Genomic DNA, 121896 nt, shown 5'->3' with positions numbered 1-121896 from the left:
ATTTGATCCAGTCTCCTAATCTGTTAAAGGGTTAGAATCTGCTCACATCGTGCAATTGCTTTAAGAATAAAACTGAAGATAGACACTAAAATTTGTAATGAATAAAGTGCTGGACGAACAAGGAACTTATATATGGTGTAGTAGAAAAATAAAATGGGACTGGGGATTATAGCTCTTGGTTTAGGACCTTGCTTGCCACCAACTGTGTTCCTTAATTTCCTCATCAACAAATTGAAGATTACTGTTGATAATATGTAGTGGTTGCAGAGTGGCATAAAGAAAGCCATTTGTGAAAACCAATATTGTCAAGTGTGAACAGCTATACGAATATTAAAGGAACTGACCAGTTATAAGCAGAAAAAAAAACTTTATTTCTATCAAATTAAAAAGTATGAATCAATCTTCAAGCAAGATAACAACAAAAAAAATCAATAGTACAATCAACAGTTAGGAGAGCATATACGGAACAGAACAGGGTTAGCTGCTCTGAACTGAGCACATACACCAACATCCAGGGGGAACAGCTGTCACACCAAGGAGAAGAAGCACTCTCATCGTAAACACACGACTTCTGGGAAACTCCGAGCTGACATTTCACAGGACGGTAAACGGAAGAGACAGGTCGTTGTCGCCGGGTTAAAAACAGGCTTGAGCTTGAGAGGGATCACAGTGAAATGCCATTATAACTCAACAGTCTCCCCAGAGATCTGTTCATCTCAAAAACAGGAATATATAAAAATCAGTAGTACAAATTCTCATAAAACTAGAAAAGTCCTCTGAGCCCTAATATTCCTTGGAGCATAAATAAAGAGTTCATTTTTCATTCCTCTACTCTTTTCTAAGTTAAATACAAAATAGTTTGTTCCCCAGGGAGAATCTAAGGTGGGCTGCTCCTTTGAAAAGTTTTAAACAGGAAACCTTTCATTTAAAGAATGACACTGAACTTCCTCGAAGAGCCTAATTGTTACCAGAGGAAGGAGTTCGTATGCAGGACGGTGCCTTTTTGGAAGTGTTTTCTCCTATCTCTCTCGCACACACCACACACATACACACAACGATCAAACTGAGGAATATCCTGAAGCATACTGATAATGGCATTTATTCTGGCAAGAATTGTGCAATTTGGTACAAGAAAGATAAGGTATGGCATTTATGAGCAATTTACTTTTAGTATGTCTCAAATACAGAAAGCAGATTTTCTTTCATAATTAAAATATAGCCTCATGGTTTCCCAACTCTCACGCTGCACGTTTCATCTGGAAACCAGGCTGGGTCTGTTATATATGGAAAAGAATGACAACTTATGACCAGACCACATTCTCATATCAAAAGAATGTGTCCATATTGGGTTCTTCTCTGGAGACACCAAATAGACCAGGAGTTACTCAAACTGGAGGGAAAAAAGAAAGCAACTCCTAACCATGAACAGGACTTGACCTTATGAATTGCCTCTCTCGCATATACCAGAAAAGACACTGTCAGTTAAATGAAAGGTAAACAAATGAAATTCATCTGGTGGATATGAATGCCTCCTGAGATCCTATAACCCAGCAGAGTACAGAGACATATGCCCTCTGCATATACAGTGTGCAACTACCGCCATGACCCACTGAGTACAATTTTCCTGTCTCAGCATGAGAGCACCAGAAGAGAACAAAGTTTCTAGGAGAGGGCATATGCATTGGTTTACCTACTCAAGAGAATGGGGAATTTAAATTAGGGAGATGTACAGAAAAGACCCTTCGGAATTTCCCAATAAATCCCTATAAGTACAGGTAAGCACATGTCTCACTCTTTAAGTACAACAAGACAAAATAATCAAGATAACATCTGTCACATTGGGTAACTGTTGAGGATTTCCTTGGATATTGCATGTAATGCACTTAGCACAGAGAAACTGCTAAGAGCGCCTATACCCCAACACACTTGGAAATACACAAGTCTTTATGATTAGCAAAAATCCCCAGGGGCTTAAACTCCTTAGACAAATAACTAAAGTCAAATATTGAACTCTGGTTCTGGTGAACTAAATTTTATAAAAAAAACCCTTATGTATGGGTTTGTGCAGGCATCTTTTCTACCTGAAATTACACTGTCTGAATACTACATAGCACCTCTAAGAAGTCACCCTCTCCCACCGCTATTTTTACCTTTTCCTCTCCCTACCAAACACAGGGGTAGGCCTTGCATGACACAGGGGCTCTTTTGAGCTACAGTGCTGAGAGTGGCCAAGGGAGTGATCTCCAGGAAAGGAGGACAGGACAGGATGTAAATCTCCCCTGGTTACTGCCACAGTCACTGCATGAGAAGTGGATGGCAGGCAAAGGCGTGAATTTGCATTCGGAGCAACACAGGGATGATGGTACAAAAAAGTCAAGAGTTGCCCTGTGTTGGGTGCTGGATCACTATTGTTTCCTTAAAGCACTTTCAGAATGATTATTTACCATCAAGGCCTTGTTTGAGGGCAGGAACGAAGGAAGGATTTGTTTTAATTAAGAAGAGCATGTCTGGAGAGCCCAAGGAGCTCAGGCCTGTGTGTAGGAACCGTGGCCAGGGAGATCTCAGGGGGTAAAGGCTCCTTAAGGTCACAACACATTGGACACCAAAAGCCAGGATGAGGACCATGAGGCTGCCTCCTCTGCCCATCAGCCTGCTTTAACCACCTTTTATTTGTAGAACAGAATTCAGAGGGGAGGCCCAAGGGCTCGGACACTCCTCCGGCATGCAGTTACTGTAATGAATTCTACAGCTTCTGATATAAGGCCACAAGCAGAACAAAGCAGGCTCAAGGCTCTGGGTTGCTTGCAGGCAAGACATAGGTAGCTAACATCCAGGGAAAATGTCAGACTTTGAAGTCAGGAAAACCTGGGTTTGAGTCCCGGCTACACTATTCAATGGCAGGGGAACCTGGGCAAGATGCTTCAATTCCCTGATGCTTACCTTCTTTGTTTATAAAAGAGGGATCAGATCTAGCTCAAAGAATGCTAGAAAGTTTCATGAGATGTTTGTAAACGTCCTATAAAATGCACATTTCACTCAGCAGAACTTCAATAAATGGTACCTACAATAAGTCTGCCTTTGTGTTGGAAAATAAACACAACAGCAGTTTTAATTTTCCAGTAAGTGGGAAGTCCATTAGGATGATGGAAAGCAAACTGAACTTAAGAGCTGGGTAGAACCACAGAATGTGGGGTCAGGTCAGAATCTGAAAGACCATCCAAACTAATCTCAGCTCCAATGTGAAGGAACTACAGGTATGGCATTGGAAGGAAAACCAAGAAAAGATGTCCCTTTAATTTTACTGTTGTCAAAATAGTTTCAACCCAACTTTGATTTTATAAAATCATAAGAAAACTAGTGCATTTATTGAAGAAAACCAGAAATGATTTTGTTGTTGTTGTTTAAAAGGCCATTGAACACGAAACAAGCTTTGTCTTTTCCAAGTCTGTGGAAAATGTGTTAATGTCTTGTAAATCTCATCTAGCAAAAGGACCCGCAGGTACTGGGCAAGCTCTCCAACAGCAAGCACTGTGGAGGCTTACTGAGAGAGACTGGATAACAGCTATAACTGCATATTTAGCTGAGAGGGAGGAAAGAGAGAAGGATGGAGGAGCAGAGTACACAATCAGGGATCTCACCATTTCCACTACCCTAAAATTCTAAAGGCAATGTCGACATTAGGGAGGAAGTGAAAAAAGGAGTTTGGAGATCACCGTACTTCAAAAACGCACACACTTTCCTCTTCTGAGTTATCCATAACAACCTGAACTCTACTTTTCCTTTTCCTAGTTTGTAGAAACCATCTCCATGGAAACACCAGTTTAAATTGTGCAGTTTTCTCCATATTGGATGTGTTTTTCTCTATACCTGGTTCCCCAGGAAACCTGAGCTTTATCTACATGTCTGATTTTCACCCCTTCCCCATCATCAGCCCCAAATGCAACTCTTATAAAGTGCTCAGAGTCAACATAATAATGCACTCAACATTTCACAGACCTGAACTAGGCAATTGCATTGGAGAGAAAGTAAACAATCTTGTTTTTTCTGTGATCGAGAAGATGAGGACACTGGTCTGTATTTCCACTAAGATAGCCAAGGAATATTCATATGAAGGGACGAAGGGAAATATGTAAGGAAGATGGGTTTATTAGCACATAGGTAGTGAGCTGACTGGGGATTCACGAGATACCTTTAGAAAGTAAATGATGTGTTTCAACACCAGTAAAGTGCTGGAATTGGCTTCTTTTTTTCTCCTCACCAGTATGAAGGTTTAGCCAGAAGTCATTCCCAGGAATAGTAAAGGACACTCCCTGGGGACAGGCATGATGCATGAAGGAAGGATACATATTTTTAAGGCAGCAGGAATAAACTTCATTGTTCTTTCCAAAAAAGAGCAAGAATTATACAAGGTGGCCACCAAGTCTGGAAACCAGGAAAGTCTTTTAACAAAGGACTTATTGATACAAGGAATAGCAAAATATTAAGATCTTTATTTCTAGGCTATATGGCCACCCCATAGACTGCATCTTTGGAATGGGGGGATGGGGGGTTGTAAAGCTGTCAAACTTAATCTAGATACAGCTAGTGCAATATTTTCCTCAACCCCACAAGGCTCTGTTCCCTTTAAAGACTATTTATAAATCGGCTTGGATCACTCACAGAAGAAAAAACACTGTCACCATCAATATTTAGCAGCATATTCAAAATTCATTTTGTTGTCTTGAATAAAAAGCTTAACTATTCTATTAGTCCAGTAATTCCATATGGTCTTATTTCCTCTATACACAAAATATGATCTTCCAACATTTCTATAGATTAATTTTTGAGGATTCCAAAAGATTCAGCGGGGGAGGTTCTAATTTTTTTTCACAATAAAATGAGCAGAACAAGCCCATGAGAATCAGACCAGCATTTAAATAAGACCCTCTGCATGGCTCAGTTCATGATGCATGAAGAGATTCAATGTAACCCCTAGCTCTCAGTTCATAAAAACAAATTTGAGAGGGATAAATGCAGCAACTATCTGTATTATTTAATAGCCTCTATTTAATATCCTAAGATGAGAGAAAACAGATGTAAGAAAACAAATCCTTTCATTCCAGGATATCTGCAAAGGAGGGACACCATGGAGCATGGATGAAAGGCATTACTCTTAGCAGGAAAAAAAAAATGAATTGTGAACACAGTCACTCAAGAGAAGCAACCACTGAGAGCAATAAGCTTCAATTCCACTGTTACGAGGGGGCACAAAGCAGAGAACTGTGGCAAAGCCAAGACTAGAGTCCTCTGAATTCTCGTGTTTACTGGTTCTGTGTTTCAATACCTTGGAAGGGTGGGGAGAACCAGAGACCACCGTCATCACATGCAAAAAGAGGCTATTAAAGCAACAACTTGGCTGTCCAAACCCAACTAGAGTGTAGGTTAGACACCTGAAATCTAGCCTGCACTGGCTTGCTTGTGAAGGGCTTGACAAGTCCAGAGTTGCCTTCTTTTGAAAGACAGAGGAGGGCCTCTTCATGAGCCCTTTCTATTTACTAGTTTTCCTATCAGTTCACCATTTACACAGAAAAGATGCTGTAAGCTATCTCAGCTGACTTCTAATTTGGACATGGCATCAATGTTACACACATGATTGAATGAACGACCACATCTTCTTGGTTCTTCCATGGGACAGGCTCAGTAGGCTTCTTTGGACTGAATAGGTGTGATCTTGTTGGAGAACAGTGTGTAAACATAAGGCCAGATTTTGTTCGTCTCCGTCCCAGAAAATTGGTGGAGCACTCCTCGACTCCTGAAAAACAAAGTCCAACAGACACAAAGGCATTTTTGGTTTCTTTTAACACAGCATTAGCACAGATAAAGTCTGGGATACAAAAAAAAGCATGATTTTGTGGTCTCTATCACACGTCACACTGTCAAAACTTCCCAGCTTCAAATTTGGGAGGCCTCTCTTGGGCACAGCTAAACAAGGCCACTGGCTTTTGCAATTCTGGCCTGCTTGCATGATGCCACCTTGTGTTTTGCCCTAAAAAAAAGGATAATGTGACAGGCACAATCCCAAATTTGCCTCAAATAGACTTTTCAAAAGCAGATCACTGTCAATCTTTGATATTCTAAAACCTGTGATACTTATAAAAATCAGACATGGACCACAATATGAATCTTAAAATGATCAGAATATCAAATCTAAAGGTTTGCTAAATGGGGAACTGGGGGATCTACAAGGTGAGAAGTTGGTTATAGCAGAAGCTGTAAACTGCTATCCCCCAAATAGCCAGCATATCTGTTTGTCTTGCATGTCGCTTAAAATTTTTTAATTTGTTGAAAGATTAAAGCTGAGATGTTTTTCTTCCAAACAGAGTCATATTTCTGCTTCTCCTCAAAAATGTCACACTGTGCCTGTGTGTCCCCGTGGTGATGATGATCAGTCTAGGTGCTGTACAGTTCAACTACATGGTTTAGCACATCTCCCCAGTGCTCAGGATAGAACTGAGGCCCTCACCCACACAAGGCAAGCAATCTATCAGTGAGCTACATCCTCATCCTTAAGACTCATACATAAAACCTGTCTGGCCCTGGTGGCCATTTGAATTTGCAAACCCAAATTCCTGGTTTTGACTTTTCTTTGTTAAATACCTTACAAACACATCTATGCTTAATCTTCTGTCCAGATCACATACTTATGTGGAGGGATTCTTATTTTATAAACAGTTCCAAGATTAAAAAAAAAAAAAAAAGTCCTAGACTCCTGGATTCCCAGGTACAATTCCAGCATTTCATCCACTTTCAAGGGAGACAATGGACCTTTATCCAGCTCAGGAAACATTTCCCTGCCTCAGTACAATGTCCTTCCCAGTAGTCTCCAAATACTTTTTAGTTGATCCTTTGCCATGAAAATAAAGCACACTTACTTGTATAGTTCAATGACTGGTTTGGCTGCATCTTTATACCGTCTTAGCTTGGCAGCAACCGCTTCAGGCTTATCATCCTCCTGCTGGACGAGTGGCTCACCTGTGATGTCATCAATTCCCTGAAACCACCAGAGAAACCAGTTAGTACGATGAACCATTGGACCAATCCACAGGTCAGAACTTTCCTGTGCAAACCCATGTACTCGCCTATGAGTAAGTACAGCTGGGAGACAGTGGGCACTGTGAAGGGAGTTGAATAAGAGCTAGTGGTTGCACAGTGTGTTGACATTATTTTGAGAGTTGGCATTGAATCTTTTTTAATTGTCATATCCTTCCAAATATTGTCCACTATTGTTGATAAATGAGACTTCCAATTCAATTTAAATTCCAAGCAACCTCCCCAACAAAAAAACCTTTGTTGGACAATGTCACTCTGGCCTTTTAAATATTTAAATATTCCTAAAACTGCCTCATTTTCTAAAGCCTGAGTGTTTTTTTTTTTAAGTTGTCAATGGACCTTTATTTTATTTATTTATATGTGGTGCTGAGAATTGAACCCAGTGCCTCACACATGCTAAGTAAGTAAGTGCTCTACCACTAAGCTGCATCCCCAGTCCCTAAAGCTTGAGTTCTTAATCTGGAAAATAAAACGTTTTAAATAACCAACTTGATTGTTTAGGAAAAATTCTAATCTCTAAGATGACATCTCTGCCAGCTTTCAAATTACTATGGAGCCTCTCTGAAATTTATCTTGGGTTATTTTACAAGATCAAATAATGACATATCTAAAAGTATATTAAAATAATCATGACCCAAATCAGAGACAGCATTCTTAGAACTGAAAAATTGTAATTTAAACAAACACTGATTTTTCGTATCTTTTAATCTCCCTAGGAGGCACACCTATTTACATGGAACAAAATGGACACATTGGAATGTTGCCTCTCATGTCCGTAGCTACCATTCATCAGGGGAAAGTCGCAGGAAATAAATCTGTCAAAGGCAGCTGGAGCAGAACCAAAAAGCTCAGGCAACTCAAATGAATAATCAGAAACTGGTCAAAAATTTGAAACACACTAAAATTCCATTACAGCTCAGGGTCTCGGGGACATGACATACATGTGTGATTTATCGGTGAACCACATAATTATTACATGTGTATTCCATGGTGGTTAACTGACATGACAGGAGAGCTGGGGATGGGACCAGTCTGTGCATCACCTAGATTTCTCTCTTCTTTATTTCACATGTAACCACAATGCTCAAAATTCATAGAAGGGTTCCAGTAAATACAATACTACTCCCAGAAAGACCAGGATGACACTAGGGCAATAGCATCCCTTCTTCCTGGGAAGAGGGTTGGTAGAGTTGGCCAGGTTAGCACTTTGTTATCTTTGGGAATACCACTATAATAGTCTGGGAAAGTAACTCAGTAATAAAGCTTCTCATTTTTTATAGAATCTGCACTAGTAGATCTGGACAAAGTTAAGATGTCAGGTGTTGTGGTGGACTTCAGTGGACTTCCTATCTATGTCAGAACTCCTTGTTTTTTTCTTCCCACTGTTTATTTTCCTAATTGTAGCCTGTTAGAGTTAAAACGAAAAAAGGATCTAGCCTGGCGAGGCAGCACATGCCTGCAGTCCAGGTTACTTGGGAGACTGGGAATAGCCTGGGCTATATAGCTAGACAGTGTCTCTAAAATGAATGAATGAGTGAATAAATAAAAAGGGACTCTAAGGAAGGTATTACAGAACTATTTACACTTTTTGAAGAAAACTTCAAAAGGAGTTTATTGCTTAACCTAAACGATCAGATTTCATTTGGGATATTACTATTACCAGCCAGAAGTGGGGGCGGCATCATTAACCCTGGAAGTGATTTTCTGTAGTAATTACTATTTCCATTTATATTCAAGTCAAGGCTTTTCCACAAAAATTAACCCAGTAAGACATAATGCTGCTTTTTCCACCTTTGGAGAATACTTTGGATAATGACAAGAAATACTACCTACCAACCAAGAATAGGAGTTCAGTGTTATTAGACTAGATTAATGCATTAGTTCAATCTGTATCAGGAAGTTAGTTTTTAACATAAAGATAAATTAGAAATGGTTTATATCAGGGGCTGGGGGTGTAGCTCAGTGGTAATCCTTTGTCTAGCATGCCTATGGCCATTGGTTCAATTCCCAGTACAGGGCAGGAAAAAAAAAGTCTACATCAAAAAAAGAACCATTATGCCAGGTATGGTGGTTCACACCTGTGATCCCATAGACTCAGGGGCCTGCGAAAGGAGGATTGCAATCTCCAAGTAAAAAATTAAAAAGGACCAAGTGGAGATGTAGCTCAGTGGTAAAGTGTCCTTGAGTTCAATTCTCAGTACAAAAAAGGGGTGGGGTGGGGAGGAATTACCCTAAACAAATGTGTTACAGTATCATTACAGCTGCCTACTTTTATACCATATAATTATTATACTGAGTTTTTATGGGCAATCTTTCCATTCCTTAAACGCTTCTCCCCTACCCTCACACACATCAGCTGTGACCCCACTCCCTTATCCTGTCCACCCCAGCCTCTTTGCCAATGTAGGATATTTCCTTCAAAACTTACTCCCTGGCCTTTCACTGACAGCATATCTACACACTCAGATACACATAAAGATGTGGACACTGTTTTGCAAAAAGGAGGCCATTCTGTGTGATTTTCTTGTTCAATGATAATTTCAGGAAATTTCTTCCTATCAAAAAGCATTGTGCTACTAAGTACTCTTTTGTCCTTTTTTGGGGGGGGGCAGTCCTAGGGATCTGATTATTCTTTATATTCTTAGCTGATATGGATGTCATATCAATTTATTGGACCAGTTCCCTATAGATGAACATTCTTTGATTTTTTTGGTCATTACAAACAAAATTTCACCCTATATATGACTTTACCTGTTTTAAAAAGACTTTTAAAGAGTCTATTATACTTTAACAAACAGAAAAAGAGAGTGTTGTTTTTCCCTGATCCCCATCAGCATAGATGCTGTATTTTTAAAAATTTGCTGAGTCCAGTGGATCTAAAGTGACATTCTATTTGTTACTTAAGTTTCCCTTAGTCTGCTACTGAATTTGAGTACCCCCTACCCACCATCCTGTGGTACTAGGAATTTACCCAGGGGTGCTTTACCACTGAGATATATCCTCAGCCCTTGTTATTTTTTTATTTTGAGACATGGTCTCACTAAGCTGCCAAGCCTAGTCTCAAACTTGCAATCCTCTTGCCTCAGCCTCCCAAGCCACTGGGATTACAGGCAGGTACCACTGTACCAGACTCATGTAGTGTTTTTTAACAGTGTATTCATGTCCTCTATTCACTTTTTAACTGGAAAATTTTGCCTTTTTCTTGCCAGATTGTGAAAGCACTTTGTATATTCTTACATGCACATGAGGTGGGTTGAAGTCCAAATTATAGACTCTTCCACTAGGAGGGTGAATCCAACGTCGACTGAGACGATCTTTAAGTGTTTCAAATGGAATGTTCAAACTGATCACTAGATCCAGGTCACAGATTTTGTCGAGGGCTTCAGCCTGTACTATTGTCCTTGGAAAACCTAAATGTTGAAAACACAACAAATGCAAGACATGACCCAGTTGGTCCTTCAAACATTTTCAATGACTTAACAATCAAATCTACAAATAATCCAAAAAGGAGCTTCAACCAAGAATTTATATATTTAAAACAACAACAACAAAAAAAAAGAGGGCTGGGGATATAGCTCAATTGGTAGTGCCTCACATTCACAAGGCCCTGGGTTCAATCCCCAACACCACCAAATAAAAAAAAAAAGAAAGAAAGAAAAAATTATATCTACACCCATAAGTTTAATATTAGAAGAAAACACTTCAGTTAATAACCTCATGGCTATATAAGGAGTCACATGACTGACAAAAGTAGAAAGTGCACTAAACTAGAAATCATTAAACAGTGATTTTACTTGATACTTTCAGGAAATTTGGTCTAGTTTGGTCAAGTCCCAGCATTACTCTTAACTACCAGTGTGACCTCAGGCAAGTTATAGCACTCCATTTTCTCTTTGTTGAAGAAGAGAAATGACAAGTAGTTATGTTGTGTCCTATCAGCTCTAACAGCCTACTTGTACATTATTCTTAAGTTACCACAAATAATTATATACTTATATTTTAAGGCATCAGTGAAAGTAGGATCCTTACTAACCTTCACCTGCATCTGCACTTTAACCAAGGTAAACACTTTAATGTAAAGCATGGTGATGTAGTCAACACTTCCCTATTGTGTACCTGAAATATGCTGAATCCTTTTATTTTTTTATTCATTTATTCTTTTGGGGGGGGCGGGGGAGGGGTACTGGTGATTGAACTCAGGGGCATTCGACCACACCGCCAGCCCAATTTTGTATTATCAGAGACAAGGTCTCAGAGTTGTTTAGCACCTCACTTTCACTGAGGCTGGCTTTGAATTCGAGATTCTCCTGCCTCAGCCTCCGAGTCGCTGGATTACAGGTGTGCCACAGGCCCGGCTTATTTATTTATTCTTAAGAAATGAAACTCTTAACTGTGCTGGACAGGCTGGCCTCAGATTCTGGGACTCAAGTGATTCTTCTGCCATAGCCTCACAAGTATCTGGGACAACAGACATGCCACTGCACCCAGCTTATGAGAGTGAGGGTCATTTTAAATGTTCTCACCAAGCATGAAAATCATACCTATTCCAGGTTAATTATTAAGCTTCACAATGTATAAACATAGGAAAACAATCCATTGTACACCTTAGCTATTACTTACATTTTATTAGTCATGTATTCCTCAATAGAGCTGGGAAATGTTTTTAAATAATAATACACAATTTAAGCTGTTATTTTGAAAAAAAAAATAGTATTTTAAACCATTTGGAACTGGGAATGGAAATCAGTGGTAGAGCACTTGCCTAACATGTGAGAGACCCTGGTAGTGCCTGGTAGTGCCCCCCAGTACACAAAAAAGAAAAGCTATTGGGGATACTCCCCCAAAGTTATAAATTCTTCCTAACTTTGTAAATGTTGGTAAATAAGCAACAAAACTAAAATTTGGGCTCACAGTCATGACTTCTTCAAATTCTGGGTGAGTTATGTCACATGATCCCGAATTACATTGTTGCTGCTGCCTCCTTGGGATTGTAACTACAGATTTGCCTGGGGTAGGACTGCTCATTAGTTATCTTTTTTTAATTATTTTTTTTACTTTTTGGAGTGCCTTTATTTTATTTGTTAATTTTTATGTGATGCTGAGGATCAAACCCAGTGCCTCACGCATGCTAGGCAAATGCTTTGCCCCAGTTCTGTAGTTAACAGTTTGTCTGCTCTAGCAAAAACCTTTCTGTATCTAATGTCACTTCTTAAAAGTCTTTACATCCTAGTTAGGTAAAAGAACCAGATGGATAGAGAGCTGGAAGGAAATATAGTAAGAGGTCCGACATCTAGCCAGGCACAGTGATGCACATCTGTAATCCCAGCAATTTAGAGGCTGAGGCAGAAGCATCGCAAGTTCAAAGGCCAGCCTCAGCAACTTAGAGAGATCCCGGTCTCAAAATAAAAAATAAAAATAACTGAGGATGTAAATTCAATCCCCAGTTTAAAAAAAGAAAGAAAGAAAAAAAATCAACATCCAAAGAGGAAATTTCTTTTAATTTTATATAGAATTATTATTATATATTTGCATTTTTAAAAATTTGTTCTAATTAGTTATACATGACAGCAGAATGCATTTCAATTCATTGTACACAAATGGAGCACAACTTTTCATTTTTCTGGTTGTACATAATGTAGAGTTGCACTGTTCGTGCAACCCTACATGTGCCTAGAGTAATGATGTCCATCTCATTCCACCATCTTTCCTGACCCCACCCCTGCCCCGGGCCAATCACAGTTCCTCCATTCTCCCTATTGTAACCAAAAGCTCATTCTCTGACCCCAATGCCAATTTAATAATAAGGACACGGTTTTGAGGGGGGAAAAAAGGTTTGCTAGCAAAGGAGAAACACAAGGACTCCTGTCCCAAAGATTGTGACTCTCTCAATCAGGAGGGACAAGGGGTTTACATTTCAGGTATGCTCTGGTAGGGGGTCCCGGGGTGCCCAGATGGTGTTAGAATTCGCTTGTTGATTTGGGAGGACTCATTTCCCAGATCCTCAGCAGGCATCTCCTCCCTGTAATGGATGTGTTCAAGGGCAATTAATTAGGGGAAGAAAAGATATCACTGTCTCCCTAATCTTGTTAGGGAGGGGGACAGGGGAGAAGAAAGAGAAAAAAAAAACTTAAAAAAAAAGCCTTAGTGGCTGGGGTTGTGGCTCAGTGGTAGAGCGCTCGCATGCTACCTAGCATGTGTGAGGCACTGGATTTGATAATCAGCACCACATTAAAAAAATAAAAGGTATGTGTCCATCTACAACTTAAAAAAAAAAAGCCTTAGAGCAATGAGGGCTACATTCAGAAGGTGAAGGTGAAGGGACCACCGTTACACCAGGCCACTCCCCCATTATGGATCAGCATCCACATATCAAAGAGAACAATTGGCCTTTGGTTTGGGGAGGACTGGTTTACTTTGCTTAGCAGGATTTTCTCCAATTCCATCAATTTACCTGCAAATGCCATAATTTTATTCTCTTTTTATATTGAGTAATGCTAAATCATTTCAAATGAGGATACCATTTCCATGGATCTTTCCATCATTGGAAAGTTATCAAGATGACAACTTAAGCCAGGCATGGTGGCGCATGCCTGTAATCCCAGCAGTTTGAGAGGCTGAGACAGGAGAATTGCAAGTTCAAAGCCAGCCTCAGCAACAAAGAGGTGCTAAGCAACTCAGTGAGACCCTGTCTCTAAATAAAAACTTGGGAGCTGAGCAGGACAGCGACTCTCATCACACAAGAATAGGACAGAGGGTATGACTCAGTGGCTGAGTGCCCCTGAGTTCAATCTCTGGTAGCCACCCCCACCCTCAAAAAAGATGACAACTTAAAATGTGGTATGAATCCAAGTTGATTTCAGAGTGTTTGTTTATAGGGCTGCATGTGACAGACGCCACACAAAGGCTGTCCCATGCCCCTGCTTTGGGAACCTGCTGTTTTGCCAGCTACTGCTGCAAACTCTTTCCACTGTCCCTCAGAGCCTTCCTCACTGCCTATGAGCTATCCACACTAGGTCACGCTTTCTTGTCACGCTTTCTTCTTTCTCCAGGTAATCCACTATCGCTAAAACATCAAGACAACAACTGGAGCTTGAAAGATGTCCATCAAAAACAAACAAGATCATCTCTACACTCTTCCCAAACCCTGGCCCAATCAAGGAAACACATTTCCTAAAATAAAGGTATCCAAAATTACCTCACGTATTGCAATATTTCATTCATTCTATTTTGAGGGATATATTTGATAGGAAATACAACACATTTGGTGATACTGTATGTGTACATAATTTATACCTAATTAGTCATGTATTAATCATTTAAGACAAACTCAACTTTTTACTGTTAAGTATATACAAAGAATTTTAAAGACGACCCTTCTCAACCTTAGTCCCAGCCCTATGTTCTGAACAAACTAGCTACTACCCTGACTAGAAAACAGTGTTCTTTATCCTTTAGAAAGTCCGAGAGCTGAAAATGAGGCATCAGGAAAGAATAGGGGAACTAAAAATACAGCATGAATCCCTTCAACAAAGAAAAACTCAAATCTGACTGTCTTTCTTGCGTGATGAGTCGCTGTCCTGCTCAGCTCCCAATTGTCTCTGACCTCTGGGGCCCTCTGGAGGAGGAAAACACAATGAGGTACAAAATAAGCAGAACTTAACTGACCTAGAATTCAAAAATATGTTAAGTAGTGCCTACCTATTGAGCAATGACATTCAGATCTGCTACTGAACAATGGGAAATACAAAAACCTTGGAGTAGATAAAACAAGACATATCAGATCTTCAAGGGTTCTATCTGATGGGATATCAAAATCACCAAGAAGATTTAAAAGAAAAAAAAATGATTGTGAATGTTCAGATTCTGTCCCAAGCCTTCCTAGAGTGGAAATCTCAAACTGAGATAAAAACTTAGGTATTTTTTTTAAAAAGTTGTTTAGGCAATTTTAATAGCTACCCTGGATTGATTTAAGAACCACCAAACTTCTCAGCAAGAGTATGATATTAGTGATTGTTATCAAGCCCATTTCTGGCAAGTTTGACTATATTTCTAAGAAAGTACAAATAACTTTGAAGAATAAGAACAGGATGGTGGGAAGATGGGAACTGGAAAGGAAGGTCCCAAACAGACAAAAGTCTCCAGATTTGCTAAGGCTCAGCTAGCTTAGTCCTGTTCAGGCCATTCCTGTCTGAAGAAACACAGATACTTGTGAATGCATTACCTCAAAAGAAAGCAGCATGGCAGGGGAGGGGCCTTGGTAGTGAGAACAGTGGACCAGAAGTCAAAGATCAGCGTGCCTGTGACTGTTTCCAAGGTAAGGGGAAGCAGCTTTATATCAGACTCACATGAGCCTTGGTATGAAATATGAGTGACAGCTCTACCTAGTCCTAACAGAGAATTCAGCAAGTTTCATCCTCTCTCTGATCCTTTGTGTCCTCAGACGTAAAACAAGGGTGTTTCAGTTTGCTAGAGCTACCACAATAAAGTATGCCACAGAAAGGATGGCTTGGATAGTAGAAATTTTGCTACAATCTGGAAGCTAGAAGTCTGGGCCCAAAGTGTGGGCAGAGTTAGTTTCTTCTGAGGCCTCTCTCCTTGACTTGCACAGAGGCTGTCATTTCCTGTGTCTTTGCATGGTCCTCTTCCCTCTGTATGTATGTATCTGTGTCCAGATTTTCTCATAAGAGCACCAGTCATATTGGAATGGGGTCCAACCTAATGATCTCATTTTGACTTAATTACCTCTTTAAAGATCTTATCTCTAAATATGGTCAATGGAGGAGGAATGGGAGGAGGTGGTGGTGGTCTCACAAAGACCATAACCAATGGTAATGTTGGGGATTGACTGCATCCTGTGAAAGGTTGACCAGCCCACAGTGAGTGCTCAGAAGGGGCTGCTGCTGCTCAGGACAGCAATTCTCCTAGAAGCTCCAAAAAGTGGCAGAGGGAAAGGTCCCCATCCACCAACTCACCTATTTGATTCCTTTTCTGAGATTTTCTAAGAGTTCTGGGAGTCATCAGTGCTCTGTGCTCTCTGCCACAATTACAGTTCCACACTTGTAGTTACTGGTCACATGGACTCCATGTTCTGGTTCCCACCCACTTGCAAGGGAGCCCGGCCTGGGCATGGCATAGCTGCTACTTCCATTCTCTTCCCTCCCAGTGGTTTTCTATTAGTCCCTTTCATCCATAACTTACCAGGTTTTTTAACAGGAAAGCTTCTTAATCTACTTTCTTGACCTAGTTTCATACCTTATCACAACAAACTTTTATTTATTTGAATCTCTAGACTGCACAAAGACTTAGTCCCACCCAGGAACCTTGAGGCAACAATGTGACGTAACTTCCAAGGAGCCCAGGCACATGCATGCTGCACTATGATCAAACATCCAAATCAAGAAAGTTCCAGAGCTTTGCATTTTTTTCCATTAGTAAACACTCCATGTTTAGACACATTCACACAGACAAGTCTGCTTTGGGAGAAAGTAGACTAAATTGCCTTCAAGTCCATGATTCAATAATTTAGCAAACAGCCTTTAGTTATATTGTGATCTTCTGCTTATAATGTATTTCTCTTACTTCATATCAGTCCTGTGATTTGGGTAGAACAGAAACCACCACCTTCTATTTAACAGAAAGGTACATTTGAAATTGTTTAAGTGCTCTTTCTATTCTAATATGCTGCTGTTGAAAATTCCTAAACTGTCTCTCTCTTCTACCAAAAGAATACAACATCACTGTGGGATCCATATGGTCCCAACTACCATTTATTGGGCATCCTTGATGTGGCACGTACCTTTTGTGAAGAGAAAGGCCTACCCATCAGGGTCCTGCCCAAGCGACTGTGCTTTGTTGTCCATCTCCATATCAGCCACACTGATGTCCTACTGTTCTCAAACAGGCAAGCATGCTCCCACCTGAGATATTTATAGTTCATGCTTGCTCTGCTATCCACATGTGCTCAGCTGTTAAATCTTGGCTTAAATGGTACCTCCCCAGTGACAGATTCTCCAACTACCCTGTCAACTGTGCCTCTGACTCCATCTAACACCTCTACTTACCTTCTATTATTTTTCCTCTTTTCTTCATAGTATTCATTAATCATTTGTCATATGATACAAAATTTACTTTGTGTTTCTACTCCCACCAGAATGTAACCTAAATGAGATCAGAACTTTTAAAGTTTTTATTTGCTAGTATATCCTTTGTGGCTAACAGTGCCTGACACATAGTAGGCGCTGAATGAAGAAATGAATTGATAGCTATTATCTCAAAAGTCATAATTCTGTAAGGTGGGCATTATCCTTATTTCAAAATTGTAAAAGCCAGGGTCAGATTTAGATTTGACAACTGCTATGGGTCTCCACCATCATATACCATGTATTCACCATGCTATCTTCCTCCTGAATAGAGAACCGCAGACTGTGAGAAGCAGATTCTCAGATAAGGAGAAATGGCCAATCCTGATGATTATAGTAGTTAGCTTACAAAATGGCTTGGGAAGCCCAAATCCTGCATGATTTCCAGGAACTGCCTAGTCCAGTGCTGGAGGCAACAACAAGCCAGACCTTCCCCTCGCCCCCCCCCCCACACACACACACAACACACACATACACACACACTAGACGTTCTCACATCTAACTTGTTTCCAGTCATAATGCATGGATGCTACAGTGCCTGACCTGGAACACATGATTAGGGAATGTAGCTGAACAGATAAGCTTAACTGCCCAGGACATCCAGCCATGCCACTTGCTCACTATGAGGACTCTACCAACTTGACCTCTCAGTGCCTGCAAAATGAGGATGATGACACCCAACTCAAAAAGTTATTGTGAACAGAGGATTAATATCTAAAATATATGAAGATATGTCAAGAAATTTGTAATGTTTTGAACAACCCACAATAAAAATTTAAAAAATAAAAAAAAATAAAATAAAATAAAATATATGAAGAACTCAAAAACACTTCACACCAAAAAAAATCAAATAAGTCAATTAGTAAATATGCGAACGAATTAAGCAGTCACTTCTCAAAAGAAGAAACACCAATGTCCAACAAATGTATGAAAAAATGTTCAACATCAGCAATTAGGAAAATACAAATCAAAACTACACTGAAAGTTCATTTCATACCAGTCAAAATGTCAGTCATGAAGAATACAAATAATAATGAATGCTGGAGAGGATGTGAAGGAAAAGGAACACTTTTACACTGTTGGTGGGACTGGTAAATTGGTACAACCACTATGGAAATCAAATCAGAATGCAGGTTCCCAAAAAGACTAGGCATGGAATCAACATATGACCCAGCTATCCCACTCCTCGGTACTTATCCTGAAAAATTAAAATCATCACACTATAGTGATACACGCATACCCATGTTTATAGCAGCACAATTCACAGTAGCCAAAGTATGGAAACCAGCTGGGGTATCCATCAATGATGAATGGATAAAGAAAATGTGGGATATACACACATGGAGTTTTATTCAACCATAAAGACAAAAGAAATTATATCATTTGCAGGAAAATGGATGGAATTAGAGATCATCATATTAAGTGAAATAAGCCAAACTCACAAGGTTAGGGGTCGTATGTTTTCTCTTATGTGTGGAAGCTAGAAAGGAAAAAGGAAAGCTGGAGGGATCTCATGAAAATCAAAGAGAGATCAGTGGGGGAAGGAGACCAAAGGGTGGGAGGTCGGAAGGGAGGGAAGAAGCAGTGGGGAATGATATTGGCCAAAATATACTATATATTGTGCACTGTGTGCATGTACAAATAACGTAACAACAAATCCCATTCATATGTACAATTACAATGCACCAATAAAAAATGTAGCAAATAAATAAATAAATAAATAAATGGAAAATGAAAAAAAAGTTGTTCTGAGAAATAAGTGCATTAGTAAGTGCCAATTGCAGAATGGTGGCTTGGGTTTGGGCAAACGACATGGGGAGGGAGAAGGCACATGGGGCAGCAAGCCAATATTAGTGGAAAATGAAGGCAAAGTGGGATTAAAGGTTAAAAAAAAAAGACAAATAAAAAATAGCAGGGCTGATAACCAAAAGAGACAGGGTGGATAGAGATAAATTTGAGCTTTTATACAAGGACAAAAAGAGGCACTGGGGAGACAAAACAGCATCATCACCACCATCAGGCAACAGGATATCTTAATGTAGCAGAATGAGCCTTCTTAGTAGCAGAAGAGATAAAAAAGAAAGAAGCTTCCTAAGGGGAGACCCAGGTCTTCTTCAGGCAGAGGGTACAGAGTAGAGCACTGGAGAGCACGGGTCCCTGGAGAGGGGGTGGGGAAATATTTAAGGAAAGAGGATTCCAGAGGGCACAGTGAGGAGGGGAAATCAATCACTGAGGGATGGCTCACCTTTTTGTTCATGACCAGGCATCAGCGTCAAAAGGCAGTTAGAAGTGACAGAATTTGAATAGCATCATTTCAGGGCAGGTGGAGTGTCCTGGACTCTGAATTGGTCACAGAGCCCTGGGAATAGGATGGAACTCTCACTGAGGTTTAGGGTGCTGTTACAGGTCTGGGGTGTCACAGTTCTGGAAGTGGAGCTCCATCACTTTGGTTGGGCATAAGGGCAAGGGCTCCAAAAATGGGCGGCAGAAATTATCTGTCTGTGAGATTCTTAAAACATAAAGAGTACTCAGCCTAGATTCTATCTTTAAAGCCTCAGGGTCTACAATATGAAAGAGTGTCCTAAATTATGGATTCGGTATGGCACGGTGGCTTTTGCATCTTCTATGTTGATATATTGTGTTTTGAGTTGGACTCAACAAACCACCAAAGTAGTTCACAAGTGATAGTCACATCAATCAGCTGCCAAAAGCAGAAAGTCAGAAAAGATGCAGAGAAACCCACACTTTTTAAACCAGTTGAGCACAGTGTCATTATCCAGCTGCTACTCTAGCTATGGGCATGTATTGCTCTAGACATGTTGGCTTGTAGCCCCTATGAGAAGGGGGAGCACTGGGGCAGTGCCCAGGACACAGTGAGATCCCCTGTGGGCAGGGATGAATGGCCAAGTGAACCAGATGCACACTCGAATTTTGTCAACAGGTGGCAGCATTTATAATTTTTCCATTGAGAGAATTATAAAAGGACTCCTCAAAGGCCTTCTATAGGACTGAGTAGCAGTATTCTAGCTTCCTTAATGAGATAGCTTATTCCAAGTAAATACATCCCATCAATTGTCCAAGAAGTGGAAAAGTCAACAGCTAAAGTAAAACAAAGACGTTTGCCTTCCTTCCGCCCTTTAGCTGCACAGATGGGGCTGCTCCAGGGCATGTCTTCATCAGGATCGTGGAATATGTGCCTCAGGCCCCCACATAAAGCTGTCCCTATCCTTCATCCCCTCATCTGCCTAGAAACGCTATTCTGGCCCATTCATTCCAACAGCCAATCCAGGTTGAAAGCTGACATTTCACATAGTTGAAATTTCTACTGAATCTGTCGCACAACTGCTAATTATAGAGCTTACAATTTCTGTTTTATAGATTCCCCAAAGATTTACTTGGTGCAGCAAGATGTTGCTAAATTCCCGACTGGTACTGTGTTCCCAGCAGTGCTGACCACTGGGCCTTGGCACTTGCTCCTTCCAGCAAGTGCCAAAAATCTGAGGAAGGGTCACTAAAGCAGGAGGTGCCACAGCAACGAGCTCAGGCAGTGAGGGGAATGGAAGTAGGACGCATCTGTTTTTCTAATTTGAGACTGCATTCACTCCATGGGGAGGTGCAGAGCCAGAATCCACTGCCACATTCCCAGGCAGCAAAGCAGGCCATCCGCCTGGTGGAAACAAATGGAAAGTCCTGAAGGGCACCATCCAACATCCGCCTGGAGTTGGCAGCTTGTGAAAAGACCAGATAATATCATCCCCCCCCTTCCTGTCTCCATTAAGGTCTGCAGCCAAAGGGCTGTTTCCGACCACCCATCTCTTCCCAGCTGTTGTGAAAGCAAGAACCCAGTTACAAATGCAAGCCAGTGTTCATCACCATTAATCACCAAACAATGGATTAAAGTTGAAAAACAGGTGGTTATTCTTCTCCAGTCTTTTCTGGGCCAAAAGTTCAAACTATTCACACCAACCCAGAATCCTTGAAATTCATTGCCTCCAAAGCCTGTTCCTAAGGACTTTTCTCTCTCCTATCTTATCATGACCTCATCTATTTACGTGATTATTTTCTCATATCTGAATCTAAAACCTCCATATTCCATTTCATCCAGTTTTTATGAACAAATGGTAAAAAGAATAAGCTCCATGGTCCCCACTGTTTGGAACACTCCAGGTCTCACCTCTTGTTTGTTGAAAGCTTTATGGGACATATGAACCTACTCTAGGCTTTGAAACTTTAGGATATGTAAGAGATTTGTAATAAGTAGATCCTGCCCTCAAGGAGCTTACAGGTTAATAGAAACCACTTTAAACCCGGCACAGTGGCATACAACTGTAATCCCAGTGACTCCGCAAACTGAGGCAAGGAGGATTGATTATAGGTTCAAAGTCAGTCTGGGCAACTTAGTGAGACCTTATTTCAAAAAAAAAAAAAATATATATATATATATATATATATATATGGGGGGGTTAGGAGCTGTTTCACAGTGGTATAGTGCCCCCAGGTACAAATCTCCAATACTAGGGGTAAAAAAGAAAAAGTGACCTAAAAGCCTAAATATACAACCCCCTCCCTCAAAAAAAAAAAAAAAAAAGGCTAAATATGCCACAATCACTTAGTGATTAGCTGATAAAAAACAGAAGGCAGATATCCAAGAAACTTTGATTTTTCAAACCACAAGTTTGCCTCTTCAAAGTGGCTTTAAGAAATAAAGGATGAAATCTTTTTTGTAGGAACTCGGGATCCCCTGGCATTGCTATGAGGATTAGAGATGAAATGACCACCTTACAGTCCGTATTCTTAAGCCAGTTATACTAATGTCACTGCACCCTTTTCCCCATAAGGGAAGATGCACAATTAACTGAAGAAGGAGCTATTCTCTGCAAACACCTTGAATAAAGGCTCTGGCTTAAGAATTCTGCTTGCTTGTCCTTTGAACATAAGTCTCCACTAAAAACAAAAAACAAAAAAACTAGGAGGCAGGGAATGGTCCCATTCTATCTCAATTAAGACAGAAGGAATTTGCAGATGATTGATACAGGCCCATATTTCTGCCCCAGTGAAAATAACAGGCTGAGTATTCCCTTCCTGGACTCTGTTATTGGCTGCAGGTGAGATCTTTCTATAAGTGGACCATAGGCTTTCCCATGTGCCAAGCACTGTTGCAGGAACTGGCAATACAGCCATGAACAAGACAGTCTCTGCCTTCCTGGGTCCACTTGAGGGGTGAGAGAATGGGGAGAGGTGTTGATTAATGTGATGTCACATGACTGAGACACCAGCATAGAGTTGCATGGGAAGATGGAAGAGTACAAGAAAGATGCTCTGAGGAGGATCTGGCTGGTGGTCTGAATTCAGCAGTCCACATGGAAATCTGAAAGCAGAGCAGATGGGAGAGGGAGGCCCACAGCAGTGTATGGCACACGTAGGCAGAGACCTTATGAAGTAGTTACAGAATATAAGCTTTCTTCTTTCCTGCTCTCAAGATAAAAGATCTCAGAGGCTCAGGAGGTCAAGGCAGGAGGATCATAAGTTCAAAGCCAGCTGCAGGAACTTAGCAAGGCCCTAAGCGACTCGGTGAGACCCTGTCTCTAAGTAAAATATATATATATTTTAAAGGGCTGGGGATGTGGCTCAGTGGTTAAGTGGCCCTGGGTTCAATCCTCAGTACAAAATAAATAAATAAATAAATTCTTGCAAGATAAAAGATCTAAGCATGCCTCAAGACAAAGGAGAATGAAAAACTTGAAGTATATAAAAGACAAAGAATATGCAGTTTAGTATTGAAACTAATAATAATCAACATAAATGGGAAATAGAACAGAAAAATTGAGCAAATGGAAAACTTCCCTGAAAGCAAAGAACACACCATATATTGGAGAAAAGTAAATGAAAACAACCAACATTGTGATAGTCTATTTATATCAAGAATGAAGAAACTGGGTGTGGTGGCGCAACACCTGTAATCCCAGCAGTCTGGGAAGCTGAAGCAAGAGAATCATGAATTCAAAACCAGAATGAGCAACTTAGTGAGACCCTAAGCAGCTTAGTGAATCCCATCTCAAAATAAAATATAAAAAGAGTTGGTAATGTGGCTCAGCAGTTAAGCATCCCTCGGTTCAATCCCCAGTATGCCCTGCCCACTCACCTCCCCCCCCAAAAAAAGAACAAAGAAATAATTCTTCAGAAAGTCTATATTGGGGAGGGGGTGGGGTTGAGGGGTAGGGTTCACCTTCAACATAGAGGAGTCAGACTGGCTTTGGGCCTCACACCAAGAACCCAGGTCAGAAAAGCAAGCACCGGTGAGTGGCCATAAAGTTCCTACAGACTCAGGACCACACAAGAATATCCCAGTCAGCTAGCTGGGCTGTTGAACAGACATTCCCAAACTAGAAAACTCATGAAATACAGCACCTCATGGTGTGTGGAGGGAAAGAGGAAGGGAAACAGGGAAAGTATCCAACAAAATTCAACTAACCAAATAATGAATGGAAAAATCACGTTAAACACTAGTACACCTTCAGTCAGATATAAAGCCCATACTGTACAAATCAACTCATTTAAAGTGTATGATTCAATAGTGCATTCAGAGAGGTGACCAAGAAAATAATCAAAATAAAATGAACAAGATGGGTAAGAGAACTAATGCACAGGATTCACTTAAATTTTTAAAACAGACGACAAAACTGGGGAATTTATCAGAAAATAAAATAATCACAATAAATTTTAACAGCAAAAGCTGATGAAAAATTCTGAAGGAGACACAGGAAGAGGAGGTGATAGAAAGTGTAATAAGCCCCTGCTATTTATTATAGATGATACCTCCTGCCTAGATTTGAAATTATTAAACAAATGTCATTCTCTCATGGCATTCCTAATCTTAAAGTACTCCCAGAAGAACTTCTGTGGTGATAAAGATTCATCTGAAGTTTAGTAATAATTTCTTCAGGTTCACTTGGTTTTGTCATTGTTGTTAAGTTTGAGTCAAATTAAATGCCTTTGAGTGTGTATAGTCTGATACCAACTTTCGATGGACGGTTTTCCATTACTAACCCAGGTTATTTCTGGCTGGTAGGGTTTCAAGTAATAAATTTTCATTCTTTGCATTTTTCCATGTGGATTAAGGATTTCATTGTGATCACACATTATTTTTATAAAAGCAACAGGGAAAATGAAGTTAAACTACCTGCATGTTCCCCCATCTAATTTTCCTTTCAGCCTGAATCAAGCTGTTCATCTCTCCAATGTCTCCATATCAACTGTTTTATATTGTTTTGTATAATTTATTTTTATAGAGAAGACTTAATGGAAGATGAGTGGTTCTATTTGTAATGCATTGGTCCAGAGTACTTAGTGATGGGTGAATATAATAACTTTCATATTAGAAAAATGTTTTCAAGGGCTGGGGTTGTGCATTAGTGGTAGAGCGCTTGCCTAGCACACATGAGGCACTGGGTTTGATTCTCAGCACCTCATGAAAACAAATAAAGATCCATCAACAACTAAAAAACTATTTTAAAAAATAATGTTTTACATTTCTGTTTATAATTGGAATTTTACCTTCTAATATCTATCAGTATCAAGCTTAAGCCAATTACAATAAATAATAGTAACACAGATCTTCCCTTTGATGATCTATGTTCCAGAACTCTAAGTTTCATACTTGTTGGCCAATCCTTGCAAACTTACATCAAAAATAGACCTATTTTATGGATATGGGGAACGAACCCAAGAAAGGTAACTTGGCTTGCTCAGGACAACATAGTTAGTCCATTACAACTGACCATTTGGGTGTTCCACTAATCCATGATTCTTCTACCACATTCATGTTTTCTCAGCATTGTACTTGTGCAAAATGATTAAACTAGCAAGGTTTGCCGCCGATGCAGCTTTGCAGCCCATTAATTAATCAAATTCCCAAGATACTTGTTCCATAAATTAGGGGAGCAGGCTCTCCTAACGTCTAAACTTAGATGTGGAAGACAATTGTCATCCTGTGCCTTACTTTGTAGGCTCCTAATTAAGTAACAGGGGTTGCGAACTTCTGAAAGTGTTGGACAAGACATGGCCAGTACAGAGGAACCATGACCTAATGTCTAAAGTATATCTAAACTTAATTTTTTTTTTCTGAAAAAAAAGTTAATTTTTAAAATGTTAATTGGAAAGAAAGTTAAAAAATAAGTTATTTATGCTGTCAAACACATAAGTTTAAAAATTTTTAACCTCCTTCCAACTTAGTTTTTAATATTAACTTTGACACTATTCAACTGCCTGTTTTTGAATTTCAAGAAGTGTTTAACTTTGCCCTCACCAACTTTTCCAGCCTCATGCGCTCATATTTTTGGTTCCAGTATTAGCCAGTGGTTAACCTGGGGTTTCCAGAATAAGCAACGCTGTTTTAAGCCTCTGTAGTTTGTTGTGCACATTGCCTGTCTAAAATGTGCTTTATTTCCATCTTCGAAACATGGCTTAGTGTCACTTTCTCCAGGAAGCCTTCTTAATTAATAGCTGTGTTTAAAAGAAGAGTTCGCTGCATACTCCCATGTCACCCTTTTTAAAAAAAAAAAAAAAAAAAAAAATATTTATTTGGACATAATGCCTTTCTTTGCCTTTCTTTCTTTTTTTTTTTTTTTTAAATGTGGTGCTGAGGATCAAACCCAGGGCCTCTCACATGCTAGGCAAGCGCTCTACCACTGAGCCACAACCCCAGCCCCCTCCATGTCACCTTTTAATACTTTCACTCACGTCCCCAGATTTTACACAGCACAGGCCTCCTGCACTGTGAGGACAGGAAATGTCCTGGGACTAACCAATGCCTAGCTCATCGGGATGCACAAAAATGCACTCTATTTGTTTTTTGATTCCTGAAACAAGTTTTTCTAGGGTGTGTTCAAATATCTGCATGAATATGTTTTCCATATGGTCCTTAATGCCTTTTTCTTGCTTTGTTTTGCTTTTTGTTGTTGGTGGTGGTGGTGGGGGTGTGGTTTATTGGGAATTGCCAGGATGCTTTACCACTGAGCTATATCCCCTACTCTTTATATTTTTTATTTTGAGACAGGGTCTCCCTAAATTGCTTAGAACCTCACTACATTGCTCAGATGACAGGCATGTACCACTGAGACTGGTCTCTTAATGCCTTTTAAGATTAAAATCTGGTTAATTCTCTGAAAACACACAAAATAAACCAAGTCACCATTGTCCAATACTATAGTAAGAGCGTATATAGGGGCTGGGGATGTGGCTCAAGCGGTAGCGTGCTTGCCTGGCATGCGTGCGGCCCGGGTTCGATCCTCAGCACCACATACAAAACAAAGATGTTGTATCTGCCGATAACTAAAAAATAAATATTAAAAAAAAAAAAAAGAGCGTATATAGACAGCTCAATCAGAGGAAAGCCTCTAGAAGTGGACATGGAGGGCAGGATCTCAGGAGAAAAACCATACCAAATGAGAAAGAAGAGATCCAAGACTTTACCATGTTTTTCAGTCAGCTACTCTGAGCTCATCCTGCCATCAAGGGTGCTGGCCACAGAAAAAGTCACAGGATAAAATATGAGTTTCTATGGTTTGGATTTAAATTTTAAAAAAATTAAAGATATCCCTTACTGCCTAAGGCAGGACAAAGGCTGAATCACCACTAGATACTGAACTCCAGGGAACCATGCCCTGTTCACTATCTTTATTGTTCCACTGTGGTGTCCAGACACTTCATTGCACTGAGTTGGTGCCTAAACAATATTTTGTTGTGCAAAGAATTATGAGTACTTAGCACCAAGAGAAATTCACACATGTTGGGAATAGTGGTATATGCATGTAATCCCAGTGATTTGGGAGGCTAAAGCAGGAGGATTACAAATTCAAGGACAGCCTCGGAAACGTAGCAAGTCCCTGTCTCAAAATACAAAATAAAAAGGACTGGAGATATAGCTCAGTACTAGAGAACCCCTGGATTTCATTCTCAGTACCACACACAAAATGGAAATTCACATGAGCACTTGCAATCATGAATAAGGGAATTATAATAGCTTCAATGGAATCAGTAGCTAGATATAAACCTTTTTAACAGTGAATAAATACCCTTGTACATACTAGGTAAGCACTCTGCTCAATTTTGGATGCAGAAAAAATCATCAGATATATATTTACATTGTCTTGGGGGCATGGGTGAGGTTCTTGGAAATGTGGCACTAAGACTAATCGAAACACACCCATCTTTTTTCATGTGGTCATTTTGACCAAAAATGTCACTCCTTGCTTGTAAAATCATTCCATTTACCTCCCAGAACACAGATGTCACTTCACCTAACCATGGTTGGCTGAATACACATCTTCCACCCTTCCTGTGTGTCTGGAGGAACTTAGCTTCTACTCCTTTCCAACAGATCTCTCCTTTTTCCTTCACTGTCAGTCAGTGCAAAGCCAGTCAGACCCATGCTTTATTCACTTTAGAAATATATCTGGGACAACCGGGCATGGTGTCGCCCACCTGTCCTCCCAGCAACTTGGGAGACTGAGGCAGGAGGATCACAAGTTCAAAGCCATCGTCAACAACTTAGCAAGATCCTGTCTCAAAATAAAAAATAAAAAAAGGATGGAGATGTGGCTAAGTGGTTAGACACCCAGTACCCAAAGAACAAATAAGACCCTGTCTCAAAATAAAAAACATAAAAGGACTAGAAATGCAGTTCAGTTGGTAGCAATTCTTAGTACTGAAGAGAGAGGAAAAAAAATATCTAGGACCCTCATACACACATACAGCAGGATGATTATTTTCTATTTATGTATGTATGTATGTATATATTTGTAGTGCTGGGGATAGAAGTTAGGGCCTTGAGCATGCTAAGCATACCACTGAGCTACAAAGTCCCTCTCATTTTCTTTTCTCATTTTTAACTTTGCAACAGGGTCTCCCAAAGGTGCTAAAGCTGACCTCAAACTTGCCATCCTCCTGTTTCAGCCTCCTGAATAGATTGGGATTATAAACGTGCCACCATGCACAGTTCTATTTCTTTTTTTGATTGTTGTTGCTGTTTGTTTTACGCAAGGGATTGAACCCAAGGGCATTCAATCACTGAGCCACATCCCCAGCTCTTTTTGAGACAGGGTCTCGCTCAGTTGCTTAGGACCTCACTAAATTGCTGAGGGTGGCCTTGAACTTGCAATCCTCCTGACACAGTTTCCACTGGGATTACAGGCATGCACTACCACACCTGGCTCACTTTTCACTCCAAGAGAACCTTTCAGTGACCTTCCAAACACTTCTATTATACATTTTATTCTTGAAACATAACCTGCATCCACAAGGACAACAGAAAAATATTGCCCTTGGCATTCCTAAGAGATGCAATTCAGAATATATTGTTGGGTTTTTTGCTTTTTTTTTTTTTTTCCAGTAGACATATGCTGCCCAGTGGGATATGACACTCTCCAGAGGTCGGCTTCACAAAGAAAAATAGGAGGAAATAAGGTCAGAGCAGTTATGCATCAGTCTAGTATGGTAAAACACATTTGCAAGATCAGGGCAAAACTCCTAGCTCCTCATCTGTAGTTTACATTCTGGACAGAGACCTCCTTCCAGGAGACAAAGAGCTCTAAGTGAGCACATACCCTGGAATATCTGATAAGATCTTTAACTCTCAGATGGTAAGGGAAAAAAAAAAAAAACAAACCCACATCACCGCACATATTTAAGCAGTGTTAGCTTCTGCATTAAAATAAAAAGAAATTTTAATTTCCTTCAGAAAGCATCAGTTAGTGTTCAATACTGGTCAGACAAAAGAAGAAAAAAAATAGAACATAGTCCAAATACAACTACAGACCAAATGATGACTATCATTCTGAAGTTATCTTTATCTCCAATTAAAGACTTATATTCCACTTTAATTTCCCAATTTTAAAGCTGCTCTCCATGAAACCAAATGCTATGATCCGGATATGGTTATTTGTGTCCCCCAGAGGTTCACGGATTTAAGCTTGCTTCCCCAATGTGGCAATGTGGGAGGGGATGGCACCTTCTAAAGGTGAAACCTAGTGGAAAGTGGTTGGGAATGCTGCCTTTAGAAGAGATTAATCAGGTGGTTGGGAATGCTGCCCTTAGAAGAGATTAATGTGTTCTCTTCAGACTCCAGTTGATTCCCATGAGAGTGACTTGTGAAGGATAAAAAAATAAGACTGACCCCACTCTCTGGCTTCCAGTCTCACAATGGGATCTCCCTCTCACATGTGCTCCTGCCATGATATGATGATGTAACCATGGTGGCCAGTACCATGCTCTTGGACCTTCAAAACTTCAACCTAACTAAACCTTTTCTTTTTATAAGTTACACAGCTTAGGTATTTTGTCACAGCAATGAAAATGTACTAATATACCAAGTTTAAAATATTTTGATGCCTTCACCTAAAAAATTAGGGCTAAATGGGAGAACCTGAAAGTTCCTCTTTAAATGCACTGATTGACAGTCAAGTTAAGAAATGAAGACCTTTAATATATATTTCCCCACTGACCTGACCTCAATGTCCCCACTTTTTTTTTTCCCCACAGCAATTGAACCCAGGTGTTTTACTACTGTGCTACACCTCCAGCCTTTTCTATTATTTATTTTTGAAAGAGTCTTACCAAATTGCCTGGGGCCTTATTACATTGCTGAGGCTAGCCTTGAGCTTAAAATCCTCCTGCCTCTGCCTCCTAACTTGCTAGTATTACAGACATGAGCCACTGAGCTCACTGATGGCACTTTTTAAAATAAGTGAAAACCTTTCCACATTCACACGTGTTTCACTTCATGTTACTTTTGTGTGGTGCTAAGGGATGAACTCAGGGCCTCACGCATGCTGGGTAAGGGTTCTACCACTGAGCTATAACTCCCGCCCAGTATTTAGTTTTAAATACCTGATGGTTCCCTAGTTATCATTTTGCCTTGGGAGCACCTGGTCAGAAGTAAACACCTTATTCATAGAAGAGGAAAAAAAGGATCTTATAACAAAATTGCAAGGGTCATTTGTATATTACAATCCTCAAGGGGAAAAATCCTCCTCCTCCTTCTCCTGCTCCTTCACCTCTCCCCCATACACAAAACAATAGAGTATTTCTTCTCCAACTACTGTGAAGACATGGCAGTGCTGAGCTTTTTAGCAAGGCCAGAGCTGTCCAAACCCGGAGCACCCCCCACCTCCCAGGCGCGGTGTTCCCTTGGCCTGCTTCCACTCTCCTCCTCCCACCCACCGTTAGCACAATGCCTCTCCAGCCATATGGACCAGATGATGAGTCACCCACCACCCAGAATTCCTTCCTTGACCTTTCCACATTCAATCACCTTTAGCACACTCAACAGGCACGTCCTCCGCGGCGCACGAGCACATGCCCTGTAACAGAAGGAGTTTCAAGCTGAACACAGGAACCAGCCATTCTTCACACTCCTCCCTTGGCCAAATGGATGGCTTCCAGAGCTTTAAAGAAAAATCACAACTGAAAGTGACCAGATGGGTTTTCAAGGAGAAAGATGCAAACTAAATCAGTTGGGAGACTGACGCACTCTACTAAAAACAGGACTGCGATGTAAAAGAACTTCAGTTATTCACCCCGAGAGGCACGATGATGGCAAAAGCAAGCACATTCCATGGCTGTAACTTGACTTTGACTCTGAACAGCTAAATATTTTTAGAACTGTTTTTGAGATTAATACTTCAAGTAGTCACACCCCCCACCCCGAAATCCCCCACCAAAATTCTGGACCTGCACACCAGCCAGCACAAATGATAAAAATGAAGAAAATTTCAAGGCACGAACTGCATGGCAAGTACTCTTCTAAGCACTTAACATATATTCACTCACTTGATCCTTATGAAAAGTCTTTCCTCCTCATCCATTTTCCATGAGGAATCTGATGTACAGAGGTGAGGTGACCTGCCCAAGGTCAAACACAACCAGGAAGAGGCAGAGCTGGGATTCAAATTGCGCAGATTGATACGAGGTCCCATGCGCTATGATCATCTCCAAAGGAAAGGTGATCATAGGTGATCCTCTCTTAACTTAGATCTTTAAATTCACTAAAACCACACAAGTTCAGTTACAAGACGAAAAGCCGAACAAAGAATTGAAACTATGGAAATGACCGTGAGGTGATGGCAAAGATAGAATTCATCAGCTGTGCCAAATGCTCACCCAGAAAGTACTGGGGAGCTTGCCTTAGTGAGTTAAAGGCACAGAATCTACATAAATGACTTTTATGATGATAGCCAAAAGCCTCAAAAAGCCTTGGATGACAATGGAGAACGTCCCAGAGTCATAGCACACTATACCACCCATGACTCCTGTCCATCCTCCCTCCTCAGTCTATTCACCCATGTGGTGCTTCCTTTCCATCCTACTGCCATTGCTTAAATTCAGGCCTAGAATATCCATTAGTCCAGTGATTATAAGGATGTCTTCTCTGGCTTCTAGTTGCCACTCTCCCTCCTGCCCCAGCACTCCATCTCTCCTGCACTGCATGACAGGAGAGAGATCTGATCTGATAATGTTGTACCCCCTATTTAATAACTCTTCAGTAATCACTATGATGAGAAATTCCCAGTCTCACCCTTTTTGTACAGAATCAAAGGTTAGCCTCCTGACTTATTCTGCTGGTAGGTTTAGGAGAATACTAAGCATAGTCATGCCCCTCTTAAATTGTACACATTGACTCTCTGCAAAAAAATAAAAATAAAAAAAAAAAATAAATCTGCTTTCCCAACTCATTCAGCTACCTAAGGACATCTAGTAACTCATCCATATGATTTGCTTAGGAACTAATTCTTTGTACTTCTTTATACAACTGACTCCCCTCCTGGGATATAAGCCCCTTAAGAGCAGGGACAGTTTGTTACTATTTACCAATCATGCTGAAATAAACAAGCTTGAAGATTCCTCTTTAGGAAGAAATACAGAATAGAAGTGCCAGATGGAAAAGTATACACATCGCTAAACTACTCCCCAAAGGCTGTCCATGTGACAGCTCAACAGTAAAAGGTTTGCAGATGTTCTGTTAATCCACCAGGTGAAAACTAGTGACTCATGGTTGTGATTTGTGTAGTCCCTGGTAAATGAAAGAACCTCGAATTTAAGATGAGGTATACTTAAGGTGACTGAGTCATGGAAACAGGGCACCATGGAAACTGGAACAATACCAACAATCCCATGAAAGGTTACTTCAAGTCAGGGCTCTCATGACGGTGGTCTGGAAACGGAGAATTAAGAGGATTCACCACGGTGAGTTTCTATGCTGCCAAATCCTAACACTGAATACATGACAAGAGAGTTTAGAGGGAAGAATAGCACTTTCCAATGTAAGGAAACCACAACCAGGAAATCCAGCTCACCCCACAGCCCACTCACCATCCAGTAGCCAGTGTTGGCCGCTCCTGAGCTCCAGCTCTGACACCATTAGGCGTGTGATCACGTGATCTGGAACCAAAAGACCTTTCTCCAGGTACTGCCTTGCCATTTCGCCAACTTCTGTTAAAAGATAGTTAAAGAGACACTAAGAAGGCTTCTAGAGGAAGAAAGAGCTTTTGAATTCTGACAATTTCACCTTCTCTCTCACCCACCCTGATATGGAGGGAAAGTTGAAGGTAATTGCTATAGTTTTTTTTTTTTTTTTAAATCTTGGCTTCAATAATGGCAGTATTGTTGCTTAATTTAACCCATTTGTCTTCTAACAAATTAGAAAAAGCAACTCTTAGAAATAGGCACAGCCAGAAAAAGGAGAAGAAGAAAAAATATGAATTGGCCAAGATAAAAAAAAAAGAGTAGAAAACAAAGTTGGAGTGAAGAGAGAGGGTGGTACAAGAAGGTTTAAAAGATGTCCGAGACTTCCCAGAGGTGAGACACACACTGGACCTCAGGCCTCCCAACAGTTTATGGTAACAAAGACAGATGATCAACCACATGGTATACGAAGACTGAAAGATGCTGAGAAGCATAACCATTCTTAGAAAGACCAAAGGGAAAAATTTCCACTGGCCCTCAAAAAGATGCTGCACGATGTGTAACACAAACAAGTTTATTTCCTTCCATGAGCCTCAATAAGTTTATTTCCTTCCATGAGCCTCAATGGCACATTGATGACACAGTTGTAAAAGCAACTCAGCATTAGTGGGATGCCAAGCTCATAAATGGATGTGAACCTTTAAAAAACCACTTTCAGAGGAGAAACTGCTTCTATCTTTTTTTTTTTTAAAGAGCCTTTTGTGATTGTGGTGTTATAGGCTAAATACCAGTTTGTTTGTTTTTAAAGAGAGAGAGAGAGAATGAATTTTAATATTTTTTTTTTTTTTAAGTTTATGGCGGACACAACATCTTTGTATGTGGTGCTGAGGATCGAACCCTGGCCGCACGCACGCCAGGCGAGCACACTACCGCTTGAGCCACATCTCCAGCCCCCTTCTATCTTAATTTAAAATAACAATTCCGTATATGTAGAAACTGTGGCTTGACTTTGGCAGGGCAAATTATCAGTTGAAATCTACGTATTTCTCAGAACTGAATGTTTTTTTTTTTTTTTAACAAAAATTAAGTCCTCCAGGGAACTGATCATGAACATTTAAGAATCACATTCTCACAGGCTAATTAAGTTCTTACAACAACACAAAGCAGAATTATATCATATATATTACCTTTTATCACCTTGACCCTTTTTGGTAAAAGTAGGGTCAAGGTGATTTAATTTTGGTAGAGCCTTTACTACTCCCAAGTTAAGCTCTGAAATATATTCAGTAAAGGATTCTAATGCACATTGGGTTGTTTTTACTGTTTTTTCCTTAATGGTACTTGGGATCAAATGAAGGGCCTCATGATGTGGGGTAAAAATGCTACCACTAAGCTACACTCTGAGCCCTTCTACTTTTTGGCTATAATGAATAATGCTCCAGTGAATGTCCAGGTACAGGCTTTAATGTGAATACAATACCTGTGTGATATTCACATTCCAAGGCTAAACAATCACTAGCACAGAGGGCACAGAGAATAACTGACAAAGTTTTGTGCTGTCCTACACTGCAATGGTCAGGCCAGTCCTGTTCTTAGTCCCATCCACTCAAGTTCAAGGGGAACACACATCTGAGGTGAGCGACTAAGGTGCACTTTACACTGTTTTCTGGAACTCCAGATCTTACATTGACTATATTGGTTTATTTGTTACTTCACTTTCTGCCTTGATCAACTAGAACAGCTCAATGAGGAAAGAATGAAGTATTTTGTTCAATGCCATGTCCTCTGTGCTTAGAATCCACCCTGGCAAGTTTTGGATGTCCATAAAAATTTGATGCATGAATGAATAAATGAACAACCCTGAAGATTATTATTTTTTATCCTGACAAAAATCAATCTGATCTTCCTGGACAGTTATTAAAGAGCCATTATCCAAAGATCAAATATGGTCCAACTTTGCCAGATAGCAACCTTTTCAGAGGAGATATGAACCAAGCAAAGTGAATGAGCGACTAGCTGACAGGTGGATGATTAGGTGGGTTTTTTGGCCTCTTAGTTGTTTTTTTCCCCCCTCGTTCCCAGTGCTGGGGATCAAACCCAGAGCCTCACGCATACTAGGCAAGGGCTGTATCACTGAGTTACATACAACTCCTGCCAGCAGCCCTGTCTTAATTCTTCAGCATTTCAAAACACAAAGAGAGATTGAGCAAGTCAAGTAAAACAAAGGAGGAAAAGGGAATGCCATGAGTCCCTGGAACTTCAAGCAGTGACAATTGAAAAGCACACCAGTAAGAGATGGGGCTAGACAAGGTGGGACACCGAATGTGGACTCTGAAGGACTCTAAGGCAGTTAGCTCAGTTGTAAAGTTCCCCTGGGTTCAATACCAGCACCACTACTCCCCCTCCACCCGCCAAAAAAAAAAACCCAGAAAACTAATGATTAAAGACACACCTAGAAACACTTTCTTCAGAAAGGGAAAGACTATCAGATTTTAAGCCAGCAATATGTGTGTGTGTGTGTGTATGTGTGTGTGTGTATACATATTCATGCGTGTAGTTTCATCCAATATTAAATATATTAGAAAAATCAATGTTCCATCCACTTTACAATATAAATTTTGTAGCAATGTACCTTAATAACCTCTTCTATATAACCACTACCAAATATACAAATAGATATAATCTCCTTGAAAAATAAATTTTCAATATTTAACTGGATTTTAAATTTTTAACTGGATCAGGTAATACACAAATTTTCAACATTTGAGACTACCTATAAAACTGTACATTTAATAAGAACAAGACTAAAATTTTAAGATAACATAGTCCATCAAGTGGGTATCTCTCCAGAATTCATACCTCCAAGATTATTTTATTAGCTTCAATTTCTTCATGTTAAAGTTATACACTGTGATTTTAACAGGCTATAATAAATCGCTGTGTCTGTAACAGGGTACAATAAAACACTGTCGCCAGGCATGGTGGCACATGCCTGTAATCCCGGTGGCTTGGGAGGCTGAGGCAGGAGGATCGCAAATTCAAAGCCAGCCTCAGCAGCTTAGCCAGGCTGTGGGCAACCTAGTGGGACCCTGTCTCAAAATAAAAAATAAAAAATGGCTGGGGATATGGCTCAGTGGTTAAGTGCACTTGGATCCAATCTCCGGTAGCAAAAAAAAAAAAAAAAAATTAAATTAAATTAAAAATAAAATACTGTCACCTGTTGAAGGGTAGGATCCTGGATGCACACTTATTAAAATTCTCCTAAGACTGGTTAAAAAGAAAACACCTCTTTCTAAATAACTGAAAGAGCCAATAAGTAGGTGTCATTTCTTTAGGAAAAGCATAAGAATTATCATGTACCCGCACGCACACACTTAGGTGGCATGAAATTCATGGCTGTAGGCCATTCCTTCCAATTCCATTGAACTCCACAGAGGACCAAATAGACACCAAATAACTTCCAAACAGAAATACAGAAGGATCCAAAATTCAAGGCTGGTTACCGTCATGAAATGGGGGTCCACTGTTCATATATGGTGAACTACACAACTAGAGAATATGGGGTATGGTTAGTTTGTTTTTTGGTTTTTTTTTGGTATGGTTAGTTTTTTTTTTTTTTTTTTTTTTTTTTTTAGAGAGAGAGAGAGAATTTCAATATTTACTTTTCAGCGGACACAACATCTTTGTTTGTATGTGGTGCTGAGGATCGAACCCGGGCCGAACGCATGCCACGCAAGCGCGCTACCACTTGAGCCACATCCCCAGCCCAGTTTTATGGTTTAAATACTCTCTGAATCCTCCTAAATACTCATTCAGGTGCTACCTGTTAAGTTATCAGGCCCTATACCAATGTAGTATAAGGTCTGTCCCAAAGCTTCGAGCCTAAACACTGGAACTGCCAACCCACCAAAATCTCAATAGCAAAATTTGATGGAATTTTACTGTGTTAGGTAGAAAAAATAACCAGTACTTATCACAATTAAGTTGCAGAGAGGCTCTATATTGCCAGTCAAGTTTCATGTAAATACCTTATGATACAGAAATAGGTTATTATTAGTCACAAACTAAATGAAGGTATGACCACTGAAGCACTACGTCCCTACAATATCAGTCCACAGTTACAGAAGGCCACCCAGGCTCCCTCAGTGTCTTGACCCTAATCACTCAAAGATTTGTTTTACTAAAGGTAGGGATCAAAACCTCAAACAAGTCCATAGTAATCAGGCAAAATACATTAACTAGAATGGAAGCCTCTTGGGATCAAATGCTATTAACATTTAAGCGAGGTTTTTAAATTTTGTTTGAATATTTATCTCTCCCTTTATACTTTTCAATAACTAACCCAGAAATTACCAGCACAAAGACAACAGTGATGAGTGTTTTGTGGCATAAAAACCAAGGAATATCACAAGCCAGAATCAGCTATCATCTTGCCAGCACCCCCTGGAAGCTCCCATGTCACTCCAGACCACTGTCTCCCTCCCAAGTTGCTGCCACTCAAAACCACAGGCAAAACTCCTCCGAACACATCACATGTCCAAACAGTTCTGTACAAGCACTGTGTGCCAGGCACCATGCAAGGCACTGCAGGTGCAAATGAGAGCATCCTCAAGAAGCTCACCAAGGAGCCAAATAGACCTGAGGATTAAGCACACACGAGTTCAATTTGTTTCAAAAACAGGGCTCCTAATCAGGCTGTTGGAATCCTAAATGTCATTCTGCCCATTTTATATGTCGCAAGCCGTTTTCCCACTTCAGGCTAAGCTTCAAAAGATTTAGTATTCAGTGGCTTCCTTTTAACATAACCTTCCTTTCCCCTTCCCCTTCCCCCACAACTCAAGACCTGTTTCTACCCTGCAGTCAGAGTAGTCTCACTTGTACATCTGATTGCATCACACTCCTGCTTTAAAAGCATTCCACAGTCCATGCAGTGGCTTCCAAGACCTGTCCCTGAGTACATCGCAGGGCTATTTCCTCTTGCCACAGGCCTCCACCCTCCACTCTCCAGGGCCAGAGCCATTCCTTCCTCTTCAGGTTCCCTTGAGCAAGCCCTAAAGCATCTTGTCCTCCATCTGAAGCACTGCATTTTATTTTTCATGTCAGTCTCCCATCATACAGTAGGGATCGTGTCTGCTCTGTGCATTGCTGTCTCTGATGCAGGGTGAAGAGGGTCTGATAAAAGCAGATATGCAATATGCATATAAAGACCGACCATTCCTTCCAATTCTATTCAACTCCCCAGAGGACCAGGTTAACTGGGGAGTTACCACTAAGGTAGGTAGCTACTCATAACAGAACAACTAGATCCATTTACAAACACTACAACTATTAATGTCTGAGTTAAATTAAAACGTTACATTGGAATATATCTTCCCCAGCTAGTACTTCATTTTCAGTACCACTGCAAAGAGATATCAAAAACAATTACAAGGATGCCATCATGACAAACGAAATTCATTGGCCTTACTATTACAATTGAGTCATTCATTTAAAAAAAAATCTGCTGAGCTGGGGGTGCTGTGGCACAATCCCAGCAACTCAGGAGGATGAGGTAGGAGGATAGCAAGTTCAAAGCCAGCCTCAGCAACTTAGCAAGACCCTAAGCAACTCAGAGAGACCTGACTCAAAATTTAAAAAAATGTTTTAAAAAGGGCTGGGAATGTGGCTCAGTGGTTCAATCCTAGGTTTAAAATACACACACACACACACACACACACACACTAAGCAACTATGTATGCCCTGCTATGGCGCATTTTGTTAAGGTCAGGGAACCACAAAGGGAGTATCAGAAGTTGTTATCAGTTTTTGATGGCTCTAGCAGGTGCCAAAAATTGACAATCTGACCTACTTTCAGAACAAAGTCAAAATATAGTAACATTCCCCTATCCTTTACTGACCCAACCAGTTTTTTAAAAAATGAAGATTCAATTCTTTTTTTTTTTGCCTAAAAAATATGCCCATTTGCCAGGTGAAATGGCACAGTCTATAATTCCAGCAGCTTAGGAGGCTGAGGCAGAAGGATCATAAGTTTGAGGCCAGCCTCAGCAACTTAATGAGGCCCAAAGCAACTTAGTGAGACCCTTTCTCTAAATAAAATATTAAAAAAGGGCTGGGAATGTTGCTCAGTGATTAAGCACCCCAATATACCAAAAACAAACAAACAGACAAAAATATATATCCACTCATATAAAATTCTAGAATAGACAAAATTAATGTTGAGGGATACCCACATGTGACAAAGTATATGGTAAAGCAAGATAACAATTAGCACAAGATGCAAGATGGTTGGCCTGGGTGGGGAGATGGAGAAAGGACATGGGGTTTCAAAGGTACTGGTGATGTTTTATTTCTTGGCTGGGTGGTAGATACACAACTGCTATCCTTTAAACCACACACATACACACCCATATCCTCTTTTTGTTCTGATCAAGTGAGGGCAAATTGGATACACACAACAGAGCTGGACCACTGTTCACAAAACAGAAAATTCCCAAGATGCCTAAGTCACCAGAAACAGATAATTACTCCATGTTCTTTGCATTGTTGAAGCTAGAACATGCTGAGTGAAAGACCCTTGTAAAAAAGCCCAATTCCCTCACACAAGGTGGCCCTACTCTATCAGACTTTATGGAAGGAATGGAATTAAGAAAAACTGTTTCCTCAGTACCACCCTTCTCCAAAAATGGGTGATCATGTCAAAACACACACACACACACACACACACACACAAAAGGCCTGATCAACAATGAACTGCAACTTTATGATTATAAACTACAAGTTCTTTATTCCCCAGTATGCAAGAATAAAATTTTGCCACTGAAGAAACTGCTTGTAAAAAAATTTTTTCCAAAGAAAAATTTCAACCTATAAACTGTTTACCCTTGATATCACTCTGATGAATCTCTCCTAGTAAGAAAAAATGCTTTTAAAAATCTCGGTTTAAAAAATAGATGTCAGGCTGGGCATGGTAGCGCACGCATGTAATCCCAGCAGCTCTGGAGGCTGAGGCAGGAAGATTGTGGGTTCAAAGCCAGCCTCAGCAACAGCAACAGTGAGGCACTAAGCAACTCAATTTTGAGACTCTGTCTGTAATTAAAATACAAAATAAGGCTGGGGATGTGGCTCAATGGTCGAGTACCCCTGAGTTCAATCCCCAGCACACATGTAAAAAAAGATGTCAGCTATGCATGTGGGTGCATGCCTATGATTGCAGCAACTCAGGAGACTGAGGTAGGAGGTTCACAAGTTCGAGGTCAGTCGAAGCAACTTGGTGATTCTCTCAGCAACTTTGGGGACCCTGTCTCAAAAACAAAATAGAAAGAACTGGGGATGTAATTTAGTGGTAAAGTGCCCTTGTGTTCAATTCCCAGTACAAAACACACACACAGAGATGTCAAAGTCCTTTAGAAGTAGAAATTACAGAAGAAACTTTTGAATTTACGGCATTTTGGCACTTACCCAAATGAGTCATTTCAGTTGTTCAAGAGCCACAACTCTAATTGGCCTTGCTCAAAGCCAGTCTCTTTTTCTTCACACCAAAAAAGGCAGTTTTAAAACACTCCCTGACACTTACTACTGGTAATTATGAAGAAAATTCTAAATCTAGAGTAGTGGCCAAGAACATACATTTTGGCTGCTGTACTGGCATACACCTTTAATCCTGGTGACCACGGAGGCTGAGGCAGGATTGCAAGTTGGAGGCCAGCCTCACCAGCTTAGCAAGGCCTTCAGCAATTTTGTGAGACCTTGTCTCAAAATAAAAAAAAATAAAAAGGCTAAGGGTATAGCTCTGTGGTAAAGAGTCCCTGAGTTCAATCCCTGGTATCAAACAAACAAACAAAACCCATATATTTTAGAGCCAGACACAGACCCCAGAACTGCCACATAAAAGTTAAAGATTTGGGTCATATTGTATATTTTTTGCCTCCATGAAGATTTTTCCTCAGTTTCCTTGTCTATATGGAATAATACCACCTAGGGTTGTCTCAATAGTTGTACATTATTCATATGTATCCAGGACTTGGAACGATGCTGCTTTGCAAATTCCATTCAAGGGCATAGAGATAATAAGAATTTCTCCTATGTGCCAACAGTTGTTTTAGGCAGTTTATATACATGAAGTCATTTAATCCTCACAAGTATGGGTCAGGTCAATGTTACTCATTCCCCACCTCATAGAGGAAGAAACTGAAGCACACAGAGGTTAAGTAGCTTGCCCAAAGTTACTCTGTAACTGTAGAGCTGAACTTGAAGTCAAGCAGGTTGGCAGAGCATTTTTTTAATTTACTCTGCATCCCCAGGGGTATGAGTGCGTCCCTGGACAGAAGCACTCCCAAGGTGCGAGTGCCTTCTAGGAGACTGAAAAGCAAACACCTGTATGGAATAGACAGGGTGCAGTGAGCAGTGAGCTTCTGTGTGAACTGATATTACTGGTGGTAATGTGCCCTGTGGGGAAATCTCCATCCTCCTCTGGGTAACCACCTCACTTCCACTTGGTGCTGATTTCTGGCTTAATAAATAAGAAACTTACAGCACATGCTCCTGGCAGCTGTGTCCTGGCAAACTAAGTACCCTGCAATCCTGCACCTCCTAGTCAGCCTACTCTACTCCCTTCAAGAGCTTCTCCTTCCCCTAGTCCCTGTCCACAAATCTCCAACAGGGACCTTCCCAAAACACAAGTTGGCACAAAAATCACTTCTTTCCCCTGAACACCAATGGGTTCCATGGCCTACAGAAGGACATACTCCTTCCTAGGCATGGCATTCAGACTCTCTTGGGATCAGCCCAGAACTATTCTCAAACCTCATCTCCCATCAGTTCCTTTATGGACAACCTTTGACCCAGTCTGTACCAAACACACAGTCGAGCCTGCTACAGACTCAGGAAAGACAAGAGAAGAAGAGAGGCAGGGCTAGATGCAAGTGTGCTCCGAGCAGGAACATGATCTGACCTCAGGCCTCAGGAAAGCTTTCAGGCCTGGAGTTGGACTTTTAAAGAGCTGGCAAAAAAAGTTGACCGAAGAACCACCCTTCAAGTAGCACATGCACCAGCCCCTCACGGGCATGCATCCTCCCACTCACCCACATCCACTCAGTCTCCCATTTCCTATTGCACAGTGTCACTTGTTCTCTAAGGCCAAGACTGAAAAACATCTAAGAAGCTTTCCCTGATGATTCCCCTAGGGCAGAGAAGGCCTAGGGCATCCTGCTGGACAGGTCTGCTGTGTCCTCGCCGGTGTCCAGAAGATGCTGTTCTTCCAGGTAGACTTGACTCTGTGCCAAGCAACACAGCTCAGTGGCCAGGACAGAACTGGCTGCAATCCCCACAAACCTATCAGTCAAGTGCTCCCAACAGGTCACCTCTGTACAACCACCTGGGAGGCCTTGTACCTATACCTGACATGTCACTCTTGTTGTATATGGTTGATCACAAACCCCTGAGGCCAGAGACTACCTTATTTTAACAATCAATAAGAGCCACTCTACTTGAAATCTCTAAACTCTCCACCCATTCATAGGGCCCTCAAATTACTAAGTGAAATTTCTTCTTAGCACACCCCTTGCCATATCCACTGTATGGTTCCATAGACCTGTGGGCTAGTCATGACTTAAGACAATTAAGGCTCCAAAAAGCCTTCTAAGAATCAAACATTACCTGCAATATTTTCTTTAAATGTTACATTGTAGTCTAATTCTTGAACAAGTCTGGAGTAACTGAGGAAAACAGGTTACTGAATTAAGCAAAGCATCCTATTACCTGAGTAGACTACACAAATGGACAGTCAGCACATACTGGGCAGTGATTCTCACAAGGACTGCTTCAGTCGACTCAAACTGATTTAGAAAGATCATTACCACTCATTGCGTTTGGGTATCAAGCCTGACCTCTAAACAAGAGAGGATCCGTCCCTACAAGTAGGTGCTTGCTCTTCCTAAAAAGCTATCTGACATTCTTAAACACCCACAAAATGCACAGGAGTCAAGATTGGTGATTAAGACTCCAAAGTATTCTCTAACAGAACAGGAAGTTTAGTGTTAGGGGAAGCAACTTGCCATTTTCAAACTAACATGGAGTTGCCCCACGTGAGAGTTATACTAGGCAAGAACACCAAAAACACAGCTGCCTTTCTTCAAGCTGTCTCTTCCGGCTGCCTGTGACAGAAAAGATCTATCCTAAGAGTTTCCTAATAAACCACAAATCAACAGAGACTTGTAAGCTTTTTCTAAAGAAAGCGACAAAGGTATAAGTACATCTTACAAAACAATTTAGGATATTTGAAACCATCGAGACTTTTGATTATTCACTTTTGTTCATAATGAGACTAAGATCTCCATGAGATCAAGACACTGACCACAGGCCCCATACCTCCCCATTACCATTTTGCTCCACTGTAGCTCATGGTGGGAAAAATGATTCTTGGTGTTTAATTTTTAATAACTTGAAAATTATTCTGAAAGCTATTTAAACCTGCTGTGTAATTGATTATCCCCCTAGGACATTCAAACATTGTCCAGATCTTTGATGTGTGTAATCATTTATCCCCCCATTTCAAAATTGGTTAAAAAATAAGGGAAAAAATTATTTTTTATCCTCTGAGCCCAAATTTATGTAAAGATTTAATGTGCAACTCTTTATAACTAATCTTAAGAATTTGTGTTGTGAGTCATCTTTCAACATCGGCACCTTTTCAAAGAAAAATGCTTTTTAACATCAAAATGGCTTTATAATGAGGCAAAGAGCAGATATGAAGTGAGGAATGGTCACCAGACTAGGATGGGAGAAGACTTGGAGCACAACTCTGCTTCCAACTCACTGCTCACACCCCGGGCTTTACTAAATCACAGCCTCAAGTTTACACATCTTCATGAGAGAGCTGGGTAGAAGGGCCTTAGTGTGAATTTCAATTTCCTAAACCTGGCCTTGAGGTCTCATGTGAAGGCAGAAGACTGGCCCCCTGTATGCATCAAACTACACCAGCTGTTTTTTATCCACTGGGGTTCCACCTGCGGTGAATAGAGGGACATTAAAGGCTAAGCAGAGTCCTGGCTTTCATGGGTGGTCAAAGCACTGATCATTATACCCATCTGGGTGTCCTGAGTAGTCAGGACCAGAACTCAGGCCTGAACCACCTGCCTAGAGGAGTTAAGGACCAGTGCTTCATTAGGTGTCTTTTCTCTTTAGTCAGACTGGATATTTACATTCACTTACTTTAATTTTGTATTCTGGGTCCAAAAATGTGCTGGCAGTGAGTATGTTCCTATAATTGCCAAGGTGCAAAGATGCATGGACAACAGCCATGATTGTGAGCAGGGGAGGAGCTGGCTTGACTGAGAAGGAAGGTGATCCAATATCCAAGCACCAAGGATATTGAGCAGATTCTTTATCCCAAGCTTCTTCATCCCACTAGCAGGTCAATTATTCATTCAAAGAATAAAATAGTGCAGTAATCTCATTTTGAGACCAAATCATGAAAAGATATTGGAGTTTCCTAAATGAACAAATTGTAGATGTCCTATGTCAGGAGTATTTTCTTGGCCCAGAATCAGAACACAAGCACTTATAAACACACCATGAACATCTGGCTTAGCACCACACACTGCCTTACGTAATCAACAGGGGAAAGAAAGGCAGATTGGGATAGAGGCAGCAGAAGTTGGGCAAAGAAACAAATAGGGAAAAGGCAAGTAATCTGAATGGTTTGCCAAAATGTAGAAGTTTTGAATTTCAGACCCAGAGTATTTAACCATCTTTTTCAGGAACACAGTCTGCAAATTGGCCGCGGTATCCACTATACCAGGCCCTGGCAGCCCTAAGGAATAGGATTACACTTCAAATCTCCTGGGCTCCCTAGATTTTCCCCTGCAAAAACCACAGAATAGCCTCCCTGTAATCTGATCACAGCCCAATGACCAGCCCCACTCAGAGAACAGGGAGAAATTTCACTTTTAAAACATCACAAAAAGCCATTCCTCTCTGTCACAGAAGGCCCAGCGTGTGGAGCAGATGCCCCCTGCACCTTGGGGCTGCCTCCCTGAGCAGGATCTTGGCTGCCGATCAGCACGAGAGGAGCCAGCGCTGTTCTCCTCCAGTGCCATCTGCTCAGACAGGATGGATGGCTGCTGCTGCCCATGACACAGCCTTTCTCTCTCTCCTCTTCTCCCTCCCTTCCCTGAACTTTCTGGCAATGCTCTGGTGGAGAACTGTAGCAAGAGGACCAAAAATGTGTCCAGCACCAGCCTTCCAAAGAGGGGTAGGATGGGGAGAGCTGAGGCTACCTCACTTCCCACAGGGCTCCTCAGTGGCCAGCAGTCCAATGGCACAGTGAAGGGGTCAACATGCCACCATATTCTGAGCCCTCAGCAAGAACAGTGACAATATTAATATTAAGGGCAACTGTCACCAATCACTTAAGTAATGGACAAGTAATTGTCAGACTGTGGTGAAGCCCATTTTTTCTTAAGTGTTTTGTACACAAAAAGAGAAAAAATAATAAATTTTAAAATATATCTATTTTATATATGGTGTTTTATTTATGTATATATAATGTATAAGTTATGTATGTATAGAAGTATGTATATACTTAAGTACAGGGTTAAGCTAATTCCTCCTGCGGGGCACATTTAGAAATAAACTGTGGTGCCAAGCCTTTCTCTAATCCCTAATATGCACTGTTTCATTTAATTCTTACAACAACCCAATAAGGAAGTGCCATTGTTATTCTTAGTCTGTAGTTGCAGAAATGGAGATAGAAAATGTTTGAGTAACTTAGCTGGATGTCTTCCCAAGCGATGGGATTAAGAGTTTTAATTTGTTCATCTCTCCCCACCCAACAACCATGGTACTGGGGATTGAACCTCAGGGTACCCCACCACTGAACCACATCCCCAGCCCTTTTTATTTTTTGAGACAGGTCTCACTGTGGAATCTGAAATTCTTCTGTCCCAGTCCCAGCCGTCTGTCTCTGTGGTAGCTGGGATGACAAACTTCCAACCCAGAGTCTGTATTCTTTCAACACATGCCCTAGAGCAACTGGCTTCTCTGGCCCGGCCTCCAAGGCCTTCCCTAACTTCCTCAAGCCATTAGTCTCTTCCACTTCTGCCCATGCTGGAATTCATCCATTCTTCAACTGTGTACTCTTCTTTTCTAAACTGAAAACACCTGAAGGGCAGGATTTGTTCAGCTAAGTGACTTAAAGCATCATGGGCAAAATATCCCATCAACAGTTTTGAAATGGAATAAATGAATAAAGGGAAAAGAACAAAAGAGAAAAGAGTAAAATATATGAAGCAGGAAAAAAATAATAAACCCTAACATATGAAGACCTGGCCTAGCCAAAAGAAAATTAAATTCTATAATGATCTTTTCTTTTTTAGACTCAGGGAAAAATAAACTATCTACAATTTTAATCAGGTTTAAAAAAAAAAAAAAACTTTTGCTTTTGCTTTGTTCTGGGCAAGGAAAGCAATTTTGGTTGGCAAAGATAGGATTAGGACTGAGCCTGGTGGCACTAGCCTTTAATCCCAGTGACTGGTAGCTGAGGCAAGAAGAGCACAAGTTCAAGGTCAGCTTCAGCAATATAGTAAGACCCTAAGCAATTTAGCCAGATCCTGTCTCAAAAAATAAAAAGGGTTGGGGATATAGCTCAGTAGGGAGAGTGCTTGCCTCGCATGCACAAGGCCCTGGGTTCAATCTCCAGCACCACAAAAACAAAACCAAAATAAAGGGCTGGGAATGTGGCTCAGTGGTTAAGTGTTCCTGGGTTCAGTCTTCGGTACAAAAAAAAAAAAAAAATAGAATTAGGGTTTATTGGCGGGGGGGAGGGTTCATAATGAAAAGAGAAACTGGGTAAGAAAATAGCAGATATTGGAAGATTTAAAGATGGAAACAGTCCCCAGAAGGGCAATCAGGAAGGCAACAGGCTGAGGTGGAAGCTGGGGGAAGACAGGCAGTGGCTGCAGAGTGTGTAGGGAAGCACTGGTCCTAACACAGTGAAGTCTGCTAGGCCATGCCAAGATGTGGCTCATGACCCACTCTGACCCTCAGCACCCCAAACCTTCAGTACAACTTCATCATCATAAATTCTTTGGGAGAGGAAGAATAAGGGTAGTCTCTAACACAGGAGGAAGCCATGCAGAAAAAGGAAACCTTGCATTACAAGCAATGATGAAAAAGCAGAAGGGAATTCCAGATGAACATGCCAGAGTCACACTGCAGGTGGTGGCATGGACAGCTTTGTATCCCCAGCTTCAGGGTTCAGAGAGTACTGGTGGACTTGGGGAGAGCTAATACCCCGTTTCTGTCCCATTGTCCTACATAATGGATACCAACAGAATTGCCCAATTTAAGTTTTTATAGGTGTCTTATAAGATGACGTGACACAATGGATTACGTAAGAAAGATATTTGTGATAAGGAAGCATCGCAGACTTCACAGGGTCACCAACCACCCCCACTGTGAGGACACATCTATTCCCACACGGCACTGTGACTATATAACGCAACACATCATGACGCGTATTATGATGACTCAACACACTTGACCAGGATTGTGGTTTGAAAGGCTCTCGAAAACTCTGTCCAAGCTGGCTCAGGAGTAGAACTAGAGAGGAAGGAAAAAGACAGCACTGGATTTCATCCTGTAACTCTGGAAGTCTTGCTTCACTAACTAATGTAAAGATGAGCTGGAACACTGCCCAATAGGAAACATTAAACTCTGCCAGACAGTTCGCTGGGTAGGAAAATCTATTCCCAGTTATTTCAATTCTGATGGATTTTTATATATCTGAGGGTGCTTCCCTAATAAAACAAACTGCCTACAAAGTACCAGCCACTTGATTGCAAATATTAATCGTATTCCATAGCCAGGTCTCCTCTGCTGCTTCTCTGATCCATGTTGCTATTCCACACAGCACAGATGAAACTGAATGCTCCACCAGCTATAGCAATTTTAGAGTAACTTCAAAATGTTCACACTTTCTTCACCTGCCAAATGGAAGGAGGAAAGCAAAGCAGGTGTGTAGTTCACAGTGGCCACAGCTGCTCTCTGCAGGCTGGATTAGGAAGGTGACATTCTCTCTCTCTCTTTTTTTTTTTGGTACCAGGGATTGAACCTAGGGGTGCTTAAACAACTGAGCCACATCCCCAGCCCTTTTTAAAAAAATTTTATTTTGAGACAGGGTCTTGCTAAGTTGCTGAGGCTGGCTTTGAATTCATAATCCTCCTACCTCAGCCTCCAGAGCCACTAGCATTATAGGCATGTGCCACCCCACCCAGAGAGGTGACATTCTCTTGACATCCCTCCCATGTTTATTACAAACAAAAAGAAACCTGGAGTCTCTAAAGATCATGCGTCCACTACAGTAGGACCACCGCACCATAACAAGACAGCAATGACTGACCGAAGTCTAAAATCAGTTATGTTTTAAATTCATTCCACTTCAAGTATATAATTAGATTCCACTACTTTGCAACTTAAAAACAAAATGTCATCATCGTCAAGTAAATTTAAACATAATCAAATCAGATGATTACTTCTATGGGGATCATTAGTCTATTCAGCCCTATGTATTTTAAAAGCAGAGCAATATTCAATTTATATATTTTTTCCCCAGTATTGGGGATTGAACCCAGGGCACTCCAGCACTGAGCCATATTCACAGCCCTTTTTATTTCTTTGATACAGAAGCTTACTAAGTTGCCTGGGCTAGCCTCGAACTTGTGGTCCTCCTACCTCAGCCTCCCCAGTAAATGTGAATACAGGTGTGCACCACTGTGCCCAGCTATATGACTTTTTTGTTGCACTCTACCACTGGGCTACAACTCCAGCCCTATCTGACTTTTTAAGAGCAACTGTATCAATGATTTTGTGCAGACAGCAACATTATGTAAATTTGTAGGCCAAAGAAAAACAAGAGAGAGAGAGAGAGAGAAGATGGGACTACTACAATATGGATGACTCCTTACAGGGAGCTGCCTTGGTAGATGCGTAAACAGAGAGCAGTTTTACCTCTCTGATGTGACACTTTGACCACCTAGGGCACAGCTTTAAGTTTTCTTTTTATTTCTGTTTCTTTTCTTTTTTGTTTTTGTCTTGTTTTTTTTTTTTTTTTTTTTTTTGTTCTGGATACCAGGGATGTTTTACCACTGAGCTACATCCCCTTTTATTTCTTATTTTGTGACAAGATCTCAATAAGCTGTTTACGGCCTCACCGAGATGCTAAGGCTGGCCTCAAATTTATAATACTCCTGTCTCAGTCTCCCAAACTGCTGGGATACAGGGGTGTACCACCACACCCGGCTCTGCATCTTTTAACCTTTCAATGGCTACTAAAGATGAAAGAGACTTAAGATGTAACTAAAAGCAAACAGCAGAACCAGAATTACAGAAAGATTCTATCCTCATAATTTAACTTCTAGAAACACCACTGCCAGCCCCAGTGAGTTCCTGGCTCCTGTCACTTAGAACACTTCGTGCCACCACCAGCAGTTCCAGCTGGGGCTCGCCACCATCTCTGGCTTGTCTTTCACAATCCCAGCTACCCAAGAAGTGTTTGGTGCTGCTGGGTTTGGCTCCGCTGCTCTACCCAACTAGTGCACATATTTTTTATTTTCTGGAGTTTGTGCTCCTGCAGTGTTTGAAATATGACATTGAAAACACCTCTAGTAGAAAACAAGGAAGAATACACCCTCCAATATCCTAAAACTGATCCTGGATAATGAAATATGGATCTGTTTTCTGAGACAATCTAACAGAAATATGTATCTGGGGTTGGTGGGCAGGAGATCTTAGGAGGCTATCAAAATTCATTTCCTCCCCCCCCCCCAAAAAAAACAAATATAAATTGATTACTCATAACAAACACTAACAGAGTAACCTGCGGACTAGCAGGACTAACATGAGATACAGGGTAGAATGACTTACAAAAACAAACCTGAAACACTAATTAAAATAATTTTATTGCTTTTTTCCTAGTTGCCCAGGCTGGCCTTGAGCTCCTGGGCTCAAATGATCCTCCTGCCTCAGTCTCCAGAGTACCTGGGACCACAGGTGTGCCTACCACACCTGTCTAGAGCAGTATTTTTAAAGTAAAAGAAAAAAAGGGCTGAGGCTGTAGCTCAGTGGCAGAGCGCTTGTCTAGCATGTATGAGGCACTGGGTTCAATCTTTAGCAATGCATACAAAAATAAGCACATAAAATAAAGGCATGCTGTCCATCTATAACAAGAAGAAGGAGGAGGAGGAGGAGGAGGAGGAGGAGGAGGAGAAGAGGAGGAGGAAGAAGAAGAGGAGGAGGAAGAAGAAGAGGAGGAGGAGGAGGAGGAGGAGGAGGAGGAAGAAGAAGAAGAAAGAAAATTCTATGCCCAACTCACTCTCTCATCTCACTCTAATCCCAATTCTGTTGGATCTGGTCTTTATTTATGTTTACAGTACTGGGGAATTGAACTCAGGAGTGCTTTACCGCTGACCTATATCTCCAGTCCTTTTTGAGACAGGGTCTCACTAAATTGCAGAGGCTGGCCTTGAATTTGTAATCCTCCTGCTTCAGCCTCTCAAGTAGCTGGAATCACAGGTGTGCCCAGGATACCTGGCTGGATCTGATCTTAAAAAGTCTGGCATTCTGAGCCTGGTGCAGTGACACACACCCATTGTCCCAGCAACTGCAGTCTGAGGAGGCAGGATTGCTTAAGTCTGGAAGTTTCAGGCTGCCTCGTGTGCTAATGCCAATCTGGTGTCTGTGTTCAGTTGTGGGATCACACCTATGACTAATATCCCACTCCAGTCTGGGAAAGATAGCAGACCCGGGACAGGAATATAGCTCAGTAGAGTGCTTGCCTCACATGCACAAGCCCCTGGGTTCGATTCCCAGCACCACCAAAAAGAGAATGGAAAGATATCAGACCCATCTCTTGAAATAAAAAGTCAGACATGATGGCACACACCTGTAATTCCAGCTACTTGAGAGGCTTAGGCAGGAGGAGAGCAAATTCCAGGCCAATCAGGGCAACTTAGTGAGACCCAGTCTGAATCCCCAGTACGAAAAATAAACAAAATTTATTAATTTCTGACATTTTGTTCATTTTATTGCATTAAGCTACTATTTATCTTGATTGCTGAGATTTTTGTGTCCCCTTAGATCTGTCACTGGGGGACAGTGCCTCTCTTGCCTCACTCTAGTCTCAAACCTGACAACACACTTTATCTTGTTTAATACTCATTAGGAAAACCTATGAGGTATCTCTGCCATAACCATCATTTAAGTGAGAAAACACAAAAAGGTTGGCTGCCTTGCCCAAGGTCATGGAGATAGGGCGAACTGATTTTCAGACTCCAAATTGAGCCACCTGGCTCCAGAGTCTACATTCTGAAAACCACACTAAGCTGGGAGCTTTGCATCATTTGCATCACGGAGACACTGAGCATAAATCAATACAGTTTGAGATTTAGAAAACAACTATGTGGGAAACAACCCAAATAAACTATAATCGAAGACAATTTGGACAAATGTAGTGATGAATTGTTCACTGCTGATCAACCTCCAGCAATATTTAGGCTAAGTGATAATTCCTCCATGCTCCCAGCAGTTCCCGCCATCAATTCCACATGCCATCTTAAGCCTCAGCGTGGCCAAGGGAAATGGTTTCTGACTCCTGACTCAAAGGATAGAACTACAGGTTCTAGGAGTAGCCCAGAGTTGACACTATCTATACTTAGGTTTTGAGGTGACTCCAGCATGTACTCTTAGGTATCATAGGCTTTTTTTTTTTTTTCCTAGAGAGAGAGAATTTTAATATTTTTTAGTTTTCGGTGGACATAACATCTTTGTTTGTATGTGGTGCTGAGGATGGAATCCGGGCCGCACGCATGCCAGGCGAGCGCGCTACCACTTGAGCCACATCCCCAGCCCTATCATAGGCTTTTATAAGACTGAGTTAATGTGCACTACAGGACAACATTCAGAAATACTATCCAAATAATGTAGTGATTTAGAAAAAGTAGAAAATGGAGAGCAAATTTACAACATGTACAGCGAGCCAGTTTTGGGGGGCCATCCTGGTGGGGTCATGGTGGCTAGTTCTGAAAAAGAATGTAGAAATGTGACCATGGGACCAAGAGTGCATGGAACTAAGTCTGCTTTTCGTGGTGGGGAAAAAGGCACCTTAAACTGGCAAAGTGGTGCCTTGAAACCATTTTCAATTATCTAAAGAGCTAATGGATTTAATTTATGTGACCTCGTGCGACTAAAGTTGGACAAATGGATGGCAGTTTATTGATGACAGTTTCAAGGAGTTGGCTTGGTCCTGGAATCTACCTGGGAATCCACCTTGCCTAGTTGAAGATGAACCCAAACCTTAGTCAAGGGGAGGCAGTAGGGAAGGACCACCAAGGGGTCACTTCTCAGGATCCACAGGCCCCACGTGGCCTTAGTCTACACCAGCAGTGTTTAGTCCCTAAGAACTTTGAAAAACTAAGACAAATTCTTGAGTTCAGTGGAAACTGAGATCTTGCACCTGATTCAAGCTAGAGAGTTTATGTGTGTTGGGGAGTGGGTAATTGGGGAGATTACTGAGGATTGAACCCACAAATGCTCTACTATGGAGCTACATGCATCCCTAGCTTTTGGGGGGCCTGAACTTGTGATCATCTTGTATCAGTTTCCTGAGTAACTGGGATTACAGGCATATGCCAACCATTGACAGCTAAGACTTAATATTTTTAAAACTAAGTCACTGCCATTAGTGTTAAGTCAAAAATTAATTCATCTTTTGAAAAAAACTAAATTATGTCCTGAGATGGAACTTATAGTTGTCATTTTAAAAAACTGAGAAACTATACTCATATATGCAACCAATATTTTATATCTGCCGTGCAAAGAACATTGGCTATTCCCATGAAGATCTCTCACCTAAACTGGGCACGGTGGCACACGCCTGTAATCCCAACGGCCCCACAGGCTGAGGCAGGTGGATGTGAGTTCAAAACCAGCCTCAGTAAAAGTGAGGCACTAAGCACCTCAATAAGACCTGTCTCTAAATAAAACACAAAATAGGGCTGGCAGGGCTGGGGTTGTGGCTCAGAGGTAGAGCACTCACCTAGCATGTGTGAGGCACTGGATTCCATCCTCAGCACCACATAAAAATAAAATAAAGATGTTGTATCTACCAATGACTAAATAATAAATATTTTTAAAAAAAGAATAGGGCTGTGGATGTGGCTTAGTGGCCAAGTGCCCCTGAGAGTTCAATCCCTGGTACCCGCCCCCCCCCCCCAAGAGAGAGAGAGAGAGATCTTTCACCTAAAAATCATTCAGCCAGGAACTGTGGCACATGCCTATAATCCCAGCGACTCTGGAGGCTGAGGCAAGAGGATCATAAATTGGAGGCCAATCTCAGCAATTTAGCAAAGGCCCTAAGCAACCTGGGCCCTGTCTCAAAATAATAAAAAATGGCTGATAAAATTAAAAAGGAATTGTAACTCAATGGTAAAGTGCCCCTGCATTCAATCCCCAGTGTCCCCCCCACTCCTCTGAAGGGGAGGGAAAAAGTATTACATTAGTGAAGAAGAAAGAAAGCAAGAGAGACTGGGGTTGTGGCTCAGTGGCAGAGCACTTGCCTTAAATAAAATAAAGGTCCATCAACAACTAAAAAAAATTATAAAAAAAAGAAAGAAGCTGTTTAAGTAATTCCTCTTACTGTTTTCACAAAATTTTTTTTTCAATTTCTAGCAACCATCACATCTGGCTTATATAAAGAAGTAAATGCATATTTTGCCTTATAAATTTTTTAAAGATGGAGACCATTTCTTATCCCTGTGAGCAAAATGCTGTTAGAATACACTGATCTTACAAATGCTCAATGAAGTTTAAAGTCTATCCCTGACTGCTCATACTATGACAGACTCTTAATTGTTGTCCCTGGAAACTTCCAATGCAATTTCCAGTAATCTGAATGATATTCAAAATGTGAATCAGATGTCAATCCAGTATTTTAAACAATGGCTTCATCTGAGATCAGGAAACAGTTCTCAGTACAACACCAAAAGCATATGCAGCAAAAGAAAAACACTGGCTTACCTGATTTCATCAAAATCAAAAACTTGTGCTTCCCAGGGTACCACCAAGAAAATGAAAAACAATCCACAGAATGGAAAAAAAATGTTTTTAAATGATATACCTTCCAAGGGACCTATATCCAAAATATATAAAGAACTCAACAATAAAAAGGCTAACAAGCCTGTTTTAAAATTTGAGTACACTTGTCTCCAAAGATACACAAATGGAGAAAAATAGGTTCAACACCATTAGTCCTTAAGGAAATGTAAATCAAAACTAGTGAGATATCACTTTATACTGACTAGGAGCCCAAACCAAAATAACAGACAAAAACAAATAAAAAAATGGGCTGAGCACTGGGTACATGCCTGTAATCCCAGACTCAGGAGTGAGGCAGGAGGATCGCAAATTTAAGGACAGCCTCAGCAGCTTAGCAAGACCCTGTCTAAAAATAAAAATTATTAACAAAAAAAAAAAAAAAATTCTTTTCAAAGGGCTAGGAGTATCATTCAATTGTAGAGCACTTGCCTAGTATATACAAAGCCTTAGATTCAGTCCCCAGTACAATTAACAAAAAAATGTTGGCTATGATCTGAAGTAGAACCAGCAATCATTGCTGGTGAGAATGTAAAATGGCACAGTTGCTTTGGCAAAGTTCGTTAGTTCTTCCAAGTGTTAAACACACAGCTACCAAGTGATCCAGTAGTTCAACTCACAGGTGTACACCCAGGAGAAATAAACACATATCCATACAAAAACTAGTATATGAGTGTCCCTAGCAGGCAACAATCCAACTGTCCAACATCCAATAAACAGATAAACAAATATGGTATATCCAAGTAACTGAATGTTATTTGACAATGAGAAGGACTGAGGTATGTGCCTATAATCCCAGCAATTTAGGAAACTGAGGCGGGAGGATTACAAATTCACAGCCAGCCTGGATAATAAGACACAAAAAGTTACATATTGCATAATTTCATTTATATATGAAATATCTAGAATAGACAAATCCATACAAACATAACTTAGCAATCACTGGTCAGAGGCTGGAAAGGCAAACGGAGAGTGACTGTTAAGAGGCACAGGGTTCCTTTCAGGGTTAATAAAAATGTTCTGAAATTAGATAATGGTGAAGGTTTTACAATAGTAAAATACTAAATACCATTGATCTCTGCATTTTTTCTTTTCTTTTTTTTTGGTGGCGCTGAAATCAAACCCAGGGCCTTGTGCATGCAAGGCAAGCATTCTATCAGCTGAGCTATATCCCTGGCCCACTGATCTGTGTATTTTTAAAGAATAAAATTTTATTGTGTACAAATTATATCTCAGTAAAGCTGCTATATATTTTTTAAAAATAGTCCCCCACTAAAAGAAAAAGGACCCAGTGGATTTCCATCCAGTTTTAATAAAGCCCAAACTCCTGGCCATGCCTCAAAAGGCTCCTTTTTTTTTTCTTTTTTAGTACCAGGGATTGAACTCAGGGGCAGGGGCACTTAACCACTAAGCCACATCCGCAGTCCCTTTTTATATTTTATTTTATTTTGAGACAGGGTCTCACTGAGTTGCTTAGGCTGGCTTATGAACTTGTGATCCTCCTGCCTCAGTCTCCCGAGCCACTGGGACTATAGGCGAGCCACTGGGATTACAGGTGTGTGCCACCACTGTGCCTGGCTCTTACCATCTGTTCCTCATGCACAGCGCTCCAAAGGGGTTTATGGACCTCCTCTCCTCATTTCTGCACTTAAAGTTCACAGTGACTCATGCCCTATAATCCCAGCCACTCAGGAGGCTGAGACAGGAGGATCACAAATTTGAGGCCAAACTCATTAACTAAGCCAGACCTAGTCTCAAAACATAAAGGGCTGGAAGTATAGCTCAGCAGCAGAGCACTTGCCTAGCATGTGCAAGGTCTGGGTTCAATCCCCAGTACAGGAAGGAAAGGTTAGTTCAGAACTTCATGAGGTCTTTCTACATGTTATTCCTTCTGCCCCCAAATGTTCACACATCTGGTTCCTACCCTCATTCAGAAATCAGCTTAAACATCACTTCCTCAGAGAGATTTACCTTCATAATCTAACTCGTCTTCCCTTGGGCTGGGGATATGGTTCAGTGGGTAAGAACCCCTGGGTTCATTCCAGGAACAACAACAACAAAAAAGAAAACAACCTTTAACTGCAACAGTTTGGGAAAAGCTACGTGGAAGTGAGGAGACTGAAAACAGACTCTAAGATTCCCAGAAGAATGAGAAGCATTCCAAGCCAAAGGTACCTCAAAACAGTGTCTGCCGATGTAAACACACATCCCCATGGGAACATAATGAAACCTAGAATTTGCACCCTGGGTTGTAAGTGCCTCAAGGGCAGAGAGCAAGTTTTACTTTTGCATGCCTCTCTGAACCTAACGCAGGCACAGAAACATCTGTCAAATGACTAATGAAGTGACACTAAGCTCAGGCACTATTCCAAAACTCATGCCATCATCATGAGAAGCAACTTCTTCTACCTCCTTACAACCACAGATGGTTTCTATTTTAGAACAGTTTAGGTCCTTTTTTTGGGGGGGGGGGGTGTCAATGCTTCCTTTTTAATAGATTTGTTTTTAAAAATGTTTTGAGGACAGAAGGAAAAAAAAAACTCACACTCCACTAGCCTACCCTTAAAAAGCCTTCTGAACCTCAGCTTGCAGTACCGAGTGGTAATGATCCTCTTCCCACCATGCTGCAGTCTGAATGTGTACCCTACAATGCAAAGGTTGGAACTTTACTGCCAAGGTGGGTGAAGAGGGGAGAGGTCATGAGGTCTCCTCTCCCATGAATTAGATTAAGACCCCTATTTAAAAAAAAAAAAAAAATTTAGCCAGGCATCGTGGCACACACCTGTAATCCCTGCACTCAGGAGGCAAATTCAAAAGCAGAAACTTAGTAAGGCCGTAAGCAATTTAGGGAGGCCCCGTCTCAAAAAAAAAATTAAAAGGGTGGGCTAGGGATGTGGCTTAATAGTTAAGCATCCCTGGGTTTAGTCCCTGGTACCAAAAAAAAAAAAAAAGGTTAAAGCCAGGGCATGAAGGCTTATGCCAGTAATCCAAGCTAATTGGTGGCTGAGGCACACAGAACACAAGTTCAAGGGAAGCTTGGACACTTAGAGCTAGCTATCCTGTCTCAAAAAAAAAAAGTGCTGGGGATATGGCTCAGTGGTAAAGTACCCCTGGGTCTAATCCCTGGTACTGAAAAATAAATAAAATAAAATAAGTAACTAGTTGACAAATGGCAAGTTATCCACCTCTGAGTTCATTTATTTTAATATTATATAACAACTTCTGGATAGATTTGCATGTAGGTTAGAGATAGCAGGCACACATTAGCTAGTCCAGAGCCTGCCAAATGCTTTATCCATGACAAGTTAATTATGACCAAGCTGCAAGAATTACTAAGTGCCTGGGTCACAGGTTAATGTTACCAAAAAGAAAGTGCTGAGGACTACAAAATAGTTGATTTCTAGCTTCTTCAGAATCATGAGCAAGAGTAACTTCGCATCATTTCAATATCCCTCTGGCTAAGTAAGGAATGCCTGCTGCCAAACATGTTTATTACAAGAACTATCAGGGCTTGGAGGTCGAAGTGTTAAAATAAAACATCAACCATCTACACTGGACTGGGTGAAGGTGTACAAATGGGACATTTTGTACTCTCTTAAAGGCCAACCTGAGAATTATGTCAAGACCAGCGAGTGGAAAGCACAGGGTAATCCTTAAAAACCTCTACTAATTACTTAACCCTTTAAAAAATGTTTAGTTTGGCCAGACATTGTGGTGCGTGCCTGTAGTCCCACCAGCTCAGGAGGCTGAGGCAGGAGGATCACAAATTTGAAGCCAGAGACTTAGTGAGGCCTGTCTCAAAATAAAAAATAAAAAGGGCTAGGAATGTGGCTCAGTGGTAGAGTGCCCCTGGATTAAATCTCCAGTGCCAAAAATATATATTTTTAGTTGGGCTGGGGATGCAGCTCAGTAATACAACAATTACCTAAGCATGTCCAATTTCAAACCACAGTACCTGGATTCAATCCACAATTTCACAAAAAAAAAAAAAAAAAAAAAAGTTCACCAAGGGAAATACATGGGTAAGATAAGACCCAATGTGAAAGCACGCTGTCTAAAACTTTACAAGAAAAACAATTTCCAGTTCATAAACCCTCTCATAGCAAAGACCAATATACAGATATACTAGCATAACATAATGCCATTTACTTGCTAGATTTTGAAAAGAATAGATCATTCAATATGCCCTTCATAATGGATGGATTTATAACTAATAATCTGAAGCAAAATGTAAGTTTCATGAATGATTATTTGCCATATTGAGTTCCAGGAAGTTTGAAGCAGAAATTCAAAAACCTTCAAAGACTACAATAATATTATATTTATATGTACCTTAAAAGAAAGCACAAACAATGGGAGCTGACAAGGTGACAGGTTGTTACAGGTGTAACAACTCTTTCCTTGGGCTAGGGGAGGGCTAGGGTGTGTAGCTCAATGTACATAGAACTTTACAAGGCCCTGGATTCAAACATCAAAACCATACAGAAAAAAACATAATAATAATATTCAAATAAGGTAATTCTTTCCTTTGAGAGTATAATTAGGATGAATGAAGACTAAAATGATAATATGTAAGGTGTGCCTATGAATTCTAGTGCACCACAAATAGCTCTAGAGTACAAGTCGAAGGAGTCAGGAAAGCCCCCTAACCTTCATTTGATAGCTGGGCTCATGGTGTTACTCAGTTCAAGGATTAGCTCCTCTAAAAAGCCATCCCCAATTATACCTCCACCTCAATGCTAGGTAAACTCCCTCTTCGCTGTGTCCCCCCAAACCCAAGCATGCACATCTTGCTGTCACCATTGCTTTATTTCCTACTTGTATGTTGGTCTGCTTCTGCCAATAAACTCAGCAGCTCCTGTAGAGAACTGACTTTGTATCGTGACTTTGCATCTCACAAGCCCCTATTCCCAGGCACTCAAACATGTAATGAGGGCTGGGGATATAGCTCAGTTGATAGAGTGCTTGACTCGCATGCATAAGGCCCTGGGTTTAATCCCCAGCAACACCCCTCCCCACCCAAAAAAAGTAATGGAAGATGTATTTAGTGCAGAATGCTTTGTACATCAATTCCCATCAAGGGTTCCAGGTAAATCGGTAGACCTCAGAATACAGCCTGAAGACCTGTGTGGGACCAGGGTTCCATGAGCCCCCTCTTTCTCTAACTACATACCTGTCTACGCCAGGATAGTCTTCAAAACTTCAACCAGGCCAGGCACTGTGGCGCACGCCTATAATCCCAGCAGCTCGGATGGCTGAGACAGGAGACTCAAAGCAAGCCTCAGCAAAAGTGAGGCACTAAGCAACTCAGTGAGACACTTTCTCCAAATAAAAATAATACAAGGGGGCTGGGGATGTGGCTCAAGCGGTAGCTTGCTCGCCTGGCATGCGTGCGGCCCGAGTTCGACCCTCAGCACCACATACAAACAAAGATGTTGTGTCCGCAGAAAACTAATAAATAAATAAATAAATAATTCTATCTCTCTCTCTTAAAAAAAAATAATAGTAATAATACAAGGAGCTGAGGTGTAACTCAGTGGTTGGGCACTCCTGGGTTCAAACACTAGTTACACACACACACACAAAGCATAAAACAAAGAATAATTTTGTACTTTTGTGTGTGTGTGTGTGTGTGTGTGTATGTGTTGCTGAGAATCAAACCCAGGACCTCCAACATACTAGGCAAGTGCTCCACCACTAAGCTGCATCCCCAGCCTCAGTATTTCCTTCAAATGGAAAAATTGCTACCTTACCCTGAGGAAAGGATATTGCTTCTATGATATCTTTTGTATTTTTCCCCATATTGGGGATTGAACCCAGGAGTGCTACCACCGACCTACATCCCCAGTTCTTTTTACTTTTTACTTTGAGACCAGGTCTCATTAAATTGTCCGGACTGGACTCAAAATTGTAATCCTCTTCCCTCAGCCTCCCAATAGCTGGGATTACAGGCATGTGTCACTGTGCCCAGCACTTCCATGGTATTCTTACCAAAAAACACAATCTCAATGTAATCATGAGAACACACCAAATAACCCAAATTATGGTTCATTCTACAAAGAAAGTAAAAATGAAAATATAAAATAAGAAACTTGGGCTGGGGATGTGGCTCAAGCGGTAGCGTGCTCGCCTGGCATGTGTGCGGCCCGGGTTCGATCCTCAGCACCACATACAAACAAAGATGTTGTGTCTGCCGAAAACTAAAAATAAATATTAAAATTCTCTCTCTCTAAAAAAAAAATAAATAAAATAAGAAACTTTTTTAAAAGGTCAAAGTCATACAAGATGAAAATAAGGGTTTTTTTTGATAAATTCTCACAGATTAAAGATGAGAAGGACATGGCACTAAATGCAATGTACAGTACTAAATTGGGTCCTGGACCAGAAACATTCATGAAAAAACTGCTGACATCCAAATAATGCCTATAGATTAGTTAATAATATTCTACCAGTGTTAACTTTATTGAATTATGTAGTTATAAAAATAATCTATGGAAACATTTTAAATATAGAAAGTTTAACATAGAAGCACCACCCCCAAAGACGCACCTCCCCTAGGTATCCACAATCAACAGTTTGGTGGGTTTTTGTTTTTTTTTTAACATTTGTATATTTTTATAATTATAAAACAAAAAATATGTTAATTTATATAAAAGTCATTGCTATACATAATATATATATATATATATATATATATATATATATATATGCAGTAAATGTATGCAAATTTTTTGGATGAATATCCATGAAAAGTAAAAAAAAAAAAAACAGGTTCAAGAGGAACAGAAGAGTCAAAGGCCAGGGATGGGAGGGAAACTTTCTACTCTAATCCTAGTGTACTTGAAAGTTTTATCATTTGCATGCCTTACCTTTTTGTAAATGAAATAAATCATATTAGAATATAGTAGATGGGAATTGAGTTCATATTAAAGAACAATACTTAACAGCTTTGGAAAATGTTAAATACCACAGTGTTAAATAAAGCAAGCAATTTTCAAAATTTACATACTGTATATGGGGGGTGTGTTTGTATGTATTCCTAAAAAACATTCTGCAACAATAAACTGTATACAAAAGTATTAGTAGTTAATTGTTTCCAGAAAGTTACAGAAAAGTAACTGTATCTTTTCCAGAAAGTGGAATACAAACAACTGTCTCCACCTTTTCTAGCTTCCTAAATCTTTAATAACTGCCAGGCACAGTGATGTAAGCCTGTAATCCCAAAGACTTGGGAAGCTGAGGCAGGAGGATCCCAAGTTCAACGCCAGTCTTGGCAACTTAGTGAGAACCTGTCTCAAAATAAAGAGGGCGGGAGATATGGCTCAGTGAGTAAGCACATATGAATTCAATCCCAGGTTACCCCCACCCACCCACTCCGGCAAAAAAAAAAAAAAAAAAACCCATATATTTCTTTTTCTTTCTTTCTTTTTTTTTAAAGCCCCAAAGTACATGAATAAAGTAGCACCAATAAGCTGCCAAGAAGTCACCTGAAGGGCTGAGGATAGAATTCTAGGGTAGAGTGTGCTTCCTTAGCAGGTGCAAGGCCCTGGGTTCAATGCTCAGCAAAAGAAAGAATGAACTTGACTGGATTATCTTTAAGTTAAACTTAAAACTCTGTTACTCCCCTGTAGTTCAAAAACTTTCAGAACAGTAGTTAGAAATATTCCAAAGAAAGTATATGTATCTAGTGATTTATATAAAATAACATTCATAAGAGCATTCTTAAACAGCAAATAATGCAAACACTCCATACAAAATTGACTAAACAGCCATCTAAGGTACATTTACCAAGGCACATATTCAGGCCAATATCCTGGGAACTCCCTCTAGACTTTCTCCCCATTACCTCTCACAGTCAACTTACTGGGACCAGTGGGCTCTGCCTTCAAAAGGATCTCCCTCTGTTTCTGACTTTGCCACTCTTCCCATTTACACTGGGCTCCCTGGTACCACTCTTGCTCATCTGGAGTCACTTCTCTACACAGCACGAAAAAAAAGTCAGCTTTGAGAAGGTAAATTTACTTGGATCACTGTCTAACTTTAAACCTTTCAATGGCTTTTCACTGCCTTTAGAATAAAATTCAGTCTTCACCAGAATCCTTAAGGCTCTCCCTGATCTCACACTTGCTCAAGTCTCTGATCTGACTCACTTCTGTATCCCTTCTGCTCATAAGACTTCTTTCTCTCTTTCTCAAACAAACTCTGCATGTTCTCACCTAAGGACTTTTGCACTTGTTGTTCTTTTTCTCTGGAACGTTCTGCTCCTAGATCATCCCATGGTATGGTATGAAGGGAGATATTCATCCCCTGGAGAGGCCTTCCCCAATCACACAACCCAAGACAGCCACCCTAACCCTAGTTATTACCATTCCATTTCCTTCATAACACACACCTCACCTCTCATACTACTCTATTTATTCAACAGGTACCTATCTTCTACTTGCTCAACCCCCTTATGGATTCTCACCTCTTAGGAACAATGGGATATGTAAATAGGTAATATCTGCTGAATGAAAGAAATATTACATAGATATAAAAAAATGTCTTTGGACTTGGGAGGATGAGGCAAGAGAATCGCCAATTTCAAAGCCAGCCTATACAATTTAGTCAGACCCTGTCTCCAAAAATAAAAAGGGCTGAGGTGTGTTGGTGGGGTGGGTGGTTCAGAGGTAAAATAATCCTAGGCCTCAATCCCCAATACTATACCACAAGAAAACTAAAGCCTAACTGAGTGGAGCAAGCCTGTAATCCCAGTGACTTGGGAGGTTGAGGCAGGAGGATCACAAATTCGAAGCCAGCCTCAGCAACTGAGCAACCAAAGCAACATAGTGAGACCCTATCTCAAAATAAAAAAAGGGCTGGGATATGGCTCAGTGGTTAAGTGCACTTGGGTTCAATCTCCGTTACCAAAGAAAACAAAACTTAAAAAGAGAGCAAGAAAGAAAAGGCTGCTTTAAACAAAATGATAATTCTGGAAGAACACAAAGATTCAGATGTGCAAGAGGCTAAGGCAAGCTTACTATTGAAGTCAGAAATAGTGCTCTCCAAATTCTTGTGAAAATCCTCAAAGAAACTAAAAATAAAAAACTGAAGTAGAGTGAGCCTGTGGACTAGAGAGATGCTTTAAAACTGGTCAGATCTTTGCTGGACCTGGGCTTTGTTCAGATCTTCCCAAACTAGAAGGAAAAATGGAATATAGATAGTGTGCTCCAGAGATCCTGTAATGAGCCAAGACCCTGTAGGATCTGCAAAAAGGTTAATCATTTCAAGTTAATTTAGATGCACTGTTGAATTCTGACTCAAGTCTAATACAACCTTTCTATTCTCCAATCCTCAGAAATTTTCACTCTTACATAACACACATTTACACTTAATGAGTACCCAAAAACCCTAAGCCCTTTGAACGAGGTCATCTTTTCAGAGAGACTCAGCCCATAGTCTAATTGGACACGCTAGTCCCATCTGCAAAACTCCAGTAAAAGCTGCAGTTAATATTAATTAAGAGCAGAAACAGGTTTGAATATCCTTTCTCTCAATCAAGTCCAACATGCTCCCAAATGGAAACCTGCCAGCTTCCCTGCACTTGAGATAGCAGATCAAGTATAGAACAATGGGACTTTTTTTAATACCACTATTTGTCCAATACTTGAAAAAGGATTTTCATATCCTTCAGATATGACCCAGCAAAAGAAGTTATATTAAATGTTAGAATTTTTAATGGTAGTCATTTTATAGAGTTCCAGCCCTGTGTGTCCATGTACTCATTACACCTACCTGAATGCACACACAAACACACAAGGAAAGAAAAAAGTAACATTCTTTGTGATAGAGTAAGATCCAGTCCCTGGCAATCTAAGGTAACTCTCCTTTCTATTTACTCAGTGTGCTAAAGAAAATTCAAACAAGCCAAAGATTGGGGGTGGGCCTCCAAAAAAGGTATTTGATAAGCCTCAGCCTGTACTGCTCCGGGCAGCCTTGGAAGGGACAGTTATCAGGAAGCTAATCTCGGATCCATTCAAATACAAACTTTTCCCATAGATCAGAGATAATTAAACGGAATAGACTCTTGCTATTTGACTTCTGGGGAAGAAGACAGAGTTAGTGTCCCATGCCTTCAACACAGACTTACTGAACCCTTTGTAGTACATTGGGTAATCTGCCAGACTCCAGTTTCAGAGTGGGAACTGGAATCTGGTATAGGTAGAAAGGGCAACAAGGAGCACAACAAGATTATCTTGATACTTGGGCTGGAAGTATGCTCAGTAGTAGAGAGCTTGCCTAGCATGCAAAAGGTCTTGGGTTAGATTGCCAGCATTGCAAAAGAAAACAATGATATCTATTGCCCCCAGCACCTTGAACACTGACACATTCCAGGCACTAAGTAAATATCTACTGGATGAATTAGGCATTTATTATGTTGCTATAACTATATGCAACAGCAGCAACAAAAACAACAGGTTATGCATGTACAAGAGGAAAAGCGGATTCTGCCAGGGCAGGTAAGGGAAGGCTTACTTCCCAGAAGCAATGTCAGAGTGGCCCTTTCCTGAAGAGCAGCCTTTCATCAGGGAGTGGCTGAAGGAGAAAGCCATGCAGCCTGGAGTGTGCCTGAATCCAGGCTACAGCAGATGGCCTGAGCTACTTTCCAATTCAAATTCCAACAAAGGTTCTATTTCCTGGGGTTTTGTTGTGTTTCATCATCTCCTTCAAACCTTCAACTACAAAAGCATACGTATACACTGTTGTTGTGCTTCTCTATCAGGAAATTAGCTAAAAAGCAAACAGCAGGTAACAGATATAAAAATAAATACCCACAGAATGCTTTTTTATTTACCAGGTAGTGGGTCTCTAGGATTCTTGGCCATCCACCCACCTCAGCCTCAAGCGCTGCAACTATAGGTATATGCCACTATACCCAGCCTCACTTAAACCTTCTGAGTGTGAAAAATAATCTCAGGTCACAGGCCCCAAGTCCATAACAAATTGCTGGCCTCTTCTTTCCTGATAATTTTTTAATTGTTTCATGCAAAAAAAAAAAAAACTTGGTACCCAGAAAAAGAAAATTTCAACTTTTCAAAGTCACTTCTTACTTCAAGGGAAGACAGGATGGGGGTGGAAGAATGAAGATACCTGAAAGAATAAAATTCAGGAGAGGAAAGTTAAAATGGTATAAAACAAAGGGAGGGAAGGGTGAATAGTAAGTGGAAAGTTTTCAAAACCCTGCAGAAAGAAGCCATTTCCCATCAAATGCTCTTTTTAAAAGAAAGGCTAGGAGCCCAGCCCCAGGAGGTACAGTGAGAGGACCTTCATGCCAGAAGGAAATAAGTCACCAATTCAGGTTTAGAGGGTGTTGTGGATGGGCTCCGGGTCACCCTGTGGTCCCTCACTCTCCTCCCCACCAAGGAGAAGCCTCTCAAAAAACCCTCTAACTCCCCTCCCCCCAAACTGCATTCCAAATACAGAAAGTATAAGAAACATTTGAATGTGGTATTAAAATTAAAATAGGCCCGCTTGAGGCAACAATATCCACAGGAGAAAATTCAAAGTGTAATCTGGTAAACATAATGTTTCCATCTGAAACGTGGGGGCGAGAAGAGTGTTCTTGGGAATAAAAGCTTGCTTTTACAACCTGCTTAAGAGGTAATGAATAAACTGCTTTGCAGATGTTCTCAATTCCTTGCTTTTAAGCGTTGCTCCTGTTTCCCAGCACTGTCCTCCACCCTCCTCTTCACACTAATCTCTGCTTCTGAAATGCAGATCCCTGGATAATTAGCCAGTAATGGACAATAACCACCTAGGACAAGATGAGAACTGCGGGCTAGAGTCAAGGACCCGTCTGCAATAACACGTTTCCAGTAGAGTTGCTAATTATGAGCACCATGCATCCCAGAAGGGTTGTGTACCTGGCAGCACCTCCAGCACTACCTCTCGCCTTTTAATGCCAATTTGTTTGGAACTGGTATGAACGTGGAGTGGGAGAAGGCAAAAGGGATGAGCTGACCACTGTCAGACTACCGTAGGAGATAGGTGATCTATATCCCCAGCTTCACCAAGCCAGCCGAGGGAGGCAATCAAGAAGCCATTTCCAAGAAGGCTGGATTCAAAATGTAATTTAACAAAACGAGTCTCCCTAGTCTCCTGGCGGCCAGGCCTCGGCTTGGCGGGTGGGGGGTAGGGAGTTGGTGGGGGAGAGTTCAGCTTAAGGGGAGCGAACAGATAGGCCTTTCAAAGCCACCAAGCGCTCTGCCCCGAGGCCCAAGACGACGCCGAGGGGCTGAAGCGGCGCTCGGTAGAAAGCCCAGCGGAGCCTTGGGCTCCCCAGCGCGCAGCGGGGCAGGACTCCCACAGGTGGGCGGCGCTGGGCCCCGGGAGCTCCGGCTGGGGAAGGAGACGCGCGGCTCACTAGGGACCTGGGGGATGGGCCCGAGGGGACCCAGGGGCTGAGGGACCGCTTCGCCCAAGTAGGCAGCGTGAAAGGGCAGCTCAAGATTTTCTGCTGCCTGGCTCTGGCTCCCTGAGCCCGGTAGTCACGGGCTTTTCCACCCAGGCAGGAGGAGCTGCGGGTCCCTCCTACTACCCTCCCCAGAGCCGGTGCCTCCTCCCCGGGCGCGGTTAAGCCGCGCGGCAGTGGGCAGCCGCTGCATGCTCTCCTGCACGTAGGAGCCTGCACCGCCACACGCGGGCGGGGGAAGGGCGCCGGGGACCGAGAAGACCCGGCCCCTCTCGGGCTGTCTCTCTCCCCCGCCTAATCCGATCCCGCTCGGCTCACCCCCACCCCTCCCCCCACAGCCCCTCACCCGTGTTGGCTTTGAGGTTCTCCCGCAAGAAGTGGCCACTGGAGAGATGCTGGAGGCCAAAGTTCTGGGCGATCCTCTGGCACACGGTGCCCTTGCCCGAGCCAGGCGGCCCTAGGATGACCGCGCGCAGGAGTTTGGAAGCCATGGCCTTCGCGAGGCGGCGAGCGGCCCAACAGGCAGCCCAGACAGCGGCCCCGGAGGCAGCCCCGGGAACTTTGTTTCTTGGCCCCTGCCTCAGGCACCCTCTGCTCACGCGGGGACTCTCCTGCCGCCCCTACTGGGGAAAGGAGAGACTTTTAAGACAACCCCTCCCCTCAGCCCCGCCCTCCGCCACCTCCTCGCCCCCAGGCAGCAGTTATGGAGAACTCCAGTGCCCCCGCCCAGCGTAATCAGCCCTCGGGGGCGCGGAGGTCGGCCCCGCCAGTTCCAATCTCGATCTCTTCCGCTGTCTCACTCCCACGCCTTGTCCAAGGAGGGAGTCGTGTGGCCGGGCATCCCCAAACCAGTCTCGGACTAGCTAGGGAAACCGAGATAAGCGGGTGACTCAAAGCGCGCCCCCGCCGCCCCGACGCTCCGGGCATCCTGGGACTGAGCCCCTGCGCGATTCCTGCACGTGGGCAGCCTGTATCCGCACCTCTGCCCCTCCCGGGCGGCTGTCACATTCTCTGTAGTCACTGTGGCCGCCGCCGCTGCCCGCCGCCCGCGCGCAATTGGAGGGGCCCACCTCCGCCCGGGGTTGGCAGATGCGCTCCCCAGCCAAGGGCCAGGCGCAGAGCCGGAGCCCCGCGCCTCTCGGCCAAAAGCAAATAAACACACCTCTGCTGAAAGTAGCGCCACCAGAGACACCCAGCCCGGATCCCGATGGGCGGCGCCGCCTCCGCCTGCTCAGTCTCCGAGCCCAGGCCGGCCGCGCGGGATCGCTTCTTACGTAAGCCGGGGAGACCGGCTCAGTTCTAGCCACCGGCCGGCGCCCCCTCTATTCCCCACCCCGCCTCCCCAGGCTCACGTGCTCCCCAAGACCCAGTGGGGGCTGCGGGGGCGAAAGAAGGTGGAAACGACGCAAGAGAAAGAAACCCCCTTTTTTTGTATTGCCCAGGATCTATTGTGAAGGAAAAGGAAAAATAACAACTTGTTGAGCGTATACTGCTTATCAAGTTTGAAGCTATGTGATTTCATTATTCAACGACCTTTCAGGTACAGATGAGGAGTCTTGGCGTGATGCAGTTCATTCTTTTATTCATAATTCAACAGTGTTTTGGTGAGCGCCTATTATGTGCCAGACACTTTTCTGGGCGCTTGGGGCATAGCTATGAACAAGTGATCGAATCACTGCGCATAGCAGTTATGTTCCAGAAGTAATTTCGAACCCTTGTCATATTCCAAAGCCCGAGCGCCTTGGGAAAGAAGAAGAAGGGGGACGTCACTTACTTGTGCTCAGGAACTTAGAGCAGTGGCTACTGATTCCAAGGATTTCCGTATCTAAGATGTTGGCCCCAACCCACAACTCAAATGGAAGCTGTCTCTGTGCGCAGCTCTCCGCACATCCCCATCCATATTTTCTTCATTCTGTTCTTAGCTTACCCACAGCCCTCCAATTTCCCATCGTAACTAGTACCATAATCCCTTAACTCTCCATCTTTCGCGCCATTCTATTTTCCATGCAGTTGTTGAAAATATTGCTTAAGTAAAAAATCAATACTTTATTTTCCCACTGCAGAATAAAGTTTAAAAAAAAAAAAATCTACAGCAAGGGCGCAGAGATGGCTTCCATATGTCTTTGCATTCCACCTAGACCCTTCCTTGCTCTTCCTTCCGCAGGCCTCCTGCCCTTTGGGAATCCACTGCAGAGTTCTGAGAGCCAGTACCTGTAACTCAAGAGAGTGTGAGGGACCCGGTAATTACACTGTGAAGAAGAACCTTCTCTAAATTCCTGGAGGCTCTGTTTCTGCGGTGGGACAAGGGGTAGAGCTTGCCTTGTATCCTACCACACAGTCCTTCTCCTCTTCCAATGCACAGAATTGGCCAAACCCCATACCCAGGACACCAACCTTTACACCAGCATTTGTACCATTGACTAAACTCCTAATATATCTCAGAGTGTGTTCTAGACCATATACTGAGCGCCTTCAGCCCTTCACTGCATCAAAGAGGAAGAAGGGCTTCTGGGGGAGAAAGTGTTGCTTAAATTTTCCCTTTTCTTTCTGCTATACATTGTATAACATGTGGCAGGTAATTCTGTGCAGCGTTGTCAGATGAGAGCATGCATCAGAATCACCTGGAGGCCTTGCTAACACATTTTTGCTGCCAGAGGTGGTGACAAAAGTTGCTGTAGTTGTAGTGACTCTGGAGCCTGAGGCAGAAGGATCCCAAGTTTGAAGCCAACCTGAGCTATTTAGCAAAGGCCATAAGCAACTTAGCAACAGCCTGTCTCAAAATAAAAAAATTAAAAGGACTGGGGATGCAGTCAGTGGTAACGCAGGTGCAGTGGCCAAGGCCTTATAATCCAATGATTTAGGAGATTAAGGAAGGAAGTTTGAGACTAGCCTCAACAATTTAGGGAGGCCCTCAGCAATTTAGCAAGACCCTCAAAATCAAAATAAATTTAAAAAGGACTGAAGATATAGTTCAGTGGTAAAGTGCCCCTGGGTTAAATTCTCAGTACCAAAGATAATAATAATAATTGATTCTGGTGGAGCCTAGAACTGGCTTGGGATTTCAGCAATTTGGGAGCATGAAATAGGAGGATCCCAATTTTAAGACTAGTATGGGCAATTTAGTAAGATCCTGTCTCAAAATAAAAATATAAAGGGCAAGCCCCTTGATATCTGTGAGTCTTAGTTGGCTTATTTGTAAAAGGGAAAAAAAATATATCCACCTCAAAGACTTGTGGTGAGGCTGAAATGAAACCACAATATGAAGGACTAAGCAAAGTGCTGAGCATATAATTAGCATTCAATTATAAACATCATCCCTCCATTAACCATGGGCCAATTATTTGGCCTCTCTGAGTTTAAGTTCATGAAATTCAAAGAATAAATAAGATAATATTATAACAAAGCACCAAATAGGTTCCCTGGTGCTTGGAAGGTACTCAGTAAATTACTGAGAGGTTTTGTTTTTGTTTTTTATATTGGGGACTGAACCCAGTCATGCTGTACCATTAAGCTATATACCTAGCCCTTTTTATTTATTTATTTTAAGACAGGATCTCCCTAAATTGCTGAGGCTGGTCTTAACCTTGGAGTCCTCCTGCTTCAACCTTTGAAGTAGCTGGGATTACAGCTCTGCACCACTACTATGCCCAGATATTTCAATTGTTTATTATAGTAACGGAAAGCTGAAAACACACCTCTGTTCATGCTGACTTCATCTCATTGTTTATGGCCTCCACCAGCACAAGATAGAATGCAGGGTGTGGAGAGCTTTGAGCAAGAGTTGAAGGGCTGGCTGACAGTTGAACAAATAAGGGAAGATCTTTCTCTTTGTTTTCTGTGAAGCTCCTCTGGACAGATAAGAGAAAGGCTAGTGACTTAAGATGCCAAGATTCAGAAAAGAAAATAATGGAATGAAGGCTAGCTGGGCACCTTGACACACATCTTTAATTGCAGAGTCTTGTGAGGTGGAAGCAGGAGAATGGCAAGTTCAAGGCCAGTGGGGGCAATTTAACAAGACCCTGACTCAAAGTAAAAATAAAAAAGGCTGGAGATGTAACTAAATGGTAGAGTATTTTTCTAGTGTGTGTGAAGTCCTAGTTCAATCACCAGTACCTTAAAAAAAAAAAAGGAAAAAATGAAAAGAAAGGAGATCTGGCCAGGCGTAGTGGTGCATGCCTGTAATCTCAGTGGCTAGGGAGGCTAAGCCAGGAAAATCTCTAGTTCAAAGATAGCCTCAGCAATGGCGAGATGCTAAGCAAAAAAAAAAAAAAATCTGTCCTAGTGTGCTCATGCTCCTTTCTCCCTATAAGCACTTAAAAAATATTTAAAAAACCAAAAGGTGTAATGAGAAGAATAAATGGTAGATAAAGGACTGGTGATGCCTGATGTGGTAATATTTGTGACCATAGTACCACAGTATGTCATTGTTCTTTTTTTTTTTTTTGTACTGAGGATTGAACCCTAGGGCACTTAGCCACTGAGCCACATCCCCAGCCCTATTTTGTATTTTATTTAGAGACAGGGTCTCACTGAGTTGCTTAACACCTCGCCATTGCTGAGGCTAACTTTGAACTCAAGATTCTCCTGTCTCAGCCTCCCAAGCCACTGGGATTACAGGTGTATGCCACCAGGCCGGCTAGTAGAATGTACATATTATACATATCCTAGTGCATTCTTAAAGGTGAATCATCTTAAACCCAAATTTTATTAACCTACACAGTTATTAACCTATAATATCTTAGCAGTATTGAAAAGAAGCAGCAGCATTTATTTTATAAGTCTGTTTTCTCAGGCCAAAAACAGAAAAAAGTTTAAAAGAAAAGAAAAAACTGGGAGGAAAGAAATAAGCATTCCTCAATAAGCATTCCTCCTATTTATTTGGTATGGTCCATTATTCTGCATGAGTAACAGACTATTTGCATATCTTTTCAAGAAGCCAGGTACACCAGTGGCACATGTCTATCACCCCAGCATCTAGGAAGTTTAGGAGAAGGATAATAAGTTTGAAGCCGACCTCAGAAACCTAGCTAGAACCTGTCTCAAAATAAAAAACTTTTTTTAAAAAAAGTGGGACTGGGATGCAAGTCAGTAGTAGAGTACCCTGGGTTCAATCCCCATTATTGAAAAAGAAAAGACAAGGGGGGAGGTGCTGGGAGCCATTAGCCAAGTAGGTATGACAATTTCCTTGCCAGCGTACCCCATGTTGCTGACATGTTGCACCGACATTGAATGTAGGTGACCTTGCTCAAGGACCAAGGCAGATTAGGGTGTTCCCGGTTTTAAGATAATCCTGTTTAGGGCGTTCCCAGTTTAGGTTCCAGGTTTAAGGTTTAAGATTATTCCTGCTGGGAATAGGGCGTATCCTGCTGCCTGAGTTCCCCTTGAGTTCTCACAGGATTCAGACAGTATATTTTGGAGATAGAAGCCCAGAGAACGTGGATTTGGGCAGAGAACGTGGACTTCCCCAGAACGTGATTGTAGACGGCTGGTGTGAGTTCGGGAATAAAGAGTTGCTGTTTGAATCTACAAGCTGTGTGGTGGCTCGTGATTGTGTGCCCAGCCAGACTGCGGCATTTGGCGTCCCGTGCGGGGAACTTCTGAAGCTTAGAGGTAAGTGAAATTTCTCACCCCTGAGGAAGAGCGAAAGAATGGGTGACCAATTCAAAAAACAATGTGTTATTGTTTTGATTTATATTGTTTTTGTTTCAAGCTGCCTATCCCTAGAAATTTCTCAGGCAAACTGGAAAAAATGGTTGACTAAAGGTTTGAAGTTTGTCGGCCCTGAGGAAGAGAAAATTGATACAATGATTTTTTATTCCGTTTTTGTTTCATTCAGTTTCGGCTTTGTTTTGTGTTATCTTATTGGGTTGCGTTATCTTTATAGTAGATTAGAAATTAGTAAAAAACAAACCGAAAAGATGTTAAGTAAATTGTTAGAGGTTCAGACCATGGAGAAAGACATTTTAGATCAAGCAAAAGAGAAGGTCTCTCGAGCTAGTCAGACAGAGGAAGAAAATTTAAAGGAAAAGGGGTTGTTAGGAAAAAGGCCACAACAGGAGGCTGTTACTAACTCCGTTTTATCACAAGAGGGCGTAATTCAACCAACAGCCCCACCGATGGAGACAGCTGAGTGGCCCTCAAACCCCGTAGTTGATAAATGGGATCCTGAGACAGGACCTCAAAGATTAGCATGCCCTGTACTTGAACAGGCTGGAGGGCAGCGAATTCACCGTGCATTAGATTTTAAAACAGTGAAGCAGTTAAAGGAGGCTGTAACAACCTATGGCCCCCAAGCTCCCTTCACGGTAAGCATGGTCGAGTCCATTACTAACTTGGACATGACGCCAGCAGATTGGGCTAGCATGTGTAAATCTGTACTAAATGGAGGACAATATTTGTTATGGAAGGTTGCCAATGAGGAATTTTGCACGGAGACAGCTAGGCGAAATGCAGCAGCCGGTTACCCTCAAAGAAATCTAGATATGTTGTTAGGAAAAGGACCTTATGAGGGTCAACGGCAACAAATTGAATATGATCCTGCTATATATGCACAAATTGCTGCAGACGCAGTTAGGGCATGGAAGACTTTACAAGGACATGGAGATTTACAAGGTCAGCTATCTAAGGTAATACAGAGAGCTAATGAACCTTACGCTGACTTTGTAGATAGGCTAATTCAAACGGCTGCCAAAATTTTTGGGGATACAGAACAAGCAATGCCATTAATAAAACAACTGGCTTATGACCAAGCAAATCGTTGCTGCAGAGAGGTTATTAGACCATGGAGACATGAAGATTTAAACACATATATTAAATTATGTAGAGATATTAATGAACAAGGGCAAGTCTTGGCAGCTGCAGTACAACAGGCTTTAGATGCCAGGCCAAAAACATGCTATGATTGTGAACAAACAGGACATTTTAAAAGGAATTGCCCCATAGGAGGAGGGTTTAACAAAAGTAGGTATCAAAGGAATAGAATACCGGGTATTTGCCCACGATGCCGTAGAGGGAGACATTGGGCTAATGAATGCCGTTCTCAAACCACCATAGAAGGTACTCCCTTATCAAAAAACGGACAAAGACCAGGTATTTATCCAAGATATCGTGGAGAAAGGCATCAGGCTCCATTGCCAAAAAACGGACAGGGGGGCCCAATGCTCCGGGGCCCACAACCACAAATATACGGGGCAGTGGAGGATCCCAGCAACACCATCAGGGTAGTGCCCAGGACACATTGTCCATTAAATCCCTCATCAGACAAACCCGAGGGAGCGCAGGGTTGGACATCTGCGCCTCTGCCAGAGCAGTATTAACTCCAGATATGGGCGTTCAAATCATTCCCACAGGAGTAAAAGGACCTCTTCCCCAAGGAACAGTAGGCTTATTATTGGGACGTAGTTCATCTACATTAAAAGGACTTATGATAAGTCCTGGGGTAATTGATCCCGATTATGTAGGTGAAATAAAAATTATAGCTAGTTCTCCAAGAGGTATATCAGTAATTTCACCTGGAGATAGAATAGCACAGTTGTTAATAATACCCAGCCTACATAATAAATTTCCTAGTCATAGTGTAGAAAGAGGTTCCAGGGGATTAGGCTCCACAGGTGTAGATTGGGCTATGTTGTCTTTAAATTTAGATTCTCGCCCAATGCTAAAACTAAATATTCAAGGTCATGAGTTTAATGGGCTACTGGACACAGGAGCTGACCTTAGCATTATCTCTCGTCAAGAATGGCCAAAACATTGGCCATTACAACAAGCCACTCAAACGCTTCGAGGCCTAGGAGTGGCGACTAATCCCCATAGAAGTTCTATGATATTAGATTGGAAGGATCCTGAAGGATGTGAAGGAACTATACAGCCATATGTATTGGATCATCTTCCTATAAATTTATGGGGACGAGATGTCCTAGATCAATTAGGTTTGACATTAACAAATAACATCAATCCTAATTCGCCCACTACTAGGGCTAGACAAGGCTTTAGGAAAGAAAAAAGATTAGGAAAACAAGGGCAAGGTATAGCAGCACCAGTACAAATAGATCAAGGAACAGACAGACATGGGTTGGATTTTCAGAAAGGGCCACTGAGACAATCAAAATTACTTGGAAATCAGAAAGACCAGTGTGGGTTCCTCAGTGGCCCCTGACTAAAGAAAAGACACAAGTAGCCCATGATCTGGTCAAACAACAATTAGCAGAAGGACATATACAACCTTCCATATCTCCCCATAATACTCCCATTTTTGTCATCAAAAAGAAATCTGGTAAATGGAGATTATTGCAAGATTTAAGAGCCATTAATAATGAGATGGTTATTATGGGACCTGCTCAATCAGGGATTCCTCAATTGTCTGCTTTGCCAAAAACCTGGCATGTTTTAGCTATAGATATTAAAGATTGTTTTTTTTCAATTCCAATTCATCCCAAGGATAGTCCACGTTTTGCATTTACTATCCCTGCATTAAATCATGAAGGTCCTGATCAGAGATATGAATGGAAAGTACTCCCTCAAGGGATGGCTAACAGTCCAACTATGTGCCAAATATATGTTAACAAAGCAATCCAGCCACTTAGAAATCAAAATCCTGAACTACAAATATTTCACTATATGGATGATGTATTATTGGCACATAAAGATAAAAACATATTGCTGGAATGTTATGCCACACTTACAAACTTATTAAAAAATTATAATCTAGAGATAGCAATAGATAAAGTACAATTAAATTTTCCAATTAATTATTTAGGAGTTCTATTATCCTCAACCATGGTCCGTCCACCAAAAATTCAAATACGAGTAGATCAACTCAAATCACTTAACGACTTTCAAAAGTTATTGGGAGACATAAATTGGATAAGGCCTTATCTAGGTATACCAACAGGAGAGTTGGGACCTTTATTTGATATTCTAAAAGGTCCATCAGATCCAAATTCACCCCGCATGTTAACTCCTAAAGCAAGAAAGGCATTAAAAATTATTGAAACATATATGGAAAATATGCATTTGGATAGAATTGATATAAGTTTGCCTTTATTATTTATTGTACTACCAACAAAAAATATTCCTACAGGAGTATTTTGGCAAGAAGGTCCATTATTGTGGATACATTTATCTTATTCTCCTAACACTATTCTTACTAGGTATCCTGAGGCTGTAGGACAATTAATACTCAAAGGAATAAAAGCAGCGAAGGGAGTGTTTGGAATTTCTCCCAATAAAATTATTACTCCATATACTATGGATCAAATTGATGAGTTAGCTAATGAGTTAAATACTTGGGCAATAATCATGTGTAAATCTAATGTTACATTTGATAATCATTTACCATCTAATCCTTTGTTGTCTTTTTGGTCTAAGCATCCTGTAGTTTTTCCTAAAATGACAAGAAAAACACCTATCATGAATGCTCCAAATATATTCACTGATGGGTCTAATAATGGTACAGCAGCAGTAGTTACCCCAGATCAAACTTTTACATTTTTAGTACCCAAACAATCAGCTCAAAAGGTAGAGCTTAATGCAGTTTTACAAGCTTTTTTGATGTTTAAAGATTCTGTATTTAATTTATTTTCTGATAGTCAGTATGTAGTTAATGCTATAGTATCTCTTGAAGATGCTGGTAGGATTTCCCCTTCTTCTACTGTTTTCTCTTTGTTTTCCACTATACAAAGTCTAATCTGGGACAGAAAAGATCCATTCTTCATAGGACATATTAGGGCACATACAGGATTGCCTGGAGCCCTTAGTTTAGGCAATGATTTAGCAGATAAAACTACACATGACATACATATTTTCTCTACATTTGAAGAAGCTACAAATTTTCATAAAAGGTTTCATGTTAATGCTAATACTTTACAAAAGCGTTTTAAAATAACTAAGGAACAAGCCAGACATATAATAAAACAATGTCAAAATTGTGTGACATTTTTACCACAAGTTAATCTTGGAGTCAATCCTAGAGGACTGATACCTAACCATATTTGGCAGATGGACGTCACACACTTGCCAGAATTTGGAAAATTAAAATATTTACACGTTACAGTCGATACTTCTTCTGGATTTTTGATGGGCTCCCTTCATGCCGGAGAAAAAACTAAAGATGTTATAGCTCATTGCTTACAAAATTTTGCCACTGTGGGCGTTCCTAAACAGTTAAAAACCGATAATGGTCCTGGCTATACCTCTACCTCTTTTAAACAATTTTGCTCATCATTTGGTATTACTCATATAACAGGAATCCCATACAATCCACAGGGACAAGGCATAGTTGAAAGAGCTCATCAAACTATTAAAACATACTTATTAAAGCAAAAAGAGGGAATTGGAAAGGGGTATATATCCCCCAAAGATAAACTTAAAATAACGCTTTTTACTCTAAACTTTTTAAATTTGGATTCATCAGGACTTAGTGCTGCAGAAAGACATATGTATCCAAAAAATGTACATAAGCCTAAAGTACTTTGGAAAGATATTCTAACAGGACAATGGAAAGGTCCTGACCCAGTGATTGTCTGGAGTCGGGGGTCTGTTTGTGTTTTTCCACAGGGAGAACAGCAGCCCATTTGGATTCCAGAAAGATTAACTAAAACAGTCTCTACAGATTGAAAAGAAGATGATTTGACTCAAATCCATAACAGCTGATATCCAGAACTCCAGCTTGGCCATTCTTACATCTGCGACAGTGATTAACCAGGATGCTTTTTTCAATAGCTATTTTATTATTGCATTTTTCCACATCATAAGGTTCTATTTTTATTTTTTGAGCTCATACAAACCTAGGTTAATGTTTTTCTGATCAGTTTTATTTTTTGACTGTGGAGTTTTTAAACATTGCAATGGAGATTTCACCTAGGTAAAGCTACAAGGCCTTTACTATTTTCTTATGTGTTGTACGTTTATGTACACTCTTGTGTTTTGTGTTGTATGTCTGTATGTGCGTATGTCCATATTTCTTATATGAGGAGCGCTCATGAAAAAATGGATCCGAATTATTATTTTTTTTTTTTATTCACGTGATTTAAATGGTTTAATTTAAATTAGGTAAACAGCTGTTAAGGATTGTTTTTAAAGGTGGTTAACAGATCTGTTTGTTTACTAGTTTAAATTAGGTAAAAGGCTGTTAAGGATTGTTTTTAAAGTAGGTTAACAGATCTGTTTGTTTACTTTCACCTTTCCTTTTCATTATATTTAATAATTCTTTTCAGGATAATGTCTCTTTAGCATCATTGCCAGAATTCCTATCTCCATCCCAGTGCCGGTGAAGAACTCAACAAGTAATGCTCAATCAAAGAGTCAACTTACTTTGGGAGGAAACTTACTTTGGGAGGAAATGGACATATTGATAGATTCCTCCGCTTTGAACTGCTTGCAGAACTTGCCTGGACTATGTAACTATCGTTTGGTGCAGCGAATTGTGGTAATGCTGACATATCTTTGCTGATGGTGTCACCAGTGATGCAATTTTTTCCCAAGGAGCCGTCAATTGGCTTGGTGTCGTGGCATTTCTGTATCCTCCTCCCTTCTGCTAGTGATGGTCTAAAATTTGGGGGCCAATGGCTTATGCTGGACCGGTAGTCAGTGACGGGTATGATCCAATTGCAGTGGTATCAACCTAAGACAGGAGGCTGACGCCTAAAGGTCAGTTTTCCGATGACGGGTAAGAACCATATGTTGAATTGGACAACCTACCAGGCACGGTCCATAAGCCACATTAACCTCACTCCCCCACTGGCACCAAGGCCAAATTTGGGGGCCAACAGAGGTGAGGCAAAGAACCTCACCCCCCCACTGGTGCATAGACCTATCCACAAGTATGGCTGTATGCTGGACCGGTAGTCAGTGACGGGTATGATTCAATTGCAGTGGTATCAACCTAAGACAGGAGGCTGACGCCTAAAGGTCAGTTTTCCGATGACGGGTAAGAACCATATGTTGAATTGGACAACCTACCAGGCACGGTCCTTAAGCCACATTGCTTGTTGTTTAATTAATCAGAAGGGGGGAGATGCTGGGAGCCATTAGCCAAGTAGGTATGACAATTTCCTTGCCAGCGTACCCCATGTTGCTGACATGTTGCACCGACATTGAATGTAGGTGACCTTGCTCAAGGACCAAGGCAGATTAGGGTGTTCCCGGTTTTAAGATAATCCTGTTTAGGGCGTTCCCAGTTTAGGTTCCAGGTTTAAGGTTTAAGATTATTCCTGCTGGGAATAGGGCGTATCCTGCTGCCTGAGTTCCCCTTGAGTTCTCACAGGATTCAGACAGTATATTTTGGAGATAGAAGCCCAGAGAACGTGGATTTGGGCAGAGAACGTGGACTTCCCCAGAACGTGATTGTAGACGGCTGGTGTGAGTTCGGGAATAAAGAGTTGCTGTTTGAATCTACAAGCTGTGTGGTGGCTCGTGATTGTGTGCCCAGCCAGACTGCGGCAGGGAGGGGGACCCCTTCCTACAATAACTACTTCAAAGGTGCACGAAGGAGCTGAGGATGTTAAATGCCCACATTTGCTCTTTTCAATGTGAAATACTAAAAAACAACACACACACTCTTCTCTCATCTTCCCAATGGCAGTCAATAGCAAAACTCTCTAGAAGTCGCCTTGGGTTAGTAGACTTACCTGGAAATCAGAGGTGTTTGGACATATCTTTCCACTGTACAAAGTTAACTGCCAGGAGAAATGCAGCTTTCTTACTACCCAAGCTGGATGAAGGAACTGGAACTGAATACTGGGTTTATTCTGCCCAAGTTTAGCTCATTAGGGTTGGATTAATAAAAGGAATCCCACCCTTGGGAACCTTTTAAGTTTGGTCTTCAAATAAAGGCAGTGAAAATTATAATTAGCCTTATATTATCAACCCATCTATGAGGGCTCTGCCTCAACACAATGGTAATTTCTTTCTTTCCTTTTTTTGCCGGGGAGTAGTGGGAATTGAACCTAGGGTGGCTCTATCACCAAGCTACCTCCCCAGGGTTTCAATAAGTTGCTTGAAGCTTTGCTAATTGTTGAGGCTGGCCTCTAACTTTGGATCCTCCTGCCTCAGCCTCCCAAATTTCTGGAATTATAAATGTTCATCACCATGCCTGGCTACCAGGATTGATTTGAGTTGGCTTATTTTTTCATTCTAGAATCTGGCATCACTTCACTCCGTAAAGTAGAATAGTAATCTGTTGAGTCTGGTGGGGTGGCCCACACTTGTGATCCTAGCCTCTCCTGAGGCTGAGGCAGGAGGATTGCATGTTTGAAGCCAGCCCTCAGCAATTTAGTGAGACCCTAAGCAACTTAATGAGGCCCTATCTCAAAACAAAAATATAAAAAGGGTTGGAGAGTATCTCAAATGGTGAAATGCCCCTGGTCCAGTCTTCAGTACCAATAAAATAAGATTAAAAGGACTGTGTTTGTGTTTAGCAGAGATCACCCTTGGGTTCAATCCCCAGTTTTAGGGGACAGGGAAAGGGTGCTCTGATGAGCTCAGCAAGAAGAGATTGATTTCATCTAAAATGGCTGAAGAAAGCAGAAACAAAGTCAAAAACAAAAAGAAATTTGGTCATTTTAAAAGTACTTTCTTAGTATAGCGGGGATAGGAAAACAAGACTATAGGAAAATAACTGACTAACTGACATCAGATTATTTCATGGGTAATCCTTTTGTGTAAGATTATAGCAGAAGGAACTTTATTATCATACCAATAGAAACTGGTTTAGCTTCTCTGGAGGCTGAGGCTTGAGGATTCTAAGTTCAAAGCCAAACTCAGCAATTTAGTGACACCCTATGTTAAAATTAAAAATAAGGCAGTTGGGTTTGGTGGTGAATGCCTGTAATCCCAGGGACTTAGGAGGCTGAGGCAGGAGGATTGCAAGTTGGAGGCCAGACCAGGCGATTTAACCAGATTTGGTTTCAAAATAAATAATAAAAAGGATTACAGCTGTAACTCAGGAGTAAAGCATCCCTGAGTTCAGTCCTCAGTATCAGAAACAACAACTACAAAAATCCCTCTTCTGGATATATTCCTTGTATGGCAGGTTAGTATTTCCCCATTTTTCACCCTGTGATTCTCCTCCCTCTTCATGAAGCAGCTAAGAAATTTTATGATTGTAACAAGGACTTAGACTCTTTATTTTTGCCTGCAAATGTCTGAGGGGTGGCTAAAAGCAGGATTAAGGACTTGGTGGTACATGCCTGTAATCCTAGCAGCTCATGAGTTTGAGGCAGGAGGATCATGAGTACAAAGCCAGCGTCAGCAATTTAGCAAGACCTGAAACAACTTAGCAAGACCCTGTCTCTAAATAAGATTTTTTTTTTTAAAGGGAGGCTGGGAAATGTGGCTCAGTGGTTAAGCACCCCTGGGTTCAATCCCTGTTATCAAAAAAAAAAAAAAAAGGACTTAGCTTTTTACCTCCATTTTGCATCAATCTTCTTTGCTTCCAGAAGAATCCCAGAACCTTGGTTTCTAGGAACAAGGTTTGATTGATAAACATCTTGTGTTCAGTGCAAGTTACCCCTCAGGCAAACAGAAAATTTCTTTTTAGGGACAGAGCCTGCCTGACCAATCTGGAGATAAAGAGGACAGATCATAAGCGGTCCAGATCACCTGCTGTGGCAGCTAAGCAATCCCTCCAGCTATGCAGACTACTCCCCCGACACCTTTGCCCCCATTTCTCTTTCTACAAAATCTCAATATCATTGTCAGCTCCACAAGGATGACAAGACTAAAGATGTGAGTCCCCTGTCTTCCAGGTGGAGCTTGCTGCTTAAAGTTCCTTTCATGTTTTTTGCTATTACCTTCTCTGTTTGGTTTTTGGGGTGAGTGGTTAGACCTGATTTGTGGGATCCTCTCTGGCCTCTGGCCTAGAACTCTGGTAACAGGACCATTTCCTTAAGGACAAGATAACACAGCAGAAAAAAAGAAACCAAAAGTCTATTCTTTTTATTTATTTATTTTTAAATTTTCAATATTTATTCAGTATGGTCCTAGAGACAAGAAGAGCAAAGCAAGCAAAAGTGAATGTGTCAGTCTGTTTGACAGGAGGCGCCAAGAGTGGGTGCTGCAGTCTTGAATGCAGCAATTGCAAACAGTTCTTCTTTAGCCCAAGACACAGGTTCTTTTTTTTTTAAAATTAATTTATTTATTCTAATTTGTTATATATGACCACAGAATGCACTTCAATTCATATTACACATATAGAGCACAATTTTTCATGTCTCTGGTTGTACACAAAGAAGAGTCACAGCATTCATGCTTACATTTGCTCATACATGTTTGGGGTAATGATGGCCATCTCATTCCACTGTCTTTCCTACCCCTCTACCCTCTCCCAAAAGTCTAATCTTGGTTTTTACTTTTAGACCAGGCCTATAGGATACGTGGAAAACATGTGGTACTTAGGCAATACAGTTGACCTGGCAGTTTGTGAATGGTTTAGGGCTTTCTGCTTCTCACATCCTTGACTTGGAAAAATCCCTCAACTAGGGAGAAGGGACTGTGAAGAGAATTTAAGTGGAAATGACTCGGGGGGGGGGGGAAGTGGGGGGGGAGATCTGCATGCATGTTTATAAGTAGAAATTTGAGGATATAAAAAAATAAAGACACACTGAGTCAAAGAGAAGGGCCAGATGAGCTGTTGAAGTGCTGGAAACAGCCCACGAACCTTTGAAATGCAAAACAAGAATTCCTGAGCAACCCAGTCCACATCCACAGCCTTGGCCCTTGCCTTTGACCCATACCCTTGTCTGCAAAAAAATATAACAGGATGGCAGTGCCTGAGTGATAGAAAAACTGCGGCAAAATGACATTACTTTACCCTAACTGCACCTCTAGTCCAGCCCCTAACTATTGTCCCTCTGTAAACACCCCATGCCAAGGGGTTGCTGTCTCTCCCTCTAGAGATGGCCTGCATTCTCCCTGGAATGTGCATCTATGTTTTACTCTAAAAGTTTTTCACCCTCTAGAAGGCAAGCATTCATTTCTCTCTCTCTCTCTCTCTCTCTCTCTGGTACAAAGGATTGAATTCAGGGGCACTTGATCACTGAGCCACATCCCCAGCCTTATTTTGCATTTTATTTAGAGACAGGGTCTCACCGAGTTGCATAGTGCCTCACTTTTGCTGAGACTGGCTTTGAACCCATGATCCTACTGCCTCAGCCTTCCAAACTGCTGGGATTACAGACATGCGACATTAGCATTTTCTTTTGAATGTGCATTTCTTACTTTACTCCAAAGATGTCTTTTCCTCGAGATAGTCCATATTCTCCTTTAAGTGTGTATTTTCTTTCCTAAATAAATCTGTGTCACTGCATGGAACATGCTGAAATTCTTTTCTGTCACATATGCCAAGGACCTGTCTTGTCCTATGATATTTATGCTCCAGGATTGGGACTCAGCAGGAAGACAGAAACAGTACATAAATTGGGAAGTTCTAAATCCAGAGAAGGCTTATATCCCTTTCCAGGTAGGACCTAGAGAAATGGCAAGACCCCTGAATGGATCATATCACAAGAATGGATCTGGTCCACCAACAAGTCTTTCTTGGCACGCAAACAATTTTATTTATTTTTTCTTTTTGGCGTGGGGTTGAAAAACCAGCCTCTAGCTCAGAGCAAAGCCTGTCCAAGGAAGGGACATGACCTTTGTCCTTGGAAAGACCCACAGAGCGCTCCTAGGCACATTCCCACCCTGCTAAGTTGTTTATCTACAAATAACAGGAGAGATCTGCTGCGCCAGGTGTCCCTGACCCAGTCAGGCTAGGTGGGGATCCATAGCAACCCCCTAGCAGCCACCAATCAGCATGAGACAGGGAAATACCTGGGATGCCAGATGACCCTCCCAGTAGTTTATGGTGTTGAGAAACCATGTAGTTCAGCACAAACACTCCTCTTGGTTTAAGCCAATCAGTTCAAATGAATACCCCTTTTGTACTGACCAATCACCCTTACCCAACTTGTTCCCGCCAGTGAATGTGCTAATCATGTTTTAGAGTTGTTATTTGATTTTCCCGCGGTGTGTGATGATTTGCTAAGAGATGCTATGATGTATGTGAAGTCCCCGCCTTCTCCAAAGAATGTATAAAACTGCTGCAAACCCTGGGCTCGGGGCCTCTCAGCGTCACCAGTTGCTGTGTGTGCGCGCGCAGAGGACCGAGCTAGCTCGCAATAAACACCTCTTTGCTGCTTACATTGATCTTGGGTCTCTGGTGGTCTTTTTGGGGTCCCGAATTTGAGCATAACAGGGTCTCACTATGCTGCCCAGGCTGATTTCCACCTCCAGGGCTCAAGAGATTCTCCAGCCTTAGCCTACCAAGTAGCTAGTATTATAGGCATACCAGCTTCTAAGTAGGCTTTTTAGACAGAAAAAGATGGAAGAAATCAGAAGTAAAAACAAAAATGTATTGGTTATTTTAAAGGTGGGGACAGGAAAATAATGGTTACTATGGGGTCATTTCAGGCCACTCCTTTTGTGTAAGGATGAAAGAGGGCACTTGGTTATCATGTGCATACAAACTGTCCCATCTGGAAAAGTTGGCTGTATCTAATTCAGATTTCTCAGAAGGTCAGATAAACTGTTTTGTTCCAGTGTGTGACATGGAAGTTTAGTTTGAGTGACTCCACTGGATTTTTTGCCTAGTCTGTAGGGACCTAGTACAGCAGAAGTAACAGTGGTTCCCTTATTACACTTTATGCTTTGAATATAACCCTTGCTGCACTACCACAACAATTTATTTTTAAAATGGACATGTTTCCTTCTCTTCCTCTCTACCTGCTCCTCCTTAATCTCTCCATCCCTAATATCAGAGAACAAGATTACTTTTCTTCCCCACCCTAGACAGAGTTAATCTGTCCTTGAGTACACACCCACCATAGGAATAAGTAATCCAGACTTGTGGGGGGATGTCACCAGAAAATCTCAGAAATGACAGTCTCCCAAATTAATAAGTGAATGACAACACCAACAGAAAACTTGCTGATGGGCAGAATCACAGCCTTGGGGACAGTAGTCCCCTGTGTTTCTCCTTTGCTAGCAAAGCAATAAACCATCTTTTTTCTTTTTCTCTAAACCGTGTCCTTGTTATTGGATTGGCCTGGGGACAAAGACTGAACTTTCAGCAATAGGGATCAACCCAAGATAATAAACTCCTGTAATTTTTACTCAACATTAGTACAAATTACTAATTACTGAATTTGCCATAAAAAAACAACTATAGCAACAACAACTTTCATTTTAGATTATATAAAAGTCAAGCAAAAAGAATCTTAGTCTTTCTGCTTACAGTGATGCATGCTTATTAACCCAGCTACTCATGAGGTCGAGACAGGAGGATTGCAAGTTTAAGGCCAGTCAGGGCAATTTAATGAAATTAAATTCATTAATTAAATTAAGTTCACTGGAAGAGCATCCCTGGGTTCACACACACACACACACACACACACACACACACACACACACAAGAAAAAAGAAAAAAGAAAGAAAAATAACTCTTCAACTATGATGTATAAAAAATTGTAACTAGGGGGCTGGGGCTATAGCTCAGTGGCAGAGCACTTGCCTGGCATGTGTGAGGCACTGGGTTTGATCCTTAGCACCACATAAAAATGAAACAAATAAAACAAAGGCATGCTGTCCATCTACAACTACAAAAAAAAATTTTTTTTAAATTGTACCTAGGATTGGGGTTGTGTCTCAGTGGTAGAGAGCTTACCTGGTGGGTGTGAGGCACTGGGTTCCATTCAGCACAATCAATCAATCAATCAATCAATAAAATAAAGGTCCATTGACAACTAAAAAATATTTTTAAAAAATTGTAACTGAAATTTTTCTACAGCTAAGGTTAATTTTTATTGTGAGCCTATGTCAGGACACTTTAACTGCAAACAAAAGAAAATCCAACTGAACTGACTCAAGCAAGAAAGAATTTATTGTCTAAAGTAAAAGGGAATCCATAAGTAAGGAAGCATTTAGGATTGGTGTAGAGGGTGAGCCACCTCAAAACTAATCACTGGAGGGCTGGGGATGTGGCTCAAGCGGTAGCGCGCTCACTAGGTATGCGTGCGGCCCGGGTTCGATCCTCAGCACCACATACAAAGAAAGATGTTGTGTCCTCCGAAAACTAAAATAAATAAATAAATATTAAAAAATTAAAAAAAAAAAAACTAATCACTGGAAACTAGACTAATCCCACTTTCTGGTTTTGCCTCATGTATTCATTTGACAGCATTCATTGAACACTGAGTCAGCCCTGAAGACAGAAGGGTTGTCAAGAGCCTTGGATTTCATTGACTCAGGTATATATTATCATATATGAAGAATTCAGGTTCAGAAGTAGTTTCAGTGGCTCTGCCAGGGCAGGTATGCTAGTACTTGGGTGGCTGAGGCAGAAGGATTACAAGTTCAAGGAAGGATTACAAGTTCAAGGCCCACCTCAACAATCTAAGGAGGTTCTAAGCAATTTAGCAAGATCCTGTCTTAAAATAAAAATAATAATAATAAAGGGCTGGGGATGTAGCTCAGTGTGCAAAGCACCACTGGGTTCAATCCCCAGTAACTAAACACACACACACATACAAACTCTGCCAGGAAACTGTTCAAAAAAAACATAAGAGGGAGTTCCACATTAGCTAGACTTTAAGAATAAAATGTATGCTTCAGATTCCACGGGAATTTTGTACTAAACTTATTTCTTCCACATTTAAAAAAAAAAAAAATTGGGCTGGGTATATAGCTCAGTTAGTGCTTGCCTTGCATGCACAAGGGCTTGGGTTCTAATCCCCAGTATCACACGCCTTAAAAAAAAAAGAAAGCCCGGAGTGGTGGCTCATTCCTGTTAACACAAATGACTTAGGAGCCTAAGGCAGGGGATCACAAGTTCAAAGCCAATCTCAATAATTTAGCAAGGCCCTGAGTAACTTAGTGAGACCCCCATCTCAAAACAAAAAATAAGAAGGACTGGGGATGTAGCTCAGTGGAAAAGCACCTCTGCTTTTAATCCCTAGTAACAAAGAGAGAGAGAGAAGGGAAGTAAAGATATATATGTAAGGGTCCCGCGAAACGTCGGAGAAAGAGACCACCAAGTGACCACTCATGCAATTGGCAAAAGGGGTTTTATTGAACCAGCATGCTGGGGCTCCGTGCCCACTCAAGAAGGGAAAGCAGCCCAGAGCCCCGAGCAGGGGCTGAGCACTGCTTAAGTACACTTTTTGGGGAGGGCGGAGGGCTTTGTATACATCAGAACAAATCATCATGAGGCGCGGGAAAATTGAACAACAACTCCTAAACATGATTAGTTCATTCATTGGCGGGAACAGGTCAGGCTGGAGTGATAGGTCATTCCTAAGGAGAGTACACATTCAAACTGATTGGTTCAGGCCCTGCAAGGCCTACGTGCAACCACACAGACCCCTTCAGTTATTAAACAACCAGACAATCAGGGGAAATGTTTACTGGGCGGTTCTAAGCATTGTCTTAACAGCTACAGAAATTTCAGGTTTTGCAGGTAGCATAGAAACCTAACAATACCTCCTTTACATTTTAACTCAGACCTTGCAGCTTAGAAACTTTTACAACACCCGGTCTTTTACCCTTTAACTTTTACGCTTTAACTTCAATTTCTTTTACCCTTACATATATATATATATATATATATATATATATATATATATATATATATTTTTTTTTTTTTTTTAATTTTGCTACCAGGATTAAACCTGGGAGTTCTTTACACTGAGTTACATTCCCAGTCCTTTTTATTTTTTGTTTTGAGACAGGGTCTCACTAAGTTTCTGAGACTGGCCTCGAATATGGGATCCTCCTGCTTTAGCCCCCCAAATTATTGGTATGAGCAGGTATGGTGGGACATACTTGTAATCTCAGCAGCTGCGGGGAAGCTGAGACAGGAGGATCCCAAGTTCAAGGCCAGCCTCAGTAATTTAGCAAGACTCTGTCCCAAAATAAAAAGTAAAAAGAGGGTCTGGGGATGTAGCTCAGTGGTAAAGTGCTTGCCTAGCATGTGCAAGGCCCTGGGTTTGATCTCAGCCTGCAATAAATAAATAAATAAATAGCTCAGTGGTAAAGCCCCTTTGTGTTCAATCCCCAATCCCCCACCACACACACACACACACACACACACACACACACACACACACAAAAACCTACCTAAATTGCTGGTAGTACAGATGTGCACCACCATGCCAGGTCACAAAGTTCTGAACATAGAACACAGTGGCCAGGGGAGATAAAAGAGAAAATATGAATATAAGCTTTACCTAAGAAATAGCATAAATTGGTATTAGGCGAAAGAGAAGAAAAGATGATACATCACTTTCCAGGATCTATGACTAAGGCAGGAGGAGGAAGAGGAATTCTTTTCACATATAACTTTGAAGTTTTGTGCCTCAGTGCCTCTTAAAATAATTTAAAATCACATAACCATGACCTGTTTTGACATTGTTAAAATTGTACATTATAAACAAAAAATGCTGCAAGGGGTATAATTTCTAGACATACTATAAACACTGGCATTCTAAATCAAAACTTAAATCACTCCTGTAAATGTCATCTATATAGTCATCCCTTAATATTCGAAGATTCTCAAGTCCCTTCCATAAAATGATAGAAAGGTGTACTCAGTGGTAGAGCACCTGCCTAGATATGCATATGTAAGGCCCTGGAGTCACTTCCTAGTAGAAAAAAAAGAAACAAGAAAAAAAAAATTCCTCCTTCCACTCCTGTGCTACTTGTCTCTTGCATCTCAAGTGGTAGCTGAGCTGGTAATCATGGATCAGGAAATGCAGTTTGTTGAGCCAAGTTCTCAGTTTGTGAACTCAATTTGGCTGGTTAAGAGATGAAGCAAACATATATGAATACAAGACCAGTGCAATTCCACATCATGTACAACCACAGGAATGGGAAGTTGTATCCCATGTATGTATGATATGTAAAAATACATTATACTGTCATGTATAACTAAAAAGAATAACAACAATAAAAGGTGTAGCAAACTTGATAGAAAAGGGGTGGCTGAATATTTTTGACAAAGTTTTTTATTCTGTGGATTGGTGAACAAGTGAGGATTTGAGAAGGTCTTAAAGTAAAAATTCGCCTATATACATTTTTGTTATTTTTTTAGTTATTTTCAGTTATATATGAAAGAAGAATCTATTTTTTTATAGTTGTAGATGGATACAATACCTTTATTTTATTTATTTATCTTTATGTGGTGCTGTGGATCTAACCCAGGGCCCTATATATGCTAGGCAAGCACTCTACCACTGAGCCACAACCCCAAACCCAGAAGAATCTATTTTGATATATTCATACAGCATAAAATATATCTTATTCTAATTAGGATCCCAGTCTTGAGGCTGTAAATGATGATGAGATTCACTGTGGTATTTTCATTCATGTATATAGAAACCCATATACTTTTTTTTTCTTCCAAAATATTTTCTATTTATTTTTTCTTTTCTTTTTTTTTTTTTTTGTACCTCGTATTGAATCCAGGAGCTTAAGTCTGAAATACTGAGCTACATTCCCAATCCTTTTTATGTTTAAAAATTTTAGACAGGGTCTTGCTAAGTTCCTTAGAGCCTCCTAAGTTTCTGTGGCTGGCCTCAAAATTAAGATCCTCCTATTTCAACCTCCCAAGTTGCTGGGACTATAGATATGCACCAAGATGCCTAGCAATACTTTCTATTATTTCTTTTTTTTAATATTTATTTTATAGTTGGACACAATACCTTTATTTCACTCATTTATTTTTTACGTGGTGCTGAGAATCAAACCCAGGGACCCGCGCTTGCAAGATGAGCGCTCTATGGCTGAGCCACAACCCCAGCCCCAATACTTTCTATTTCTAAAGTTAAATACTTTCAAAGTAAAAAATAACCATAAAATGCTATAGTATTTGCATTAAACCTATGCACATCCTCCGTTATACTTTAAATTCTCTAGATTATTTATACCAACTAATACAATGTATATACTGTGTAAATATTTATTGTACTAGACTATTTAGAGGATAATGACCAAAAAAAGTCTGTATGTGTTCAGTGCAGATGAAACTTTAAAAAAAAATATTTTCCATCTGAGGTTGCTTGAATCCATGAATGCAAAAATCCACAGATATGGGGCTGGGGCTGGGGCTGGGGCTGGGGCTCAGCAGTAGCGCACCTGCCTAGCATGTGTGAGGCACTGGGTTCGATTCTCAGCACCACATATAAATACATAAATAAAATAAAAGTCTATCAACAACTAAAAAAAATTTAAAAAAACAAAAAAACAGATATGGAAGGTTGCAAACTGATAGCCACCATCATCCCATGAGCAGGGGCTGAGGATGTAGCACAGTGGCAGAACGCTGGCCTAGTGCTAGGTTTGGTACCTAGCACCCAAAAATAAATTAGATAAATAAATAAATAAGAAAATTATATTAGCAAGTTCTTCTATGACAGCCAAATTTTTACATTAATGCTTTTTCACCTTGAACCAACATTTCTGCTTCACTTCCCCTAAATTTTATTATGGTATAATTTTGTTCACAAAAGACTTTCTTTCTTTTTTTTTTTTTTTTTGGTACTGGGGATTGAACTCAGGGGTGCTCTACCACTGAGCCACATCTCCAGCCCTATTTTGCATTTTATTTAGAGACAGGGTCTCACTGAGTTGCTTAGCAACTTGTTGCTGAGGCTGACTTCAAACTCGAGATCCTCCAGCCTCAGCCTCCCGCACCCCGGGAATTACAGGCTTACACTACCAAACCTAGCTCAAAGAAGACTTTTCTTGATCATCCTAATATACTCCACAATCCTCCTGCTTCAACATCTCTGTTTCTGGGATTATAGATATGTGCCAAAATACACAGCTTAATTCTACTCTATTTTCTATTTCCATAGTTATAAGTGTTGAGAAACCTTGCTTGTGTAAATCAGAGGATAAAAATACAAGTTTTATTATAGCAATGTCATTCACTTCTTTGAACATCATCCAAGCTACATTCCAAAAACTTCAGAATGATCTATCATTGAAATTCATTTGTCACTGGGTGTGGTGGTGCACGCCTCTAATCCCAGTAACTCAGGAGGCTAAGACAGGAGGATCACATGTTTGAGGCCAGCCTCAACGACTTAAATGAGACCCTAAGGAACTTAGTGAGACCTTGCCTCAAAAAAAGGGATGGGGATTGAACCCCAGTGTTCAATCTGCAGTACCAAAAATTAATTAATTAAATTTAATTCATTTATCAGTTGTCTTTTGGCTAAAACTTTAATATTTCAAGAATACTGAATATTCTGTTGCAACCAAAGAACTAGAAAGCATTTTAGAAAAGGTTTCATTGTCCAGTTGTGAGAGTCATTCACTTTCTGAATTTCATTTTAATCAAAATAAAGCTTTTTCTACATCAGGTATAGTGGCCCATGCCTATAATCTCTGTGGCTAAGGCAAGAAGATCATAAGTTTGAGGCCAACCTGAGCAATTAAGTGAGACTCTGTCTCAAAATTAAAAATAAAAAGGGCTGGGGATGTGGCACAGTAGTAGAGCAATCCTGGGTTCAATCCCTAGTACTATGCATGTGCACACGCACTCACACATGTTTCTCAAGATTATCAGGCAATTATTAAATTGCACCTGTTACTTTTTCACCTAAATGCAGTCTGGTTAACTGCTCTATTCAGAAACAGTAAGCATATTAAAATATTATCAATTTCAAAATATCTTAGGTAATAACATTCTTGACTAAGCATTTTCCTTCCACTGTGATTTGAATATATTTTATTTAAAATGTTGGTGCTGTATTTTTAGCTCATTGGATTTACAGAAGACATTCACCTAACACCTAAGTGGCAAAGTGAGTCTTCAGTGTCAAACCAATGGACCAAGTCAAACTTTTTTTTCTGTCTAAAAGGATCTGACAGCATTTTTTTATTCAAATAAACATGTTAAAACACATCTCCATGACAACCATCTCCACTTCTGAGTTCAAATGGGGTGGAGGAAACTTAATGAGAATTTTGTTCCTAAATGGAATAAAGGAAATTAATATTTCCAACCAATTTCTGCCCCTCTTTGTGTGTGTGTGTGATCACAAGACTCAGAAGTGACAGTTCAGTTTCTTTGACAATAATCAGAGGATAGAAAGACTGAGAGTGTTAAATAAAAATTGTCATCGTGGACTGGGGTTGTGGCTTAGCGGTAGAACGCTTGCCTAGCATGTGGGAGGCCCTGGGTTTCGATCCCCAGAACCACATAAAAATAAATAAATAAAGATATTGTGTCCAACTAAAAAATAGATATTAAAAAAAAAAAATTGTCATCGTGTCCCTACCCTACTCTACTATGTAACTGAATTCAGAGCATCTCAGCAAGGACCAACCTGTTCTGGATGCCCCTCCTTTCTTTCACTGGATGTGTTCAAGTCAGGGGGAAATGAAAGCTATATTCTGAGTGTGCATGGGCTGGACTAGAAGAGGCTTCATCTACCCTATGTATTTTTGAAGAATCTTTTTTGAGCCAGGAAGGTGTTTGCACTCGATGCAAGGTACAAGAATAAGATTGCAGCAAATATGTCTTCTTATTGAATCAATGGGAAAAGAGTGTTTATTAAAGAGGAGCTGAGAAAGGAAAATTGCTTGACACCTTCACACCCAGTCTTTCCTCCATTCTAGTAGGATTGCGTATGAAAACTGACATCTAAAACTGGTCTCAAACTTGTGATCTTCCTGCCTCAGCTCACCAAGTTTCAAGGAGAGCCACCCCATCTCCAACCTCCACTCCACAGCTATTATGTCTTTGAAAAACTGTATGATAGTATCTTGGGGTATGACTCCATAACAGAGAATTTGCCTAGCAGGTTCCAGGCCCTGGGTTCAATCCCTAGCACTGCAAAAAACAACAAAACAAAACAAAACAAAAAACAAACTACAACAACAACAACAAAAAAAACAGAACAAAACCAAACCACCACCATCACATCAAAAACATTTGATTTATACCATTTGATCTTCACAGTGGCTTTGAGTTTGATACTTCAAATAGCTACTGCTCAGTGATACATGCCTTTAATTCCAGCTACTCTGGAGGCTGAGGCAGGAGGATTGCAAGCTTAAGCCAACCTCAGCAAATTAGCAAGACCCTAAGCAAAATTAAAAAGGGTGGGGGATATAACTCAATGGTAAAGTGCCCCAGGGTTCAATTCCTACTACCAAAAAAAAAAAAAAAAAAGCCATTAATGTCTAATAGCTTCAACTTAACAGATGTGGAAACCAATGTGCAGAGACAGTATACCAATTTTCTAAGTCAATTATTTTTTTTTAGTATTTTAATATTTATTTTTTAGTTTTTTCGGCAGACACAACATCTTTGTTTATATGTGGTGCTGAGGATCCAACCCAGGCCGCATGCATGCCAGGTGAGCGCGCTACCGCTTGAGCCACATCCCCAGCCCCTTTTCTAAGTCAATTAAACCCAGCTGACTCCACACACATCCTGGGCTCTGCCAGTGAAGTCCCCTGCTTCTTTTTCAGAACCATTGGCCTACCTGGAATTCCTCTCCTGCCTCCCTCTGCTTCCTCTTAGAAGGTTGGACTAAATGACAGTCATATTTTTATCCATTTCTCTTTGAGATTCAATTAGTAGGTTTTATCCCTGGCTCAAGCTCATGTTCCCTTGCCATTTTATTAAGAAAATGTTCAAAGGTATATCTGAATTGAAAAAATTGTATATATCCATCTCTATAACCCATCAGATAGATTCTGTTAATATTTTTCTACCTGCCAGGGTTATTTTAAAATAAAATTTTGGTAGTTCACATTATATCCTCCTCCTCACAATAAAATAGGAAAATTCCACTTCATTTGAGGGTTTCAAAGAGTATGGTCATCAGACTCAACAGAAAACCATAAATCTAAATTTTCTCATCTCCACTGGTCCAGGTCATTCATTTAGTCCAGCAGTCTCCAAACTGGAATACATGAGCATCACTTGGGGAACTCTTAAAACATATGAATGCGCACCCCCGATTCCAAATGGCCGTGTTTATATGAATGCTCCCCAACGGGTCCATATGTGAGGTTCCCAGGATAGCAGTATTAGGAGGTTCAGTGGATTCATAGAAAGTGGGCTTTGTGGGAATTCCTTAGGTCACTAGGGACATGCACTCAAAAGGAGTGTGGGACCCAGCCCATCCTCCTCCTCGCTGCTTCCTGGCTCCAGGTGTGAGCACTTGCTCTCACACGCCCAACTGTGCTGACATGGCAACTCCTGCTTCCACCAAGAAGTGCTGCCCTCACCTGAGGCCTAATCCAATGGGGCTGCCTAATCCAGAACAGTCAGCCACAATAAACCTCTCTTTATTTCATAAGAACCCTTTCGTTATAGTGACACAATGCTAATATACACAGACCTACTGAATCAGTCTCATGGTGAAGATGCAGGATTTTACCATTCAATTAGCCAGCAAGTAGTCCCTGGGGATTAGCTGAGCACAGGTGCAGGCATCCGAGTGAAGAACAGTTCCTGCCTTCTGGGAGCTCCATGTTCTTGCAGGCAACAGAGGTCCTTCCTGCACAGTGTATCCCATCCCTTTGTCTAGCTCTCTTTCCCTCTCAGACCTCCAGAGCTTTATTCAGACCCTGGGTAATTTGTTTCCCCTTCTCTGGCTACAGAGGGCCTGATTAGTCTTAGAGAGAAACCTCTGGTTGGTTTTTTTTTTTTGTGCATGTGACTCTATTAACTAAGGAGATAGAGATCATTATATTTGCCCTGATATCCTCATCCCAGGAAAAGTGCCCAGAGCATAAAAACTTAAAACCAATCAATAAAAGACCAATTTGTATTGTGTTGACTCTAAGGCAACATGGCCTGCCTACATCATGTTTCCTAGGACTCATTTTTAATTCCTTCCAGATGGCTCATTTTACTTTTGTCTTTCTTTGAGACAGGAGTCCATCATGTTGCGCAGACTGGTCTTGAACTCCTGGGCTCTGACTTTGAGTGCTGGGATGACAGGCATGCCATCACACCCAGCTCAGATGCCTTGTTTGATGATGTGAGAGATCTACTATTTTATCCAAAAGGAACAGAAACTAAACTTCTCCGTGTACAGATTGGAGATAAAGAGGGACTCTGGAGACTTATAAAATGCATTCTTCCAATTTTTTCTAAGTCCCCCAATAAAAACCTTTTAAAAACTCTGTCCCACACCAACAGGATTTTATCATGGAAAATGCACTTGAGAAGAAATGGAACGAAACAGCCAGCTCAGTTTGACAGATATAGTGGCCTTGAAGTCAATTGAGACAGAGAACAAAGTCTCACCTCTATCCTACTATCTATTTGACTTAGGAAGTTTACTTAACCTTTCTGAACCTTGGTTTCTTTCTTTTTTTTTTAAGAGAGAGAGAGAGAATTTTTAATATTTATTTTTTAGTTTTCGGCGGACACAACATCTTTGTTTGTATGTGGTGCTGAGGATCGAACCCAGGCCGCACGCATGCCAGGCGAGCGCGCTACTGCTTGAGCCACATCCCCAGCCCTGAACCTTGGTTTCTTTACCCATAAAATGCAGACAAATATTCTCATCCATTTCTCCCCACATTGTACTTGGAATTGAACCCAGGTGTACTTACCACTAAGTTACATCTCCAGATCTTTTTATTTTTTGAGACAGGGACGTACTAAGTTGCTTAGGGTCTCACTAAATTGCTAGGGCTGGCCTAGAACTTGCGATCCTCTGGCTTGGGTCTCCTGAGTCACTGGCATCAGAGGTGTGTGCCACCATGCCAGGCAAGAATTGCATTAAAACCTTACATTCACTGAGCACTGCCCCTTCACAAATCAGCACACAAACCCTTCAGTATACTATTATTATCTCTGTTTTACAGGTGACAAAATGAAGACACATTGAATTGTCAATAATTATACACCTAGTAAAGAGAGGATTCGAGACATGCAGTCTGGCTCTAATTGCCCGCTCTTATCAATCTCCTAGGGACTGTGTTTGCCTTATTCATCCTGTATCCCTAGGTCCTAGAATAGTGACTGCCAAAGTTAATTATTGGATGAATGAATCCATAGTTTCTTGCAGCATTATTGTACGGAGGAAAAAAGTATTATTTATTGACTGTGCTCTACTTTCAGATTATTTTGTGTAGAGTCTAGCTTAAGATTTTCAATTCTGTGAATGTTTCAATGAAATTGACACAGTTGCATTAAAATATGTTGGAAATCATAATCTAGAACTTACATATTCTATATATTATGTATATAACATGTATATATATTCCTTAAGGAAATGTGTATGTTTCCAAATACTCTATCATTTGCCAATAACTTCTAAAAAGAATAGAACTTTAAAAGCATAATATTTATTTTAAAATGACCATAAATGATACATTTGTAACTCAGTTTACAGTTATGGGTTTTTCATTATGTTTTCTTTTGAGGTTTTTTTTTTTTTTTTGCACTGGGAATTGAACTTAGGGATGCTTTATCACTGAGCTACAAGCCCAACCCTTTTTATTTTTTATTTTGAGATAGAGTCTTGCTAAATTGCTTTGGACCTTACCAAGTTGCTGAAGCTGGCCTCAATTTGTAATTCTCCTGCTTTAGCCTCCTGAGTCACTGAGATTACAAGCATGCACTACCACACCTAGCTCAACTTCAAATTTTTTAAAGGTAACCCACATAGGGGCTGGGGATGTGGCTCAAGCGGTAGCGCGCTCGCCTGGCATGCGTGTGGCCTGGGTTCAATCCTCAGCACCACATACAAACAAAGATGTTGTGTCCACTGAAAACTAAAAAATAAATATTAAAATTCTAAAAAAAAAAAAAGATAACCTATATATAGGAAGATGGAACATAATGGGTCAACCCTTCCTGTGAAGTATGTGCTGTGTCATTAACTTTTTTTAGTTTTTGTCTTTTGTGTGTGTGTGTGTGTGTGTGTGTGTGTGTGTGTGTAGGATTGAGGACTGAACTAAGAGGCACTTTACCACTATACATTACCAGTCTTTCTTTTGTGTGTGTAGTGCTGGGGATTGAATCCAGGGCCTTGTGCATGTGAGACAAGCACTTTACCAACTGAGCTATATCCCCAGCCCCTCATTTTTATTTTATATTTTGAAATAGGGTCTCTCTAAATTGCCCAGGCTGGCCTTAAGTTTGCAATCCTCGTGCCTCAGGAGTTGCTGGAATTACAGGCATGAGCCAAGGGGCCAGGACCCCCCCTCCCCCTGCTTTGTGTGTGTGTGTGTATGTGTGTGTGTGTGTGTGTGTGTGTGAGAGAGAGAGAGAGAGAGAGAGAGAGAGAGAGAGAGAGAGAGACTCTTTGGCATCATCTTTTATTTGAAAAGTTAAAACTCCTAAATTGTTTAGCCCTGATATCACCACCACAATTTACAGGGCAATATGCCTAATGCAACAAACAAAAAAGTATGGCAGATAAAAGACCTCAGAAACCAGGAGCAGTGGCACACACCTGTAATCCCAACTACTTGGGAGGTTGAGACAGGAGGATTCCAAGTTCAAGTCCAGCCTGAGCAATTTAGTGAGACCCTGTCTCAACATTAGGAATAAATAAAGACTGGGAATATTGCTCAGTGGTATATCACTTGCCTAGTATGCTATACTGGGTTCAATACTGAGGCCCTGGGTTCAATCCCAAGTACCACAAAAAGACAAAGAAAAACAACTTCAGGGCTGTATATCTATTTGACACTAGATTCCATTCCAAGTACAACTAGTTTATTAGTTGTACTTTTGCAAACTATGGCTGTGAGGCCTGAATAAGAAGGGTGTATTGTTTAAACTGCAGTCACTTTTCTGGCTATAGATTGTTGAGAGCCACAGTTTAGTCAGAATGAGGCCTGGCATTTTTGCCAGAGGGAATGGTTGAAAGGTGACCCTGCTCCAGGATTAGGACGGCTCCAGGATTAGGGCGGATCCTGCTGGGATTAGCGCGGATCCTGCTGCCTTGGGTGCCTGCTACTTTGGAGTTCCTGTTGAGTTCTCCTGGGGTTCCAGGAGAATTGGCCCGCAGAGCCCGGTGGAGGGAGTGTGTTCCCGGGAAGTGTGTTCCCGGGAAGTGTGTGTAGAGTGCCCGTGAGAGTTCGGGAATAAAGGTTGCTGTTTGAATCTACAAGGCTGTGTGGCGGCTTGGTTATTTTGTGCCCAGATAGACTGTGGCAATAGATAATCCCCATTCTTTTATGACAGATTTTTATAGTGCCTCTAATGCATTTGGGATGACTATCTCAAAGTAATCTGCAACTTTCCTGACTATTCATTATTTTCTCTCCTGAAAAGACCTCTAGCCCCTTTCTGCTGAGTTTCATTTGGTTTGGTTTGGTTTGGTTTGGTTTAGTATCAGGGATTGAGCTCAGGGATACTTTACCACTGAGCTACATCCTCAGCTCATTTTATTTTTTATTTTTTGAGACAGAGCCTCACTAAGTTGCTTAGGGCTTCATTAAGTTACTGAGGCTGGCTTTGAACTTGTGGTCCTCCTACCTCAGCCTCCTGAGTAGCTCGGATGACATGTATACACCACTCTCCTGGGCTCTGTCACTTAGTCTTCAACTGAAATGTATCTGAATGCTTTCTCTGTACAAGGCAGTAAGAATATAGCCATAAGTGAAACCAAATCCCTGCTCTTAACAGACCTTCTATTCTAGTAGAGGTGACAAGACAATCCCCTAATAAATAAATAGTATAAAATCAAGTATATGTAAATGCCATGATGATAAATTAATCTAAATAAGGAAATGGTGAAAGAATGGTTGTTGTTCTATATAAAATGGTCTGGATACTCCTAGCTACTCCCCTGAATTTTAGTGGCAGACTGTATGATTAGCATGCCCAAGGCTCTAGGTATGATCCTCAGCATTACTAAAAAATAAAAATAAATAAAAGTAAAGCAAGGGCTGAGGATATAACTGGTTAGTAGAGTGCTTGCCTCACATGCACAAGGCCCTAGGTTCAACCCCCAGCACCACAAAAAAAAAAAAAAAGAAAAAAAGGAGGACCTCTTTGCAAAGGTGACATTTGAGCAGAAATTCCCATCAAAGTTACTGCATGAAACAAACAAATATTGGCAGGGGGAGTTTGCCGCAGTCTGGCTGGGCACAAATGCCGCAGTCTGGCTGGGCACACAATCACGAGCCACCACACAGCTTGTAGATTCAAACAGCAACTCTTTATTCCCGAACTCACACCAGCCGTCTACAATCACGATCTGGGGAAATCCACGTTCTCTGCCCAAATCCACCTCCACTGGGCTTCTATCTCCCAAAATATACTGTCTGAATCCCGTGAGAACTCAAGGGGAACTCAGGTAGCAGGATACGCCCTATTCCCAGCAGGAATAATCTTAAACTGGAACGCCCTAAACCCGATTATCCTAACCGGGAACACCCTAATCCGCCCTGGTCCTTGAGCAAGGTCACCTACATGCAATGTCACTGCAAAATGTCCTATTTCCATGAGTCCTTCCACTAAGCAACATGGGGTACGCTGGCAAGGAAATTGTCATACCTACTTGGCTAATGGCTCCCAGCATCTCCCCACTTCTGATTAATTAAACAACAAGCAATGTGGCTTAAGGACCGTGCCTGGTAGGTTGTCCAATTCAACATATGGTTCTTACCCGTCATGGGAAAAACTGACCTTTAGGCGTCAGCCTCCTGTCTTAGGTTGATACCACTGCAATTGGATCATACCCGTCACTGACTACCGGTCCAGCATATAGCCATTGGCCCCCAAATGTTAGACCATCACTAGCAGAAGGGAGGAGGATACAGAAATGCCACGACACCAAGCCAATTGAGGGCTCCTTGGGAAAAATTGCATCACTGGTGACACCATCAGCAAAGATATGCCAGCATTACCACAATTCGCTGCACCAAACGATAGTTACATAGTCCAGGAAAGTTCTGCAAGCAGTTCAAAGCGGAGGAATCTATCAATATGTCCATTTCCTCCCAAAATCCGTTTCCTCCCAAAGTAAGTTGACTCCTTGATTGAGCATTACTTGTTGAGTTATATTCATCGATGCATCAGTTTATACAGTTTACTGTGATAGCTATCATAGAAGCTGTAGTTTGGTTTTATCTTTGTCTTCACCGGCACTGGGATGAAGATAGGAATTCTGGCAATGATGCTAAAGAGACATTATCCTGAAAAGAATTATTAAATATAATGAAAAGGAAAGGTGAAAGTAAACAAACAGATCTGTTAACCTCCTTTAAAAACAATCCTTAACAGCTGTTTACCTAATTTAAATTAGTAAACAAACAGATCTGTTAACCACCTTTAAAAACAATCCTTAACAGCTGTTTACCTAATTTAAATTAAACCATTTAAATCATGTGAATAAAAAAAATAATAATAATTCGGATCCATTTTTTCATGAGCGCTCCTCATATAAGAAATATGGACATACGCACATACAGACATACAACACAAAACACAAGAGTGCACACAAACGTACAACACATAAGAAAATAGTAAAGGCCTTGTAGCTTTACCTAGGTGAAATCTCCATTGCAATGTTTAAAAACTCCACAGTCAAAAAATAAAACTGATCAGAAAAACATTAACCTAGGTTTGTATAAGCTCAAAAAATAAAAATAGAACCTTATGATGTGGAAAAATGCAATAATAAAATAGCTATTGAAAAAAGCATCCTGGTTAATCACTGTCGCAGATGTAAGAATGGCCAAGCTGGAGTTCTGGATATCAGCTGTTATGGATTTGAGTCAAATCATCTTCTTTTCGATCTGTAGAAATTGTTTTAGTTAATCTCTCTGGAATCCAAATCGGCTGCTGTTCTCCCTGTGGAAAAACACAAACAGACCCCCGACTCCAGACAATCACTGGGTCAGGACCTTTCCATTGTCCTGTTAGAATATCTTTCCAAAGTACCTTAGGCTTATGTACATTTTTTGGATACATGTGTCTTTCCACAGCACTAAGTCCTGATGAATCCAAATTTAAAAAGTTTAGAGTAAAAAGCGTTATTTTAAGTTTATCTTTGGGGGATATATATCCCCTTCCAATTCCCTCTTTTTGCTTTAATAAGTACGTTTTAATAGTTTGATGAGCTCTTTCAACTATGCCTTGTCCCTGTGGATTGTATGGGATTCCTGTTATATGAGTAATACCAAATGATGAGCAAAATTGTTTAAAAGAGGTAGAGGTATAGCCAGGACCATTATCGGTTTTTAACTGTTTAGGAACGCCCACAGTGGCAAAATTTTGTAAGCAATGAGCTATAACATCTTTAGTTTTTTCTCTGGCATGAAGTGAGCCCATCAAAAATCCAGAAGAAGTATCAACTGTAACATGTAAATATTTTAATTTTCCAAATTCTGGCAAGTGTGTGGCGTCCATCTGCCAAATATGGTTAGGTATCAGTCCTCTAGGATTGACTCCAAGATTAACTTGTGGTAAAAATGTCACACAATTTTGACATTGTTTTTTTTTTTTTTTTTTTTTTTTAGAGAGAGAGAGAGAGAGAATTTTAATATTTATTTTTTAGTTTTCGGTGGACACAACATCTTTGTTTGTATGTGGTGCTGAGGATTGAACCCGGGCCACACACATGCCAGGTGAGCGCTTGAGCCACATCCCCAGCCCCGACATTGTTTTATTATATGTCTGGCTTGTTCCTTAGTTATTTTAAAAAACGCTTTTGTAAAGTATTAGCATTAACATGAAACCTTTTATGAAAATTTGTAGCTTCTTCAAATGTAGAGAAAATATGTATGTCATGTGTAGTTTTATCTGCTAAATCATTGCCTAAACTAAGGGCTCCAGGCAATCCTGTATGTGCCCTAATATGTCCTATAAAGAATGGGATCTTTTCTGTCCCAGATTAGACTTTGTATAGTGGAAAACAAAGAGAATACAGTAGAAGAAGGGGAAATCCTACCAGCATCTTCAAGAGATACTATAGCATTAACTACATACTGACTATCAGAAAATAAATTAAATACAGAATCTTTAAACATCAAAAAAGCTTGTAAAACTGCATTAAGCTCTACCTTTTGAGCTGATTGTTTGGGTACTAAAAATGTAAAAGTTCGATCTGGGGTAACTACTGCTGCTGTACCATTATTAGACCCATCAGTGAATATATTTGGAGCATTCATGATAGGTGTTTTTCTTGTCATTTTAGGAAAAACTACAGGATGCTTAGACCAAAAAGACATCAAAGGATTAGATGGTAAATGATTATCAAATGTAACATTAGATTTACACATGATTATTGCCCAAGTATTTAACTCATTAGCTAACTCATCAATTTGATCCATAGTATATGGAGTAATAATTTTATTGGGAGAAATTCCAAACACTCCCTTCGCTGCTTTTATTCCTTTGAGTATTAATTGTCCTACAGCCTCAGGATACCTAGTAAGAATAGTGTTAGGAGAATAAGATAAATGTATCCACAATAATGGACCTTCTTGCCAAAATACTCCTGTAGGAATATTTTTTGTTGGTAGTACAATAAATAATAAAGGCAAACTTATATCAATTCTATCCAAATGTATATTTTCCATATATGTTTCAATAATTTTTAATGCCTTTCTTGCTTTAGGAGTTAACATGCGGGGTGAATTTGGATCTGATGGACCTTTTAGAATATCAAATAAAGGTCCCAACTCTCCTGTTGGTATACCTAGATAAGGCCTTATCCAATTTATGTCTCCCAATAACTTTTGAAAGTCGTTAAGTTTTTTGAGTTGATCTACTCGTATTTGAATTTTTGGTGGATGGACCATGGTTGAGGATAATAGAACTCCTAAATAATTAATTGGATAATTTAATTATACTTTATCTATTGCTATCTCTAGATTATAATTTTTTAATAAGTTTGTAAGTGTGGCATAACATTCCAGCAATATGTTTTTATCTTTATGTGCCAATAATACATCATCCATATAGTGAAATATTTGTAGTTCAGGATTTTGATTTCTAAGTGGCTGGATTGCTTTGTTAACATAAATTTGACACATAGTTGGACTGTTAGCCATCGCTTGAGGGAGTACTTTCCATTCATATCTCTGATCAGGACCTTCATGATTTAATGCATGGATAGTAAATGCAAAACGTGGACTATCCTCGGGATGAATTGGAATTGAAAAAAAACAATCTTTAATATCTATAGCTAAAACATGCCAGGTTTTTGGCAAAGCAGACAATTGACGAATCCCTGATTCAGCAGGTCCCATAATAACCATCTCATTATTAATGGCTCTTAAATCTTGCAATAATCTCCATTTACCAGATTTCTTTTTGATGACAAAAATGGGAGTATTATGGGGAGATATGGAAGGTTGTATATGTCCTTCCGCTAATTGTTGTTTGACCAGATCATGGGCTACTTGTATCTTTTCTTTAGTCAGGGGCCACTGAGGAACCCACACTGGTCTTTCTGATTTCCAAGTAATTTTGATTGTCTCAGTGGCCCTTTCTGAAAATCCAACCCATGTCTGTCTGTTCCTTGATCTATTTGTATTGGTGCTGCTGTACCTTGCCCTTGTTTTCCTAATCTTTTTTCTTTCCTAAAGCCTTGTCTAGCCCTAGTAGTGGGCACATTAGGATTGATGTTATTTGTTAACGTCAAACCTAATTGATCTAGGACATCTCTTCCCCATAAATTTATAGGAAGATGATCCAATACATATGGCTATATAGTTCCTTCACATCCTTCAGGATCCTTCCAATCTAATATCATAGAACTTCTATGGGGATTAGTCGCCACTCCTAGGCCTCGAAGCATCTGAGTGGCTTGTTGTAATGGCCAATGTTTTGGCCATTCTTGACGAGATATGATGCTAAGGTCAGCTCCTGTGTCCAGTAGTCCATTAAACTCATGACCTTGAATATTTAGTTTTAGCATTGGGCGAGAATCTAAATTTAAAGACAACATAGCCCAATCTACACCTGTGGAGCCTAATCCCCTGGAACCTCTTTCTACACTATGACTAGGAAATTTATTATGTAGGCTGGGTATTATTAACAACTGTGCTATTCTATCTCCAGGTGAAATTACTGATATTTGGAGAACTAGCCATAATTTTTATTTCGCCTACATAATCGGGATCAATTACCCCAGGACTTATCATAAGTCCTTTTAATGTAGATGAGCTACGTCCCAATAATAAGCCTACTGTTCCTTGGGGAAGAGGTCCTTTTACTCCTGTGGGAATGATTTGAACTCCCATCTCTGGAGTTAATACTGCTCTGGCAGAGGCGCAGATGTCCAACCCTGCGCTCCCTCGGGTTTGTCTGATGAGGGATTTAATGGACAATGTGTCCTGGGCACTACCCTGATGGTGTTGCTGGGTTCCTCCACTGCCCCGTAGATTTGTGGTTGTGGGCCCCAGAGCATTGGGCCCCCCTGTCCGTTTTTTGGCAATGGAGCCTGATGCCTTTCTCCACGATATCGTGGATAAATACCTGGTCTTTGTCCGTTTTTTGATAAGGGAGTACCCTCTATGGTGGTTTGAGAATGGCATTCATTAGCCCAATGTCTCCCTCTATGGCATCGTGGGCAAATACCTGGTATTCTATTCCTTTGATACCTACTTTTGTTAAACCCTCCTCCTATGGGGCAATTCCTTTTAAAATGTCCTGTTTGTTCACAATCATAGCATGTTTTTGGCCTGGCATCTAAAGCCTGTTGTACTGCAGCTGCCAAGACTTGCCCTTGTTCATTAATATCTCTACATAATTTAATATATGTGTTTAAATCTTCATGTCTCCATGGTCTAATAACCTCTCTGCAGCAACGATTTGCTTGGTCATAAGCCAGTTGTTTTATTAATGGCATTGCTTGTTCTGTATCCCCCAAAATTTTGGCAGCCGTTTGAATTAGCCTATCTACAAAGTCAGCATAAGGTTCATTAGCTCTCTGTATTACCTTAGATAGCTGACCTTGTAAATCTCCATGTCCTTGTAAAGTCTTCCATGCCCTAACTGCGTCTGCAGCAATTTGTGCATATATAGCAGGATCATATTCAATTTGTTGCCGTTGACCCTCATAAGATCCTTTTCCTAACAACATATCTAGATTTCTTTGAGGGTAACCGGCTGCTGCATTTCGCCTAGCTGTCTCGGCACAAAATTCCTCATTGGCAACCTTCCATAACAAATATTGTCCTCCATTTAGTACAGATTTAAACATGCTAGCCCAATCTGCTGGCGTCATGTCCAAGTTAGTAATGGACTCGACCATGCTTACCGTGAAGGGAGCTTGGGGACCATAGGTTGTTACAGCCTCCTTTAACTGCTTCACTGTTTTAAAATCTAAAGCACGGTGAATTCGCTGCCCTCCTACCTGTTCAAGTACAGGGCATGCTAATCTTTGAGGTCCTGTCTCAGGATCCCATTTATCAACTACGGGGTTTGAGGGCCACTCAGCTGTCTCCATCGGTGGGGCTGTTGGTTGAATTACGCCCTCTTGTGATAAAACGGAGTTAGTAACAGCCTCCTGTTGTGGCCTTTTTCCTAACAACCCCTTTTCCTTTAAATTTTCTTCCTCTGTCTGACTAGCTCGAGAGACCTTCTCTTTTGCTTGATCTAAAATGTCTTTCTCCATGGTCTGAACCTCTAACAATTTACTTAACATCTTTTCGGTTTGTTTTTTACTAATTTCTAATCTACTATAAAGATAACGCAACCCAATAAGATAACACAAAACAAAACCGAAACTGAATGAAACAAAAACGAAATAAAAAATTGTTGTATCAATTTTCTCTTCCTCAGGGCCGACAAACTTCAAACCTTTAGTCAACCATTTTTTCCAGTTTGCCTGAGAAATTTCTAGGGATAGGCAGCTTGAAACAAAAACAAGATAAATCAAAACAAGAACGCACTGTTTTTTTTTTGAAATGGTCACCCATTCTTTTGCTCTTCCTCAGGGACGAGCAATTTCACTTACCTCCAAGCTTTAGACGTTCCCCGTACGAGCCGCCAAATGCCGCAGTCTGGCTGGGCACAAATGCCGCAGTCTGGCTGGGCACACAATCACGAGCCACCACACAGCTTGTAGATTCAAACAGCAACTCTTTATTCCCGAACTCACACCAGCCGTCTACAATCACGTTCTGGGGAAATCCACGTTCTCTGCCCAAATCCACCTCCACTGGGCTTCTATCTCCCAAAATATACTGTCTGAATCCCGTGAGAACTCAAGGGGAACTCAGGTAGCAGGATACGCCCTATTCCCAGCAGGAATAATCTTAAACCTGGAACGCCCTAAACCCGATTATCCTAACCGGGAACACCCTAATCTGCCCTGGTCCTTGAGCAAGGTCACCTACATGCAATGTCACTGCAAAACGTCCTATTTCCACGAGTCCTTCCACTAAGCAACATGGGGTACGCTGGCAAGGAAATTGTCATACCTACTTGGCTAATGGCTCCCAGCAGGAGTTTAAGCAGAGAAAACTGCAAGCAAAAGATATTGAGATAAACAGCCAAATTCGAAGGGAGAACAGACTTGTATTTATTAAACTAAAGTGAAACTAGGTTTGACTGCAACATCTACGAACTGTTGAAAAGGACTTTTTATTTTTTGGTACCAGGAGCACTTAACTGAGCCACAACTCCTAGAACTTTCTTTTATCTTTTTCTTTTTAATTTTTAGTTTTGAGATAGGGCTTCACTAAGTTGCTTAGGGCTTCACTAAATTGTGGAAACTTGCTTTGAACTTGCAATCCTCCTGCCTCAGACTCCCAAGTTGTTGGGATTACAGGAGTATACCACCACCATGCCTGGCTCTATTGACTTCTACCATAACATTTTTCACCTTTTTCTCCCTCAGTTCATCTCACTTTTCTTCTTGAACTTCTCATCTGACACCCAATTCTTAAACATGGGTAGTATTTTCCCTTGGCTTTGACTCTGTCCTGTTTCCTCACTCCTGATATTGCGGATTAAACCAGGGGCCCTTCACCATTGAGTTACACCTCCAATTCTTTTTATTTTATTTTGAGACAGGGTCTCACTTGCCCAGGCTGGCATTGAACTTGCTCTCCAGGAGTCAGCTTCCTCAGTAGCTGGGATTAGAGGTGCCACCACAGCCAGCTCTTCTATACACCTCTACTAGGAAGCATCCCAGGAATTCCAAACTCATTATGTCTAAAGATGAGCTCATCGTATTCCCTCCTAAATCAACTTCTTACGTAGTATTCCAGATCTAAATTGGATGATCACCTATTCCTGAACCAGAAACCTAAAGGTCTCCAAGAATCCTCCCACTTCCTTTCCATGTTTGAAGAATTACGGGACCATTTTATTCTATCTACCATCAAGGTCACACTATCTAGTACCCTGTGCCACTGCCCCTGCTGATTCTTCCCCAAAAGTTCTCCCTAGCTTCCCACAGGTCTCCCTGTTTCCATTATCTTACCCTAACTTTATCTTCTGCACTGACCCTAGAACAATCTTTCTGAAATGTACCTCTGATCTTGTCATTGGTATACTTAAAAAGATCCCTATTTTCATTGAGATAGAACCCAAAGTTCTTTGCAAGCAGCTCATGGTCCTTTAAGATCTGACCCTGCCCAATATCCTTCCAACCTCACATTCTCATCATATTTCTGCTACTCCAAATCCATTTCAACCACAACTTCCATGTCATGTTCTTAGTGATCTCCTTTCTCTACCTCTGTACATTCAGTGCTGGCAAAATTCTATTCAATCACTTTTTTTTTTTTCTGGTCCTGGGGATTGAACTCAGGGGCACTTGACCACTGAGCCACATCCCCAGCCCTTTTATGTATTTTATTTAGAGATAGGATCTCACTGAGTTGCTTAAAGCCTCACTTTTGCTCAGGCTGGCTTTGAACTTTTGATCCTCCTGCCTCAGCCTCCGGAGCCTCTGGGATTACAGGCATGAGCCACCATGCCCAGCAATTCTAGTCAATCTTAAGGTCACCGCTTCATCTTTCTGTCCTCTTCTCACTGCCCATTCGCCCTGGCTATTGCTATGTAAGGTTACACACCTCTATTTTCTGTTTCCCTAGGACCTGCACACATTTCTCTCATTCCCTTATAAATTTTAAGTCTACTTACTTTTCTTCCCCCTTATTTGTAAGCTCTTTGAAGCCAGGATGTGTGTCTTTTATCCTTGTCCCCAGAGCCTAGCTTGGTGTCTAGCACACAGGAAACTTTATATTAATGAACTTCAAGGAAAGGAGGAAAGAAGAAAGAAACAAATATATTTCCTGTCTTCAGGAGAGATGTGCGGAAGCTAGGAACCAGACGAGACCAGACACAAAGGGCAGCACAGATCAATGACCCCAGGACACTTCACCCTTAAGTTTTGATGAACCCTTGGCCCAGGAAAACTCAACTTTATAATGAAAGAAGACTTTTAATGTGATCTCACCTCATTCCTCTGGCTCCCTCTCTCTGGTCTGCAAAGAGAAGAAAGACATATTCAAAATCTAAGTGAGGCATAAACCAAAGGTTTTCAGGGTGCCATCATTAACTTTTTGCCTATTAAAGCCCAACAATGTATAATCTTTTTTTTTTTTCTTATTATCTGCCTTTTCATGAAGAAGAAGGGGAAAAAAAAGCAACAAAGACTCACTGGAGGAATATGTGGTTGTTTAATTTGGGCTTCTCTGGTGTCCTCTAGTAACCCAGCACACTGGTAATTCTTCTTCCTTGCTGAATTACAAAGGATATATTATCCCTCCCTATTCTACTGCAGGAGAATAATGGTGTGGGGAAGGAAGAGAAGGGACATTATAGAAAGGGACATTATTTTTCCAGGCCTGTTTCCCAACAAAGAGGAAAAAGCTGTTGCCAGAGGGCTATGTGTTTTGCTAAGGCACTGAACTTTCCTTCTGGTGGTATCTAAAATCCTCAGATAAACCCAGAAACCTTAGTTCTAGAAATCTCTTCTACTACAATAACAGTACGGATAAATAAGAGCATAGATACATGAATCTTTGATGCAATATTGTTTGAAGTGGCAGCAGATAAAACACTAGGCACCACTTGGATATTTATTATAGGAGAATATATTTTTAAAATATACAACAGACACTAGTATGGCAATATGTAAAACAGTGGATGTGTAACCGATGTGATTCTGCAATCTGTATATGGGGTAAAAATGGGAGTTCATAACCGACTTGAATCAAATGTGTGAAATATGATATGTCAAGAACTATGTAATGTTTTGAACAACCAACAATAAAAATTTTAAAAAAATGATGTATCTAAATTATAGATATTATGGAATTATTAAAAATAATAACTTAGGGGCTGAGGATGTAGTTCAGTGGTAGAGTGCTTGCCTAGCATGTACAAGTTTCTGGGTTCTATCCCCAGCACCATCACCAATAGTAATATGTTAAGACCATATTTATTTACCTGGGGCTGGAGGTATAGCTCAGGGGCAGAGTGCTTGCGTAGCATGTACAAGGCACTCCATCCTCTGTACTGCAAAAACAAAATAAATAAGTAAATAAATAAACAACAATGATAAATATATTATATACAAGTGTTTGTGTATTTATCTGGAGGAGTTTGAATGAAATATAGGTGGAAAAAGCAAGCTACTTTTATTGGATGCAAACAGTCCCATTTTCCAGTATCAGAGATTGAAAAGAACATTGTTGACTGTTTTACACAATGGTATGGTTTGGTTTGTTGTACCTAGCTGGCTTTGCTTCTAAGCTCCAGAAGGAAAACCCAGGGAATTGGGATGTAGCTCAGTGCCATAGTACTTTTCTGGCATGCGTTGGGCCCTCGGTTCAATACCCAATACCGCAAAAAAGAAAAAAAAAGGAAAATCTTAATTTAAGAAATATACTATATTCACATACTTTTTCTCTTTCTTTCGTGTGTGTATGTGTGTGTGTGTGTGTGTGTGTGTGTATATATATATATATATATATATATATATATATATATATATATATATATATATATATTAGTTGTAGGTGAATATAATACCTTTATTTTATTTTTATGTGGTACTGAGGATCGAACCAGTGCCTCACACATGCTAGGAGAACGCTCTATCACTAAGCCACAATGCCAGCCCTCTTTCTTTCTTCTTATTTTTTTAATATTTATTTTTCAGTTTTAGGTGGACACAACATCTTTATTTTATTTTTATGTAGTGCTCAGGACTAAACCCAGTGCCTCATGCATACTAGGTGAGTGCTCTACCACTTGAGCCACAACCCCATTTCTTCTTTTTTTGGACTGGGAATTGAACCCAGAGTGCTTTAAGTGCTTTGAGCTATACACCCCCAGCACTTTTCACAGGTTTTTAGTTTTTTTGTTTTTTTTTTTTTTTTGGTACCAGGGATGGAACCCAGGGGCACTTAACCACCGAGCCCATATACACAGATCTTTTTTTTTTTTTTTTTTTTTTAGGGAGAGAGAGAGAATTTTTTAATATATATATTTAGTTTTCGGTGGACACAACATCTTTATTTTTTATTTTTATGTGATGCTGAGGATTGAATCCAGCGCCCCGTGCATGCCAGGTGAGTGTGCCACTGCTTGAGCCACATCCCCAGCCCCAACACACAGATCTTTTTCATATATATATTTTTATTTAGAGACAGGGTCTCAATGAGTTACTTAGGGCCTCACCATTGAGGCTGGCTTTGAGCTCATGATCCTCCTGCCTTAGCCTTCTGAGCCACTGGGATTATAGGTGTACGCCATTGGGCCCAGCTCATACATATTTTGAAGATAAAAGCCCTCAACTGGTGTTTTAAGTCTAAAAATAATTTTAACAAGCAGGATTCCTTTGAAGCTTCCTAAAGGCTCCCCTGGTTAGTTTGTTGAAATGGTATACCTGCAGGAAAAAGTGGGGGCAGGAGGAGGCTGAAAATCTCTGGCTGGGTTATATCATCTTTCTTTAAATTGATGGGTCTGCTGAGTGACAGCAGTGAGGGGCCCGAGAAGCCTGAGCTCTGGAATAGCCCATCCAGCCTCTGTGTTCTAGGGAAGCAGCAAAATAGAAAAAGAGCTACTTTTTCTACTGCCTCCTGGCCCTTAGCCAAAAGAGTTGCTAGTGGTGGGAGTGGAATTTTTCCATGGCAAAGGAAGAGGAAAAATCAGATCACATTTCCCACTGGCAGAGCCCTATTTATTCAGGAAGATCTCCCGGCCTTCGCTATTCATAACAGGAGCATTCACTGGGCAGGCTTTGATTTTGACTGTTAGAAATCTTTTCTTTCTTCTTTTTCTTTTAAAGGTGTTTCTCACTAAAATGCAAACACCCTGGAGAAATGCCACACATTATTAGATAAAGGGCCAAAGGACATCAGAACAGAACAAATGTGAAAAGTCATTCGCTGAGCAAGGAGAGGCACATCCTCCAGGAGAGCCTGATATTTCTCCTTCACCTCACCAGCTCACTATACTGGCAGCTTTGGGGGGCCCCAGGAACCCACAGGAGGACAATCCTCTCTTTTACCTCTTCAATGGACATTCCCTGGCATAAAGTAGGCACTTGATATATTTGCTGAATGAATGAATAGTTCTAGATGTAGAAGGCTCAGTAGAGTATAGAGCAGACTCTCACTTCTTTCTAGGTGCTTTCGAAGTTGGCTAATGCAACCTGACTCACTGTGAGATTTATTGGCAGCCTCGGCCCCACTCAACCCAACACCCAGGACTCACCAAAGTTTGCTGTCACTCAAATGGATAAGACTTTGTAAAAAAAAAAAAAAAAAACCAAGCAAACAAACAAAAAACAAAAACCAATAAACAAACAAAAAAAACACTAGCTGAACTGGGAGCAATGACACACACCTATAAGAGACAGAAGACTGAGGCAGGGAGATCACAAGTTCAAGGTCAGCCTCAAGTTAGTGAGACTGCGTCTTAAAATAAAACAACAAAAAGGGCTTAGGTGTAATTCAGTGGTAGAGCACCCCTTGGTTCAATCCTCAGTACTGGGGCTGGGGGGCAGGGGAATACTGGCGCAAAGGCAAATCCTCTCCATTTTGTTTTTATAAAATGTTCTTTAAAACAAAACAAACATTTTGTCCCCAGAGGCAGTATGTATAATGGAAAGAGCATAACCTTTGGCCAGTACATGCCTGGGTAAGAATCTTGGCTCTACCATTTACTGGCTGCATAACTTTGCACCACTTAGCCTCACCCACCTTCCATTTTCAGCAGCCATGAAAGGGGAGATAAACTCCTGTCTCACAGCGGTATTTTGAAGCTTAAAAGAGATAAGGGGAGTAAGGTACCTAACACATAAAAACTGGGTAATAAATTGTCGATTTATAATTCCAGCTGCTTGGGAGGCTGAGGCAGGAGAATCACAAGATCAAAGTCAGACTCAGCAAATTAGCAAGACTCTGTCTCAAAACAAAAAGGACGGCTGGGGATGTGGCTCAAGCGGTAGCGCGCTCGCCTGCCATGCGTGCGGCCCGGGTTCGATCCTCAGCACCACATACAAACAAAGATGTTGTGTCTGCAGAGAACTGAAAAATAAATATTAAAAAAAAAAAAAAAAGAAGGACATGGGGCTGGCATATAGCTCAGTTGGTAGAGTGCTTGTCTCGCATGCACAAGGCCCTGGGTTCAATCCCTAGTGCCACAAGAAAAGAAAAATAATTAAAAATTAAAAAGGACTGGGGCTGTGACTCAGTGGTTTAGCACTCTTGGGTTCAATTCTCTGTGCCAACAAATAAGAAAAGAATAGTGGATTAGAGGAAGAGAGTTGAGGGGTGGGAAAAGGGGAGAATTGTAGAATGAAATTGACCAAATTATGCTATGTGAGTGTACGAATGGTAGAGTGCTTGCTTCGCATGTACAAGGCCTCAGGTTCAATCCCCAGAACAACAACAACAACAAAAAAAGGCTGGGAAGGAATCTAATGGTAGAGTGTTTGCCTAGCATGTGTGAGGCCCTCCAGAACTATCACCTTATGATTTCAACCCATATAAATGATTATTCCTATATCCAAACCCCTTTATTGTTTTCTATCTGAAAAACTCATGTACATGAATCATACTTTAAATGCTGTCATTTTAACTTTTAACAGAATACAGTTTATTTTCACTTATTTAGGGAGTTCCCACTAATTCTTAGCTTGTACAGAGCTATTTGTAAAATACAGATTTTTTAAATATACCTTCAGTTTTCCTTATTAAAACTCAATGAGTCATAAAGCAGTAAGGCAGAAAGACAGAGCTAATTATATATTAAGTGAATCAATTCCATTCCTAAAGCAAGTATATTTTATTTTTTATGTTTCTTAGTTGAAGTCACAATCCTCAGAGATTAAACAGGTATATTATTTATTATTAATGAATGGGTGGGATGGAGAGAGCCTTTATATTGAGTAGCTCAAAAGAATCTATATATGTTTCAAGAAGGTTGTGAGTTTTTAATTTTTTTTGGTACTGGGGATTGAACCCAGGGGCACTTAACCACTGAGCCACATCCCCAACCCTTTTTATTTTTTATTTTGAGACAAGGTCTTGCTAAGTTGCTTAGGGACTGGCTAAGTTGCTGAGGCTGGTCTTGGACTTGCAATCCTATCTCAGCCTCTGGAGCTGCTGGGATCACAGCCATGTACCACCGTGCACTGCTGAAGATTACACATTTTAACAAGATCCACAAATGATTTATAAGTGCACTATAGTTTGAAAAGCACTGCACTAGATTATTCTGTAAGGCTCAACACAAAGTCATCACCTCCATGAAAATTTTATTAAACCTCTTATTCAACTTGTCCACTCACCTACTTTTGAACATTGTTATTTATTCTCTCCTCTATCCATCTACCCACCCACCCATCCTTCCAGCTATCTACCTATCCATCCATCCTCAAATCCGCAAACACTTAGCCAGTGCTTAACCCAACAAGACACTACTCATTGATGGAGATAAAAAGATGAATCCTACACACTCTTTTCCCTCAGACAGCTCACAGTCTTGTGGAGGAAGAAACTTGTTTACAGAAAATTGCAACAAGTTGATGAGTACTATTTATTCAGTTACCACAAATATTTATATTTGCCAGGATAAAGGTTTGTTTAGGGGGCTAGGGAGCACAAAAGAAGTACAATCCCACTCAGTTAATGAAAATTAGTCAGGAAAATTAGCCAGAGGCAGAGACATCCCAGCTGGTTGTGTGTCCTTTGAGGCTCAGTTTACAACATTCCTTTCAAGAAGCCTTCCCTGAACTCCCTGTGTTGGGTTAGGATCTCAGACATTACAATTGATTCCACAGGAATCAGCATGCCAGAGAGCCAAGGAAACACATTCCTGTCCCTGGGAGTAGCGTGTACCAGTCTCTAGGCTAAAAATATCATGGAGCATGTGGCATATGTATTAGTCTACCCTGTGCATTGTAATGACAACTATGTTCATAGTTGTCTGTCCTACTAATCTGTGAGTTCCTTAAGGATAGGAACCTCGTCTTGTTGATCTTTTTGTTTCTAGCACCTGCCACAGTGCTTGGAATATAATAGGTATTCAATACAAGTATACAGAGGGCTGGGGATATAGCTCAGGTGGTAGAGTGCTTGCCTCACATGCACAAGGCCCTGGATTCAATCCCCAGTAAACCCCCCCCCCCAAAAAAAAAAAAAAGCACACAGAGAACAGTAACAAAATAGGTATAGAAAGGGATTTTTTTTAGGGGGGGTTGCTGAAGATAGAATCCAGAGGTGTTTTAACACTGAATAACATTTCCAGTCTTCCCCCTCTTCTTCTTTTTTTTTTTTTTTTTAAAGACAGGTTTCACTAAGTTGCTTAGGGCCTTGCTAAATCACTGAGGCTGGCCTTTAATTACTGATCCTCCTGCCTAAGAGAGGGATTTCTTTCTCCTCTTCTTCTTCTTCTTCTTCTTCTTCTTCTTCTTCTTCTTCTTCTTCTCCTCCTCCTCCTCCTCCTCCTCCTCCTCCTTCTCCTTCTCCTCCTCCTCCTCCTCCTCCTCCTTCTCCTTCTCCTTCTCCTTCTCCTTCTTTTTTGTACTGGGGATTGAACTCAGGGGTACTCAACCACTGAGCCACATCCCCAGCCCTATTTTGTATTTTATTTAGAAACAGGGTCTCACTGAGTTGCTGAGGCTGGCTTTAAACTCGCTATCCTCCTGTCTCAACCTCCAGAGCCACTGGGATTACAGGCATGTACCACTGTGCCCAGCTGAGAGGGATTTCTTTTGTGTCTAGTTCCTCGTTCAGCAAGCTGGTATCTTGGACTCCTTACTAGAGCAGTTGGTTCAGACACTAAGATAAAACAGTTTTGCTTTAAATTATAGGAAAAAATGACAGATGATGGTCAGTTTATGAGTTCTGTGTAAACTAAAATTATCCCTTTAAAAAAAAATCTATCTCAGGGCTGAGATTGTGGCTCAGCAGTAGAGCGCTCACCTAGCACGTGTGAGGCCCTGGGTTGGATCCTCAGCACCACATAAAAATAAAGAAAGAAAGAAAGATATTGTGTCCAACAACAACTAAAAAATAAATAATAAAAGAAATCTATGTCAGGCCAGGTTCAGGGACACACATCTGTAATCCCAGCAGCTTGGGAGACTGAGGCAGGAGGATCATAGGTTTGAGGTCAACCTGGGCAATTTAGTGAGACCATGTTTCAAAATAAAAAAAGGGTTGGGGTATAGCTCAGTGGTAGAGCAAACGTGGATCCAATCCCAGGACTGAAAAACAAAACAAAACAAAATCTATCTCCTTCATTGGTAACAGTCAAAACAGGGGAAGCAAAGCATTCAGAGATGGCTGAAGAGTAACATGTGAGCACGTATGTTTGGTCTCACCACTACCCAGTTGTAACTCCCAAGGCACCGGGTCTTTCTCCAGAGACTCAAGTGACAGTTGCAGTCCCTGTGCTGCTTTTTTTCAACATATTGAGCGTAGGGACAGGTGCCTCTTCTGCTCAGTCCTGAGAAGCAAGCCAAGAGTAACTGATGGTTTAGACCACCTGACGTTAAGAGAGATCTAATTCCCTCTCCCTTTGGGAGTGGATAAAGCAACAACAACAATAAAATTCTATTGAGATTTTGAACTTTAGAGTAAAAAAAAAAAAGATATTTAAATATTCTTCTAGTCTAGTATAGTAAGGCACGTTTGTAATCCCAGCTCAGACAGGAGACTGAGACAAGAGAATTGTAAATTAAAAGCCAGCCTCTGCAACATAGACCCTGTCTCAAAAAAATATAAAGGGAAAATATATAGGGCTTAGGAACTTGAACTCAGTGGTAGAGTACTCCTGAGTTCAATCCCCAGTACTGAGGGTGGGGAAGAGAGAGAGAGAGAGAGAAAGAGAGACAAAAAGAAGGAAGAGAAAAAGAATCCTCCAGTCCACCAGTTTCCAACTTGCAGCTCTTGGCTCTGTTAGAATTATTGCAAGAGGTCCATGGATCTATATTGGCTCTCTGAGTATAGATTGAATAAAGGTTATGCCTTGCACAATAGGTTCTATCCTTCAAGTCTTAGCCCAGTAATTCAGAGCACAGTAATTCTGGAGCCAGACTGCCTGTGTTTGAATCTCAGCTTCATGGATACCAGCTGGGTGGCTTTAGGCAAAACACTTTCTGTGCCTCTGTTTCCCCCTCTGTAAAATGAGAATAAAGCCAGAATGGTGGCAAAGCTTGTAATGCCAGCAACTCAGGAGGCTGAGGCAGGAGGATTGCAAGTTCAAAGCCAGCCTCAGCAACTAAACGAGACCCTGTCTTAACATAAAAAAGAAAAAGGAAAAAGAGATGGGGATGTCACCCAGTTGTAGAGCACCCCTGTGTTCAATCCCTGTACCAAAAATTAATTAATTATTAAGGATAATGATTATACCATTTTATAGAAATAGGAAGCTGATATTCATATAGGTCTTAACGGCATCTGGAACATAACAAGCACTATATAATTGTTGATTAAACAAAACAAATAAAAATAAAATTAATTATAGCATTTATTACAATTTTAATAATTATAACATCTATTTAACATTATCTCTGGCCTGGAAGGGCATAGGAGGGCCATGTCTGCCTTGTGGTTATTGATATCTACAGTGCTGGCAAAATTACTGGCATAGTGTTTAGTGAGTACTACTATGTAGAATAGACTGTTCACTTCTTTTTTTTTTTTTTTTTAACTTCCCTCTGCTTAAGAACCTACTATGGCTCCCTATTGCTTACTCCACCAAATCAAGTTTCTCTGTCAGAATTGTAAGGTCTTGGTAACCTGACTACATTATATTCTCAACATGGGCAATATTGCCCCCAAGGGGGAAAATATTGGCTCTTAGAGGTCAGAAAAAATATTCTTTTTTTTTAATAAATACAGAGCATAAATAGATGGATCATGCATGAGATAAAAATATATCTGTAGAATTAAGATTTCATTGGAAGGGGTCATGAGGAATAATGTCTAAAAAGATTCCTGAGCCCAGGAGAAATCTTGAAAAAAAGTTTAACAAATACTGACCTAGCCTTAGTTCCTTCAAGAGAAATAGCATTTATAGCACAAGGGATAGTGGGGGGAATCATTTCACCTTTTTTTTTTTTTTTTTTTTTGGTCCCCAGATTCCTCAGAAATAAAAGGAAGAGAATCTGCCTGTGGCCTCTGAGACCCTTACCAGTTGTGACAGTTGATGCCCCAATACTCAGGGACTCTCTCTCCCTAAGAGAACTGACACCAAGCCTTTGCTCCTTGCCTCTGTGAATTCCACCCCCTCGACTGGGATGTTTTTGCCCATGTCCTCCCTCTCTAAACACTCCTAAGAAGTGCTGTCTTTTCTCTTTTGGAGGCCTCACCTCCTTCCCCCAAAGCCTCCTCTAATAACATTCCCACCTCCAATTCAGGCTGTGCCCTCTGAGGGATGCCAGCTACGAATGGAATGATGGGTGGTTCCTCTGAGCCCAGGGAGATGGGATTTCTGGGTAGCACCTCACACAGTGTTTGTCATGAAGCAGATTCTTAATAAGTCTTGGCTGGTTGAAGAATGTAGGAATGAATGAATATATCTTATTTTTGAATCTTACTCAGTGAGTTTGGGTCTCCCCAGAAGCAAACCATGAGACAAGGATTGGAGTGCCAGTCATCTATTTGGGAAAGGAGCCCAGCAAATTCTGGGGGAGTGCAGAAGTAAGAGAGGAAAGAAAATATACCAGTAAAAATTGTCTTACCCAGCACATCACATTATGGGCAAGCAGAGTTTAACTCTTTTTTTTTCTTTTTTTTTTTTTGGATTGAACTCAGGGGTGCTTAACCACTGAGCCACATCCACAGTCCTTTTTCTGTATTTTATCTTGAGACAGGGTCTTGCTAAGTTGCCCAGGGCCTCGCTAAATTGCTGAGGCTACCTTTGAACTCACTCACGATCCTCCTGCCTCCGCCTCCTGAGCCACTGGGATTACAGGTGTGCACCACTGTGCCAGGCAAGCAGAGCTTAATTCTGCTGGAGAACTCAGGTGCCAAAGTAGTTACTCACAAAGGAGAAGTAGCCAGGAGGGTACTTACCTGCTCAATCTTGTTAGATGATGATTGAGAGTCACCCCCCTAGGGAATGAACTACAGCCTGCAGCAGGTGAGGGCATAGTGGTCTCTGACATTCAGAGAATGTCCTTAGGCAAAGACACCATGTGGAAGGAAAAGGATCCATATATCCAATATTGCCACAGGGATGAAGTGTGGTGAAAAAGAACTGTAGCAAACTTTTCCCTGTTCTCCTTCCCCAGGTCCTAAACATAGTCAGTCCCAAACAGATAAAAGTGTGATCTTGCAGCTGAGCACAGTGTGACATGTCTGTAATCCCACGGACTCAGGAGGCCGAGGCAGAAGGATTGCAAGTTTAAGACCAGTTTCAGCAACACTTTTTTAAAAAGTGTTATGTGCATGTGCAAAGCCCTTTTTCCCCTACATCCTCTCCAACATTTATTGTTATTTGTTACACCTTGTATTTTTATTTATTTGTTTGTTTTGGTGCTAGAGATTGAACCCAGAGTTTTGCACATTTTTTAAAAACACTTTTTTACTTTTTTTAAAGCAATACCCTTTCTCAAAAAAAGGGGGGGGGGGGCTGGGGATGTGGTTTAGTGGGTAGAGCACTCCTGAGTTCAATCTCTGGTACCAAGAGCACACAGAAAGTTACTATCTTGCATTTGCAAAACAGCTTGTATTTTTTTTTGAATTTTTTATTTGTTCTTTTTAGTTATACATGACAGTAGAATGTATTTTGACATAGTATACATACATGGAGCATAACTTCCCATTCTTGTGGTTGTACATGATGTGGAGTTACACTAGTCATGCATTCATATATGAACATAGGAATGTTATGTTGGATTCATTGTCTTTCCCATTCCCCTCCCACCTCCTCCCGCCATGTCCCCCTTTCCAATCTGGTGAATCTATACCCCTCACCTCTACCCCAACCTATTGTGAGTCAGCATCTGCATATCAGAGAGAATATTCAGCCTTTGGTTTTTTGGGATTGGCTTATTTCACTTAGCATGATAGTCTCCAGTTCCATCCAAATGTCATAATTTCATTTTTCTTTATAGTTGAATAATATTCCATTGTGTATATGTACCACATTTTCTTCATCCAAAATTCATCTGTTGAAGGGCACCTAGGTTGATTCCATAGCTTAGCTATTATGAATTAAGCTGCTATAAACATTGAGGTGGCTGCATGACTATAGTAAACTGATTTTAAGTCTTTTGTGTATATGCCAAGGAGTGGGATAATGGTCAAATGGTGGTTCTATTCCAAGTTTTCTGAGGAATCTCCACACTGCTTTTCATAATGGTTGTACCAGTTTGCAGTCCCATCAGCAATGTTTGAGTGGACCTTTTTCCCCATATCTTCTCCAACGTTTATTGTTACTTGTAACACCTTGTCTTTTTATTTATTTGTTTATTTTGTTGCTGGAGATTGAACCCAGAGCTTTACACATGCTAAGCACAATTATCCCACTGACCTACACTGCCAAACTGTCAAAATTAACCTTTCTTTCCTCACATTGTAATTTGTGGTTTTGGGTTTTTTTGTAGTGCTGGGTATTGAACTCAGACAAGTGCTCTACCATGGAGCTACACGTCCTGCTCTTTTTAAAATTTTATTTTGAGACAGCATTTCAGTAAGTTGCCCAGGCTGGCCTCAAACGTGCGATTCACCTACTTCAGCCTCCAAGTAGCTGGGATTACAGACATGTACCATCATGCCCAGTTCCACCTGCTAATTTTAATTTATATCACATTTGCCCCGCAGTGATACCCCTGCAATCAACAGATGGGGCTCCCTGAATTTAGGAGGCAGGGAGACCAGGAATGTTTTTGGCAGTGGTGTTATTGCTGACTCCATTTGACAGACGAAACCCAGCTTATGATGACTTTAAATGTCCTTTAATTAGGGACACAATGGATCCGAAGATAAGCACTTGGCAGAGGCCAGAACTCTTTTCACAGAGATATTCTTTTGAGGACACTGGTCTTATGAAGGGTATCTATTTCTCCAGCTCCTTCCTGTCTGATGTAAATCCACTGAATCACTCTTGTCCCATGCCAACCCTGGGCAGCCATCTGAGCTCAGTCAGAAGCAAGGAAAAACAGCTGATATTGACAAAGGGTGCTCAACTCTCCATCCACTCTGAAATGGGAAGACAAGGCCCTGAGCTTTAGACTCAACTCGGCCACTACCTTCCTGTTAGGCTGTAGCCAAGCCAGTTAGCCTCCTGACCCTCATTTGCCTTATCTAAGAAAGACGCGGTTAAACCCTGAGATAAGAAATGAGGATGTGTTTTGTCAGACTGTAAAGTGCTGTAAAAAATAAAATACTATGATTAATAACATCTCTTTCTCTGAACTCACTGGTGCTTTTTCCCTCATTCTTGAGCTTGAAAGACCTGCCCTTCCCTGCGGGTGCTGCTAGCCTCCATACCTGAACAGGTGTGCTTCTCTCTGCCTCTGCTTGGGTTTTCTCCCAGTGGCCTCCTGCTCATTCTTCAGGACAGCTCCAGGGACTTCTCCTAGGAATTCTCTGCTGATTCCACCCTCTGCAGTGGGAGTAGGATCCACCTCTCTGGATCCCTAATTCCCTGGGCTCCCTGTGTTACCTTTTGCCTCATGTCCCTCTTCAAAACCATGAACTCCTGCAGAGCAGGGGACCTTGTTTTTCTGTCCCTACACACATTTCTGTGCTGACACATAGTACTCCCTACATACTTGTTGAGTGACCAAATAGAGAACAGGTGTAGGTTATGTTCTCTCCAACCTGAATGCAAGCTGCTCAAAGACAATGAAAGGACACGAGATTTGGAATCTAGGGGCCTGGATTATTCTTCTATGTTCTGTGCTAGTATTGGAGACGAACCCTTTCTAAATTTTCCATTTATTTATTTACCTGTTTACTGGAGATTGGATCTGGGGCATTTTGTCACTGAGCCACATCCCCAGCCTTTTATTTTTCTATTTCCTATTTCAACAATTTTCTGACAGGGTTTCATTAAATTGCTTAGGACCTTGCTAAGTTCCCCAAGCTGGCCTTGAACTTGAAGTCCTCCTGCCTCAGCCTCCTGAGTCACTGGTATTATAGGCAAGTGTCACCACACCTGATTTTGGAGAAACTTTTAGCATCACATCGGCATCAAAAGATGACTAGAGCACTTGTCCCAAAGTTTAAGTCAAGTTTCAGACTAGAGACTCCTACAGATTCAACCTAAGAAAATGCCATTTGCCTCTCAAAAATTTTTGGAGTTTACTGGCCTGCCTTTGCCTGGTGCTTCTTTTCCAGCGTGAAACCATGTCTCCGTCCTTATCGGGTGGTTCTTCCGCAGACACTTGGTAATCTCTTGGGGGTCTATTGTTTTAACTATGGTGGCTTGATTAGACGTTAGTGTTTGTTCAGCCTAAATGTTCTGGGCACTGCACATGAATTACAGAATTTGGAATTAGAAGGAGCATTAGAAATCATAAGCTTTGGAGCTCTCGACTTGAGTTTGAATTCTGATTCCTTGAATAAACCTTAACATCTTCATCTGTCAAATGAGTATAGATTCACAGAGTTATTCTGAGTGTTAACTAGTATGAACAACCTTCATTAGGGACATTCTCAGTATATAGTGCCTGACATAAGAAGAATGAATATAAGAAGAACATAAGAATCCATTAATTCTCTCTCTCTCTCTCTCTCTCTCTCTCTCTCTCTCTCTCCATATATATATGGAGAGAGAGAGAGAAATATGTATATAGAGAAAAAGTATATATATATATATATTTCTTCTCTTTGTTTTACAAACCAGAAAATTACCAAGAAAATGGGTAAAACTTGAGAACAATATGTTAAGGGAAGTAAACCAAACTCAGAAAGTCAAGGTTATATGTTTTCTCTCATATGTGGAAGAGGAAAAAGGAAAAGAAACGTGGGGCTGGGAGAATCTCCTGGACATGGAAGGGAGAGGGGTAGAGGAGAGGAAGGGGACCTGGGAGAGAAAAAGGAAGGCACCAAAACCCTGTGCAAAATGCATTTCCTGTGGTAAACCCACTTAGGGATCACTGCTCTCAGCATTGCCTTCTAGTTGCTTCTGGGCTTTGCACAGGGCTTTGGTGCCTCCACTTGAGGGCAGCAGCCTCCTCATTAGATTTCCTGCCCTTGATC

The 121896-nt window shown here is 41.0% G+C and overlaps 1 protein-coding gene across 7 annotated transcripts; it reads right to left on the bottom strand.

The window, feature by feature from the left end:
* Positions 1–400: 400 nt before the first annotated feature.
* On the bottom strand, positions 401–67524 carry Ak4 (adenylate kinase 4). 7 transcript variants are annotated; one of them, XM_071617921.1, is made up of 7 exons: positions 67263–67434; positions 66629–66902; positions 32595–32714; positions 10327–10499; positions 6912–7030; positions 5629–5791; positions 401–653 (listed from the first exon to the last, which is right to left on the bottom strand). In XM_071617921.1, exons 2-6 carry the CDS (start codon positions 66771–66773, stop codon positions 5677–5679), a joined length of 672 nt encoding a protein of 223 aa, XP_071474022.1. In that variant the 5' UTR covers positions 66774–66902; positions 67263–67434; the 3' UTR covers positions 401–653; positions 5629–5676. The 7 variants fall into 7 exon arrangements, with proteins under 7 accessions (XP_071474022.1, XP_071474021.1, XP_027805343.1 ...); XM_071617920.1 differs by lacking the exon at positions 67263–67434 and adding an exon at positions 67445–67524 and having other exon boundaries at positions 401–5791; positions 66629–66905; XM_027949542.2 differs by lacking the exon at positions 67263–67434 and adding an exon at positions 67445–67513 and having other exon boundaries at positions 401–5791.
* Between the last annotated feature and the right edge of the window lie 54372 nt (positions 67525–121896).

The sequence above is a fragment of the Marmota flaviventris genome, chromosome 10 (genome assembly GCF_047511675.1).
Source record: "Marmota flaviventris isolate mMarFla1 chromosome 10, mMarFla1.hap1, whole genome shotgun sequence".
NCBI classification, from domain to species: domain Eukaryota; kingdom Metazoa; phylum Chordata; class Mammalia; order Rodentia; family Sciuridae; genus Marmota; species Marmota flaviventris.
The sequence above is the reverse complement of the archived record's forward strand: the minus strand, read 5'-3'. Positions and strand labels throughout refer to the sequence as shown.

Bases quoted from the DNA above. Each gene is read 5' to 3' on its own strand.
- Ak4 (XM_071617920.1), bottom strand. From the start codon at position 66,773: ATGGCTTCCAAACTCCTGCGCGCGGTCATCCTAGGGCCGCCTGGCTCG. The intron at 10,500-32,594 runs GTGAGTGGGCTG...TTCAACATTTAG, and splicing joins CCAACACTGGCTACTGGATG to GTTTTCCAAGGACAATAGTA. The intron at 7,031-10,326 runs GTAAGAATATAC...TGGTGGTTTCAG, and splicing joins TCAACCCACCTCATGTGCAT to GGAATTGATGACATCACAGG.